The 119273-nt window shown below is 39.0% G+C and overlaps 3 protein-coding genes across 3 annotated transcripts; 1 reads left to right on the forward strand and 2 right to left on the reverse strand.

Annotated features, from left to right (window-relative positions):
• Nucleotides 1-5083: 5083 nt before the first annotated feature.
• PDCD10 (programmed cell death 10) lies at nt 5084-26519 on the reverse strand. The gene is made up of 8 exons (XM_075202085.1): nt 26368-26519; nt 18157-18361; nt 13302-13355; nt 10149-10266; nt 9856-9982; nt 7007-7085; nt 6674-6756; nt 5084-5575 (listed from the first exon to the last, which is right to left on the reverse strand). Exons 2-8 carry the CDS (start codon nt 18250-18252, stop codon nt 5494-5496), a joined length of 639 nt encoding a protein of 212 aa, XP_075058186.1. The 5' UTR covers nt 18253-18361; nt 26368-26519; the 3' UTR covers nt 5084-5493.
• Nucleotides 26520-26755: 236 nt separating this feature from the next.
• Nucleotides 26756-61770, forward strand: SERPINI1 (serpin family I member 1). Its single transcript, XM_075202083.1, has 9 exons — nt 26756-26862; nt 38299-38561; nt 39310-39540; nt 43246-43440; nt 47328-47532; nt 56067-56164; nt 57576-57662; nt 60514-60603; nt 60982-61770. Exons 2-9 carry the CDS (start codon nt 38312-38314, stop codon nt 61056-61058), a joined length of 1233 nt encoding a protein of 410 aa, XP_075058184.1. The 5' UTR covers nt 26756-26862; nt 38299-38311; the 3' UTR covers nt 61059-61770.
• A 244-nt stretch (nt 61771-62014) lies between these two features.
• On the reverse strand, nt 62015-114189 carry LOC142143167 (transient receptor potential cation channel subfamily V member 6-like). The gene is made up of 15 exons (XM_075200877.1): nt 114086-114189; nt 110274-110365; nt 106534-106656; nt 104943-105083; nt 100031-100129; nt 96342-96514; nt 93366-93512; nt 91104-91304; nt 88412-88498; nt 86694-86770; nt 83636-83801; nt 82628-82694; nt 76832-77100; nt 63999-64108; nt 62015-62633 (listed from the first exon to the last, which is right to left on the reverse strand). Exons 1-15 carry the CDS (start codon nt 114187-114189, stop codon nt 62552-62554), a joined length of 1938 nt encoding a protein of 645 aa, XP_075056978.1. The 3' UTR covers nt 62015-62551.
• Nucleotides 114190-119273: the final 5084 nt, after the last annotated feature.

Below are 119273 nucleotides of genomic sequence, written 5' to 3' on the forward strand. Positions count from 1 at the left end.
AGAGAAATACATTTCAGGTTTCCCCTTTTGCCTGCAATAGACCGTTGAACCTGGATCTACCAGGTGTTGACACATACTTTTAAGATTGACAAGAACAGCATAATTCTGGTGCTCAGAATTCTGGTAATCAAGCAGCATTAAGGTGTAAAGACCGGCAGCTAAACCATCATAGTCATCAGATGAATAAAGCTCTGCACAGGGAGATTGGATAGAGAGAGAAAAAAAACCTGGACACATTTAAATAATTATGAATACTTCAGTTATTTCAACATCTGTATTACTTAGTAATGCTCTATATTAAATTCATCTATAAAGCCTACATTAGTTTGATTGCTTTTTGGAATAACAAAAATAATTTTCTATAATCTACTACACAAAATAAAACTGAAATTTTCCCAGACAATATTATATTTTATTTATAATGCACCACAAGTGGTCCGCAGCACCGTCCATGACTTATACAGAAAGCAGTGATCCTTAACACATAACATGATACATGAACATCAAAATACAAAGACCAGACATACTGAATGAGTAAAAATAATACAGGTAACATGGTAATGTAAATAAAATTATATGAGGGACAGTGAGCCAGAGTGATGGTAGTAATCAGCGGGAAGTAGGCCTAAGCTTAAGAAAATGGGGCTAGGGAAGCAGGCCAAGCGGTACATATGGTGATAAGAGTATTAGAAGGAGAACACAAGGAAAGGGGGCTCTGCTCATGAGAGCTTACATTCTAAAGGAAATGGGGAGACACAAGTAGGGTGGTACCGACTGGGGGAGTGGGGGAGAAAGCTGGACAAGAAAGTTAGGAGGACGGCCGACAAGCTTGAATAAAGAAATGAGTCTTAAGAGCACACTTGACGCCTTGGAGAGTGGATGAAGGCACCAACGAAGGAGATGTAGAGATATAAGAGGAGGAGGGCAAGAACGGAGCCTTGGAAAACTGCGACAGTTAAGGGAAGGGGGGGGGGGGGGTCATGTGTATAGATTGAAAAGGAGCGTCTGGCGAGGCAAGAGGAAAATCAGGAGAGGACAGTGCTACAGAGGGCTACAGATTTGAGAGTTTGCAAATGGAGGCAGCAGAGAAGCTGAGAAGGATAATAAGGGAGAAATGTCCTTTGGATTTATCAAAGAGAAGGTCATTAGTGAGGGCCGTTTCGGTGAAGTGGAAGGGGAGAAATAAAGATTGGAGTTGGTCAAACAGTGAGTGTGAAAGGGGTTGAGACGGTTATAGACAACCCGTTCTAGAAGTTCAAAAGGAAGAAGAGAAATAGGACAGTAAATAGAGAGAGAGAGGCAGGGTTAAGGGATAGTTTCTTGAGTATGGGGGAGCCGAGAGCATGTTTAAAGGAGGAGGGGAAGATTCCAGAGGAAAGAGAAAGGTTGAGGAGGTGGACAAGGTGGGAGCAGGCCGAAAGAGAGAGGAAGTGAAATAGATCGGAGGGGATGGGGTCCTGTGGGCAGGTGGAGGGGGTGAGGCGGAGAGAAGGGTTCAGACTTCGTCTGCAGATATCAGAATGAAGAAAGAGAAGTCGGGTGGGCTAGCAAGTGGGGAGGAGGAGATGGAGATATCGTTTGCAGCGAGGGGGGGGGGGGGGAGGTTGGAGCAAGAAGGCACTGCTGGGAGATGTCATGATGTATTGACTCAATTTTAGAGGTGAAGTGGGGAGCAAAGTGAATAGCAGAGAGTGAGGATGGGAGTGGGAAGAAGAGGGAGTTGAAGGTGGAAAAAAAGCGACAGTGTGTTACGACTGTCTATACTTTGGATGTGGCAGCAGTACCTCAAATCCACCAGATGTGCTGCTGTTCTGCCCCTGAACTTTACACCATGCCTGTAGGAGTTAATCACCTTTTTTTATTAGAACTGCACCTGTCTCACAGCTTCTAATATGTGCTCTGTGCAGTTGATAGTTTTTACCTGGCTGCTACTCGTCTTCTGTTAATCCCTGTTTCAGTTTTGCTTTACTGTTGTTTGACCTCCTGTTGTGACCCTCTGCCTGATTCCCGGACCCTGCTTGTTTGCCTGTTGCCCTGACCTCTGCTTGATTACTGGACTATGCTTATTTGCTTGTGACCTTGACCTCTGCCTGGCTATTGGATTCTGCTTGAACTCTTGTTGCCCTGACCTCTGCTTGGTCACTGGACTGTTTAGCTGCTTCCCTGGACTGCCTCGTGCATCTGGAATCCTGACCCCTGCCTCCTGACAATTGGGTAGCTCATTATACTTGTTCCTGCATTTATCATTACTTGGAACATGTTTCTTCTGTGGACTATTCCTGCCATTCATCACACCTGTTCATAAATTGTGTATTGGAGTATACCTGTTTATTCTGCTACCTGAAATCTGCATATCCCACAAACTCAATCCTTCTCCACATATTTTGCCTAAATAAAGATACATGATTTTTCTACTGCTATTGCCGTGTCCTGAATTCGCTAAGAATCATAACAGGGGTTGAAGAATTGGGAGAAAATGAGAGCCTTAAAGGAGGATTGTTTAAAGAGTGAAAGTGCAGAACTGTAAGAGGCAAGTATGAACTTGAAGTGGAGGAAGTTAGCATGACTGCGTGACTTTCTCCAGAGCTGTTCTGCACTGCGGGAGCATTTTTCTTTATATGTGTTATCTAAAGATGCTCTACCTCAATAGCATTCGTTCATCAATGGAAGAAAAACAGAAAACTGATACAGGGGGAGGGGAGGACTCTAACAGATATAAATTAAATGTATCCCCATAATTAATAAGTAATTATTGCCCCCATTATTCACAGGCATTTGGTGCCTTCTCTTCCTGCAGCTTAGTAAATCTGACTGTTGGTATTTTTATCATTAAAAATGATGGCTATTTGTAATGTAGCACTTTGTTAAACTGTGGTTTTCAGGTGGTCAGGTTAAGCTGGTCAGTCAAATTGAGGAGCAATGATGAAAAATTAAGCAAGAAGAGGAATGCCAGGAGCAGTCTGCATAAAACATATTTAATAACATTTAAATTTATCCTAGTCTTTACTCAGAGTGCTTCACATTAGGCTGGGTACACACACAGTTTTCAGCAGATTTATCAGGCCTATCAGACAATAAACGACTGGTTGGCCAGATATCAAAGTGGTGTCTAGCCTGGAACAATGAACATTATCAATCCAAAGCACATGAAATAATTGATAGATTTTTAAACTGAACATCTCATTTAACAATGTCATTCAAATTCTGCAGTGCGTATGCATTCTACAGAATTGGAACGACATTTAAGCTAGAAGTTGCACTACCCTGTCACTGGAGTCCAGGGGTCCGCTGTCATCTCCGGTTGTCCTCCTCCAAACGCAGCTGTTAAGTCTATCCTGACCTCTACTCATTCCCAAACAGCCAGTTAAACTCTGCTTCACATGACCCACGCGCTGTGCCAACATAATGAGCCACATCCAACAGAGAGCTGAAGTAGCAGTCACTTGTGTTTATTGTAAGGGACGTGTGGGATTTGAGTCAGTCTGCGATGTGGCATGCACATTGTCTTTCTAATTGTGGCTCGGCTAATCTGCTCCATGTTATGTGAACTCTGCAGTCTTTTCAAAGCTTCTGGCTGTGTAGTTGCCTGTTCAGAGAGCTTGACAAGCACCAAACTTGTATGTAACTTGGAGATATGGCAACAACGGCACACAGAACCAGACAAGACAAAAGGGGTCGATGGCTATGACAGATGAAGAGCACAGATCCAGGGTAAATAGTGTATAATGTGCACACATGAATTGGCAGACTGATCGGAACTTCAGTTCACAAAATAGTTAGAGATAACAAATTGATCAAAAGTTTTTGTACTGTGTACCTAGCCTAACAAACAAACCCTGCATCAGTCCCAAACATTCCAAGTAGATGCCATGTCTGTACGTTATTTTAGTAGGGTATGATGTACTATGGCATCTCCATGTTCTATAAATGTTAGACGTGTTTAACGGATAATGCCCTGTATGTATATACTACTTACAGCTCTACAGGAAATGTTGCCCTATAAAGCTATACGTTATAATACAAATATACATATATGGGATCCATTAGAGAATACTTGGAACTTGGCATTTTCAAAATAAGAGTTTATACTAAAATTGGAAGCACCATTCCTATCATCATCATCACCAGTTATTTATATATCGCTACTAATTGTGCAGCGCTGTACAGAGAACTCATTCACATCAGTGCCTGCCCCACTGGAGCGAGAGAGATAGACTATGGTCAATTTGATAGTAGCCAATTAACCTACTAGTATGTTTTTGGAGTGTGGGAAGAAACCGGAGCACCCGGAGGAAACCGGAGCAAACACGAGGTGAGAACATACAAACACCACACCAGGTCCTGTAGGATTTTCCTTTGTTTTATTAAATAGTGCTTTGTGTACTAGAAATTTAAGTAAAAAATAAAATAAAATAAAAATACCCACAACATGGTTCCCATGGAATCCTGTTCAACCTGGGAGAGAGCATTTTATCTAGTGCCACATCTGCTTTCTCCAGTCTGTACCTCAGTACGGCTGTGACGTGTAGAAGACGCCAGCATAGTGTAGTCTAAGACAACTTGACTTGGAATCTGAGTCAGGCTATCAGACTATAGCAATCATTCCAGGGCCGCATCACAACTCTACTATATGGGCTAGAGAAAGTATAGCAATCTGGATTAAAAGCTCACCCAGGTGAATCAGTTTTCTTTTGCTTACTATGTAGCAAAAGTAACCTCCCTCATATTCATGATCTGTATGGTGAAAATTGAAGTGTAGATTATTCCAATGCAGACTTGGCTAAGGGATTAGAATAACGATAGAACCATGAGGCCAGGCACATAACAAAATACAGCAGTCGAGAAGAGATTTGCTCACAAATCTCTGTGTTTCCATGTCTATCAAGATGAGCTCTTCTGTGCTACAGCCCCATATGAAGGACACAAAATAACGTGCTACAAAATCACTGGTCACATGTTTGCTACGTGTTGCTCTGCTACATCAAACACAGTGTACAAACTCATGGAGACAGTCAGTGCCACAGAATGATTTGAGCCATAAATTTCATACACAGTGTAATCTAAAATAAGCAGCAAAATAAAATAGAGTTTAAACAGATGTAAACTATTTATTGAATATTTGCCACCAAATATTGTTAAATACATAATCTTGCAGCTTTTCGGTTTCAAGTTAAAATGTCAAACAGAACACCAATATTTACAATTCTTATAAGGAATGTTATATAATGACACATTAAGGCGTAAATTCTTTTGGCTTATAATTCTGAAAAGAATGATAATAGCAAAAAGTGATGCAAAATCTTCATTGTGAGATTATGATAAACTACAATAAATCTTACAAAAATATGGTGTAAGATGGCAATAATCCCATTTAACATCCTGCTTTTATGTCCCTCTTGCGGAACTGATAATTTATACAGTCAAACTTAATTTACATAATAAAAGTAGCTCTGTCCACCACTGAAAATTACAGCTCTCAGTCATATACACTTTTCAGGCCACAGTTTTAAAGGTCTGGAGTATCAAGTTGGTTTGATGAATTAGGCGGTTGGCACTTATAAATACGTTTAATGCCCTGCAAAAGAAAAACAAAGCAAAAATATATTATAAAATGCTTGCATAAAATAAATGATTAATATAGAGAAACCGTCACACCATATATTACCTATAAAAACAAACACCCATGTGGATCATCAGATCAAGCTATGAAATTGCTTTTTTTGCCCCTTCAGACTGTTCGCAATTCATTGAAGAACGCTTCATATATGTGACTAGTGAGCAGAGAGAGTTTAAGCGATTGTGAACAGAAAAACTGAGTGGACGTGTGCAATAGGTGTTTGTTGCACACTAGCAAGTTATGATTGCCATATTCATAAAGTAAATCTCTCAATGGCACTCTCCAGAGTAACATGATATAAAAGCTTTGCCGGGTACAAAGTGAAGTACTGTAGTATTTTCTGAGCTGAACTAAAATGTATGGGAATAGCAGCCCATGGCTGATCCCTACTGAACAGGTGAGATGCATAGATAGAATATGGCTGATAAGAGAATAGCTTGTTCACACACACACACAGCAAATGTTAATAAAACATCAAATATCTAAAGTTATATCAATATACGGGAAGTTTTACATTTATGACAGTTATTAACATTTCTATAGAAGGCAAGGTTTTAGCTCTAGAGGTCATTTAGTGCCAAATATTATGCTTTGTCTAATTCTTCTGCACAATGAACATTTAAATATCTTCGCAAGAAGGAAATACCAGCTTTTTATCATCAGTAACTCCAATCACGGGAGATTGACATAACTGTCCCCAACTGTGAGACGTGACTAATTTACCTTCGCTATGCTAGAAAGGGGAACTGCTCAACATAGTCAATTTCTTGAAATGTATATTCCACTTGGAAGAATGTGTACATTGCAACACAGATATTGGTACGCTATTTGTGGTTAGGAATTTAACATATTAAAAGATCTGAAAATATTTTTAAAAATTTCAAACTGTTGATGTTGTTCAGATGATGTAGCGATAGTGTTCAGCATATGGAGAGAATCTGTTTCTCACAATACCGAATTGTTTGAGCTATAGTTTTGGAAGATATTCAAAACCTGACCAAACTACAAAGAAACCGTACATTACAGACAAATTATTGCAGGTAATATTGTACTTACTTTCCATCTTTAAAATAAGTTTTCAGAGTGTCGCTAAAACTTTTAGAGTATTTTACAAATTCTTTCTTTTGGTGCTCAAGTGCCTGTACAAAACAGAAGATCAGATCAGCAATGCAAACAATGAAGCCTCCGAAGCCACTTCATTGGCAAGTGGTCATTAAATTCTATGTTATAATCCATTAAAAATTCTCTGCTTTAAGAAATTATTTCTGCGACAGAAAATACTTGTTTTAGTTAAGGACACTGCTATTTTAAATACAATTACTATAAGGTTGGCACATTGTAAAAATGCCAAGGTTAAAGAAACGCAAAGCATAACACAGAATGACTTACCCTACGGTTCTGGTACTGATACTTTTTGAAGACATTGTTGACTGTGTCAAGAAGTTCCTTTATTGCACTAGCAATGTCTCTGCGTAAATAAAGATACAGCTGGTTTATTTTCTAATGTATGTTCGGGTCTCTGCATTGCCTATGCCAATTTATAATTAAAAAGTATATATATCTGTCGCTGATTTGTAAGACACCATAGTGCTCAGCACCAATGAACAGTTGAAAACAGGGCATAAATAAAGACAGGGACAAAATAAATGCAGAAAACAAACGGGTAGGGAAGGCCCTGCTCATGAGAGATCTTACAATCTAGTGTGAAAACCTTAGAGCCGAGACAAGTGGAGTAAGTGACAGAGGGAAGATTGGGACAGATGTGACGGTGTACCAGTGCGAGTAGTATAGGTAAGCATAGCGCACCGCTCCAGTAAAGAGATTATTTTTCAGAGAGTGTTTGAAGATTTGAAGGGAAGAGTCTGAACAGGCAGGTTAGGGAATTCCATAAGTGGGTAGTGGTACAATAGAAGTCTTGTATTTGGGAGTGAGAGGTGGTTATAGGAGAGGTGACAAGCAGATCAGAGTTACATCTAAGAGGGTGCAGGGGAGTTTGAAATGTATGAATGGGTGGTGTTGAGGGCTTTGTAGGTGAAGGCAAGTAATTTTAATTTATACTTGCTCCCCGTGTCCTCAAGAATCAGATTTGCAGTGGTGTGGAGCATGTGGAACAGAGAGCGAGAGATCAGTCTTGCAGAGACATTTAAGACTGATTGAAGCAGGGATAGATGGATGAGGGGAAATGCAAGATAAGTTGCAGGAGCAAAGGCATGAGATGAGAGAATGGATAAACGTTTTGGATGCACCTTAGCCAAGGAAAAGGGCATATTCTAGCTATATTCCGAAGGTGGAGACATCACTGAGAGAAACTGTATTTGAACAATAAAGTAGATTTCAAGTGCGACACTGAGGGAGCAGGAATGGGAGACTGAGGAAATTGTGGCGTTATTGGCAGTGAGGGAGATTTGAGGGGAGGTGGTGGAAGGAGGAAAGAAGCACAGTTGTGGACATGTTGAGCTTAAGGCACATTAATGTGGATATAGCAGTGAGACTGTTGGATGTTGTCAGTGTAAAGGCGGTACTGACAGCTGAATGAGCAAATTATTAAGAGTGTCCAGTGAGAAAAGCAGAGGACCAACAACAGAATATAGTGGCAATGGAGGGGAGGATGTAACAATGAAGGAGTGGTTCTATAGGTAGGAAGCAAACCATGAATGAACAGAGTCATGAAGGCCACTGAAATGAAGGGTGTGCAGGAGAAGAGGGAGACCGAGTGTCAAAAGCAGTAGTGAGGGTCCAGAAGCATGAGTATGGCGATGTCTGTAAGTAGATCACTGGTCACTTTATTAGTGCAGTCTCAGGGGAATATTGCGGCGGAAAGCCAGATTTCAGAGAGTTGTACACAAGTCACTCAAGTAGTTTGTAAGCAGAGGAGAGAAACCGGTGGTAGTTGGAGAGAAAGACTTGTTTAACAGATAGTTCTTTAGATTGGCAAAATTAGTGCACGTTTAAAGGAAGAAGGAAATTTGCCAGAGGAGACAGACAGGTTGAACAGGTGAGAAAGAGGCGTGCATTCAGTAGGTGAGAGGGATCAGGTTTGAGGGGGAAGTTGTAGGGTGGAGGGTGAGATGATATGAGCACCGAGACTTCAATTTTCGGTTATTATTATTATCGTAGATTTGTAAGGAGCCACAGTGCTCTGTCGCGCCGTACAGTAGGGAAGACAAGGACATACATCAAACAGGACATACGTAAAACAAGAACAGACAAGGCAGACAAAATGAATGGAGACATGAAAACAAAGGGTATGGAGGACACTGCTCATTAGAGAGCTTAAATTATAAAGGGAAGAGGGCACAGCTGAAACAAGAGGAGCGAGTGTGGCTCAGAGTGGAGATTGGGATAGTTGTGAGGGTGCATTAGTGTGACTAGTACTACTGGGGAAACAACGAATTGGGAAGTAGTAGAAGGTGGGTATGAAGTTCAGGATGTGGCATGAGAATATATCATTTCAAATGGTGCAGATTTTGTCTTTGAAATAGGTATAAAGATCAAGGGCTTTGAGGGAGGAAGCTAGAGGTGGTGTAGGTGAACAGAAAGCAAGTTGAAGGTGACAAAGGGGTAGTAAGGATGTATTTATAGTACAAAAAGTCTATTCGTGCCCGATGGTGCAGGAGCGCTTTAGCAGGTGGAGGCTTTTCTTGGCGTTTCATTTTTGAAGTTTGCATCATAAGAGCCTGTATAGGATGGCTGGAGCTGCAATGTTTAAGGCTGAAGAGTGTGCGCTTCTGTAGGCAGCCAGATACTGGCACAACAGAGTAGTTATAAGGAAGAATAGTTGTTTTAGTGAAGATGAGAAGTGGACAGAGTAGAGTGTATTTAGCTGCGAGTGTGGATTTGGATGCAGGGGGAGACTAAAGGAAAGGAGGTTGTGGACAGAGAGCAGGATGGTGAAGTTGAAGAAGCTAGAAACAGAGCAGAAGTGGGAGGAAAAGGTCAAGTTGTAAAGTGGTCTGCGAAGCAATAATATGTATATACAAGCTCTGTATCTAGCCACCTACACGAAATACACATCTAAGAGGATCTATAAATATATAGCATAACATAAAACAGAAATGGTTGTGTAAAACAAAACAGACACTTAAAGCATGCCTGGAAACATAGGCTAAAACATGTACTGTCTGTCTGTTGCAGGCCTTTTCCAAACTGAAAGGGGAGTTTATTATTTGTTGGCATTTAGAAAAGATCTTTGAGTGCGGAGTCATGAATAGACAACATCTGGACCAGCAAGCACTCACTTGATTGTCTGAAGGAACCTCACTCGGTCATTGATTTCATCAGGTATCTTGCCAAGGATCTGTTTAAGTGCCCGTGCTTTTTCATTCAGCTCCTGGAACTCTGGCTCAGGCCTTTCAATCATGTATTCTGAATACAGAAAGTAAACAGCAAAAGGCATGTAGACAGGAGGTACACATCACATGTAAATGGCAATGAAATCAGATTATTCATACTACATAAGGAATGATCAACTTAAAAATAAAATATAAGGGGGGTGGGTACTAGAAGTCATTCTATTTCTATTTCCACTTGCCTTCTACATCATCAGCTGCCATACGTAAGAGGGATTCTGTAAAATTCACTTCCACGCTTTTTTTTTCCAAAATTTTTGTAATTATATCTTGTGTGAGTCCTGGATTCTCTTTTTCTGCCTAGGCGAGAAGAAAATATGATTGTGTACATATGAACATAGGACGGAAGGGGACAGGTTACATATTTTCACATACAGTTAATTAAAACCATGTTACTGGTCCGCTAAGCAAATAAAATTAGATGACGTTTCACCTGCCTGTATATATAGAACTCCTGACCATCAGTAAACTAGTTTTGTATACACAGGTAGATTCACTGTATTCATGAATGATTTGTGTGTGCTTGCAATTCAAAATGGACCTTGTTTATAATGTGCAATGAAACATCTTTAAAATGGCAACATAACAATGAATGATTCATAATGCCATTTTGACATCTCTGTTTGATACTTGATTATTCATGTGCTGTGTTACATTTTAGAAAGTGGTGTAATTTAAAGGGGCTGCCTCCTTTCCCCATTTCCAGGTTGGAGGGAACACTGACCTGACATTGAAGAGTGTTATGTGGGTGGTCTTGTCATAAACTTGCAGAACTAGCGGTAGAGGTTTTCGTCTATAGCAGTCGCCTTTCCCGTAGAGATACACGCGCTCAGAGGTACTTGGATGCCCCCAGGTCTTAACGCCAATGTAGTGCAAGTTTATGAGCAACACCACAGTGGACAGGTAGGAGTAGCTAATCCGGATGTTAGCGAACAGTCAGTAAACAGGCCAGGATCAGGGGCCCGTAGCAAACAGAATAGTCAGGGACAGGCAATAAAGTCAGGACTGGCAGCAAACAAGGATATCCAGGAAACTGGTCCAGAGGTCAGGGCAATCAGCAGAATCCGAATACAAGCCAAGGGTCACAACAAAAAGGTCAATCCACATAGCAACAGAGTGCACAGGAACATAGCAGGTCAGAACCAAAGGGTCCAGAAGCTATAACTGACAGGGAAGCCAAGCCCTCCCTGCCTTTATACAAAGAATAACCAATCAGGGGCCAGGAATGCACAGGTAATATGCCACCATGGGCTGCCTAATTAATTAGCTCAGCACTCCTCATACTGCCCAAGGAGGCTGAGCATATAGTGGAGCCATCTGGCTGCCCTTTGCTGGAGCGCAGCGTGTACACTGAGAGTGTCCCGACGGAAAAGCGGAAGGGACATACCGGCTGTTACTATGACAGCTGGGAAGCAAGAGAAGCTTGTGACAGTGGGACAACAATTTTGGGCCAATGTGGGTTATTAATTCTATTACTTCAGTTTGTACTTCTCCCTGATAGAGTAACTGATTACACTTGGGACAAATGATACTCTGTTACAGCAATAGGCGTTTGTCACCTCTGCAGCAAGTATATTTATTCAGGTGCACGTTGACCTTCATTACCTCTATGGCAAGTAGGTCCAGGTTGAAGACAACCGTTAGTGTACTTGTGTACCTTGTGTGACATACCTATGCCAAACATAGAATAACCTTACAAATTTGGTCAATTATTTTCACATTGACTTTTTACTTGACAATGCGATACTTGTAGCAAAAACAAAAAACTATTGAAACAATGCTGTAACGTCTGTCTGGTTAATGGATTATTTGCAACGAGATTCATCAAAATCTCTTCTATACGATGAATGCTGCAAGATGTCTGGAGTGGGGTCAGTAACACCAACATATTAATAAGAGTGTGATTCATTACATCTGCCAGCTTTAGATGAACACGGTTAATCCGCCACATCTGAAACAGAGTGTAGGTCACCTTGGCAAACAAACAGAGGTGGATATGCCCTGTGGGTCGCATGGGACTGTCTTAATTACATTTGCATTTCATCTGCCTGATTAGTGTTCTCGCATGGGAAGCAGAGAAATATTTGAGACCTGACATTTGTTTCAATAACAAACTTCTGCACATATGTGAGTGGCGTGAATTAGTAGAATTTATGTTAAACCCCCATTACAATCTTATATGCTGCATAATGCATATTTCTAAGGACCATACTAGACTACGGTCCCAGTTGTAATACAGCAGTGAGATAAGGGATGCCTACAAAGGCTTTTTCTACTATTAAAGAAAACATTCACTTAGGTACAAAATGGTGTAACTTTAGTAAATAAGATATCTATAAAAATAATCCTGTGGCACGACTCTGGGACTGGAGCAGAGAACGGAGTACAAAATGCATTGTAAGTAGAGAGCAATAGGAAGGTTGTCTGTTATAACCCTGAAAAACTGCATTAACAATCTACAATCTAAGAAATTGTAGGTAGAATGGTAGGAGCAGCTCATCACCTTTTTTTTATTAAATTTGCAGGCTTGTAATTTCTCTCTTCTTTTAGATATAAAAGGGCACAAAGGCCATTGGTTGCCAGCCCACAGTAAATACACTTGTTTTTAAAGTGTCTGATAGAAATCATTGACTCCTTTAACACAGCTGGAACATAGAGGACATTGGGACAATGAAGCTCCGTAGTGGTGTTAAGGGGAGGGAGTATAGCAAAAGCAACGTAAGGGTGACAAATGCAAATCCAACCCGTGGAAGGGGGGGCGACTTTTACACACCAGAACTATGATGGAGGCGAACTACCTTCAGTTAATTTTATCTTCCAGGCAGATTTACTTGTGTTGTCTTTGGATAGGACAACAGATCTGTAGTGTAAATACTACTTAATACAATGCACAGACCTACGCTCATCTATTATACAAGTCTGCTTGGCAGATTAAAAGTGATTAAAAAGGTGTAGTTCTCGTTTAAATATATAGAAAGGAGAAGACCAGAAGAAATATCACACTGGCCCAGATACAGTCCTTTCCTCAAAAGACAGGCCATGGCTGTCCTTCACAAGTACAGGACCCCCAATCCTTCTTTTGTAGGTACAGATTTTACTTTCAACACTCTCTTACACTGCGACTTCAAATGCTGGCTTTTCATAAACCTTTAAACGCAATGTGTAGCTTTCCTACAGCATTTGAATGGTCAGTGGTTATCTACTGATTGTAATTCCACATGATGCCAGTCCTAGTCCTGGTAGTGCCATTCAACTACTGGGAGAGGTGGAATGTGTATAACATGCAGAAAATATTGAGCAAAGTGCTGATAAGTTTCAGATCAGCATTAACTTACCTTTATAAAAGCTGCCCGAAGAGTCTGAGCTGCTGAAAGGTTTACATGTTCTAACTGGGAGCAAACAAAGAAGAAAAATATATAGTTACATTAAGTAGGATTTCATTCTGCACTTGTGCTTGATCAGTCACCTTTATCTAGGAATAATTATTTACCATGTGTGATAATCATCATCACTTGAATTGTCTGTACATGAACATACATTTAAATCCTGTATTATATTGGCGATTTTACTTGGTTACAACATCTAGATCTATAGATATATATATATAGATATAGAGAGAGAGTCAATAGCCAGAGCTGACCAACAGATTATTTCAAAACAGAGGTGGGCTGAGAATTTATAAGGAGGATTGTGATTGGTCCTCCCGCTTACACACCCTTCTGCTATTTAAACAGTTGGTTAGCTAAACTGCTTCCGTCTTACAGAACTGCCAGAGCCTGAAGAAAAATGGCAGCATGCAGCAGTCTTCAGGGCTCCAACTAGGAACACCTTACAAAAAGTGATTATCACTACTTTGGTGATAATGTAACTTTAAACAAAGTAGTTAATCATTTTGCGCTATCAAATTATGAATAATGTTTCACAGCAATCACACGCATTGCATCACAGATCTAGAAAGCAGATTTCCGTGGTTAGCAGATCAAAAGAGTGAACCCCTTTTTGTTTGCAGAGCTTGCATCACGTTACCCATTATACAAAGCGCTATATGGAAATTATGCAGCATCATGTAAAGAACTGCACCACAGGACTTCTATAAATGAATTAGAAGCAAGCATCGTTTATTTTACATCACACAAAACAAAATATCTGTATATCGGATTATGCAGCATCTGCATGTTTTGGTGTATAAGCAGAAGACATTCCGCCAAAAGCAATGTGTCTAAATGATTTCATATTGGAGAGCGTTCCATACAGATGCACAAGCATTACTGAGCAGTCTGTTTACCAGCTGTCCCAAAAATAACACAATGGCCGCTTCTGAAGCCAAAACTCGGATTGATTCAAGTTAGAGACACTGCACAAATTGAAGCTATAATTTTACACACAGCCTTTTGTCCTCGTACACTCCCACGGTGCTCATAAATCAAATTGATCACATCAGAGGAACCCATAAAATGGGAAAGCAAAAGCAAAGCAGAATTACCCGTATAATCGAGAGAAAAATAAAAGCTTTCTTCCTCCCTACAGATCATAACAAGAGATTGTGGGTCTTCGTTTATAGGAAATGTTACAGGAGTAGAAACATTTGGATAGTGCCTAAACCCTTGTAGATTACAAGCCTTGAAGAAGGGCCGTGCTAGAACATGTTGGATTTATCTCATCTACAAATGGCCTTTATCTTGGGATGCTACGATACACAGAGAAAAAAAGAACAGAGCTTATCGGGTAATTGATCATCTTACTTGTGCCTTTTAAAACAATGGCTTCTATTTTAACCTGCCCATACAATCCAGTCCTCTTATTTTTAATGAAGCAGTTTCTACCATGTGTGTATCACCAAGAGTAAACAGTAGTTGACATGTATAGTTAATAACAAATTGTCTATTATGAAAAAGTCAGCTAAAATGCTTACTGCTGAAGACAGGGGCTTTGTAAATGAATGGAATGCACCGTGGTTAGCATTGCTGCCTCAGCTGGGAGCGATCATGTGTGGAATTTGTATGGATTTCATCTGGATGATCTAGCTTCCTGACACAGTCTAAAACCCATACTAGTAGTAACTTACTAAATTGGCTTCTGACTAAATTGACCCTAGTACATGTATGTGTTTATGTGTTAGAGCAGTGTTTCTTAAACATGGTCCTCTTGACCACTAACAGTACATGTTTTCCATCTCTCCTTGCTTTAGAACAGGTGTATTCATTACTGACCGACATATTGTAACAGATCCACAGGTGGTATAATCATTCCCCTTCTCACCTGGAAAACCTGCACTGGGTTAGAGAAACACTGTGTTCGAGAACTAGTGAGTATTTGTGTGGTAGAGAAGTAAGACTATAAAGTTCCAATGGGAACGAGACGGTGAACGATTAAATATATTCTCTGTAAAGTGCTCTGTAATGAGAAGCTATATAATGTAAATAAGAATTATTGAGAACAAGCACTTACAATTGTATGTTGAAAAACAGGCAGTGACTGCATTAGTAAAATGTAGAACTGTGTGTCATGAGCACAGAGATGGTAAGGAAACCCCAACCAATCAACTAGGTTTCTGGGAGAGAGGTATATAGAGGAAACAGAAGGGGTCTCAGATTGTTAATATAATGAAAATGAGAACGAACAGTCCAAAACAAAAGCTTTTGTAGCAGATGATCCCAAAATAAAACGTTGGGATTTATTAACAACAGTATGAACAATTTTTGCTTTTTAAAAATTTTCAAAAATATGGCTTTAGAGAAATGTTGAACATTTTAACAATTTTAATTATTGAAACATACTGCTGTTATATATCATATACACCATAAAAAGAGGTTTAAAATGAGACAACTCTGGTTCAATTAGGTAAGCTACAAATGCAATTTCAATAAAATGAAAAAAGCTAATTTTTCGTTAAAAACTGCAGCTGTAAAGGCATATAACTTAAAAAGCAGTGCACATATCAGTCTAAGATTTGAGGTGTTTATTAACACCAGTGTTGGCTAACCTGTGACACTCCAGGTGTTGTGAAACTACAAGTCCCAGCATACCCTCCCAGCAATAAGCTGATATATATATTGGCAAAGCATGCTGGGACTTGTAGTTTCACAAACACCTGGAGTGTCACAGGTTAGCCAACACTGATTTACACCCATGGCAGCATTTATTATACAAAATTTCATTACAATCTGAAATGGTCAGTTGGAAGCCCTGTGTTGATTTGATGTGGAATGACCAGGTAATAAGCCTTACGCCATGATGACAAATAGGCAGAGTGAGTTGAAATGGTGAATGTGCTGCTGGAAGATTAAGTAATTTGTCCAAGTACTGTGTTTAACTACCTCAGACCAGTGTTTCTCAAACCTGGTCCTCAGGACCCCTAACAGTGCAGGTTTTCCATGTCTCCTTTCTGGAGCACAGGTGTATTCATTACTGACCGACACATTGTAACAGATCCACGGCTGGTTTAATTTCCCTCATCACCTGGAAAACCTGCACTGTTAGGGCTCCTGAGGTCTGGATTTGAGAAACACTGCAATATTACTGCTTATGCCTTGCAAAAGTGCCTTTCGTATGCTATGCTTACATTTAGAGGTGAATTGTATGGAAAACACAGGGTCAAAATGACTCATTAAAAAATTGAGAACATGGACAAATAGATTGGAGAGTTCTATCTTCAGGATAACAGGTGGCATGGAAAAAAAAAAACTTGTAACTATTACAAGCAATAAAAACCTTTACACACAGGAAAAAAAAAAAAGCCGACGGAACTAGAAATTCAGTAGCACTAATTGGAGCAATACAGCACAGATGTGGTTAACAGCAGAAAGACTAGACGGACCTTGCCCCTGCACAGTGTAAAATATGTATACTGCATTTTTGATCATAGCTGTATAGTAAGTAAATAATTTAACCATGCCAATGTTAACCTCACCCTATTCCCATTGTTAGTTGTGTGTGTCATCACAGGAGTGGTAGAACAACATCTGTGATCATGACTGTCCAACAGAGAGAGGCGTATGAGGACTGCAGAAGGAATGTGTTCATGACAAACTGAACAAGGGGTGACTATTCAGATCCAGGATCTCTTCTAAAAATGAATGAGGTAACTGTCTCTGCAATGCATGATAAAAAGGGTACAAAATAACCAAGCACACACTTTACCAACTGCCACCACTGCACACCACTGTGCCAGGTGGGCACAGTGTACAAATGGAAAAATTAAACTCATCAGTAGTGTGCAATCCTGCACTAATGAAGAAGACAGTGTTCTAGGTTTGCTGCATATTTACCCAAAGGAATGCATTTTCTGCCATAATTACTATAGACCCTCTCAATTTCAAGAGTCATTTCATGGACAGCAATCAATTTCACCTAACACGCTGTGACATCAGCTAGGAGATTGCAGCATGGGGTCACTATGGTCAATAATGCAATGGCCAACCGCAGTTGTAGCGCAGAAAGGAACTTATCAGAATGTACAACTTGTCAAAAACTTTAACAGACCGGATGTAGCAGCGAATGATCCAATAAAGTTCCACGACTGCCAGCAAGAGGCAAGGAGGAGAGGTCTACATGGGTTAAGGAACTCAACCACTGGAGGACCAGAAAAACACTGCGTATATGAGGAATCATGATCCTGCAGTTGCCCAATGATTTGCGGCCCAGGCTGTGATTAAAGCTACACATGTCCATTAATCTACCCTGATATTAATAGACTAACATTTGAAAGATAAACTGTATCTCTGTTGATCAGGTGCATTATTTCATGGCACACATGTAAAAATGGCTCTCAGGGAAGTCCTTGAATGGCTCCAGTAACAGCAGTGAATCCAGCTCAATGAAATGGCCTATCAAGTCACTATACTTCCATCCAGATGTGCCAGTATCTATGAGAGTAGAGATAAACTATTAGCTGTCTCTCAGTCCATACATAGTATGTTACTAGACCGCTATTACGGTAGACAGCAGTATATGTGAAGAAATCATTAGAGGTATGAGATTTACGCCAGTTTTTGAAGATTTCGTGTTACTTTAGTGTGCCACGGCTGACATCGAAGTTGGCGTGGAGTATGAATATTCGCTGGAGCCACTTGATCAAGGGCTGTTACTAGGGTTTGGTGAAATAAATATATCTGTGCATCCAAAAAACATTTTCATTTGTTTTGCAAATCATTATGTTTTCAGTTACAACTTCATAAAACCAACACCAACCTCATTAAAAACTGGATACATAACCGCATACAGGGGCATGGAAACCATAGAAGTGGTCTCTGCTTCATTCTTCATCTCTTCCATTGTCATCCTCATTCAAAGAGACCAGGCTGTTAGAATATGGTGCTATGGAAGCAGATAACTCTTCATTCAGTGTGCTCGATCCTTTTGTTCTTATTTGTGTAAGAAATGGTTCGGTGCTACCCTGAAGAAACAGGAATGAAGAATCAAAAGGATTAGGACTAGCACCAAAAAGATCTATCAGTTTCTAAACTTCTGTGAGAGCCAACAGAGGGCCCATCCCTGAAACTCTGGACAGTCAAATTATATATACACCTTATATTAAACATTTCTGGAGTCCACCACATATCACCCTGCAACCTTTTTGAACTCCATACTACACTATGCAACTCAACTCTGTATTGGTCTATTCCTATTCTGCTCTCTGAGCTCAGTAGTATGGTGCTTGTTTGCTCAACAGTATATATTCATGTGCGAGTTTTGAAGATGCAAGCACAAAAGTAAAAAATTATTAAATACTTATCAAGCACCTACATGCTCTGGGAGAAACAGGTAAGAAATAGAGCACGCCCCGTTAGCAAGATGGAACAATTACAGATAAGATTTCTGAATTTTTGCAAAATAGGTATTGCTTCTGAATTACTGCTTTTTAATTTTCATAAACAAACCTAGAATTAAATACTTACCCCTTGGTCAGCTGATGACATTGAGATGCTATACTATGGCAAGTAGTCTACACCAAACTCTCATAACTTAACAAAATCTAGTTGATGGGTCAATTGGTTTACTGGGGAAAGCCCAGCTATCCTGTGTCCACCTGTATCTATCCTATCCCTCACTGCAGGGGTGGAGGCTCTTATAGTGAATTAGAATGGTTCAGCTGCACTCGGATCGCTGCCAGACTGTCACTCACATACAGTACCGTGGAGCTCAGTCTCTAGGAGACATGATCAGTCTCATGTACCAGAGATGGGTATTTTTTGTTCCTCCTCCTTAGAAATTGACCCTGGATCCTAACGCTTGGAAAAATTTGTTGAGTCCACTGCAAGAAAACTATTAAACTGTAACCATTACCCCAGAAATATGGTATTCAAAAGTAATAAAAAGAAATGAGCAAACAAACCTGTACACACACACACACACACACACACACAATTTCTGACAAGTATTTGCATCAATGTCACAATTGCCTACAGCGTTCGAAAGCATTAACAGTTGGTAAAATAGAATACAGGTCTATGGGAATATGTTGATTTTTTTTTTCCAGTACATAGTACACAATGCTGCAGGGAAGCTTTGAGATGTATCAATGAATGCTCTTCTAACATTCCGTTAAAGAGAGGACAAAGTACAAGGTTTATTCTATGCTATAGCTAGTGTGTACGAGTCCTATGGCTCTCCTGTACCTCCCAACACCACAGGTACTAGGCCTTACTGCTAATTATGTGGCTGGCTGATATATCTACAGTTACTGGGCACTAATGATTAAGTAACAGATATGGGAGGTTTAAACATCTTCCTTAAACTTGTAGGTAACCATGTGTGCCCATTTTAATCAGGTTTTCAGTTTTCATTACACTCAATAATTTATGAGAGATATGGATTAAACAAATTGCTACAATCTATGCACTGAACATGGACAGAGCCCTCAAACAGCAAAACATTTGTCAAATTGCTCAGTGGTACTAACACTGTTTTTTAAGATATTAACATTTTTATTCCACTAAATAGAATATACTTTTCCTGAATTATATAAAAGGGTACTTCGTGTACATATAATTCAATATTGTATTGTATAGCTAATCACGTATGAACTTTTCATACATTTATTAACAGCCACGACATTTACATGATCACCAAAGGTTTCATTGAAACATTAAAGCAGCTATAGTAAGTTATGCACTTGAGAAAGGCCTTCGTTAGTTACAGCGATCAGTATATAAATAACCACACCCACCCACATGTTCTAAAATTATTACTTAGAAATATAAAATCAAAAGGGTGACTCAAGCCTATAAACTCACTTGAATAGTTTGTAGTAAAATAAAAGTAGGAGAGGACAGGAATAATATTCCATAACATAACACCATTTGCACTACAATAACTGTAAAATTAATACAGAATCACCACTAGTGCAGAGCAACAACAGTAAACATTGGGCCCAACAATGACAAAAAAGTAAAATATAAAATGTAGCCTATGAGAGCATTGGTACAGTGATGGTATAACAAATGATCAAATATTACAGTGTAATAACCCGCAGGGGGTGTGTGTGGGGTGCATATCAATATTATACTGACTTTTGCATTTGCATATGAACAGTTACACAAAGCAAAACATTAATTCAGGTAGTAGTCTTGTAGCTCAATTCAACTCAACTAGCAACTAGAAATTCACAGATTGATAACTTGCAAGGGTTAAAAGAATTGTATGCTTTAATGGTATGTTTCAAGGAATTACGAATTTTTGGTTTATAATATAGAGAATGTACTTTTTCAGCATGTCATTTTTTGCAAGCTTTGCAGATTTTCATCTATATAAATTATTCTCCTATTTTACACTACCTAGCAGACCCACTGGAAAGACAGAATTGTTCAAAAATGCTTAGAAACAAACTACACAATTGTGGAAATAGATGGATGATAATCATCATCAATTTATATAGCGCCACTGAATCCGCTGCAGAAAACTCATTCACATCAGTCCCTGCCCCCATTGGAGCTTACAGTCTAAATTCCCTAACGTAACACACAGACAGAGAGACAGACAGACAGACTAGGGTCAATTTTGATAGCAGCAAACTAACCTACTAGTATGTTTTTGAAGTGTGGGAGGAAACCGGAGCACCCAGAGGAAACCCACGCAGACACAGGGAGAACATACAAACTCCACACATGTGTATGTGTAGGCCATGGTCGGGAATTGAACTCATGACCTCAGCGCTGTGAGGCATGTGTTTACAGTACATGCCACCGAGTATATGTAATAAAGTATGCCAGGAATTATTACACATAATATGTATTACAGCATGTGTATCGCAAGTGTGTTTTTATGATGATATTGACATTTTTTTACCCTCCTATCCAAAATTTTCTATGGTGGATCTTTCAATTTACTCTTGTCAGATCAAACGTTACAGCAGATTCTAATAAGGTCAATACTCAAATATGTAGAGGAATTGTCTTGAGCCAGAATTACATATACCTTCATAAACGGGACCATGGTAATGCATGTACAGGCATCCATGATGCCTCACAAAACCCTGGCATTGCTCCAGATGAGACCGATCATCTGCCAGGCATGATATAAACAAAAGGCGGTGATCAAAAGTGTGATTTTCAGATAGGCCCTGTATAAGCCTCTCCATTTATTCTAATCGTTACTATGTAGATCTGATGTTGGTTGTTCTGTGCAAGCCAACTACACAAGGGTAGCCTGCAGTGTGGTCTGTTGCTAGGAACAGGAGCTGTTCCATTGACAAAACCCTAGCAGCCATCCTGTGCCTCAAAAAGGGGAACATTAGCGACTTAAACAAAAAGAATTCTATACTCCCGAGGAGGTCGGGAACGAGCTGTGACCCATCCTGTAACCCAATCAGTGGGGACCTCCGCTTTGGACCATGCTACAGTTAGTACAACTAAACCAGCTCATCTTCTCTGCAGAAAAACAAGCTACACTATATCTGCACAGAGTAAATAAGGAAAACTACACAGAGGCTCTTTGGAAACCAAATTATTGATAACCCTCTTTTAGGAAGGACTCTCGTGGGGGCACCAAAAAACCTTTAGCCAGCTCTGGCCACCCTGTGATTGCAAGTATGTCATAAACCACTCCTTTCTGGATAGAGATAAACCCTTTTAAAATGTTGAGTCATTTTACTCTACAGAAACAAAAAACAAAAACCATTTAGTGGAGCCACTGCCAATATGTTTTACCAAAACCCGAAATATTTTCCCTTTAAATTACACTTTTAGTTTTTTTTTTATTTGAACAATTCTCCATGGCTTAACAATTTTGCCACCACTACCCCACAAGCTTTACTTTGACAGTTACAGTTCCCTTTTGTAGCTGTACTGATTGCTTGGCTCCAAGGTTACGCCTATCTCATACAGGCAATGCACATGGCACTTGCACCACACAAGGCTGGGAAAGGAAAGCATCCAATTGTTTCCTGCTTCATGGATGCAATATATCCACAATGCACTGGCAAGGACCGAATTGTCATGAGGCAGAGATATCAACATCAGAATGGAAGTCAGAAAAACAACCAAAAAAGTTGAGCATTACCAGCTAGAACGATCAATCTATTTATTCTTGGTCAGTATGACTCAGGGTGCAACACTATTTATCAGAATTTCTTCTACCAGCTATTACCATAGCCGTATAAATTAGATATCCAAAATTAAACATTTTTGCTCTTCTCTGTAATGGGAGAATTGCACATATACACTTGAATGACTGTATAGGCATGCATGCAAAAGTCACAAAGTATGTGGACACCACCTCAAATGGGTGTGCTGGGCAATTGAGCCATGCAGATTGCTAGCAGGTGCATAAAAACAAGCATATGAGTGGGTCATACTGAAGACCTCAGTGACTTTCAATAGAACACGGTCATAGGCTGCCCCCTTTCCAGAAAGCCAGTTTGTCAAATTTCTGCCCCACTAGAGCCGCCCCGGTAAACTGTAAGTGCTGTTATTGCAGAGTGGAACCGTCTAGGAGCAACAACAGCTCAGCAGTGAAGAGGGAGGCCAAACAATCTCACCGAATGGGGCCACTAATTGCTGAAGTTCTTAAAAAGAGTGTGGGCTAGATTTACTAAGCTGTGGGTTTGAAAAAGTGAGGATGTTGCCTATAGCAACCAATCAGATTCTAGCTTTCATTTATTTAGTACCTTCTACAAAATGACAGCTAGAATCTGATTGGTTGCTATAGGCAACATCCCCACTTTTTCAAACCCGCAGCCTAGTAAATCTAGCCCTGTGTCTTTGATCGCAACACTCACTACTGGGTACCAAACTGCCTATGGAAGTAACATGAGCACAACAACTGTTCATCGAAAATTTCACAGATGGAGTTTGGCCAAACAGCCACATGCAAGCCAAAGGACTCTACTGCAGAGAACATGTTTCACCATCTGTCAATCTGAGTTTGGCGGACGCAAGGAGAATATTTCTTACGTGAATGTGTACTGCCAACTGTAAAGTTTGGTGTAGGAGAAATAATGGTATGGGGCTGTTTATCATGGTTTGGCCAGGGCTCTTTAATTCCACTGAATGGAAATCTTAATACAAAAACATGTAATGACATTCTATAGAACTGTGTGCTTCTAACTTATTGGCAACAGTTTGGGAAGGCCCTTTCCTATTCCAGCATGACAATGGCCTAGTGCACAAAGTGAGGTCCATAAAAAAAAAATAGTTTCCAGAGTTTGGTTTAACTTTACTGCCCTGCACAGAGACCTGACCTCAACCCCAGTAAACACATTTGGGATGAATTGGAACACCGACTGCGAGCCATGCCTTAGTGCCCGAACTCACTAATGCTCTCGTGGATGAATGGATGCGAATCCCCACAGCCAAGTTCCAAAATCTAGTGGAAAGTCATCCCAGAAGAGCGGAGGCTGTTACAGAAGCAAAGCAAGAACCAACTCCACCTTAATGCCCCTGTTTTTTTTTTAAATGCATGTCCATCAAGCACATATGGATGGGATATCCAGGTATTCACAAAATGTATGCACTACATGTAATTGCACAGTTCAATGCAAAATGAACGAATGCTTCTACACTCAAAATAAAAAAATCTTGACTCTTGGAAAAGGAAGATACCTTTATGGCTACCTTTATTTCTAATCAAATAATATCTTTATAAAATAAAAACATAATACAAGCCCAAAGTTTATTACGGAGGGGATGGACAAAGGTGTAAGTAGGCAAAAATCTGTTCTTATTTTGGTACATTTTTACCCAATGTATGGGAAGTATAACATATCTAGCACAATGGACATGCATATATATCTAAGCAGATTGACTAATTCATTGTCCACTGTGATATAAACCTTATCCATGTGCATTGAACATAGCAAAGAACTATTGGCGCTGTAGTACAGAAACCAATGTTGTCATGAAGTTACCTACTAAATATTTCTGTATGGTACCGAGTACAAACTGACACATTGGCAATGACAGCTATTCAATTGTCAATATACTGGTTTTGTTTTTTAAAAGATAGGTGTCAATAATGTTAAACACTGTATTTACCAATCTGGGCAAAATAAATTGAGCGTTTAACATGCATGAGCCATGGCAGCACAAATAATTTATCAATGCAGAAAGTATGATGGAAGCCTAGTCCCGCAAAACTCTAAAAACAGTAATTCTAGAAGTAACACATGCTGAATCCAAGAGTACCCACATTGTAGTGGGTTCCACAATGCTAGACATTGTGCTTCATTTCTTAATAGTTAAATAAAGAATCAATAGAGCACTGTGGCTAAGTGGTTAGCACTTCTGCCTCACAGCACTGGGGTCATGAGTTCAATTCCCGACCATGGCCTTATCTGTGTGGAGTTTGTATGTTCTTCCCATGTTTGCATGGGTTTCCTCCAGGTGCTCCGGTTTCCTCCCACACTCCAAAAAACATACTAGTAGGTTAATTGGCTGCTTTCAAATTGACTATAGTCTCTCTCTTGCTCCAATGGGGCATGGATTGATGTGAATGAGTTGTCTGTACAGCGCTGCGAAATCAGTGGTGCTATATAAGTAAATGTTGATGATGATGTGGTTAACTTTCTTGCTTGGATAAATGATCTTAGCTAGAAAGCCAGCACAGTAAAAAAAACAAACAAAAAAAAAAAAAATTCAGCAGTCTTTAAACAGTCAACACTCAGGTACTAAGATACATTTATCACACTTGTCCTGAGTATAGTGACAGGTTAGTTTAAGGACATGGTATAGTACCATATACACCTGTTAATTATTACTTCAAGGTTCCAGTGAGAAATTAATATGTTTCAAGGATTCATCATGGAGTCAAGGAGTGTCAATGAAGACTTACACAAATCTTAATAAAGACAATCACAATTTGAGAACAGGTTTCACTAGTAGTGGTGAGCAATATGCGGTTTTTCAGTTGACCAGGTACCACACATTGTCTTTGTAAAAAAAAACATTAGATCACATTATCTCTTTACACCTTATTAGGCAAGTTGGTGAAAAGACATCACTATCAAATCACCGACTAATCTGCTAGAAAGGCTTTCTGAAAGCAAGAAGCTCACTCTTTGGAATTACTAGGAAGTGATGCAAAGATGTAAAATTCTTCTGGCATGGAGACCCTGTGTATTCCTTTTGAGAACAGATATGACCACAAAGCTGACCATCAGTATTGTAGCGCAGAAGTTGGAGATTATAACCACAAATATCTATTTGGAATTCTATGATAACTGTATATGCAAAACTTTTTGAAGCATCCTTTTTGAGCTCCCAGATTTACAGCTGGGGGGGGGTTTCAACTTGAATATTGAGTACCACTTGTATACCTTAAATAACACAATGCATAATAGTAAATAATCATAGCGGAGACCAATAGTTTTATATAAAGAAATCTGCATTTCACAGTAATACCCAAAAAATAAATAAAAGCTAAAATTTCAAGACACAACACAAGACTATGACGGAAACACAACATAAAACACGTTTAACCATGTGAAAGGCCTCTAAACCTACAGAGTATTTCTGTCATGCTCTGCCTCGGCCGTACATGGGCATATTATTAACCTTTACCACACCTGATCATTGGCTCTTGAACAGAAAGCTTAAAAGAAACATATAAGACAAATGTGTAACATAACTAAGGGATCTCATTTGCTCTCACTGATCACTAGTTTAACTGTGAGCTCAGACTGCCCTCAGCCCAGCAAGTGACAGGTTATGAACTATGCACTAGGTAATGGGGGCTGCATATGACAGCACGATGTGCGAGGGGCAGGAAGGCCAGGCGGTGTGACTGGGGAGATGCTGACAGCCAGGAGATGGGGCCGGACAGGAGACGGGGCTGTCGGACATTACCGGGGATTACACCCACCTCGGTGACACATCCAGGCCCGGCCGGGATTAGCATTACTCACTAAACATCGCACAAGCTCCTAACCCCGGTGTATAACGCCAAGTACACAAAGCCACAGGCTACCTGTGATCCGGCGACCGGATGAGGAGATCCCCCGGCTTCGTTATCCCAACACCGATCTAGATTCCTTACTACCGGAAGTCCGCTCTAGGAAGTGTCCGCCGTCCTGAAGAAGAAATAAGGCGTTGCCCGGAATCAGTCCGACTAGTTTACCTTTCGACGGGGCGTGATTACCACTAACAGAAGAAGAAAGTGATAGGTCTGTTGGGATTTGTAGTTTTTCTGAGGCGTCAAAGCGCTGCTCCGAAGCTACCACTAAACTACATTTTCCGAAGTGCTTTGCGGCACTGAGGCTCAATCATAACAAACATACCGCTTGTCAAATAGCGAGCGGAAGCAGGGTGGTGGTGTTATCCAATCAGTGGTGGGGAGGTGGGCGGCCGCTAGGTGATTGGTCAGTGGCTGACAACATGCGGGCTCTGTCAGTAGAACTGTGTTGGAGCATATAGGCTGAGCCTGCAGTCAGCTGGAGGAGGCGCAGCATCAGAGGGAGCCGAGGTGTGTACCGTGGTGTGAGAGCAGGGAGACTCCGGAGTGATGGTGGCTGACAGCCGCGGGGTTATGTAATGTGTGCGGGACACCTAGATCATTATCTGCACCGTACCTTGTGTTACCTGTCCCTCTACCTCAGACACTGCTGGCTGCGCAGCATGGCTGTCTCTGCTGTGGTCTCCATGGTAATCGCATAGCAGGGAGGCAGGTTATGTAGGGTGTGTATATATGTAATAATATATATACATACACACCATTCAATGAATGAATTCACATAAAATCCGTTAAAGCAAAAAGTCAGGTCAGCCAAAAAGTACATTGCCGGCACTGACCCAGGTAGCACATTCATGACTTATGTAGTGGCGCAGTTGTATGGGAGTAATATGATGTTACAGTATGTGATAGTGTGGTTCAGGCTATGCTTTATACAGTGTATTAAATAGGTTTATGCTACAAAATACATTTTGTTTTGTTAAAGGCAAACACAGACTGACTTGAGCTATTCTAGGTGTTGCAGTTATGTGTACGACTAATACGTGTATTTAAATGTTTCTTTCTGTCCAGGTGTAGTAGATTTTCTTGAAAAACAAGCCTGCAACCTAATACCCCAGTATGAAATATTTGCGTCCCATTTCTGTCTTGCTTCAATGTACATATTGAACTTGTTTGCAAGTCATGAAGTTTATTTTCTGTTTTTCTTTAATTTATTTTGATCAAAACAAGTCTTGTACCATAACAAACACAATTTGTGTTTATTATAAATTCTGTAGAATGTGGTGAAATGTTTGTTTTGGCTTACAGAAAAGCTAAAGGAAATTTGATTGGATTAAATCCCAACATGCTTAATGTGACAGTCATTTGGCTTAGTTGAATTTCTATTTCATGTGTGTACTTATGGCCTTTATATTGGGATTTTTTTTGTTTGGTTTGTAGAGTTGTTTAGTTATTTTAGAAATTGGCAAAAATCCTATAGAGTAGACTGTAAACTTTTTAGCAGGGCCCTCTTCCCTAATTGTTGATCTGTATTACCCAGTATTGTTTTATTACTGTGTTTGTTCCCAATTGTAATGCGATACAGAATATGCTGCAGTTATATAAATGTTGATGAAGGGTCCTTAGTGTCACAAAACCTTGCAGTGTTGATTAAGTGATTTATCATCATTTATATACATCTGTTACTAATTTATCTACGTTTTTGTTGTTTTTCCTCTCCGAAATTAGTACTGCTGTACTGGAAAATGCAGTAATATTCTCCAAATGCATGGAATCAATTTCACTTGGCATGTTTCTGTGTGCCTATATAATAAATGTATATCAATTTTTACAAAACTGCAATTTTCCTAATAATTTTATCATGCAACAAAGGTCTAAACATCCTTGAAAGGTTATTTAGAACACAAGGGTATTGTTGCAGATTAGATTTAACTTTTGTACATTACAGCCGATCATGTAAAGTGGCCCTGCTCTGATGCTTTTCATACACCATACTTTTCAATTCCTTCATCACCTTTTCATAGCTGGAGGCTTTGGAAGCACAACTGATATAAAAAACTGGCTCCTAACCAAGATTTAATGTTGCAGTAAAGGAGGCATTTTACATATCCTGATGTTTTTTTTTTCTTCTTGCAGTTCCGTACTGTCATATCTAATAAATTGAATGCTACCCAGACGTAGCTGAATAATGCAGTTTTCCTAAACAATTCTACATGTGCTGTGTGCATTCAGACAAGTGACAACTTTCTTCAACTCTTTTGCTATTGCAATTGTAATGTTTTTTTCACACCTACATTTCTAATTTTTATGCACATATATAAAGTTAGAGTTTTAACAAATGGCAGTAACTTTTTATTTTTTTATTTCATATCAGAATATTTTTAGGCAGTGATTGTCATTCACTATTACTCTTGGATATTAGTGGTTTGGTGGAGAAAAAGCTCCTTAAGCAAATAATCTTAAATTGCATTTTTACATTTCATTCTGAAAAGAGTTGCTTTGTATTTGTTGTCAGGACTAGGAAAAATGATGTACAGTGGGATTTTGGTATGGCGTAGATATGGTACTCTAATTACCTTATGCTCTTTATTCATCTCTGTACACCTGCTTGTTAAAGGCACGAGAAACACTTAGTATTACAAGCAACTCAGTTTAATGCAGATACACACAATATTTATGACCTTCCTGTTTGTAATCAAAATAACGGAATGCTTTATGAAAAATGTGATTTCAGTTTGTTTTTTTTTTTAGTCTAAATTTCTTTTAGAACTTAAACATTTAGGGCCTGAGTCATTAAGGAGAGAAAATCATGAAAAAAAGGAGTCCCTTTTGTACCTGGGCAAAACCATGTTGCATTGGAGGGGGAGGTAAATTTAAAATGTGATGGCAGATTTATAGTTGGGGTAGGGCATTTCCTTGATCAACTTTAAATTTGAGTGTCAAAATAAAGCCTTCAAGTATGTGTATTCTAGATGGAAAAACAGCCAGTATTTAACTTATGTGCAAAATAAAAAATGAACTTGCACCCCTTGCATTGTAACATAGTTTGTCCAGGAGAAAAACATACTTTTTTGCTTTGCTCTCCTTAATGACTCGGGTCCTTAGTAGGTAAGGTTTTAGTCTACTTTGCGGATGTCTGGACTAACTTTGAATTAGTTAATTATTTATATTCTGTTTTGAAAATCAGGGTTTGTGCTATTACATTTGTTAAAACTTAATTTAGAGATGCACTTACATGCAAATTCCATTTTCTCTATGCCCTATTCTTATAGCTTAACACATTATGTACTTTTAGTTTGGTATGCGCTATATTTGGAAAGGTAACTGCAATTCATGTTAGCATTACATTGTCTTATTGCTAATTATTTTGATTTTTAACAGTGTTTTTTTATACTATCTTGTAAAATAATGTTCACTTCAACCTGTGGTTACTTCTACAGGAGACTGTTAACATGTCTTACTGTATATATGGTGAAATGTTATAACAAACTATTGAAATGCTAATCAGGTCTGTACCAATACTACAGCACACAAACTCATTCACACCATCTGCTTTGTCTGCAAGAGGGTATGACATATTGAGTAATTACAGTTGTACTGGATAGAAGAGTTTTTACACTGCTTGAAGGTAGTTTACAGATGTACATTGTGCTGCCCTTTGTGTGAATGGCACATACCTGTCAATTAATTTAATGTTGCTAATTGAATGAAAAATGATAACAACAAAACAGAATATCAGTTGGTTATGGAAGTTCTAATTGTGTAAATGTTTATTTATAAAAGTGATTACTCTGTTTTGCATGGCTAATGTGATACATAAATTTCATGAAGAGTGAAGTCAGAAGTTAACTTGGCCCAAGTATGAAACTGGGCCTCTGTTTGCCTCTCCAGCAGAGATGAGAAGTTTCAAAACCCTGTGGAACATTTTGCCGTGCTGTGTTGCATTGATTCAAAGTGAAAGTAGATTGTGCTTACTAGTGCCAAATTGGTTTTCACATCAGAACAAGCTGTGTATGTTGGGAATTTGGGATTAGAAGATATCTGTCTTGGCTAGGTGATAGAGACTGGAGAAAAGGCTGCAAACTAACCTGATCCATTATTATCCTTACCACCACCATCACCCCAGCATTGTCATTAATGAAGATAAAACCTTGCAGTTTGTCATTAAATAAATTAAATAGATAAAAATACAGAGTAGTTTGTGTTGTTCAGTGTAAGAATTCCTAAATAAATCCAATTTTATTCCATAATGTTTTCCATTATAATGTGATCAATTTAAAGGTGTGTTTTTTGTTTCGTTTTTTTAAAAAACTGTTTATTATAATGTTGATTTGTAAGGTGGCACAATACTCTGCAGTGTAGGACAGTAGAAAAACAGGGACGTCCAAGATGGTCATAAAAGCAGAGGGCACACAGGGCTATGCTCACAAAGGAGCTTGCAGTTTCATGGCACAAGGGGAGCAAGTCTGTCTTTTTGTTCAGATTGGAACAATTGAGGGCATACCAGTGTGAGTATTAAGATATAGGGACCTGCGCATGAACACTTACATTTTACATTCTACAGGGGATGTTTGGGAGTAGAAGTTTGAGAGTGTGATTAAAAAAAAAAAGGGAAGGTGGTGGTAGTGTGTGGGTGTGGGGGTTAAGCTGTGTTCTGGTAGGCTTTCGTGAATAGGTGAGTCTTTAAGGAGCATAGGAGGCTAGAAGAAAGGACAGCGTTGCAGAGTCCAGTGGAGTGAAGGGAGCGCAGTATAAAGGGTGTTAGTCAGTGACAAGTGCCGCAAAGATGTCCAGAAGGATAAGCTGAAGAGCTTCTCTTCCAATGCTTTTCTAAATAAGGACTTGGCAGTACTTGCTGTGTGCTGAAAATATAATCTGATTGATGGTGAACAAGCACCTTCCCACATACTACCCCAGGTGTAGTCCAAAAATTGATTTATATAGATAGCAGCAGAAAAATGAAGACCGTCAATCAGTGCAATTTCTGAAGGAGTATGGCTCTGATCTCGTGTGTCATGGTCAAGCTTTAAAAAAAAAAAAAAAAAAAAAATACTTTGAGTAGTCTATTCAAAAAAAAATTAAAGTGGGAGGCACATATAGAAACCATTGTAATTCCTACACTGTTCACCTGATTTAGTTGTAAATACCCTCAAATTAAAGCTGCAAGTCTGCAGTTAAAGCACATCTTGTTTGTTTCATTTCAAATCCATTGTGGTGGTGTATAGAGCCCAAAATATGAGAATTGTGTCTGTCCCAATATTTATGGACTTGACTGTATATATAATCTCTATCACTGCTGGTTCGTTTTGGTAAAGGCCTCTTTGTGTGTTCTTCCAGTGGCCATCTTCTTTGACCTTAGCCCAGTTCTATCATGGCCTTTACACAATTTGTTAATGCTTGGAACAGCTTAGAGACACTCTGTACCTTGTCGGTCATCTGGAATTAATCACTAATTATGTGATTGAACTGGTGGCCTGGTAGAGTCACTAGAAGGCACTTGTCTTGTTTATTCTCAAGCACTCCAGCATAGTTTCCTCCATTACCACAATTTTATAACTACCAAAACCAATGGCACTTCCACCATCATCATCAATCCCATAGCCATTGTTGTGTTGCAAAGTAGTTAAATTTATCAGTGTGGAATTATTTTATGCATAATAGTCTCCTTCGCAGTAACTGCACTGGTAGCTGTCTCCAAAGGGCGCGGTATATGTTTTGATTGATACTTCCCATGTGCAAAAAGAAATAAAATAACAAGTACTAGTAATATTATCATGCACCATATCAAGATTTTACCCTCTGTATTTATTACTCTTGCAATGCTTTGATGTGCTAGTCCCAACTTTACTCCATCCTAGTAACCCTAACACCACACAGCAGAATAAATTGACCTCTCTGTTTTATTTATAAACTATGAATTCCACTTAATACAAATTTCTAACTCGTGCGTATAGAGACTGCTGAATGGCAAAGCAAAGGTGGAACTGCTGCAATTTCGTTTGTCTCCTCTCTCCAGCACCAACTCCCTTCAACATTGCTCAGCGTCATACATAAATAGGATTGAGATGCAAGAGGGTGGTGGAGCTTGAGAGACACTGCTCTGCCCTGCAGCAACTGACATATTCATCAATTTTCACTTGGTGCTGGGTAGCACATCACAGCCCTTAGTTCTCTATTAGTGCAAAGAGCTAGGACACAGTACTTAGAGTCAGAGTTTTGCAATGTGTGTGTGTTAATAACTTAGGGATGCTCTCCTAGCAGAGCAGTGAAGTTTGACGTGTGTCTATAAAGGGTTGTGCTCCTTTTAAAATTAACAATGTGACCACCATGTGGCCTGAAGTCTGCACAGACCATAAAATGCAAACCATACTGGAACCCAAATAAGCCACAACTGAGGTATGAACCCATTCTCACTTTTATCCTGCAAAAGTTGCATAATCGAAACCTAATGAAAACACAAAGGTGAAATAAAAATAAATGGAATAAATAAAGCATTCAATTAATCGCTTACAATTATACTTGTGTTCTATTTGTGCAGCTAAAATTTCTTACACAGCCTTAGACTTAAGCTGCCCATACATACAGAACTACTCTAAGTGTGTCCAATTAGCACACTTGTTTCTTCCAGTTTGTCTTCTTGCCAAAACACATTATCTAAAATACGTAATTCTGTTCCATAAGTAGGTAAAATTTGGAGTTTTATTATTTCTCTAGGGCTGGCAATACATGGGACAAAATAGTTGCTCATCTGTTATACTGTATACCAGAACTGATTTAAAGTCCAGAGGTGTTTTTTGTTGTGTGTTTTGTTTAGAGTGCGCCCATAACTCCATGGATTCCCATTGTTTGCTTAAATGTCACATATACAAATATTCACTTATGTGCAATCCATTGTCATACTAGCATTTTATTCCTAATCAAGACTAAGGGCAAGAAATCAATTCCGGACATTCTAATTGTTACAATGGCAGGAACTTGCTTTCTTTTTAAGTTTCAGTAGTAATTAGAAAAGCTTATAATGATCTATTAACTTTATTTAACATTTCACTATTGGTGATTGCAAAAGTGAAGGGGTTTTACTGCTCCCTCAATTTTGTGACATCCAGCCAGCCTAAAATCTAAGGGCTTGTCAAACACTAGGTAGGAAAGACCTTCAACTTGTTTTTGTGTTCAAAGTTTGTGCACATCTTGTTCAAAGTGCTTTAATAGTGTACTTAAGAACACATCTCAAAATTTGCCTGCAGTGTTCAATGTGGTCAAATGCACTCTGGCAAGTGCTTAGCAAATGTTAAATGAGCATTCCCACATAACTTTAATGTATTGTAATGCTCAACGAACTGAACACTGCAGGCAACATCTAAATTGAGGCAAAGTGTATGCTTGTCAGAAAGTGTATGTGTATAGGTCCATTCAGATTACATTATTTTTCGGACTATTGGCATCTTGGCATGTTTTTAGTACACTTATTTAAATGCTTTTAAATAACACCTGTGTCTACAATGCCTCTGGGTTATGGTTACTGAGCTAGATTACAAGAACGTTTGCTTTCCCAGCCGCTAATATTAAAATGCTCAGTAGTTTACTGTGAAGTATAAAAGTAAAACCTTGTTCTCATCATACACCCGCTGTGGTGTGTTTCTTTAGTAGAAATTGCTTTCTGGTACGAAATTTCTTCCTTTCCCCACATGTTGAGAAACCATGAGAGAAAAAAAGGCGGGAAATATTGTGTATACTGTGTAGAGATGGTCACTGACCCCCGTGTTTTGGTTTTGGATTCGGTTTTGGATCTGGATTACCGTCGTGTTTTGGTTTTGGTTTTGGTTTTGCAAAACCGCCATTGCGTGTTTTGGTTTTGGTTTTGGTTTTGTTTGGTTTTGTTTTGCTATTTTGTTGGAAAATACATGTTTTTGTGCCTAAAATAACCCAATTTAGTGCTCCAACTGTTTTAGAGATAAGTAATCTAATTGTTGAGGTAATAAATCATCCAAAAAAACTGTTTAATTCTTTGTTGGTAGGCCTTCATTTATTCTACACACAAAACAGATTGTCTTCCTCTCCATCTATGCATATTGGCAATGCAGCCATCGTCTTTGAATGTATATTACACCCTACACTTATAGTTAAATAGGTAAAGAAATGGAAAAAGACAGTTTGCTTTCTGTCTCTATAGGCCCCCTCCACTTTTTTAAAAAAACAAAAAATTCAGCCATTATAGACTGTACAATATTAATTGACATGGAGAAAGCCAGTTTGGTTTCTGTCTCTCTAGGCCCCCCTCCACTTGTATAAAATACCAAAAAATCCAGCCGTTATAGACTGTACAATATTAATTGACATGGAGAAAGCCAGTTTGGTTTCTGTCTCTCTAGGCCCCCCTCCACTTGTATAAAATACTAATAAATTCAGCCGTTATATACTGTACAATATAAATTGAAATGGACAAAGGCAGTTTGGTATCTGTCTGCATCAGATCCTCTCTCCACTAGGAGTAAAATAGAAAACTATTCAGCCGTTATATAATCTAGAATATAAATAGAAATTGAGAAAGGCAATTTGGTATCTGTCTGCATCATAATCATCAACATCATCATTAGCGCCCTCGTCGCCTACACAAATCTCCCCCTCATCCTCTTCTAATTCCAAAGTGGCATCCTCAATTTGGGTATCACCGGCTACACTCGGGCTATTAAGGCACACATCAGCAGAATGCTCACGATTAGACATCCCACTGTTGGATGGACTCTCCACAGGGATTGTTGTCATTTGTGAATCAGAGCAAATATTCTCCTGTAACGCCTCACTGTTATCTTGCAGCTCGGCTTTGACGCGTAACAGTAGTTGTGCACCAATTGTAGGCTTGGTAACTTTTTGGGATCTGCCACTAATAGCCAAAGGTGAAGGCCTCATTCTCTCTTTGCCACTGCGTGTGTAGAATGGCATGCTTGCAATTTTTTTTCTATCGTCACTTAACTTTTGCTCAGTTACACTTCTTTTTCGCTTCAATACAGTAAATTTTTTTGGGGTTTTTGTTTTTTGCACTAATTTGAAAACACTCTGTTGTTTGACATCGCCTTGGCCAGATGACGTACTGGGAACACTAACATCAGGACTGGTGACAGAACCTGGTTGCTCATTTAGATCATATGTGGACTGCTTTGAATCCATTCTGAGCGCAAACCACTGAGGAGTGCTAAAAATTATTGAGTAGATACTGCTGACAGATATGACTTTTGACAGCCAGAAATATTAATGCACAATTAGGGAGGACACCCCAAAAACACTGAGGAGTGCTAAAAATTATTGAGTAGATACTGCTGACAGATATGACTTTTGACAGCCAGAAATATTAATGCACAATTAGAGAGGACACCCCAAAAACACTGAGGAGTGCTTAAAATTATTGAGTAGATACTGCTGACAGATATGACTTTTGACAGCCAGAAATATTAATGCACAATTAGAGAGGACACCCCAAAAACACTGAGGAGTGCTAACATTTATTGAGTAGATACTGCTGACAGATATGACTTTTGACAGCCAGAAATATTAATGCACAATTAGAGAGGACACCCCAAAAACACTGAGGAGTGCTAACATTTATTGAGTAGATACTGCTGACAGATATGACTTTTGACAGCCAGAAATATTAATGCACAATTAGAGAGGACACCCCAAAAACACTGAGGAGTGCTTAAAATTATTGAGTAGATACTGCTGACAGATATGACTTTTGACAGCCAGAAATATTAATGCACAATTAGAGAGGACACCCCAAAAACACTGAGGAGTGCTAAAAATTATTGAGTAGATACTGCTGACAGATATGACTTTTGACAGCCAGAAATATTAATGCACAATTAGAGAGGACACCCCAAAAACACTGAGGAGTGCTAACATTTATTGAGTAGATACTGCTGACAGATATGACTTTTGACAGCCAGAAATATTAATGCACAATTAGAGAGGACACCCCAAAAACACTGAGGAGTGCTTAAAATTATTGAGTAGATACTGCTGACAGATATGACTTTTGACAGCCAGAAATATTAATGCACAATTAGAGAGGACACCCCAAAAACACTGAGGAGTGCTAACATTTATTGAGTAGATACTGCTGACAGATATGACTTTTGACAGCCAGAAATATTAATGCACAATTAGAGAGGACACCCCAAAAACACTGAGGAGTGCTAACATTTATTGAGTAGATACTGCTGACAGATATGACTTTTGACAGCCAGAAATATTAATGCACAATTATGGGGGACAACCCAAAAGCGCTGGGGAGTGCCAAATATGAAGAAAAAATAATAAACCTCTATCCTCCTCTCTGCACTAGCGATTTTGGTTAGAGCAATTGCAAGAACAATATTGTATTCTTTCTCTGTCCCTGCTCTAATTAGCCTATGACTACACCCTGCTCTCTCCCTCTGTCAAATGGCGATGGATTGCTGTGGAGGCGTGTATTTATAAAGTTGAAGTATCGCGAGAACCGAGTCCCGAGATCCGACGACGTCACAATGACGTTCGGCCTCGATTTGGATTCGGAATTGGCGGGAGAGTACCGAGCTGCTCAGCTCGGTACTCGGATACCCAAAGTTCGGGTGGGTTCGGTTCTCGGAGAACCGGACCCGCCCATCTCTAATACTGTGTGATAATATTGGATATTTAGAAAGGGTTGATGTGCGTTCTCAATGTGGAAGATAGAACCCCAAATCACAAAATAAAAGAAGAAAACCACAGGTCACAAAATTGGATAGGATTAAATAAATTGTGAATACATCACCTTGTGGGTACATTGGGAAAGTCCCAATATATCTTCAGTTTTATTTGGCAAAATAAAATTGAAAAGGTGTCTGTGGAGGAGGACAGTTGGATAAATATAAGTAAGCCTGTCTGTAAATATTAAAAACATAAATTAGTGCAGTATCTTCTTTAAAAATGTTATCATTTTTAATCAGACTGGTGCAAGAAACCATTAGACGAATATCTGACTTCAATGGGGTCTTGTATATTGGGCCAGTTTCATACATCCTGAACCTTCAAATGGACACGTAACTTTATTTTATTTTTTTCTTTATAAATATGAATTTACAGACGCACACGTAACTTGGCAGACTTTTATGACCGTATGTATCTGAAAGAGATTACTTTGCAGCTACAAATGTCACACAACACGTAACCATGTCATAAAAAGGTTGGTAGCTATTGTGGCTTTATAGCCACTGAGTGTGTTCATATGCAGATCAGTGCCAAAAGAGGGAAAAAGTAGAAGAAATGTATGACAAGGAAACAATCAGAAATGGCTGTCATAAAGATCAGCATTCCCTGTCACAACTACACTCTTTATGAAGGCATTTGTTTGCTTTCTGTGAGTGTACAAAATTGCGTATCTAGTACTGCAGAGCAGTGGTGGGCAACAGGTGGTGCGTGGATGACCAATGGCATGTGGCCCCCATGCTGACTGCTCTCCATCTTATCAGAACTAGAGCAAGCCGACTTCCACGTCACGTGGCCTCCTCTACACAGTACAGGAATGTCACCCAGCATACATGGAGGAGAAGGGAGTGCACGGTGCTCTCACTTTCCTCTGTGCGGCTCAGTTGAAGGCTGGAGGGCTGCACCTACTGCTCTCCATCTCTTTTATGTTGCCCCCTCACTGCTCTAGAGTGTAAATAGCACTTCCCTTGCCATGAAGCTCATGCCATTTTTAGGGGGCAGTCTCAGTGTGTTTTCAGTCTACGGCTTGCTCCTGACACCATCTGAACTGAATATGTTAAAATACACTATTGTGTTCAAATCTAATCTTAGCAGCTAAGTGCTATGTTGCTGTCAATCTCCACTCACATTTTCTGGCTCCACTAGTGTCTGATCTTCTGTAATGTATGTGTGTCCGTATCCTTGTTCTGCACATGTAATTCCATTCTTTGTCCTTTTTTGTCTTTTTAGACTACTTTCAATTATGCTTCTCTTGGGCTTCCTGTCATTAATCGCTGTGCAGGCAGCAGTGCTGGGTACCAACGTCCATGAAGACACCATCACGGAGTTCTCGGTCAAGGTTTACCATGAGCTGAGAGCCACAAAGGAAGATGAGAACATCTTGTTCTCTCCTCTGAGCATTGCTATTGCGGTAGGAATGGTGGAGCTAGGTGCTCGTGGATCCAGTCTTAAAGAGATTCGACATGCACTGGGATACGATAAACTGAAGAACGGTACATTTACAATGAGATGCAGATAAGATTGTAAATTTTCTGTCACGTCTCCTCTTTCTTCCCACACAACATAAGCATATTAAAGATGCACCTTGTGGAACTGTTTAAACTATATCCTGTAATGTGGTTTGAGGGTACAAGAGCCTTGCCTTATTGTACTTTCCCCATGCATACAATGTTTAGAGAAATTTGCTGCTGAAAAATTCTTCATCTATTCATTACATTGTAAGCTTTAGTTATATTGAAAAGGATTTCTCTGCGTGGGTCTTTCTAGGGGCTGTGTATTCATGATGTTCTTATTCTTCCCCCAAATTATACAAAACTAATGGTGCTGAACAGTACAACAGCTCTTTGTCTAACAAACATATTCGATATTTCACAATGTGGGCAGATATCTAGGTATACATAGGCTATAGCTGCACAGAAATGACATGATGCCGTAGATGCTTGGCTGGGAGAAATTTATAGAACTTCAATATGGTGTTGCTTTGTTAGGACAGGTGTAATAATGTCGTCTTAAAATGTGTAAATGGGAAGTACATAAAATAGATGCATTGGTCAGGGCATGACAGGGCCACTTCAGTTCAGTACAGGTATCTCTATCTTGGTAAGACAGACCTGCTTAGTATGTCTTTTATAAACCATCCAGTATGCTTTATCTATGCAGACTGCCACTAGGGTTTAATTTGCCAGTGTTGCCGTACGCTCTTCTAATATAGACTCATTTATTTTTCTCTCTTCTCCCAAGGTGAAGAATATTCTCTCTTAAAAGATCTTTCCAGCATGATGACAGCCCAAGAAAGACATTATGTGCTCAGCATTGCAAACTCCCTTTATTTACAGAATGGATTTCATATCAGTGACAAGTTCATCCAGTTAATGAAAAAATACTTCAAGGCAGAAGTAGAAAATGTAGACTTCAGTCAAGGTTCAACTGTAGCAAATCACATCAATTCGTGGGTGGAAAATCACACTAATAGTATGTTATCAGACTCTTACTTATTTGGGTCTTTTTTCATTAACACATTTACAGCAACTTTTATATCCAGCTGTCAATGTGAACTTTGCAGTGTTTTGTTATGTTGGTTTTCTTATTGTGGTGTTTTGTTTTGTTTTTTTTTTTTTAAATTGTATTTTTGTGAGACATAACCATGTTTTCTGTTCATCTGCCTCTCTTTTTGGCCTTATTCAAATGTGAAAAATATTCATTTTGGTGCCAGAGACCTATCTTTTTTTTGTTCCCTTTAAAACATCCATTTAAAGCGAATAGGGAAAGTGTCTGGCTACCAATCTCCTGTACTGCATACTTGACACTCTTCTGAGTCCTTTTCAGCCCAGGATTAATGACATTATCTCCAGAAGCAGCGAGACCACAAACGTGGTTTTTTCGATATAATTAGGGATTACCACCCACTGAGCCACATTGGTGACATAGATAAGGAACTGGTGGGTAAGTGGTTAACACTCATCTGTCACCCTGACGGAAGTGTATTTCAGATAAATTCCTTAGAGGAAGAGGCCTTGGCGTGTTGAGATGGAGATGTAGGCCGGTGAATAGACTGTACAAGTCAGGGAATCTGATCAATTCTGCGGTACATAGGGATAAAAGTTTAAAATAACTTCTTCTGGAAAAAAAATATTAAGGAGTCAATATTTGATCACTGCTGTTCATAGTGAAAGAGATAGAGAAAAGTATTGAGTAAGAGGATTGATTACACAGTGGACAACAAAGTTTGTTAGAGCGACTAACACAGTGGGCTTAATGAGAAACTAAGATTTCCTTACAGGGTATGTTTCCTAGTCCTATTTATAAATGTGAAAGTTTGTCAGGTTTTTTTTAATTATAAAGTTAATGGCAAGTTTCCGTCAGAGATTCCAACAGTTGTTTGTGCTTCTGTCTAGCTGCAAAGATTACTAAACTCTCAAGAATATCTGTCTGCAAAGCCTGTGGGAAAGAGACTTATTATGCAATGAGGTTTTGAATATAAACTGCAGTGTTTCTACCTTACCTGTGGGTGAACTCGCTACCATTCTATGTGTCTCATTGTAATAGTTTCTGCATTTTTAGCTTTGTTCCTGATAGCCCACCCTTCGCCAATCATTTTTCAGCTGCTAGACATATGTGCATATACTTATTAGAGATGCTCGGTTCCTTGGGAACCGAACACACCCGAACTTAGGGGATCCGAGCACCGAGCCGACTCTGCTCGGTGCTTTTTCGGAATCGAAAACGAGGCAAAATGTCATTGTGGCGTCGCTGGATCTCGCAAGTTTTAGAATCTATAAATACCGCCCTCCACGGCAATCTAGCGCCATTTGAGAGAGGGATATAGAATTGAAAGAGGAGGGTGGTAGCAGTGTTCAACAAAGTAATCGGTGACATTCAGGAGAGGTCCATTACTAAATCTCATTGCAGAAAAATAGAAATAATAGTGCTTACAGGGTTGATGTAATTCTGCAGTCCAATTCTACTTTGTTATATAGGTAACACACAAAAAGGAGAGCTGTGTTTGTAATTCTCATTGCAGAAAAATACAAATACAACTACTAGTCCTTGCAGGATTTTCTTCTAAATTTGCACAAAAAAGCGTACGGTGTTATCAAAATGGATTCACAGCAGTACACAGAAGAGCAGGAGCACCAAGCAGCTGCTGCCACCAGTCTTGATGATAGTAATCCCTGTATGTCATCTGGTAAAGCCTATATAAAAGTACATAGTGTTTTTAAGTCAGGGAAACAAAAATGTAAAAAAACACCTTTTACCTTTGGTCAAGAATTTTTTTTTTGCCTGAATTACAGCTCTATCTGCAGAAAAAAATAAAATTGCCAACATGCCATTCTACACACGCAGTGGCAAAGAAAGAATGAGGCCTTCGCCTTTCTCTGAGTGTGAGATCTGAAGCTGTTACTGAGGCATCTTCTTGTAAGGTCAGTCGTGACCAAGCAAGACCTTGTCATTCGGACTCAAAAGTGGTGCCCAATTACTTTTATGTGTAAAAGCCGAGCTGAAAAAAAACAGTAAGGCATTAGAGGAAAATGTATGTTCAGATTCAGAAATGACACAAATCCCTGAGGAGAGTCCATACACGAGTGTAATCGTGACCATTCTGATAGTGTACCCATAAAGAAGGTCCCTTTCAGCATTTCTGCTGATGTGTGCCTGAACAGCCCGAGTGTAGCCGGTGATACACCAATTGAGGATGCCACTTTGGAATTGCAACAGGATGAGGGGGATATTTGTGTAGCTGACGAGGGCGCTAATGAGGATGATGACGACAACATCTTGCCACAGTAGAGTTAATCAACAGCAATGTTACCTTAGCTGGCTTAAAGCCATTGTTACATTGTTTTGTGGGGGCCCAAACAAACCAAGCACTTCAGCCACAAAAGTGGCACTTTTGTGGCTGAAGTGCTTGGTTTGTTAAAGTGTGCATGTCCTTTTTAAGATCCAACATGTGGGTGGGAGGGCCCAAGGACAATTCCATCTTGCACCACTTTTCTTTTCTGCCACTGCTGTGTGTCAATGTGTCCTAGATGTGGTGTGCAGTGTGTTTGAGTCATTGCTCTGTCACTTAGCCATGTCGCTGCAGTCTTTGTTTGAAAGTGTATGAAAATAATAATGTGAGGTGGTTAAATATTGATCGCAAGTGACTTGACATTAGTGTTATTGAGGTTAATAATAATGTAGGATCAAAAAAAAGAACAAAAATTATGTGATTATAGCATATTTTAGAAATTTTTCTAAAAAAATACAGATCCAAAACACACAAGGGCGGTTTTTTCCAAAACCAAAACACGAAGCTAATCCAGATCCAAAACCATTTCACGGGGGTCAGTGAACAGCTCTAATACTTATAGGCATAGTGTGTACCATAAATATGGATGATGATGATGATGATCTCCATAGATGTTTAGTTAAGAAAACATGCTGTTGCAGTAAGATGTAATATTATGTTCCATGTTGTATATAGAAAATAAAAGGTGATATAGTTTTGGATATTTTTTTTTCTGTTTGTTATATGTTGAGTTTTCTTGGACTGCTGCTCATCTTCAATTAGGCATGCCATACTTGCTGTTGTATTTAGAACCAGCCCACAGGCTTTTAAGCTATAAAACATTTTAAAAGAAATGTCCAGTGGTCTGTGGTAAAGAGAAATGACTGTATAACCATGCCTCTCTGATACTTGGTGACCTATGTTTTCATCTCGGTGTCAGTTCTTGCTAACCTTTGACAAGTCACCGTGTTTTTCTGTACCCGGGAGCAAAACAACTAAATTGTAAGCTTGAGTGGCAGAGGAAACGTTAAAGCCTTCTGCATTGTGAGTAAAGGTCTTCCTGCTTTTCCCCCTCTTTCAACCCTGTCACACTGCTTGTCTCTATGGTAATGCTACCTGTTTCAGCCCTGTCAGTTTGAGCTTGATTAGTGTTGTTATTCTGCCAGTGAATATTAGATGCGAGTGACTTAAAACTCTCAGACTTGTTTCCAGATGCATTCAGGAGATTGTTTGGACCAATTCGATCATAATGTGTCTGGGTGTAATATGCTGCCCTAATGTTCAAACGGTGTGGAATAAAGCAAAAAGTATTGGCTTTTATTATGTACCATTTATTGATTAAGTTGCTTGCTTTTTTGTTTCTTCTTTTGTAAATAACTGTGCAGTTAACTGTTAATATTATCCAACAGATCGTATTCACAATCTTTTTTCATCTGAAGACTTCACCGAGTTAACAAAGCTAGTTCTGGTCAATGCCATTTATTTTAAGGGTAACTGGAAATCGCAGTTCAGACCTGAAAACACCAGAACATTCTCTTTTACAAAAGACGATGAGAGTGAAGTACAGATCCCAATGATGTACCAAAAAGGAGAATTTTTCTATGGTAAGAGACAATTACTATCTCAAAGTCGTTGTTTGTCACCTTGTGATGTATATACTGCCAAGGTTCATTCACACAGACTCAAAATGTACGTCAATTCTAATTTAACTTAAGGCCAATGTAAAAAACGTATGTGTATATATTTACACCATATATATATATATATATATATATATATATATATATATATATATATATATATATATATATATATATATTTTACATTTACACTATATATCAAAAGTATGTTGACAAATTTAGTGTGAAGCTGTGCATTTTTTCTGAGACCGTTTTCTTATATCCATCCGCACATTCAACTTATTAAGTAAATGTTATATTTCTCTAAATTAAGTACTGATGCTTTTGTGTATGTAAAGAATTTAGGGACATGTTTTACAAATTTTGTGACAAACGAGAGATGTTCTATTTGTGTCAGGTTCTGAATGGAGCTTGAAACCAGATTATTCCTTATATTTTTTTTTATCTGTCTGTATACCAGGAGTGGTGGCTATTCGGGTGATTCATTTAGTTCGTCACCTTTTTCTGAAGCCTGGTCTGTAGTTTCTTTGCAAATGTTCTTTATACCTCCTAGCTGAACTTTTTTTTTTTTTTTTTTTCTTGCCTTTATGTAATCCAGCAATTGGTTCAGGGCATATGGGTGGCTCTGTGAATCCTGTTCTCTGTTATCTCAATTCTGTAACGTCTGTTTGTAGTTCTTAAGGTTGTTATGGGTGGTGATTCTTTCTGAGGTGACAGAACACATCCGGTTTTAACTTAATGCTTGGCTGAAAATAATGGAATGTTTAGTGATTTGTAGATAGCTGTCACACATTAGATTGTATGTTCTGTTTGTAGTATATGGATGGATAGATTTTTCAAACAACTGACACTTCACACCACCTTTCTAAATTTTGTTACCAAAATGCATATACCTTACCAGTTGTAAATAAGCAATATATAATCTGTCCGATGAAGGAACCTTGATGGCTTGTATTGATTTCCAATACATTTGGCCTTTTAATGGTATCAACTTTAAATCTCCTCCATTTTATAGCTACCATAGTACTACTCTATACAAAAACTAATCTCAAAATCAGAAAAGGGAAAAGAAAACAGAAAGCCAGGGATTACATTAAGCTGTGGTCATGTGAGTGGAAGTGTAATTGCCCAAGAACTGGGAAACAATTGAGGATAACACAGAACTCCAGCTGCTGATCTAAAGCGTTGTCCTCTGTTATGCACTGTATTTACTTGTTTACCTATAGGAATTGAAAGAGATAACTCATCTTCCAGATATGACAAACATAAGCTCAATAAAGCTAATTACAGATACAGCTAATAAGTGACATGCAATTAGGCATAATAGTGCCTCCATGGATTGTCATAACCTAGCAATAATATCGTTAGGTTGTGGAGGATTCGGCTTAAGACATGACAGCAAGTTCGCATGAGGGAGACAGACAAGAGATTTAAGGAGGCAAGGACCCTGCCTGTGAGAGGTGACTTTTGAGGGGTCGTTCGAAGGATTGAAGGTTGGATGAGAGCCTGGTAGGACAAGACAAGGAGTTCCATAGGCAGGAAGCTGCACTAGAGAAGTCTTTAAGATGGGCGTGAGAGGAGATAATGAGGGTAAAATAGTTGAAGGTCAGGAGTTGAGTTGACGTGCCAGGGGGTATCTCGTGATGAGGTCAAAGTTATGGAGGGGAAGCGTTGGTGAGGATGAGCAGTTTAAACTTGAATTCTTGAGGCAATGGGGAGCCAGTGATGGAATTTGCAGATTGCAGTTGTGGGAGAGAGAGAGAAGTCTAGAAGTGGCATTTAGGATGAATTTGATGGGAGAGTGGGTGTGTGGAGTAGGTTGCAGTAGTCAAGGTGGGAAATAATGAGTGAGTGGACCAGGGCTTTAGTTACTTGATTTAAGAGAGGACATATTTTGACTAAGTTAAGGAGGTGGAGGCAGCAGGACTACGAAATGGACTGGATGTATGGGGGCTGATGACACTAAGGTAGTGTGCATGGGGGGTGAAAGGGGAGAGATGTCTACTGTGAGGGAGATGAGGGGAGGTTTTGTGATGTTGGCAGGGGGAAAGATAATGAATTCTGATTTGGACATGTTAAGTTTGGGGAAGTGTTGGGTCATCCAGACGGAAGTTGTGGAGAAATAGTTGGACATATGGAATAGGTCAGGGGAGGAAAAGTATATTTGGCGGGTGTTGGGTGTGGTGGAGGCAGAAGGAGCTGGATCAGTTTGCCAAGACAGGTGTAGATAGAATAGAGTAGAGTGCAAAGAACAGAGACTTGGGGAACACCGATAGAGGAAGAGGACGGGAGAAAAAAAATCGAAAGTCGTTATACTGATAGAATGACCCGAGAAATAGACGAGTTAAGAGAGCAAAGGTTCTTGGTGATGGGAGGCAGGTAGCAAAAGACTCTTGGAGGGGAATAATAGCCCATGCTGATAGCTCTAGGGTTCTTCCACACCCACTGCACAGGGGTATGGAGGTAACAATGCTTTTGGCCCTGGTGCACTGCAGGTCTTGGCATGCCCAAGTGTCTGGGTGTGCTGACGTTTGTAGGACTTCAAGCACCAGCATTCCCATGGCTGCCAGGGAATGGTGATTTGTCAAATGCCAGAAGTGCCAGCATGCCCTGCACCCAGGGCCTGCTGGGACCTGTAGTGCACAAAGGCAAAATGTAAATAAAAGGCACACGTGTAAACGTTATTTTAATTGAAATAAAAACGCCCCATACACAACTCCAATTCACCTTTCTTACTTCTCCCCTACGTCCCTGATCTTCATCTGTAATACATCCAAGGATCCTTGACAGATACACGACGCAAGGATAGCTCCTAAGAGCTTCGCCGCAGAATGAGCTCTTGGCGCGGTAGTCATATTTATAACATGGGGATTTCCAACAGCTTGTACTCAAGCCCTGACATTATGAACATGTAGACATTGTGGCTGTCGACATTATAACTGTAGACAATGGTTACTTACAAACAAATGGGCCCACAAAGCAAATAACTTTTATTGTGTTGTCCTGCAGAAGTGTGTGTGATTTTCTGCAACATGTTTGGAATTTGTATACTGGCGGTGTCTGCAATGGGGCACAGTTTTGCATGTTCAAAATGACCTACAGGCCTGTGTGCCTAATTTTACCCCAAAGTAAGAAAACAAACAAAATTCTGTTTGGTAGGAAGAGATATTTCAATTACATTCAATAAATGGAGAGGGCGTATTTACAGGAGGTGTTTCTTGATGTGCGGGTGACCATACAGCTTTTTTTCAGTTGTAAAACTACTTTGGTCTTTACCACGTCTTTGTATGTGGCAGAAATTAGGCCCCTTCCTTTCTAATTGAAGACCTAACTTATGCTTGCAGTAATTTAGGAGAAAAGTGGAAATTAATGAAGGGATGAATGGATGTATTTTCGGAATATGTATACCGTTCCAATATCTATAACGTCTTTTTGGTATGTCCAAGGTAGAGATTTGGGACCATTTGAGCAAATATTGCACATCTATGTTCTGTGATTCGTATATGACCTTTTTTTTTTTTGTGTGTAATATTCTCTGCTACTAAATTTATTTGATCCAATAGCACATACTCTTGGATTCTCATTATCACTTTCGCTCATGAAATATAGGCCTTTGTCAATGTTGATTGCCTAAAAGCTGGGGGGGATAATTTTTGTTTTGGTTTTTTTTCTTGTTTTTGCTCATTTTAAACTATCAAGTAATGGCAACTTAACTTAGGGAGAAGACTCAAATTACATGACGCAGTGGTTTGTGTAGTAAAATTTTGTTTTAGCTCAACCGTTCCCCCTCGGCTCTTTATAAATGTTTATGTCTCCATTAATGTGTTCTGATATTTAACATTTGTTTGTAGGGGAGTTCACTGATGGATCTAATGAGGCTGGTGGAGTTTATCAAGTCTTAGAAATGCCATATGAAGGGGATGAACTCAGTCTTATGCTCCTCCTATCCAGACAGGAAGTTCCTCTGGCTACTCTTGAGCCTTTAGTCAAAGCTTCACTGATTGATGAGTGGGCTAATTCTGTGAAAAAGCAAAAAGTGGAAGTTTACCTACCAAGGTAGGAGCAAATACACTTTATTATCTGACCAGAGATACTACATGCATACATATTAATGTCTTTGCCTAATGTCCTCAGTGCTGTATAAACAGAGCAGACAACACTGTAACATAAAAAAATCTGATTATGACAGGTGGTATAACAGACTGAGTACTGACTGAAATACCAGGTTATAAGCAGATCTGACAAAAAAACCTTTCCATTAATCAAAGGAGAATTTTGAAATGCACAGACGGCAGCTCTATGGGAAAGAGTAGCATTATGTGTGGTCTGGCAATCTGCTTCAGGTAATGAAGGCTTCCTTTTCCTAATAGCGACAATCCATTTAAATAGAGGCATAGCAAAGAACGCTTGTGCTGAGTTTTAGTACAGGAAAATGTGCAGTTGAGGTACAATGATTGTGTTGACGGACCACATGGCACCATTAGTACTGGAGAGTGAGTCTTAGAATGTAGAGTAGATACTTTAGCGTGGTAGTGAATTCCATATGTAGGGATGGAGCTATTTAAACAAAGATTTGTAGGTATTTAGGGGAATGTAGTTAGACAGAATTATCAGTCAGTTCAAAAATATTAGAAAATAGAAGGATTACAATAAAGATAATACATTAAAACGAACAAGAATAACAATTATTATAATGGTATGGATTACACTATTCCAGGAGACCTTGTGTATCATACTTACAACTTTTGAATTTAATTATGTAAGATAATGTGCATACACCTGAACTATCTAATAAGAGTTTTCCTCTGAATGAAGCAATGTTTGTTAGTGCAATGATTTGTTTATTTTAGTTTGGGTGATGCAAGGGGATTAGAATTGCTATTTGCACATACTTCTATGCATACATATAGTCTTGGACTTTGAGTTCTCTTGGCAATTGAATCCTATTAACAATAATAAGATATTTCCTATGTTCTGAAAGGGAAAACAAAAATGTTCCGCTATTGAGATCATGTGAATAGTCTCCTGTTGAACACTACTGCTGAGAGGGAGCTTCAATTAACTGTTTTCCAAAGTAAGATATATTTTAATTTCATGCTTCTACAGAATATCTTCGGGAACCATATCTCCATGTATCTTAGCATTTATTAATATTAACTGATGCTGTGTTACTTTTTTATCCATATAGTCCAATCAAAAAGTATTCTTGGAGAAATATCTCATTTTATGGGCCACCCCTCTTAAAATTATCCTATCTCACCCAGTTATTTCTTCAGAATGGTGCTCCTGCCTGTATAGAACTGTAATTGAGGTCCGCATTAAACAAGCCACTCCTATTATGGACGTCAATGCAGGTTCTACAATCAACAAGTACCAACATCCTTGAGTCCAGTTAGGTGCTGTTTTGTGTACATATGTTCTGTCCTTTAGAGCAGAATACTGTAATGTTCCAGCACTAGAAGCACTTCATCTATTCGTGTGATTATGGCTTCTTTGTAGACTATGGGGGTATACAAACAGAGCACTAATTGGGAGGATGAGGAAAGTAGTGGTTTTGGACAACTCCTTTTACATTGTGTTGTTCTCTGGCATGTATAATGTAATTTGTTTTAATTCAGTTTGATTTGATTTCAGTTTGTGTGATTTTTATATCTTGTCTTTCTCCTTTTTTTTTTTTTTTTTTTTCTATAAAGATATAACCTATTTAATCATGTTGATGATTATCCATACTTGACACTATCTAATTCATGTTTCCTTTCTGATCAAGGTTTCTGTAGTAAAAGTAATTTACAACAATGTCTGAATAAATACATTAAAAATCAATTCTATCCCTGGTAGGAAAAAGTTTGCCTTCGTATCCTGCTTTATTTCATTGTGATATATGGGATTCTGTAGGATAGCAAGATTGAAATTTGATGTAGTGATTCTGTAATTTTCCTACTTAGCTTGTGAGATTAACTGCTGGTTTCTCCATTGCTGGCTTCTGATTTAAAATGCAGAAGCAGGGTGGAATTTTATCAAAGCACTAAATAAACAGTTATAAATATTTATATCTACTGACTAGAGTAGGCATACTATGAAGTGCAGAATACAGATCATGTCCACTGAGAATGAAAAGCCAGAGCACAAGAGTGATAAGTTCTGTTTCGTCTAATCCTTGTCAGCCAAACATTTGGGGGAAACCAATTTTTCCAAGTTTAAAATAACAAGCCCTGAGGACTGTGTGTTTTATTGAAGTGAAAATTATTTATCATGGTGAAACTTGTGAATCAATTTTATGGCTGCATTTATGTCCTGTGTAACAGAAAAATAAAAAACATTCTGAGACACATTCGTGAAGAGCATAGTAGCTACGGCACAACAGAATTCTGTTTGGGGATGTCGCAGGTCTGAATTCACGTAGGTGCGCCTTGCTTTCTCGCCAAGATGCATTGATGTGCAGAGTAGGATGGCATAAATTCCAGACGAATCGTATTTTGCAGCGGCCAAAATAAGGGTATACGTTGCCTAGAACAGAGCAGTCACTATGCACCTAGGTTTTCAGAGCAGTGCAAAAACAAGATTTAATTTTGCAGAGCAAGATTACTTGAGTGAGATAACTTGGTGGGGAAAGCACATTTGTAAGGATTCCACAATAACGGAGCTGGCGGAGATCATTTCTACATGCACTGTAGATGTTAATGATAACATTTTAAACACACAAGTAGTAACGCAATCTCCACAATCCCCGTACGATCATGACCAATTCCATAAATACTTTCTTTTAACTTATTATTCTAAGGTTTAGTGAAGGTAGGACTTTAATGTGACACTTGCACAGTGTACCTCTCTAGATTTTTTTTATTTATTTTTTTCCCCCCCACATTTCTGCACTCTGAGGAGCACTTCTAGTTTGCGAGAGATCGAAGAGTAAGCATGCAACTTGAAGTACACTGGGCATCGCCTCTAAGCACATCAATGGAAGACCAAAGCAGCTTGTGGTGCACATCCAATGTGCTTTGTAAATGAGGCCCTCTATATTTTGTAAAGAATATTTTTGTGCTGAAAAAGACCACTGTTCTGGATTTTGTTACAATAGATTGGGAACGTTTGTAGAGCATCCAAAATACTATAATAGAGATGATGATAAAGACCAATTTTTTAGCTAAATATAAGTTATATGCATAATTCCTTGGTGGATGAAAACCACCAGCATGACATGTTTAAATGGTCCTAGCACAAGTTGTTATATGATTCATTGGCCAGTAGGTGACAAGACCTCACCGTTTAGTCATGAATTACTTTGTGCTTTGGTTGTAAGATTGCTCTTTGGCATCAGAATAGTTATTGCAAGAGTTCAAATGAAGTAACTTCTGGTCTAGTGACCTTTTTGTCGAATACCAGATGGCTGACGGTCTGTCTGGTATTCTAGCTTGTATAGAAAAACAAGGTTTTCACCTAGGATATTGATATTAAAGCTTGACTGGCAATTATTGTCAGGTAAAGGTAACCGCAGATCTTGCTGCTCCAAACATAGTTTCATATCCACACCAATACAGACTATCCCTGTGCTTAAAGAACCACTAAATTGAAAATAAAAGTTGCCTTGTGTAAAATCCTGTTGATGAGATACACACATGATATATAGATAGCTATATGTATAAGAGTCCATAAACCAGGACAGCACTTGAAATGTTTGACATTTTATTAACATGTATAGCTGTGTGTGAGCTAATGTTCTGATGCTGGCGCTGCCAGTGACTGGAGAAGGTGCTCTGCGCATAGCACTCCCACAGTGATGGATCCAGCGAAGCCGGAGAGTCTTCAGCTGGATCCCATAGAAAATAGCATCCTGAGATGGCGTTAACTTGCAAAATGCAAAGCTCCTCAAAGTTTGATGCATTGCAGCACTTCACGTATTAATATATGGGGACTTCGGCAAGAAATGTTAAGTGGCTTATGGCAGGAGAAATCTTGGATTTCTCCTGCCAAAAACACTTCATACATCTTGCGATCGTTATTTTACGGCAGAATGTTTTCTCTGTTTTAGTAGCTGATTGTAATTTAGTACATAGAGCCCTTAGAGTGGTGCATGATTATGTCGCCATCACTTTACCCTGAATTGAAAAAATGTAACCAAACTGAGGAATTTTGTCTGATTACCCAAGGCCAATTGGAGCCCTGAATGAAATGGAATGCTCTCTTTTAAAGCATTAACTCCCATAGATTTTTTTTTCCTTAAATAGCTAGTTAGTATTAGTATTAGTATTTAGTTTTGGTTTTATTTAAAAAAAAAAAAAAAAATATGCATCTCTCAGTTCTTAGCTGTCCTCCTACAAATCATTCTCCTTTAAAAACCTCTCTGTACCAGTATGGTTGTCAGCGACAGAAACACAAGTTCACAGCTCTCAGCATGTTTGTAAAGCCTCCCTGCTCACTATCTCATGTGTCATGGGACTGTGGTTGTCATGATAGTCAGATGATACTGTGGAAACTCTGAAGCATTCTAAATCCTTAACAGCAGCCTGAAGCAAACCAGGGAAAAGGGTAATTATGAAGCTTTTGTTTTTGCCTCTCGCATACCATTTTTAATATAGCATGCAGCTTTAAGTGATCTATCCATAGGGCAGCACAGTGGTTCAGAGGTTAACATTAATGCCTCTCAGTGCTGGGGGTCATGAGTCATCTCTGTGTGGCATTTGCATTATCTCCCCGTGTTTGTGTGGGTTTCCTCCGGGTGCTCCAATTCCCTCCCAAACTCTAAAAACATACTGGCAGGTTAATTGGCTGCTGATAGTTAACCCTAGCCTGCTAAGGAGTTTAGACTGTAAGCGGCAAGGACTGTTGTGAATTACAAATATCCTCTCTACAGTGCTGCAAAATTTTGTTCTGTCAACTTTGCAAAAAGTAAGTAAATATTGGTATATATGAACAGCGTATTCAACAAAGAGATTTGTTTGATTCTGTTTGCTAAAGTTGCCTTCATCCTTTGTGTACATACCCTAATGGGTATCGATAGAATATCCTGTTTTTCACAGTCTAGAGAGCTTTGCTCAAACACTGTTTCATTAATTTATCTCTGCTCAGTGCTCATTGGAAACCTCCTCAGTATCATTTTAGCCCTATTAACACCTTGGGATGTGTGGCTGCAATGAGCTGTGATTAGGACAGTATTTTAACACCGCTCACCACCTTGGTGGAAAAGGCAAGGCTATAAGTAGGATATTGTTGCTAATGTAGAATGTGGGGAGAGGATTTGGACTATCCAGGTTTTTTGGCACTGTTACACTTTGGTTACCTTAGATTTATGCTACTCTACATTATATATAATGTAAACTCCTAATAACTGTTTACTGTAGAGCCAAATGTATGCAAAAATCAGAATGAATATTTGTTAAATATAAAACTACTTTGTAAGCATATACACACTTATACAAAGCCCTTTGCAATATTTAATCTATAGACGGGGATTCTTTGTTAAACATTGAAAAACCCTAGTGTAGCAATGTTGGGGTTTTTTATCACTGTTTTTTATTAATTGAAGAAGCAAAAGAAATGTAAATATTGGTTTGGACTACAACCTATCTACAGTTTCTAAAAGGAAAACTTTATTCTGTCTGGTTATAGTTAGTTGGAGTTTTAAAGATTTTACTAATGTACCCCTCCTTCTTCCTAACCGAAGCTGCAGTGGCTGCTCCGTGCAGAGATTAGCGGATATGAGCATGGGGACCAATCAAAAACTGCAATTGGGATTGGTCCTCTCACTTACATTTCTATTTTTTGTAGCCCAATGGTTAAATTCCATTCCTTTCATGTTAGGGTCTTAGGTTTGATTCTCTGTCTGATTTATTCAATGTATATTTTACATATATATATTCATTTTAACATATGTTCACTTATCTTTAAATGTCCTTTTTATTTTATAATACTCATGTTTATTTTATGAATTTTTTTTTTATTTTTTTTTCTCACATAACTTTTCTTTTAAAGAAATTGACCTAATATCTGACCTAATTGTTAGTTGTCAGGGCTTTCATTATGCTGCTTCTGTGTTTTTGATTGCTGTTTAGGCAGCTTCCATGTTTAACATTTTTCATTTGATTTTGATCCTGCATTATTTAGAATATATTAAAATTAAATTTGTGTGTGATAATGATTTTGAATTATGTCAGGTATAAGCTCACTTAACCTTGCTGACGTTTGATTTGATTTTTAAATAGGGGGTTATCTAACACTGTTGACATGATGATGATCATGCCATGGCTGCAGAAACACATCAAGCAATTATCCCCATTCATCACTTTGTTACTGCAGATTAATATATAGATATATAATATTAAGCTGTTGATCCCGTTACTTTTGGTGGATATGCAACAGATTACACCCTGACTAGTGAAGTGCTGTTTTTCCCCTGTCACTGGTTGGATGCTGCCTACTTTGAATGTGGTTTAGAGAAATCTCTTAATCGGGGTGAATTTGGCTGCTTGCAGCTTTAGATTGCTTCAGCAATTGTCAAGTTTTTTTGTTCCTCAACTTAGGGATTTGAGACTTTTACTCCATCAGCCAGTGACCAGAGCTTTACAAAAGTTGGGGTATATCTTCGGTTCCTGATATTTTATGTAATAGCTGTTCCATGTTTTATCTGTTTTTAATGGACCTCCACTTTATATTTGCAATAGACTGACTGTATAATTTATTTTTATTTTGTTTTAAAGTAATCGGTTAAGGGGCACATTTATCATTCATCGGCAGAAATGAGAAATAGTTATCAATCCTTATCGCATGGATAAGGATTGATCTATTTCTCAAATTTATTGAAAATGGAACACAGAAACAGCAGTTCCGAAAAACTGCTGTTTCTGTTATAAAAAAAAATCACACTTACCCCCCTCTCTTCGGGACGCTCTGTCTCTAGGATCTCCTCCACATCATCTTCGTTCCTCTTCTTTCCATTGCGCATGTGCAGTTCCACAAAGATCCCGGTCTGTCTGCAATTCTGCGAGTGGTGAGTGACAGGGAGGGATCATGTGATCCCTCCACACATTCACTGTCCAGCTCTGCTCTTCGGAGCAGAGCTGACAGCATTGGGTTTTTTCATTTCTGATAATGTACGCCAGCTTCAGCTGGTGTATATTATCAAGACAAGTTTTTTTCGGAACTTGTTAGATTGCAACTGGGAGCAGTCACCATACTGTTGAATGGTGACTGCTTCCAAAGAGGAGTGCAAAGCAGCAGATATCCATGATATCTGCTGAGATGCACCCTTAATAAATTTGCGGAGGACACGGAGGCACCTTAATTACCCGGTAAAAGCACTATCATGCTTTCTTAAATATGCCCCTTAGTCTTTTAGTTTATCTCTGTCTTTTTAAATTTGTGTCTGTTAACATCTGACTATCTTTTATAGCCTCATGGTTGGAGTCTAGGTTTTTAGGTCTAGGATCTTGTGTTTGATACTTTAGCCTGATACATTTGTAGTGTATTGTATATTCATTATAGATTTATTTTTTTTCCCACTCATTGACTTTATATAACTTTTTTTTTTTTTTTTTTTTGTTCATATTTTCTGTTTAATTATCTTAGAGTAGTTTATACTCTCTGATTTAATATTCTTCTTAAAAGATTATGCTATCTGATTTAATGGTTAGGTGATTCCTGCTTATGGAATTTTCATGTTTTAATATTTTTACCTTTTATTGATCTTTTGATGTTTATAGTTTTTATTTTGTCTTGTCCGCTCTATTGGCACTATTTTGTCTGCTCTATCATTTTCATTATATATGTATCAAGCAGTCTTCTTAGTGCTACTATTTATAACGGCAGCACTGGGACTCCAGCTAGGTGTATGGGCACATTGATAAAATATTTTATGTGGAAGTTAGTGCAGATTTAATGTGGTCGGTGTTGGTGGTTGCAAGATTTCCACCCGATAATGCATTATCCTAATATGTAAAGGTCCATACTCGAGTGGAGCTTGTGTGAGCCTAAAATCTATCAACCTGTACTTGACTTACACTTCTTAATTCTAATTACTAATTGGTACCAACAAATAACATGGCTCAATTTACTTTAACTCTTATATTGTAAATAGGCCATTAGTAAAATAATAAATTTTTTATAAATAAATTGTTCCTCTTTAATATATAACCAAATATGATGGTATGGTAAACTATATATAGACAGACAATGAAATGTTATAGTTGTCTTTATCAAATTTATTCACGAACAAACATCCCAACATTTGAAAAAGAAAAACCAGGATGATACATCCACAATTCACCTAACAAGCCTCTTATCCATCCTTGTCCCATCTCTATCACTGTGTCCCTTTGTGGTCCTTAACTCTACAAAATCTGGCTTCTTGGAAGGTACGCAGTGTAAATACTGTGATGGAATTCCTGGCGTGCCTCTATGCTGGACATGTTTTAATCAAGAAATTTGTCACTTATATTCATATGGTCTTGAAGAGATCTTATGTACATACTGTAAAAATAACAATGTTCAGCTATTATCAAAAGGTGCTATTTGTATAACACTTTTTTTTATTTATGGCCTGATACAAATGTGTTATTTTGAAAAGCTGCTTTAATCTCAAATAACCTGTTTTATAGGTTCAAAGTGGAAGAAACGGTTGATCTGAAGAATGTGTTGACAAGGCTTGGCATTGTAGAGATATTCAGTAGACAAGCAGACCTGTCTGCAATATCCGGTATGATAATACTGCGGTATTTTTAACTTGCGTTTATCTGCTGTGTCTCACTATACTTTATTGCTTGTATTTATTTTTATTATTTATTATATTGCACAGCACATTAATAATGCATTGAAGGAAGAAGTCTTTTCCCGTTCCACATGTTGCAGAGCAGATTCAATGAATATACAATTAAAATATTTCAGTTTTATATAAGCAAGACCTATTTTAATGTGCAAGGCTAGTAATATTAATTTGGGTTTAAAGCGCTCAGTGCTTATAGAGAAGAATGGTAAAGGTGTTTACAAGTAATATGTTATAAAGTTGTGTGTGGTACTAATTAAAAACCATTATTAATTCCAAAGTCTAAAACATAAATGTATTGAATATGCAAGTATATAATATATATCTGTGAATGTTTCAGAATAAACTTTCTGTACTATGTCTCTACACTTTAGCAAAAGTGTCTATATTGAAATAGCAATATTGCTGACTAGTTATGTATCTTATTATGTAATCAGTCCCCTCCAGCAGGGTCTGACTCATCACCCTATCACACAGCTGTGTTTTGATAGGAGAATATTGCAGGAACAAGTGCCTTTTTTAGAAGTGGTAGGATAGTGTTTTGTTCATCTGTTTTTTTTATTAGCAAGTGTGTAAAGCAAGTTATGGTACTAATGGAATCAACTCTGCAGCTTCTCACAGAGGCTTCTTCAGGGGTTGTATAGTCAGGGTTTTAACTGGGTACAGATGCATGGCGCAGTTACAGCAAGAGGTGGGGTAATATTAAATTGTGATTGCTTATTGTGGATTTAATGGGTCCTCACATGGGACAGTGTGTGCCAATTCTCCCCCCCCCCCCCCCCAATACTTTATTTATGGTTTTTGGTATACAATAATGCCAAATCTCTTAACAATTGACTTACTGGACAATTTGTACGCTGGAAGTGGTTGAATGGCATGCCCAGCTTGTTTTCCCCACCCACTAGTCTAGCTGTAATCTGATTTTAGGTAAATGTAATGGGTATGGATAGATGAGTTTGGTTGCATTTGAAGAGGTTAAGTACTGGTGGAGATACTAAGTTTATAATTTAGAGTGAGAGATTAATTTTGGGGATCGTATCTGAGTAATTACAGTAGTGGACGGGCTTCACCATATGTCAATCAATTGCTCAAAATGAGCCACAAGGAAACTGTCTGCCTTTGTGGCAGGGGTACTTGTGCATGTACATCCTAACTTACCTCGAACAATGGCTTGGATTTTAGATTAAGCAGACATATTGCTCAGGCCTGATCCATTTATCTGCCCCAACAAACATTTTCCTGTGCTTGACATCTCTCATTACTTAATTTATGACTGAATCCAGGAGGGAAAAACACACCCAGACTTGAGAAGTAAATTGTGTAACCTACATGTATTGTTTTCCAGAAAACAAGGATCTATATGTTGCCAAAGCTGTTCACAAGTCTTACCTTGAGGTTAATGAAGAAGGATCTGAAGCCGCTGCAGCATCTGGTACAGTAGAGCATTATTGTTATGCTTTGAAGAATTGTTCATGGTTTAATAGTCCATCCCTAATGGGGTTTTTATAGCACAATGTTTTGGATAAAACTCTGGTTCCATTCTAAAGAGATGTTCACTCACCAGCAAGTAGAAATAATCCATAAAATGTGTTTGACTGCATTTATCATGATTATTATAAGTGGTGCTTCATGTTTAGCAGGGACCTTGTCATCTCGGCACTATCGCACTGGCCATAGCTCTTCCACAGCGTTTTCCAGTAACAGCCAAGCAAGTTTACTGAACCTTATTCTGCCCTGTGCCCACCTTGTAGATCCTGCTTTGGCCAGAAAATGCAGCTGTAGACTGTGTGTGACAACAGAGAACTGATAAAATCTACCCACATGCAATATTTATTTTTATCTTTAATATACATAAGTTGTAGCCACTAATTTTTTTATTTTTTTGGGGCCCCGAGATGCTGGGCTGTACACACGATCGTGTGGGCTAACAATTAGATTCTAGAGTCATTGCAGAACTCTTTGCTATGCTACTTAGATTATTGAAGAAGGGAAAAAAAAAGTTAAGTTTAGGGGTCCCACATTAGAGTGTGCCTGGGCATGTCTTGTCTTGTGCACACACTTATGGTGGTAAGTACATTTTATGTATAGATTTTGTTTTGCCTAGAAAGATCTGTAGCATGTATTGAACAAACTGTATCAGAAGAGGTTATGCAGTATGCTATAACTAGCTCCATCAAAACCAGGCAACTTCAGCATTTTAAAATCTGCAATCTCAAAAGGCAGTCCATTTAAGTTATGCCTGCTGCTTTGGCTTAAATAAAATATTTTAATAATGTAATAAGTAGATCCCTGCATACTTTCTGTATAGTTCAATCCTTCTTAATCAAAAAACACATGAGATCAATGAATAAAAGCGTGTTTGCACATTTAAAGGAAATGCCTACTTTTGGAGAACACGGCTCTTTAGTGTTTTGGTGGGATTCCCTGCACTGCCCAAATTTCCTCTGGAAAATCCACTGTTACCTGTATTCAGCTCCTGGTCAGTGTTATCTGACAGCATGCAGGAAAGAGCACTGTCAGATGTGGTGGAATGAACTTGTCCTAGATATTTAGATGGATGGGGGTGTATATTGTATGTGACAGCTAATTGGTTTGGCCATCATTACTGTCCAGTCAGCTGCTGCATATAGTACATGTCCACTAAGCCCAGTGTTTAAATCTATCCCAATTACGCCAACAGCGCTCTCCCCTGCAAGCTTTCAGCATGGCTGGGCTAGGATCCAAATGCAGGTAAGGGTAGGATACTCCTATTCACGAACTACAATATTTTATGTGGGTTGAACTAATTTAGTTAAAATATCTAAAAGGAGGACCATGGTAACATGTTTGGTTTTTAATTTTTGTTTATATGTTAAAAAAGATATTTACTTAACTGTGGTACCAAAAGAGAGCCCCACCTCGAAACAATGTAACTTTTGTTTGGCTTAAAATTAACACACTCCTGGCAAGACAACCCAATGTCACAATATGAAAACTGGTTGAATAACCTGACGTGCAAATATGCATACTCCTGACGGTGGAAGGGTTAACAGTATTTGTCATTGGATTATTGGTTATTTTTTGTCTTTTTGTTTTTGTATCATTAAATAATTTGTCATCGCCCCCCCTCCCTCCCAATCCAGCTGCTCTAACTTGAGCTCCTTCCTCCTGGTGGTTAAAGAGCAGGCTCTTGTCTTATCTTCTCCCCCTCTTCCTGCTTTCTCTATCTTATCTAACCCTTTCACTTTCTCCACTCTCCCTCCCCTAACATCTGCCATCACCTCTTCAACACTTCCCTTTTCATAGGCATCTTCACCCTTTCTTTCAAGCACACCCTTGACTTCCTCATTCTTAAAATCCCTCTATTGACCTTGATATCACTGTTGCAGTACCTCCCAACCACACTTTTCCTCTATGGCTCAAAAATACTAGAGGTTCGACGAACCCCGTCACAATTCCCTCCTTGATCCTTTCTAATCTGGCTTCCATTGAGACCGCCTTGACAAAAGTCACCAATGATCTTCTTGCCACAAAATCTAAGCATCCTTTCTCTCTTCTTATCCTTCTGGGCCTCTGTGACTTTTAATACCATGGACCACCCTCTTGTGGACTCTTCACTCTCTTGGCCTTCATGCCACTGTCCTATATTTTTGGTTCACTCATTATCTCTCAAATCTTTCTTTCTCCATCTCTACTTACACTTCATGTTTGGCCCCCTCTGTTCTCTTTCTACACCTCCTCTCCTAGGAGAATTAATCTGCGCCTTCGGTCTACAGTACCACCTCTATGCCAATAGCCAGCTCTACCTGTTCTCACCGATCTCTCCCTCTTAGAAACTCCTCACAGATAGGGCCCTGGTCGGAATCCAACCCATGACCTCATCGGCCAGTTCACCACAATATACTCACATCCGTAGTTAGACATGTAAAAAGTATCATGCAGTCAGCACTCACAGGTCTATAATACTTATGCTCAAACTCCACTGACACATATATTATGTGTGTGTGTCTGTAAAGAGAAACTGATAAATATGGCTGAATTCTGGTGTTTTGTCTTTTCTGGAAACAGATTGAATAAAATCTATGTTTATATGTAATTATACTTGTCAGCATAAAATAAGGTTCAACGTTATGTTGCTGGTCATATGTTGTGAACGCACATTTCATGGGTGCCATTGAATATATAGCAGATTGGTTAAGCCCAATAAGCTCTGTCACAGGGAAAGTGATAATGTGATTTTATTATTTGGTTACTAATAGAATGTCTGTTTTACCACTTTATTGCATTTTGTTCTGTATTTATAGGAATGATTGCCAATAGTAGGATGGCTGTGCTGTACCCCCAGGTTATTTTTGATCATCCATTCTTCTTCTTGATTAGAAATCGCAGAACTGGTGAGTTGTACAATTCTTTTTTTTTTTTAAGTGACCTTGCAGTGTCCTCTACCATAGTGCATGCAGGGCCATGGTAAATGATCCATTATTCCCATTGTCTCTATGTGACGTAGGTTCTTTCAGCCATTCATCACAGAAAGTATCTCTGCTCTAGTGTGGCACTACACAAATCATCTCCAGAGCATTTGTTTGTTTTTTGTCTGTTTATTTCTATCCAGTGAAGTGAATGTGGAAGCCTTTTCCAATGGTTACATAACCTTTCCTGGAGCAGTTTTGCCTGATTAGCTCTGCTTCCTAGTTCTTGCATGACATATTTTACAAAATGAAATAAGGCATACACTAGAAATTCATTGTTATCTTGTTTTGTTTCTATTTTAGGCTCTGTCCTGTTTATGGGACGAATCATGCATCCAGAGGCACTGAATTCTGGAGGCCATGAATTTGAAGAACTCTAGACCTTTACATATATACACACACATGGAAAATGATATATAAGCACACTGTTTCCTAATAATATAATTGATGTCTGTTGCATAAATGTGTTTTTCATATATTTTTGTTTGTTTCGGAGGATTATTTGTAATTAAACAGGAAGATAAATATAGGTAGGGTTTTCCTATTTTTTTTGCAGCCGAAAACCAGGACATCCTTGTGACATGGAGTTGGTTCAGCCTGTAACTCTGTCGGAAATGGTTAGAGTAGGATTCTACGTACATGTATTCCAGGCAAATAAGCATTCTAGATTGCCAGGACCAAAAATGGATTGTTCGGGGTAAATCCAGGCCCTAAAGCAGTGTTTGCTAACCTGTGACACTCCAGGTGTTGTGAAACTACAATCCCAGCATGCTTTGCCAATATATAGCAGCTTATTGCTGGAAGGGTATGCTGGGACTTTTAGTTTCACAACACCTGGAGTGTCAGAGGTTAGCCAACACTGCCCTAAAGGAAGCCCTAAATTTAGGCATATGGCCTACAGTATTAAATTTCTCTTGCTGTTTTTGTGGTTCTTGTGAATGCCTGCCAAATAAAGTTGTGTACATGTGAAAATATATTTTTATTTGGAGTATTGATGTAAGCGATCTGGTTTATTATATACCTGTTGAGTTTAAGTGAATGTAATATTTGTTGTGTTTTGTTGTATTATAAAGTTGGTGGTTTGAAAATTCAGTGACGTTTGCAGTTTCTTTATTTCACTATCTTAATGACCTTAGATTTTCTGATTGACATGTTCTAATTCCTGCTGTCACACGAAGGTCCATAAAAGCCTTCATCCAAGTGGATGATTTTGGACACTAGGCTCAGCAGTAGAAACTGTAGGTGAATACATGGTATATATGTTGTTTTAACAAACAAGATGTTTTAGAATTCAGGTGGTGCATACATTTCTTTAGACATGTTTACAAACTTTAATTCTAAACTTTTAGATGTATTTTTATTAATATTTAGTTAGAGGGCGCCACAAAATTCTACAGCACCGTAGTACAAACGGGGTATACCCAATTCATGTAATATTACATAGTACAAAAAACGTTAGACACAATTCAAGTGATACGACAATACTAGTGACTGAGAAGAGACAATGGTAACATAATACATGTAGTGGGTTACATAATGCAAGCCAAAATTAGGTGAAATATAACGATAACGTGAGTCACATTGTGGAGTTAGCATCACCCGGTAGAGAGAGATCTGAGGATATAAAAGAGGCTTAATATAATAATGCTGGATAAGAGAGCCCTGGAGGAACAAGGCTAGTGGAGAGTCTGAGAGCAAAGGAGAGTGTTCCAGAGGTGGCAAGCAGCATGAGAAGTCTGGAAGATGGGCGTGAGAGGCATACATTTATTTACTCTCTAGTTATACATTACATTTAAATACAAAATGTGATTCTGAAACTTAGTCACCCAATAGCTATTTTTTTTATTTTTTATTTCCTGAGACCGGAATCCTCTTATTCTTTGAGTGAAATTGTGTGTTTGATTTGTTTGTGATTTCTTCTGTCTGGTGAAAATGCATAGTTTTTCTCTTCAATTCTGAAAGAAATTACAATTGTTTACCATTTTATTACATCATGTCACAAGTTCTCCTTTAAAAGAAAGCATACAAGCCCATTCATCTACTTATGTTCCAATGAGAGAACATCTGCCTTTCTATTGCTCCATTTTTTTTCGTTCCCTGCATTATCATGACCAGCTGGACAGCATGGCAGACGTGTAGGGAATCCTCAGAAACATGGCAGCCCGGTAAGGAAGTGTGTGGCAGATCTCAAAACTGCTGAACAGTACAAATATAGCTGATCTGTGTATCGGATTTCTTGTATGTTGTTCTGTATCTTGTATTCTTCCTGTGTGGATTGTATGCTGGTTTTCTGTAATTGGTAGTGGGGCTTTTATATAAACCCATACTTGCCTACTCTCCCGGAATTCCTGAAAGGCTCCCAAATTTCTAGGAGTCTTCAAGGAAGAGTAGGCAATCCTCCTGGATTTGCCGAAATTCTCGGCACTGAATGGCGGGGCTTAACTGCATCATTAAGCACCACCCCCGCTATTCAGTGCCGTGAATTTTGGCATTTTATAGTGGGGACTATGGTGACGCCCGGGTGAGACGTTTTGAAAGTAGACATGTATGTATAAACCACGTGCATAAAAATCCTTAGTACAATAGTTTGCTGTATTTAAAAGATCTCTATAACACAACAAGGTGCATGTTGTACTTAAAATAGTTTAATATGCTTTTTTTGTTTATTGTTATAGTGTTGGGAGTTAATTTAAAAACAATGTATAGCATTAAATATCTATTTAAATGGAAGATATATTATTTTAGTAAACTTTAAGTACACTAGAGGAACATGCACGTGTCCAGTCTACTGTCTGGAGGCTGACCTGGTTTACACTTGATTCAAGTTTTTAAGGACTTCCACAGTTACATAAAGGACAGGGGCTCAGTACATTGTGAAGTGGTCCCTAGTATTAAATAATAATCATCCTGTGACTTTTATCATGCTGCTAAATCTACAAGCAAGCTGTTTGTAAAAAAAAAAAATCTAAATCCTGTGTTAGAGTAACTACGTTAAGCAGACCTCCTATCTGATGAAAGACACACATGCTTTGACATGTCAAATGCAGTGATTATATTCCCTCTTGGTTTTTTTCACCTGAAGCACCTACCGGATTTTTTATTTTGTTACTAAAATTCACTTGCACGGAACAGATTTTTTTTTTTTTTTTTTTTACATTTAATGGGTTGCATTAGAAGGAAATGTCTGTTCCACTTTCTACAAATCTGTGCACTACGTTACACATTAGCCAATAATACATGTTTAACATTTTCATTTGACTTTTATTTTAAAAAAACAAATAAAATATTTCAGTGATTCTAGAAACAGAGGTCTCCGTTACCTAAAATACCATTTTTCTGGCTGTAGACCAATGATTTCTCCAGATACACCACTTCTTGGCCACAGACCACTAGGGACGATCCTTTCCAACATGACCGTAGTAGCTGCCACCTAAAAATACATTTAAATGTTTACTTTTCAGACCGATACAGTACAGATCACATTCAACAGGAATCCGTTCACTTTTCTGTCACATTGGAAAAGTGCATGGAGTGGATGCTAGTGATGTAATCTAATATTACACCTGTTTGCACCTCTCAGGAAGTGGACTATATACTTCACAGGCACTGCCTGAAATCATTCACAGGTTGTGTGTGTGTGTGTGTGTGTGTATGTGTGTGTGTGAAAGGGTAACTGAATCCAAATTAGATAAACATCTGCACTATATCTATGGTTAAAAAAAAGACAATTGCAAGGGGTATATTTACTGAACTGTGGGTTTAAAAAAAAAATGGAGATTTTGCCTATAGCAACCAATCAGATTCTAGTCATCAACATCTCCACTTTTCAAACCTGCTATTTAGTAAATCTACTCCTAAGTCTTGAATTGCAAGTTCCTGAACATGGAATTTCTCCTGTTTATGGAAGGCGCATCAAAGTAGTTTTGTTTCCTATAATGAAAGGTGTCTGGTACAATTTCATACTGAATAATAACACATATTGGTTGTGGGTGTTCATTTTCTGTAGGCCATGGAGAACATCTCCAGGAGGATCATTGTTTATAATCTTGTATGTCAAATAATGCATCTCAGTGGAGTAATTGGACATATTCTACTGTTGAACAAAAATTTCTGCAATCATAAATAATTGCAACAAAATTGTTTAAAGAGAAAAACGTGTTTCTGCTTTGACCCACTGAATATCTTCATGTGAAGTGTTTCTCAAAACAGTGATACTGTTGTGAGAACACATACTGGTTGGTGTCGTCTCCCCCCCCCCCGATGGAGCTACTCACTTTCCTAAATATGTGCTGCAAACCAAAGCCCCAAACAAACTTTTCTATATTCAATATATAGTTTTTTTTAACAGGTGCACTAAAATATGAACTTGGCTTTAACATGGCCCAGGGGGACAACTAGTTGGTTGAGAAGGAAAATTCCCTCTCTACATACTTTACGGTCTAACACCATATCACTTTTATTGCAGTTTCCAAAACTACAAGAGAGATAATTAAGAAATACACCATCCTCTGTACCCCAGGATAAGTTAAAATGCTCCTTCAAGAAACCTCTGCAGGACAAGGTAACCAGAGAACACAAATAGTGAAGCTGCAACATCTAGTCTTAGATTATGATCGAAATATGTTCATTTCCCTAAATGAGTAAAGGAGGAGCAGTGTGTGTATGTGTATATCTAATATATATATATATATATATATATATATATATATAGCTTTGCTACCAGTTTTGTTGAACAAGCACAAAAGGTTTTTGTATCTGGATTTAATTAAAAATTGTGAAAAAATTGGTAAAATATCATTTTGAGCTGTTTTTGTGTTTATATAACTTTATAGCATTAACATTCATTTCCAGTCTATTTTCTAATGATCCTTTCAGAGTGGTCCCTATTTTCACCAATCTTGGCTAAAGTCTGCAGCGATCTGGCTGGTTAAAATTAGTGACAGCAATGACACGAATATATGGCAGTTTAATAAAAGATACAATCCCTAGACTAGGGGACACGATAGATGATCTGGCACATTTGCAAAACAGCACTTTAGAGATCATAAGTATTTTCATTAAAAGGGGATTAGTTTTATTATACCTCTACACTCTCATCTACTTAATGATCAAGGCAGAATGTAACCGGGAGCCAAGAGTAGAGCTTTCAAACACTTTGTTTTACTACAGTGCTTTTTACGGTATGTGTAAGGTAGATCTGTACAGCGCTGGGGAATTACTGGTGCTATATAAATAAATGATGATAATAATCTTGCTGAATGGAGATAAGTGTGTGCTATAATGCTGCCCTTGCAAATCAAACAAGGGGACTCGTCACTCATATATTTATTTGCAAGTATATCAATATGGAATTTATAAATAATACATATGTTATACTAGTGAAGTGTAAAATATATGTAAACCAGACAGTTCAGATTGGGCGATAGTTGGCCTTCCCACACAAGTACGTATGTATAACTCACATTGATGCAGATTTGGTTGCCAAACATCTGTCTTGACAAGACAAAGCAATTGAATTTGAAAGTCCACATTCTGAGAAATTAAAAGACAGAATTTGGCATATTGGTCACCGAACCAGCAGTCAGTTGGCAGCACTAGTAACATGCTGAAAACAGGCACTGCAGTGAGTTATAACACCCCCCCACCAAATAGGAATATTGGTGCACAGGGCCTGATTAAGGGTCATAGCCACCCTAGGCTACTACACTGGTTGCCGCCCCCACCAATGTGCGTATACATATACACACACATATATATATATATATATATATATATATATATATATACATAGATATATATATATAAAATTGTAAAACATTAACTAATACATAAAACACACTTTATTATGCACTTCCTCTCTTACCTGATCTTGCAGTATAGACTAACTGGTGCAACATTTTAACAAACCCTAAATGATACAAAACAACCCCTAGTACAGTCAGACAATAAAATATATAAAAATTATTTACACTCCTATAGTAACATCTACCAGCCCTGTCTACCTAGTATTTAGTATTCTAGTGACCGCTGAAACCACAGTCAGCACCCACATCACCGCCACACAATACAGAGATCCTGCCCCCCGCAAGCTATTTCATCACCTCCCCCACCAGCCAATTCATACCCCTTCATTTTTATCAACCCGCACCAGACAGTTTATGACCCCACCTATCCAATTTATTAACCCCCCCCCCCCTCTAGCCAGTTCATTACCTCCCAATTGCCATTTCATTAATCCCCCCTATCCAATTCATTAACCCCCCCTCTAGCCAGTTCATTACCTCCCCATTTTTTCTTCATTAACCCCCCCCCTGTAGCCAGTTCACTAGCTCCCCATTTTCACTTCATTAATCCCCCCTCTAGCCATTTCATTAACCCTCCCAATCCAATTCATAAGCCCCCCTATCCAATTCATAAGCTCCCCCTATCCAATTCATAAGCCCCCCACCCAATTCATAAGCCCCCCACCCAATTCATAAGCCCCACCTCTAGCCAGTTAATTACCTCCCCATTTTCACTCCATTAATCCCCCCTATCCAATCCATACTATCCAGTTCATTAATCCCACCATATCCAATTTATAAGCCTCCCCCCATTAGCCAGTTCATTAATCCCCCCCGCCCCCCTGATATTTAACAGGCTGCACTTACCTTGCTGTTTTCTGTTCCTCCTCTCTCCAGATGCCGGCGCTTGTCATCTTCACATGCAGCTAACAGCATCCGACGCTGTTAGCTGCACTGTCACTGCGGGCGCGCTCTGTTTGATTAGTGTGGTCACGTGAGATGTGAGATCTCACGTGAGCACACTAAGCAATAAACTGCAGCCACACTGACAGCGCAGCTAACAGCATCGAATGCTGTTAGCTGCGTGATTGGGTACAGGAGCATGCGGGACCACCCCCTTGAGGACAGGGATGGCCCCATTAGAGGAGAAAGAAGCCGATCGCTGGCATTTGAAGGAAAAAAAAAACCAGCTTGCAATTCTGCGCCCCCCAGGACTTAGCGCCCCAGGCTGCAGCCTGATCAGCCTAGTGGTTGATCAGGCCCTGTTGGTGCAAGAATATACTACAACTAAGGCCTCAGCAGATTCTTGGAGAAAAGTGGAGCAGTCAAGATCATGCAAAATGGCATTGTCCTTGGGACCAAACACCCACCTACTCATATGTTGAAATGGACATGCACAAAGGTAAACAAACCAAGCACTGTAGCGACAGGCACTGCCCCTGTGGCTTAGGTGCTTAATTTGTTTGGGCCCCCACAAAAGCCAACATTTTGGGTTTTGGTTTTTTTTTTGTTGTTCAACTGGATATTAGCTAGGGATATTAACAAATGAATCATGAGCCTTTGAATAACAGTGGTCATAATCTTCAGTTGTATCCAATCATCAACCTCATCATCATCCTAATTCAAGATGTCTATATCAATTACATTTTACATTGAATATAGAAGATACACCAAGTAGGTACCCATTAGGAAGCATGTGTGACACATTGGCGAGGGTCAGCACTGTGTTAGGAGCCGCGGCTTGCTTCCTCTGCGTCCCAGCTGTCATGGCAACAGCTGAAACCTCACTTCCTCCTGCTCCTAATCAGCACCATGTACCGGCAACTGTGTGCAGCCAGGCGTATGCGCTTTAGTTGAAAATTAATCACCTCCTGGGGCTATTTACTATTCACTAGAGTAATGGCTCCTGATTGGTCAGTATTACTATTTAAGGCAGGGAGGCTTAGTCTCCCTGCCCGGTTATAGTGATTGTGTGCTGCATAATTGCTGACCAGCTCTATCCTGTTCTGTGGTTACTCTGCATTTGACCTCATTCCTTTTGTTACCTTTAACTTTGACCCTGCTGGAATGCAGATTGCCCCTGACCTCTGCCTGTTTCCTGGTTATCCTACTTGCTACTGAACCACGACCACTGGACTATCTCTGGTACCTGCCTTCTGTATTCCAGTTATCTTCCACCCTGCGCTATGGTTATTCTTATAAGCTTTTACTACCCTACAGTTAAGTCCTGGTGGCATCCGAGTACCTATGAACAAGTTCAGTTCTACAGGACAGGCGGCTGCTATAGGTGAAGACCTCTATTAGCCTGGTTCTAAAGGTTTACTAGCCGGTAGCCAAACACACTGCAGCAAATACATTGGAGAGGGTCAACACTGCAGCAGATGTATTAGAGAGGGCGAGCACTGCAGCTAATACATTGGAGAGGGGACAGCAGTGGCAGTATCAGAGCTCATTAGACAGAGTCTGCATTAGTGGACATTATTTAATAGATAATAAGGCAATAAGGGCACTATGTTAAATGGTGCAAGATGGATTCACATAATATCACTGGTGGGCAGCAGAATAGACAGGGTTTTAAAATTGACAATATAATGACATCGACAGTATTATTTGGACAACAATTGAAATGTAGGCATTATTTATTAGGTTGACAATTCAAATGTAGACAGTATTATCCCTAACTCTAACCCTATCCCTATCCTTGTCACTATCCCTAACCCTGTCCCTAGGCCACCCCTATCCTTACCTATATCCCTAGGCCTTTCCCTAACCCTATAACAATACTGTCAACATTTGAATTGTCTACCTAATCATACTGTCCACTATGTGAATTGGCGACCTAATAATACTGTTGACACCTTAACTGTTGACTGTTACACAAGCTGATAGACCAAGGCCAAAATGAAAAATAGTGCAAGAAGGAATTGTCCTTAGATCCACCCGGTATTCTTCATACAGGATGCTGACTGATACTTGTTTCCTCTTGCAAACGCTTGCTTCAGAGACAATTGTGTAAAATTATACAGCAGTTGTAATGTGCAAGGATGTTTCTTCGGAATCATGGATTGCCTTAGGGGACTCATTTGGAATGTGAAAATTGGATGCAGGACTACATACTAATGATGAGGAGGTTGATGATGAAGGTGTTAACGCCAGTGAGGATTGCAACTGTCTATTCAGCTGATGCTGGGCTGCTTGCTACGATACACAATTTGCTAGTTTTGGAAACGGGACTTGAAGGACTCGCTGCAGATGATGTAACAAGGAGGAGGTGCCTAGATGTGCCTAGATGTTCAACATCGGTACCTCTACTTATTTTGGCATGACAAAGGGTACAGATGCCCTGGCATGATAATGCGCTTATCATTGGCATCTGCTGGTGGTAACACTGGTGGCTGCCTTACTTCAACACAGTCATCATCATCCTCAATATCTCTTCCATGTGCAACACATTCATTTTCAGATCCACAATTATATCCTCATCGTCTTGCACATTTCCAACTTCCATAGTAGCCTCCTCATTTTCTATGGGTAAATTATATTAACTACTACTACCCATCCTTACATTTCCAAATGGCTGACGCATTTTCGAAGGATGCTACTCTATTATTACAGTACCTGAATCCGAAACCTCAGACTCACAGGTAGCAATCATGGATACCCTCCTTAGACTTACCCCAGGATTCAGTGAGTATCCAAGTTGTTCTTCAACCTCAGCGTTATCCTAGGCACTGATTTGTCTGTTTGGAGATGTCAGTAACAGACGTACACTCTGAGTGACAAGGTGGTGCATGTGAAGTTGAGGAAGATGCACGACTGCGTTGGATACTCTGTTTTGGAACGGTCATTCTAATTCGTATACCAGTACCAGCAATAACAGGAGCCATACTAGCAAAAAGTGGACATAGTCTAAGCCTTGTCTTGCCACTGCAGGCGGTGTATGGAATGTTAGCTATTTTCCTTTTTTTGGACAAAACACAACATTCATCAGAAACTTAATCCTCCTTACATCAAGAGCTGATGTTGAATTTGACAAATAGTGTTTCCCCGCATTATCTTTTTTACTAGTAGAGGTCGTAACTCTAGTACTACTGCCAATACTGGAACTAGGCTGCTCCTGATCTGTACAGTGATCCATGGTTGCCAAGAGGAATAATGCTACTTGAACAGATCGGAGCTACTTGTAGATGCCAGGGGAACGCCCAATGATGTGATGAAAGGAAAGAATGCTATTTTACATTTCTTATGACACTTCCACAATATACTTCTAACAAACAAGTTTTATATTTTATCGGGGGGTTGTGTTGCTCTGAGTGAAAGACAAGTACATACTGTTTACTTTTTTGGAGTGTGTATCTGCTGCTGATCCTCACACACAAACAGCCTTTTTTACATATAGATTTCACTAAATGACCTTTCCAAAATAGACAAGTACTGAAAGATATAAAAGATTAGAATATAATAATATATGGCCTTTTTTGGGGTGTGCAGCTGCTGAATCTCAAATGCAAACACCTTGTTTTTTTCAAAATTATTTTAAATGTCACTGCCCTACACAAGATTACTTTCACTTGAAAAACTTTCAAGTTTAAAAGAATGAAATCTCTTTGTTTTTTGGATTCTGCTGCTAATAGTCTGACAGCAAAAGCTGGTTTTCTCCAAGAATATACTAGTTGCGGCATTTCACCCTGCCCCCGACTGTAAAATGATGCGTTTGCGTCATTACATTGCGGGGGGGAGCGGAGCCCCACCCCCGCACGCCCACCTCCCCCCGGCAGCTTCCGGAGGCCGAATTTAAGAATTCGGCAAGTATGCTTTACAATACTGACAGGATTCTACTGCTTTCCTATGTCCCTGGTTCACCCTGAATGCTATTTTATGAGCAGACCACCACAGGTAACCTCCTCCCTACACGTTGTCTCTTCTAAAAATGGCATTTAAAAGAATGAGGGTGGACTCTATATACAAAAGATGGCAATCCAAAACTCGCAAGAGTTTACAATAAAAAGAATCACGGAAATGACATTTCGCCTTGTTTTGAGATCCGAGTTTGTTCACCACTTGGCTTCACTCGGTTCCCCAATGTTGTATTTAATTGGATTACAAGTATCCGAGCTGGTCATCTGTAAAATAAATAAATAATATATTTATTTATATATATATATATATATATATATATGAACACATGCACACACCCTGATTGTGTGCTTGCCACTGAACAGTTAGTGTTAACATAACCTTGAGATCCAAGCCTTCCCTTTTGGATTGAACTTGCACGGGACACCTGTTTTTTCATGTAGCACACAAATACTTGATAGCTTATTTGTACACTGAAATTTAAAGTTGATATTTGTGTGCTACATGAAAAACAAGCAGTATTTAACTTATGTGCAAAACGGAAAACTAATTTGCACCAGGGCCATCTTAACAACATTATGGGCCCCCGGTCAAAGCAGTGCACCGGGGCCCCTAGATATAGATATATAGATGTATACAGATACAGATACAGATATAGATATATAGAGATAGAGATAGATAGATGTACTTGCTCAGTGACCCTTGAAGGTTTTTTTTTGCAGGTTTTTTTTCTTTTGCAGGATTATTTATTCTCATTAAGAGCCGTGCCTATGGGGCCCCCTTGCCCGTGGGGCCCCCGGGCAGCTGCCCATCGTGCCCAATGGAAAAGATGGCCCTGATTTGCACCTCTTGCATTGTAACATGGTTTTGTCCAGGAGACTTATATAAGAAACTTCTTAATTTAAGATCCTTAATGAATCAGGCCTGAGGTCTGTAAGATTCAGCTTTATTATGGCAAGTTCAAGCAATGCACAAGCAAGATGCTGCAGTTTATAAGATACGATCATTAATACATTTTATTAGGTTACACTGGAACCACAGGGCCACCAAGGCTAAACCACGTTAGTTTCTAAGTACTTTCCAGGAAGCAGCAGGGGATTGGAAATTATAGGGACATCAGTAACTATTAGCATTAGCATTCATTACCATATTTAAATTGCCACCTAATATACTTACATCACCACATTCTTTTACACTATGGCTAAAGTTCAAAAAGAATTGAGCTTGGGGGGTTTGAGTTTGGGGTGTATGTATTTGGTGGGGCAAGAAGCTCCATGAGAATAGTAAATCTACTGTTGACATGATTGGTTACCCAAAAGGGACATAAGTCTTAACAAGGACAGCCATTTAGCTTTCCTGTCGGCAGTAGTAACTAAGCTTCTGGTATTTCATCATCATCATCATCATCATCATCTATATAGTGCCACTAATGCTGCTCTGTTCGGGGTGCTCTGATCTCCTTTGAAACCTCCACAGGAGTATGTAGTTTCTGCCGGAGTATTTATCTATGCTCTCCATGTGGACTACCATGGTGGGCTACTATAGATGTTAAGCTATTCTAGGAGTACTTCCAGAAGAACATGTCCATGCACAAGGGGCACCACGTACTCATGTAAGACAGAATCATTATTTTCCCAGAAGCAGTGCTCGATGTGGGATGGCATCTGCCGGTATGATATACTGCTGTTGTCTTCTGTACAATCACTACTCAAGTCACCTTTCACATAGTTTAAAGTCTTTGTATCCTGACACAGGAAAGAAGTAAGGACTAGCAAAAGGGACACATTGAAAAACGAGGAGGTGAAACAACACAGGGGAAACATTATGCAAAGTTGAAAGGGCACAAGGGATATGAGGGAAAATGTAAGTACACAAAGAAGACCTGAAAGAACATGGGAGTCATTAAGAAACTGTGAAGCAACACAGGAGACAGGAGAGAGAGGTGGGGGCTTGCATCAATTAATCTGTTTTATAATATATTATATAGTGTTAAAATGCATCTAAAATTAATAATTAATTTTACACTATCAAAATCCCTAAAGCTAGGTGGCCCACGGCCATTCACTTCAAATTTACATGTCAGCACTTCTAAATTTCCCCATCGACCACTGCCTATGATAATTAATACCATGAACAACACATCCATGGAATCATTATCAAATTAAAATTCATCATTAGCAGAGAAGTGAGAAAAACATTTTAAATATGACAGTGGACTAATAGGGAAAAGATAATTTTGGAGGTAGTTAACAGTGTACAGACATATGGATATTAGGTTCTTTCTGCTTATTCCCCTAGATACAATTATATATTGTTTTCAACAAGATGAAGAATGAAACTCCAGAAAGAAATACTACAAGAGAAAAACATACCCTCATTTCCATTCAACAAAACTAATCAAGCAATATGGATAAACATAGAAACATGGAATTTAATGACAGATAGGAACCATTTGACCCATCTAGTCTGCCTATTTTTTAGTCCTGACAACAGTAGACCATATTTGATCCTTAGCTTTTTTGAGATTTTGGATAACCATATGTTTATTCCACATATGTTTAAATTCTCCTTTTCGACCACCTGTGTTGTGAGGCTAATCCACCAATCCGTTATCCTAATTATGATCAAATTTCCCAGAAATATACTACCCTCCTGGTTTACTGCATGTCCTCTTCTTCTGAAATTTCTCTTCCTCTACGGAATGTTTCCCTCCTATTTCTTGTTAAAACCCTTGAGATATTTAATAAAGATATGCTGCAATGGGTATCTAACAGCCTCTGTATTTATTCCTGAGTGTCTAAAATTATAACTCATATTATGAGTTAGTTACACATTATTAGTTCCTATGAGATTCACTCTACGTGTTCCTGTAATCTAACATCCCCGGACCACCCCAACAATTCATTGAAAATTTCTTTAGCCTTCTACCTCATCTTTTTAATATCTGACAACCCCACCATTGTCTTTAGTCATTTCAACATTCCAATTACTTTACTCAGTCCGTGCTTTCTTTAACACTCATTTCCATCTCTCAGACATTATCTTCTCAACTGCAATCTTTCCTTAACCTCTTTGTATTCTAACGCTGAAGTTTCAGTTCTATTAATTTTCAACAGCTTTACATTTCTCTGCAACATCTTCTCTGACCAAATATATTCTCCTGTCCTGACCTGGCCGTCTCACATCCTAAAAATGGCACTTGATAAGTGGCTCCAGCTACACTTTCTACTCTGAGTTCACCAAGATCACACTAAAGAAATGTGTTGCCTTTAAAAACTATCATGCAAAGTCCTGGTTATCATCCTACTTTCCAAACCACTCCTTCAGTGTTCATTTATCTGGATCCCCTTCTCTCTGCTTCCTTTACCAGTTGGCACATCATCAAGACTCTGTTCTAGGCCCTTTGCCCTTCTCCAGTCTCTAGCAATTCGCTTGGAAAACTAATAAGCTTCTTTGGATTTTAGTATCACCACTGGATGGATGACACTAAAGTTTATCTGCCCTCTCTGGATCTTTCATCATCTGTTGTGGTCTACATAACTGAATGTGTTTTTTTCCATATCATCTTAGGTGTCCTCTTGCCACCTCAAACTCAACCTTTCAAAACCTGACCTAATAATCTTTCCACCAGTCGACAGAAGCTGCCTACCTGACATCTCTATTTCTGATGACAACACAACAATAAATCCTACCCATCAAAATTGCTGCCTAGCTATTACCTTTGACTCAAACCTATTCTTTGTTCCCCACATCCAATATCTATCTACATCCTGTTACACATCTTATAAATATCTCCAGAATATGCAAATATCTCACATAAGACACTGCAAAAACTTTAAATTATGGACTCATCATCTCCCACAATGACTATAACAACTCTCTACCTACTGGTCCTGGTTGCTCTAACTTTTAACAGCACTCATACAAGACTTTCGTTGAGCCTGCAAACCTTCAGGCAATCCCTGAATACTCACCTGTTTAGACAAACCCATCAAATTCCCAAACCTCCTTCTTAACATCCCTATGCCATTCTACCTGATTACCACCCCTCTACATTGTTCAATCAAAACTTACATTTATTTTTTTTTCTATGCTCAAACAACCTTCTGACACAAAAATATACCAATATTAAGATCCTTTTAGACTATTATTGCTATATAATAACTGTTGGTCCTTGGTTTTATTTATTTATTATCAATCATTCTTGCTACAGGAATGGTTTTCAATTATAATTTTTGATATTTAATGATCTTCATTTATATGTATATTAATTGAAGAAATTTATAGAACATGAATGTATGATTTAATTTTTTTGCTATATATTCTTATGAATGTATTTTCCTATTTAAATCAAGTGGTAATTATGTGCACTTGGGGGCCAACTAGATAATTGATTAGTTTATATTTTTCCTTTTTTAATGTTTAGCATATTTCAATAGCTAAGTCATTTGTAATTCTAATCATACATTTTAATCTACAATTTTTGCCTTTAACCCTGTTGGTGAGCACCAGGATATTATTTAGCTTTCATTTTTTTCCAGTGGTGGCTGGATCAATATATCTCTACATAGCAATCATCACACAACTATTCTGTCATCTGTTTGAAACAATTTTCTAAGTAGACCATCATATTTCATGTGATGCTGCTTTGAGGATTTTTTGTCTGTACTAGTTTATAGAGATTATAGTTATTTATTGCCACATGAAAGACAAATGTGTACAGTTATCCACAGGCACCAAGAGCAACACCCTTAAAGGGGACATGTTACTTTGCAGCCTAGGAAACAGTGACAACACTGAAGCCCTGCCTAAGACCTAATTAATGTCATACCTTCCATCTGTCCTGATTTTGGCAGGACAGACCCAGTTTGTGGTTCTTGTGGGTGGACAGTGGGCATGTCTGGGTGGATCAGGGGTGGGTTTTGGGCAGATTGGAGGTGACTGATTTTGCTTTCTAAGTATTGGGGGGTTTGCTTATATACATGAGGCCTGACTTTTCTTTCAGGGGTACTGGTTAGTAATGAATTGATAGGATAAATTCTCATGAATATTATTTCAACCCATCATGTAAGTGACAGGTCCACTTTAAGCTAAAGACATTTTCAATTGTATGTACCTCAAAACTTAACAAGTTACAATACTTGTTTGTGAGATTCCCTGTGGCCTCAGCAATGGCAAGGTTAATATTAAATCTGCATGTTGCTGACCCAGTGTGTCCTATCAGCTATAATTAACCCACTGATGTCAGCAACTCTGAGTTTATAAATTAGCCTAAACATTGTGGCTGGACAATAGAAGTTCCTGAGGCACAGGGAATGGTGGGGTCTGGCTATGGAAACCCCATGGTACTGCTTGATAGGGGACTGGATATGCTAATAGTAAATTAAGCATGTATGGACATCTCATTTACAAGTCTGTGAAAGAAAAGAGACTTTTACAAACACAAACACAATTATAAATTTCCTTTTACGAATACAGCAAATGTGTTATTTCACAGGCTCCCCAACTCTTACCTGAGCATGCCACAAGGTATTGCGCTCGCTGCTAACATGGAAATGAGTGCCCGTCATCAATGCAATTAATAGGTTCAGAAGTAAAACAAATGCAAAAAACATGTAGACCATGTAGAGTATGGTGATGATCGTTGGCATGGTTGTATCCGGTGGTATCGGCAAGTTGTCTAAACCCATCATTAACTGAAATAAGGTAAAGAGAGTTGTGGGAAAGTCTCTGAAATGTGGGAACATGGTGACATTCATGGCTTGAAAGTGGACATTCATAGCTGAAAAGAAATAAATATTTAACTTAAGACATTATCTTCAAATCAATTGGCAGCATAATTATGTGACCACGATCAGCCACCCTCTTTTGTAGGACAGGTAGAATTAAACTATATCTATGTGCACACACATTGGAGGAAGTCATTATATCTAGATACAAAATGTAACCTACCAATTTGCTGTCAGCCAATGATGTTACTGGGGCATTGGGTCTCCTCCTAGATTCCCTAGTGATTTCTACATATAAGGCATTTCATTCAATGTGGAAGCTCTAATCGCTCCTGCAAATAGCACATAGAGATTGCAATGAATGCGGTGTGTCAGTGATCCATCATTATTGATGGCTGTATTTACATATGCATGGCAGCCGGTGGAAACAAACAAATGGATGAATCCTACTGAGATACATTTTAAGGCTTCGTAGGTGATATCTGAAGTACCTGTAGCCCTTCATCCCCTCTCTTATCTGAGGTAATTGTTACCAACAAGTTAATCTTGAGGTCTCAGTTTTATAAAAAATAAAAAATATTCAATTATTCAAAAGGGACAAGGCAAAGGCAGTGCACCGTCAACTGCAAATCCCATAGAAAAACTAACCATATGTTTCCAGTACTGGACCTCCCTGTGCTATAATGGGTTTCCTGATGGATTTCTTTGGAGAAAGTATCTGAAAAGTGATATTTATACTTACCAGTGGAGTACCCCAGGGATCTGTACCTGGACCAGTGCTTTTTAATATCTTTATTGGTGACATTACAAATGGTATCGAAGGAAAGTAGCACAACAATATGCAACAGGGGTAGACACACCAGGAGGGGTACAACAAATGATTGATGTTCTAGGTAGACTAGAGGAATGGACATTTGTTTGACCCCTCCTTACAAAGAACTAAGGATCAAATAGGGTTTGCGGTTAACATAGGTTAAAAAATGGGCAGAATAGATCGTCCAAGTGGTTCTCATCTGCTGTCAAATTCAATATTTTAGGATTCAACCAACTACCAAATAAATGTACCAGCAATAATTTGACCTTTAATTTCAGTAATTTAAGGCTCCAGGAACAGAGAACTGAAATTTGTAGGATCCTAGATCTGAAGATTTTCTATTTTTCATGCATTTTATGGGCTGGATTAGCATCCTATAACTGCTTGTTTTGAGAACTCTGTATTTTCTAATAACAACCTGTCAGGCTCCAGTGTGAGGGCAGAGAATGTTCCCAATGGAAATTATTGCCTATGCTAAGGAGTCAGATTTGACATTAGGCTATAAGAGAATGAAATTCTCTGCAACTAGAAGGACGTGATCATTATCACAGAAGCTGGCTATGTGATAGTCTGTCTTGAATCATCATGTTCCCATTAACATCTTAAAGTTTTCCAATCAACTCAGCGGACGTTTAACGGAATAAATGACCTGGTTTGAACTCCACTGAGCATTGTTTTTTGATGAGATGTCAGCTGACCAGCTAGCCACATTGCTTTTCAGGTGAAGAAGAAACATTATCATTGCAGCCAGTTTTGGGTTCTCAGTGGATGTGTAACATGGGACAGGCTCACATATTCACATAAAGGAGGGTTTCCTGTTGCCCAGAAACCCTCCGATTAAACACCTGGCAAACAACTGGACAAAGAATGTTGCAACACATGGAGTAAAAATGTATTTACTATTTTGCATGGAGCATACACTGTATGTATCACATAAATAATAAGCAGTTTTATTTTTACACTAAGATTTTCAATTGAGCTAGTATGCGAACCCTACTAACTCTAAATCTGACCTCACATTTACATTTCGCCCTCCCCCCCACAGTGCAATATGGTTTTACTAAAGTGCAAAATTGCACCTTATAGCTGGATTCACTCCTAACGCTTATTGAGACTGTGATAGGATAGACCGCCTATGTCGCCCTTTATGTTGAGTTGCTAGGTATGGTATCGGTTGGGCTTGCCTTGCCACCGTCCCCTTTTCTCTATCCCAAATGCACCCTCTAACTGCAGTAGGAGGGGCTTATGCTGCTGCCACCACTGGCATCCAGAACCACGTCCTTCTGTGTAACACTCACTGCCAGTGTACCCCCTTGCTGGTACACCTGTGTTGGTACCCCTGACCTCTTGCCTTCAGATCAGGGTTGCCGTGGATGGTTCCCCCAGGCTTATCACACTGGCCAGAGCTGCAAGTAGCGAGCAAAGCGTTGGTTCTGGAATGCTGGGTCACAACCTCAGAACAGCTGGATAATAGATCAGATTGGTCTAATCTATGGTCACAGGAATTGCAGCAGGTAAGTAGGCATCAAAGCAGGTTTATTAAGCCATTTGATGTTTATTAGCTCAGGAACTCCTGAAAAGGACATTTACATCCACTAGTTGAATGTACTAGTGGCATCCAGAAAGGTACAGATGAAATAATACATTATATGCTTAAACAGGGCCATTTTTATACACATTCTGACACACCTTAGCAGGGGTAACACTGTCCCCTGATCCTAAATGGCTCTGCAAAGACCAATAAATCACATTCAATAATTACCATTAAGATGTAATATATCCTTTAACCATGGAGCTAACGCAATTTAAGATTTTACAAAATTTACATCAATCACTTGATCTCCTAAAACTGGGTGTTAAGCATCCTGAGTCTACATTGTTCAGACAGGTTCCTATCTCTCTATCAAGACTTGACAACAGGTAACGACCTCCTGCTGGACCTTCAGGCTAAGGGATGTGGACACTCTCACATCAAAAGGTCTAATTAGCATGGGAGACTGTCTTAAGAAATATTACACACATCCAATTTCCTCCCTGATATACTGTCTCAGCAATAAATACATTTCCTATACAAAAGTGCAACACAATATAATAAAAACCAGTACATTTGCAATGATATAAATTAGCCCAATGCGCTAATAATTTAAATATATTTATACAATAAGTTATTTATAAGTGATCCAGCCACAGAGGCTCATAGTGATAAATACTGTTTTCCTAAGAACCACATAGATGAAAACACCCCTCTAGAAATCCTGTTTCCCCCCTGCACCAATTCTCTCTTGGTACATCTGCTAGTATATTCTCATTCACTTCTTAGAGCATCCAAACTCTGTGTGTTAAACTACTAAAGCTTGATTATAAGTGCAGTGGAATAACTTATTCTTACACTACTCTCTATTAATCTGTCTATTGAGTCTTTTAACCCAAGCATATATTTAACAGTAATGCTCATGGTTTTGACATTGCCAGATATGTATCCTTTTATCTTCGGATTCCCATGTTGTCATGTGGGGCAAAAATTAAAATACGGGCCTTTTACCCATAAGTCAATCTTCTCATGAGTACTTCTATTTCAAAAATAATTTCCCTCACATCCCTATGTATTAGAAAATATTGATATTTACTGTCAGATGATGATAAACTTCTCTTACTAGCCTCATGGTTTCTACCTTTTGAAAGAGATAAATGCATCTTTTTGTTCGTTCTTTCATTGCTGCCCATGATCCAATCGTACTTAACGATTGATAAACTAACAAACTTTTGACTGTTTTTCCACACAGGATGAGCACATTTTGTAGAACTGGTTATTCTGCAAGTACTTAAATTTTCTTACAAACCCAGGTTTCCATAGTCAAATATCTGATAGATGTAAATTAAAGAAAAAGTCTTTGAGAAATCTGTAAAAAGCGTAAATAAGGGAAGCTGCTAATTTATATATTAAGGCAAAAACAGTTACACTAATTGACACATAGCCATTGTTAGTTGCCTATATTACACCACCAGGATTCTTGTGTCAAATCCTGTTCATTTACCCATCATAACAATTTCTCTGAGAGAGACTATTGGAATGAAAAAATCTAAGGGATCCCCATTCAACGTAAGTGTGTTAAGGCAGAAACAATCCACATCTGTAATCTGCATCGTAATCCTGGCCTACTCATTGAACTTTACTACCTGCAGTCCTGAACTAAAGCAAAAAGCAAAATGGCGATTGACTGCAGAAGATGAGTATTTGTGAGGAGTGACAGTGTTTAATTATTCTTATTAATTTGTTTCATTATAACTACCAGGATAGAAGCACTGGGAAAGTGCCGAATGGCAGAGGTATATATTCTCAGTTGTAGGAAAATATGGTAATGGTCCCTGGGTTTATGAATGGAGAGAGAGGGTGGACTACATTCATCAGGCCCATACCGGGTCTTCTGGTCCTCCAGTGTAGGCTGATTGGCAACTGCACCTGTGTAGGGATATTTAAAAAGCAGTCAGGCTGGATATGCAGTCTCTCAGACCTGGGGAGGAGGTTGGATGCCCCCTGAAAGACTCTGCAAATGGTAAGAAATTACCTCTATGTTTTGTATGTGTGTGGGACACAAGGTCCTTCACAGGAGAGAGGGTCTACCTGTGTGTTTAGTAAGGTGTTTATTTTGATGTTTTCTTTGTTATTCTGTTTAACAAAACTGCCTCTGGCTATTTGTACCGAAATCCCTGGACTTGTGTGACTTCTTTGCTGTTGGTCGCTATCATTCACCCCAGGAGATGGTACCTGTTCCCCTAAAGCAGTCACACTAACTGTTCTACAAGGGTTTGCAGTCATATAGGATGTGAAATTTTTTCTGGGATGGATTTTAGAAAATAAATTGTGAAATATCTCTCATTTTTACACACAATTTACAAACAAAAATAAAATCATAATGGACCATTTTAATATTTTTCACCTGTATTAAAAAATATATGTTTTCTAAATGTAGCTCTCCTTGAACACTGTTAAAGTTTTAATGTTTACCAGGTAGCTGAGTTGTTGTTTAGGGATCCCCCTAATTGCTGCTGTGCATTAAATTAAGAGATCATGTTTTATTTTCCAATGACACTTTTTAGTAATTGCAATACATTCTGAAATGTGGACTAGTTTGAAGACTTTGACTTCAATCATCGCATCATGTATGTGATCTTCGCATATAGGCATAACTGACCAACTCAATGACATTAACATTTTGCAGATGGACAGAGTTTATTGCAGGCAATGGTACATTCATAGCAAAAGATTGGTGCACAAACCATGCTTTGTACACATTTCACTGCAGTAAATTCTACTCCATCTGTAACACCTGCATGGACTACCTTCAGCTGAACATATACAGAGAAGTTGCTCATACTGTGTTATGAATAAAATGATGGTCATTGATTCCATGCCTGCATGCCTCTGCTGCAGTGATATCCATATGTTCATATTCCGTGTGTATCAGTCTGAATTGTGGCTTATATTGCTATACGTGTGAACATGAGAGTTGTGCAGACACAAAGAACAATGATTGTTTTGTGAGTGACATCTACATCAAAGTACATTCCAGAGTATGGTTAGTGACTCGTTGGATTTCCTCACTAGTTAGAAAAACCTTTCACTTATTTCAGTATCTATGATTTTTTTTAACACTATAGTTTAATGGCTATAACTCCTATGTAACGTAATGTAATTTGGGTTTTCTAAGACAACCGCAGAGCATTACTTCTACTTGAGAAGAAAATTAAAATGAATTGTACTACACCTGCAGCGAATCCAATAAGAACAGTTAACAGGATAACACAGAATCGCATGAGGTCATCTACTATCATCTGCAAGATAAATGTCCATATCAGTTACACCACTACATTGCAATAGACAACAGTTATTTATAAAGCTTATTTTTTTTGTGTGTGAATCATTTTTCTTGTGCTCTAGCATGCGATTTACAAAATAGGAGAAGTAAACTTTTAGATATGTAAATGTTAACTTTTTTGTAATGGCTTGTGCACATGGTGGGTTGGATTTACCCCTACACAATGTAATTTTTTAGGTGCTAGGGCCTGAGCACCTTTTTATCATTATTCTTAAATCTGTTTGCCCAGGCATACCCTAGGTGATAGAACAACCATTAGTCATTCTGATCATAAGAATGTTGACACCTGCATCACAGAGTATTTCAGGAGACCAGTGCACTGATCTTGTGGAAGGCAGCACCCACTCCACTTGTGTGATTGTGTAAGTGATGACAGGTCTGCAGGTGACCGATGTCATAATGTAAGGCAGGAAAATGAAGCAAGGCTACAAATTAGACCATGGAACGAGCAACTTCACCCAAGATCACAGACTTGTTTTGTTAAACTAACTCTCGCATCTAGTAGGAAATATAATTTTTTCAACTTTTCGGATTTTGCCATCCCTTATAAAAAAAAGACCTGTGTGCACAGTCTCTGTTACTCCATATGGACCAAGGATATCTATCACTCCAGCTAGGGATCATTTCTTTATTTCACTAAAATGGTCATGGTGGATGCAGTCTGGGGCATAGTGACTCATAGTAGCAAAACATACATCCATGAAAACATTTCCACAGATAACTGTGAAGGAACAGTAAAACAACCAATAACAATTTGGTGTTTGCTTTAATATTTTACAATGTATTAGAAAAATGACAAAACCTGATTAGTTATTTGGGCAGCACATTTTCATCACAGGTAGTTTTCATTAATACAAAAATTAGCATTTTGTGTTCTATAACTGTTGTTTTAATTACCTTTTGAATCATTATACACAATGGTCCGAGCAGTTTGAATCCACGGGCAAAATAGATCACATTGCACCAACCACTTATGAGAGCCAATGACATGATAACTGTCTCCCCCTCGCTGTTCAGCAGTCTCATTATAAATATGGTTATAATGAAGCAGCCATAAAGAAACCTTAGAAAAAATAAGACTATTATACTTCTAATGTCAAGCATCATGTTTTATTCAAGATAAATGTACAATATGCAGTGTAACTTGATGGATATTTAGTTGTTCATTGACTGTGCACCTTACAGCACATCATTTATAGTCTATCTATGCAAGGTCTGTTATTACCACTGACCTGCATTACTTGGAATTAGCTCTAATCAAATGGCTTTGTTTACAGGTAAATGTGTTACTGCCATTGCTGCTCTTCACCAGTTATCTTATGAAACAGCAGATTTCCCTGTATTACAGGTGATGGGCAGCAATGCCTAGCGAATTAAACATGGCAGAATTCAGGGATGAGAAGGAAAAACCAAGAGAAATGGACAGCTGCTATGGAGATCCAGCAAAACTGAGCCTCTTACTCAGCTGCAATATGTATGCTGCCCAGTTGTTGAATTTGGACAATAATGTGTATAAAAAAATAAAATAAAAAAAATAATGGAAAAAACAGCCTCCAACCTAGTTCTGGGGAACACCCTGTCAGAGCCGTAACTTAGGGTTCTAGCGCCCTGGGCGAGAAAGACAAATGCCGACCCCCTAGCCCTCAATTTTAACCAAATTAACCTAAAATATTCCTAAATTGTGCCCCCCTTCAGCTTTGCGCCCTGGGCGGTCACCCCTGTCTCACAGCCCTAGTTACGGCCCTGCACCCTGTACAAAGGATCTGGAAGCTGTGAGATAAAAAGTCCCCAGTGGTAGTCAGTAAGACGGAAGACATGACGACACGAGGACTGCGACTGAAGAGGAGGGCAACCTGACAAAAGAAGTAGTTATCGGAATGCAGATGTCTTCAGATGACGACTCGCTGTCTTGCCAGCTCCCGAAAAGGACGTCATCCTCAAGCACGACTGCCCTTTAAGGCGGTATTGGGCGGAGATGCCTGACAAGTACTAATTTAGGATTAGGGTTAACCCCAGTGCCGTAACTAGACATTTTGGTTACCTGGGCGAGACAGGGCACCGGCGCCCCCCCATCTAAGTGGGAGTGGCATTTGACAAGTGGGTGTGGCCAACCTAATGTGTGGGTGTGGCTAGAACTTTACAGAGAGAGAGAGACTATCATTACTGGGCGGCACAGTGGTTAGCATTGCAGAATAACAGCAATTGTACTGTAAATTTGGCCAATGTTTGCTGCTTAAGGGACAAACTTGTTCAAGATCTGGAATTGTCTCTGTAAATTAGGGATAGTACTTTGTACCTAGGTAAGTTAGTGCAGCAAATTTTAAAGGATAGTCAACTTTTGAGGAAGTCACAACATTCACCTCTCTTTAACTAGTGCTTTTGGCATCAAATCAAATGTTAGCTTTAGTTTAAGTAAGTTAGACATTCAGGCAGCCTAAAACCTCTCCATGTGGTACTAGCAGAGCAAAGAACTAACATGTACACAATGAGCAGATTGACTTTTATGTGATTATGGGGGAAATCAAGCTCATTTTGGGGTCACACACATGACTATATCAGGGCATATTGCAGTTATTGCTGCTATTTTAACCAACCAACCTAAGCTACGTGACTTGCTCCACAGCAGTTGTGATGTTTTACGGCACACTTCTGCTTATCTGGGCTCTATATATTTTGGTCAAATCAAAAGTGAATCTAGAAACTGAGACCAATTGCCATTTTGTTAAAATTAACTATGCCATCAAAAAGATAGTGAAATAATCCTGTAGGTGTCATATATAACAAAAAGGTAAGGCAATTGCGCTCAATTATCTTGTAGTAAATAAAAATATTGAAGACTTCAAATGGTAATGATGTTGCGATTGTAACATGGATTAAAACAATAACATTTATTAATACATCCAAATAAATAAATAAAAGGAATGGTCATTCAATATAGTGCAAAAACATAAACATAGCAACCAGTGCTTATATTCCACACAACAAAGTCCGGGGGTCCAATTGTATCAGGGCATAAGAGGCTGCTGCAAATAACCTTGTGTAAAGATAGTATGTTCTTTTGGTCCAAACAAGTGGCTATATATTGGAGGAAAAATAGGGTCCAATAGCAGATTAAAAACCAACCTCAAATAGTCCAGCAGTATGATTGGAATCCAGCGGTGTCCTTAATCTAAATTAACGGTGCAGGGATCCCCGTTCTATTGCACATCGCTGACCGTGCTCACGAGGTAAATCCTCGGTGTCTATAAAATTTGCCAAAAGCATACCTGGAATAGCTTGGCGCTTTTGGACGCAGTGGAACAAGCAGGAAGTTCGGCATTCAAATGCCGGACTTCCTGTCAGTGGAACGCATATGACTATGCCAGACTAGGCTGGTCACTATAACAGGGAACCATCAGCCTGGGGTCCGCCCTAAGGAAATGAACAGCACTGGGGCTCTTGTGATAACCAAAACAATAGTTTAGTATATAGGACTACATGTCCAATCAATCACTGGCAGCCACTAACTGCTTGGACTACCAGGTGCTGGTAGGACTACAAGAATGTGCAGTAAAATAAAACATAATTTTACACCTCTGGCAAAGAGCAGGTAATTGCTAAGGGGTTAAAAATATATATATTTTTTAACAAGGATGGTATGTTTTGTGTGTTTTTTAATTACTTCTACACAAGTAGTCAACATGTGACCCTCACACTGTTTTGGAACTACAAGTCTTAGCAATCCCTGCCAGCCAACAGCACGATTGCCACCTCCGGTGTTCACAGTCCCAGACAAAAGGCAATCGTACTAATGGGATCCATAGGGATGTTGTTGTTCAGCCCAAACACTGAATTGCTGGATCTTATCATGCAGACCCAGTTTAAGACTATCTCAATGGTTTTGTTACTAGGTCAGATGGGTCTTTTGCTAATAAGCTAAATCACAGTGTCCATATCCAATAATAAAATTACTTACATGATAATATGAAATGGTCCTCCTCTCACTGTGTTTCCAAAAAAGCGTTTTGGTCCTTTTCTTATTAATTGAGCAACCTAAAATTTCATGGAAATAAAACAAAGCAATGCATGTTTGATAGGTGTTTCCATATCCAATTTGAACATTTGACAGTTTCACAATCAAAGCAGTAGGAAAAGTGGTTGTATGGCATTCGCTAAGATCCCAATTCACAAGGATTGTATATAAATACAATGTCTTTTTTAAGTAATCCTTAGTTTTCATATTTAATGCAAAAGATACTGAGAATTCTATCTAGCAGCCAAGGACAGGGACATAAGACAGGGCTGTTGGTCTATATAATATGACATTATGTTATATGTTACCTGGGACATACACTGATCAGCCACAACATTAAAACCAATATTGCCTAATATTGTGTAGATACCCTCGTGCTGTCAAAACAGCTCTGACCAATCGAAATCTGGACTCCACGAGACCTCAAATAGTGTCCTGTGGTCTCTGACACCAAAGCGTTAGCAGCAGATCTTTTAAGTCCTGTAAGTTGTGAGGTGGGTCCTTCACGGCTCGGACTTGTTTTTCCAGCACATCCCACAGATACTTGATCAGATTGAGATCTGGGGAATTAGGAGGCCAAGTCTACATCTTGAACTCTTTGTCATGTTCCTCAAACCATTCCTGAATAATTTTTAAAGTGTGGCAGGGTGCATTATCCTGCTGAAAGAGGACACTGCCATCAGGGAATACTGTTGCCATGAAGTGGTATTCTTGGTTTGAAACAATATTTAGATGGTACATGTCAAAGTAACATCCATCTGAACGCCAGGACACATAGTTTCCCAGCAGAACATCTTGGTGCAATCTCTTTCCCAGGTAAACAACACACTCACCCAGCCATCCACATAATGTGAAAGAGAATGTGACCAGGCCACCTTCTTCCATGGTCCAGTTCTGGCGCTCATGTGCCCATTGCAGTTGACAGAGGTCAGCATGGGCACTCTGACCGTCTGTCGCTATGTAGCCTCTTATGCAGCAAGCTGCAATGCACTGTGTTCTGTCACCTTTCTGTCATAGCCAGCATTAACCTTTTCAGGAATTTCGCATGGGGTGCATCACTGAGCCTTCCACCATGACCCTGTCGCCGGTTCACTGGTTGTCCTCCCTTGGACCATTTTTTTGGTAGGTACTAACCACTGCATATCACACAAGACAGGCTGTTGTGGAGATTCAATCATCTAGTCATCACAATTCGGCCCTTGTCAAAGTCACTCAAATACTTACGCTTGCACATTTGTCCTGCTTCCAACACGTCAACTTCAAGCACTGACTGTTCACTTGCTGCAAAATATATCCCAACCCATTGACAGTGCCATTGTAACAAGATAATTAATGTTATTCATTTCACTTGTCAGTGGTTTCAATGTTGTGCCTGATCGATGTATATTTCTAGGAACACAGTTTTGAAACTTTATTTACTGGTATATTTAGAATGTACATATCCCAAAATCACAAATTAGGGTATCTTTTAAATTTGGCATGTAAGCTGGTTCAGTGCTTTCAGCTAATTAAGAAGGTACTGAATAAATTAATTCACAGGGAATAATTGGCCTACTCAAAGATTTGTAGAAACTTGTAGCATTTTCATTAATGTTTGGATACTTTTTTGACTTGCATGTATTAAATATGTACATGTATCCATCTACTTATGACATACATACCTCAATTACAAGAATTAGAACTCCTCCCATGATAACAATTATTTCTCCAGAAAATCGCACATAATCATGTTTAGTTTTGTAAGAATCCTGCAAATGCCATAAGCAAGTGCTTTAGTAATATGTAACCTTTATAGAATTTATTAACAAGCATGTACAGTTTATTTTAGAGCTACTAAAGGTTATAGAGCTTATGGAAGTGAAGAAGAGGGATAGAAAGTTGGGACTGCCAACTCTTTATTTATTATGAAATGTAACCTTTCTTCATTATATAGTTATTAATCAAAATTTGTATGTTAAGAGGGGTATTCAATTGTTAGTTTTAACGCACTAAAACACAAAAAAACGAGTGCTCGAAAAAAACTTCATATTATACGGTAATTTTGCGCGCGTAAACAGTTAATACGGTACTTACTCGCTGCCAGCGGGCTGAATTTCAGCTCGCTGCTCAGGGAGCTGCGAGCTGAAATTCCGCGAGTAATTACCATATTAACGGTAAGATTTTTCGAGCGCTCAATTGTTAGCGTTAACGCTAACAATTGAATACCCCCCTAACAGTTTAAAACATAGATGCAGACACTAATATGGGTATAGATCCTCCATTGGAAGTCTACAAATCATGATCTTGGAAGTGTTTCCAGACACTTGTCTACATGACACTTTTTAACACTTACAAATATATATGTAAACTGTTTTCTATTTTCTGATACACATTAATTTTCTATTTATTTTCTACAACATTTTATATTCAATTTCAAAGAGATGTTTACTCAAATAAATAAGCTGGATTTGTAAACTATATTTTATACAAAGATATATCTGACACCTAAATCAGTGTGACAGGAGAGTCACATGACTTACTCTGTGCTAGTCACATGCATCCTGTCATCTCCTGCTCCAGTGACCATTCTGATGAACTGATGGGCTATAGTACGCTTTGAATATTATTATTATTATTATTATTATTATTATTATTATATTATTGTTATTATTATATGTTGACTAAGTGGGTATAAAACAGGTGATCCGCAGATGAAGATTAAATACAGTAAGGTTCTCAGACCTTCTTCAAGTACACATTAAACAGTATATTCCATTACTCTCAATATGATGATATGCAATTATTATTATTTATGATTCCATTACTTTATAGCTGAAAAACAACATATGTACTTTCAATCAATATATTCACTTGAAAATGTCTCTGTAGAACTAAGGGTTGAAGACAACTCTGACATGTATGTCATTTCCCCCCTCAAATAATTATAATATACCTAAAAGTCTATGGTGTGAATATAATCCTTAATCTCTCTTTATTCATTGGCTAGATACATACTTGCAGTATGAGTGGTAAATATTGTTACATATTTCCATAACCTAGCTTAAATGGCTTTATAAAGTAGTTTTGGAAGGGGTGGTTGACTGTAGTCAGTGTACAGTAAGGGCGTGCCAATCTCCAGCGCACGCAGCTGGGTCCGATTAAAGCTCAGGACATCTCAAAAGAACTTGTTTCTCAGCCATATCTCTTGCTCCAGCTACAGATTTAGCCTAACTGTTGACTGGTGATGACGGCTGTGTATACATGCTAGAACATGTGCTTGCATTCAGGAGCAACTGTAAAAACTTTATGTACAGTAGACAATAATTACATCATACAAATGTTTTTCACAGGGAAAGAATTGAAAAAAAACCCAAAAAACTAGACCTACACCCGTTTTCATCACCACACGTTTCTTCACATCCGCTCCTACATATACCTTATTTTCATGCATTTTAAAACAAACGCACATTGCGCTCAATGAGTCAGGCCCAGAGAAAGGTAAGTTCATTGTTATAGAAATTGAACCTCGACAAGTAAGTTAGTCTTAACTTCCTGACATGCATTGTAGGAAGGAAAGCGTGCAATCATCATCATCATCTATTTATATAGCACCACGAATTCCGCAGCGCTGTACAGAGAACTCATTCACATCAATCCCTGCCCCATCCCTGAGAGGGAGACAGACAGACTAGGGTCAATTTTGATAGCAGCTAATTAACATATCAGTATGTTTTTGGAGTGTGGGAGGAAACTGGAGCACCTGGAGGAAACCCACGCAAAGACAGGGAGAACATACAAACTCCACACAGATAAGGCCATGGTTGGGAATCGAACTCATGACCCCAGTGCTGTGAGGCAGAAGCTAACCACTAGGCCACTGTGCTGTCCATATAAGCCAGACTATCTTTTCAAACTGGATAGTTATAACATAGCTAAATTCACATGTTGATACATTAAAAGTAACTTAAATATATTTTTTTTAGCATTAGAATTAATGACAATATAATTCATGATATTATCAAATGAGAGCTATTATTTTTCAAAAGCAAATTTGTGTGGACATCCCATTCAATTCCTCACAATAATTTATCAGGATTTATGGTAGAATTGAATCAATCCAAGATACAGTCTTTGCACTAGTTACTTTGGGAAGCTTTTAATTATTTCCTGAGTAAGCAATAAATAGTGGACCAATTGATGGCTTTGGAGAAACATTTCTGATCTGAGCGGCAATGCTTGGCAGGTTTTTATTACCAGAGGGCTCATTCAGTGGAAGACAGATGCCTGAGTACATTACTGTATTGTGCCGTCTCAAGACATTCTGCAATGAGGATGGATTGTTGTCATGAAATGAATAGCGCATATAACACTTACATAAAATGGTCTTGTGATGATCTTTCTTTTTTGTCCATCTGCGGTCTCTTCCATTAGCGGCCGATACAAGCAGCATAAAGTCAGGATAATAGTGTACAAAATGTACAGGAAAGTGCAGAGCAGAAAATATTTATATCCAAAAGTGGACCATTTGTACAGCAGCAGCTCCTTTAAGGGTGTAATTGCTAAAAGATTTCTTGCCTTCAGTTGGAGTGGAAAAAAACAAAGTAACAAATAAGTAGTTAGAACGCGATGATACTTTGTGATGACTCAATTATTGTGCGGGTGTTTTTTTCATTAAGAGGCAACATTAGAAAATACATTTCTCCTTTATTAAATAGATTAACCTTTAAAATCTAAATTAACCTCATTGCTGCCAGAACAAAGATTTTGTAACTAGATAGATTACACGTCACTCTGTTAGCAAATTGCTTGGGTGCAAAGTGAGCTTCATTGCAACAAATTGAACAATTTAAATTAAATTGAAGGTCAACTTAGATACAATGCAATTTTTTTTGGCTGCTACACAAGCCTCTGTGAGAAGTAGCATAATAAACAGAAAGGAGGACAGCTGTGAAACACAAAATAGCCGCTTCACAGTGCTTGGGGCCTTGATTTGCGTAAATGCTCCTAGATTTACAGTAAAGGGCATAGTTTTGCAGGATATTGCCACATTTGATGGGAGCAAAAGTTTGCACAGGCAAAGAGGAAGAGTTGGTGAAGGTGTTCCTATTGCTGTATGGAGCAGGTACATCAATGTGCTTTGTTTGCAAACCAGTGCAGAAGCAAGATTTAATATTGCACAGCAAGATTACTATAATGAGATATAGAGGTGGAGAGTTCTAATATATGGGTGCATGGCCATTTCCTAACCCCAAAAGGACTTTAGTTGTGCACTAGCTGAGAGCTGGCAGTTTTTCGGCCTCATCCTCATGTTTTGAGCTTCCATGTTGCACAGAAGCACACTCCTAGCAAAGTAAAAAAAATGTAAAACACAGACACAAATGTCCTGTGTAAAGACAGTGCTAAAAACCCCTCTTTCTCATGAACGATGGGACTTTGGTAAAAAGTTTATTTTGCAATGAAAGGAGTGGTACTAAAGTGTTTGGAGGTCAGACCTCATGTGGTGGCACTGCTCCTTTTCACAATTTCCACCTCTCTGTACACCTCTTCTGCAACTTCCAGGTTGCACAAGGCTCCAGAGATCAGAGAGCACCCAGGGCACTGGGCAGACCATCTAAGCGCACCAGGGCCAGGCATGGTCTGTGGATCAGGTTCAAGTTGTAAATGATTTCCAGAGTTCTTAGTATTTGGTAGGGAATTTGCCATTGGGAGCATAATTCTAATCAGCGTAATGAGCTAACATGATCTTGCTAGTAGCATTTCAGCATTAGTTACTTATGAAGGTAAACAGGGAACACTTTATTTATTAAGTTAAACAAATTGTTTGTGACACCATATAGTAATATGTATTTTAATTTAATATAATATCTATAGCACCTTATTAAACGTTTTATTTTGTTTAATCAGCTTTATAAGTTAAAAATAATTTTTAATTTTCTCCTGCATTATAAAGAGAATTGGTGCAAGGACGGGAAATGTTGTACAACAAGGGTTGTGGCAGGGGCCGTGGGAAGTGAAGGAGTCTGATGGTATCATTCATAATGGGCTGCTATGGGAACAGATTGTGGTGGAGTTACGGGTTATCAGAGATGTTATATGAAAGAGAGTTAACATAGATCTTGTATGAAAGTGTGAATATTATAAATGTATAACATAAATGAAAGTGACATTGAGGGAGACATTCGCATCTGCTTCAGAGTGTTGTGCATATTATTTGAAATAGACAAAGTAGGATATAGTAAATGTATGGAAAGCTTGTGCTCTCCTCATTCAGAGGTATTTGTGTGGTACAGAGGTGCATTATGGGTTTGACCACACCCTGGTTACATTTTTGTTATACAAGAAGTAATGACCAGGTTGTCTTGCAGACTCTCTAACTACTATCAAGTTACTTAACTGGTGTCTGATCACACATGGCAATACATGAGGATTATTTCATCACTTTTTTTTATTACACAGATTCTCTACACTGAAGCCCCATCAATTGCAAACGATACATTGTTTGTAATAAGTAAGTTTATCACTGCAGATGGCCTTAATTATTCTGTGAAGTTTTAGCTCATTATTTTTTTTTAAATTCATTTAACTATTGCTCAAATTTGCAACATGATATAATTCAAAAATAGTTTTTGTACTTACAGCATTGTTGTTACAGTTACATATGACATCAATGACTGATGATTTGTCATTCCAAGAATCAATCCCTGTTAAATCGTACAGTGTGGTTGTCAGGGGTCCGAATGACCAGCATACAAGCTTTCTCTTTTTCATGAAATAATTAAACATCTGTGAAATGCATAATTATTAATTACGGCAACAGGGAACTTTCAAAAAGTCTATGGTCTAATTATTGTACAATGGCATATAATAGAGAATACTTTAGATGTCTATTCAGGGCAACTGTTGGAATGATGGTGAAACCATTTTCACCTAGGGCAGCAATTAAAATAAATTTGTACTTAAAGGCTGTTTCAAGACTGAACAAAATGAGACATTTATGTAAGTGAGTCCTGCGTTCCAGTACGTAAGGCCTGTTTCTCTGTCTTCTTCTTTGGCTCTCTAGTAGACTAACACATTCAAGAATATTATAATAGTAGTAAGAGATTTAATGGTAAAATCTGAACATGAATATGTTTATGTGACGGGATCACTTATAAATAACTTATGGTACAAATTTATTTAAAGGAAATAGCGCAGGGCGCTTATTTATATAATTGCACATGCACTTATTTTTGATATTGTATATATTTTGGTAAGGGAAATCTTTAATTTCTGAGACCAGGGGGAGAAAATTTGTATTTTCTATTTTATCCTTTCTAGAGGAAATGTTTTATTTGTTAAGGTATATATATGATACAATAAGCCTTTGTGGATGGAAGTCTTTTGTGTATTGTGATGTGGGGAAATGGCTTGTTTAGGGGGTTTTGCCGTTCTGTGGGAAAGTGTATTCTGAACTGTCTGAAGAAAGGCCCCATATGTTAATTAGATCTTTTGATGTGTGAAGGTCCAACATTGAAGGCAGGACGGTTTAATTAAGACTTGCTCCTAGATTTTCTGCATCTGAAAACCAAGTGCAGGACATCCCAGCATTTCTAGAATGTCATAGATAAGTGTAAATATTGTTGGCTTTGCAATGCATGTAAATCCATGTTTGTATAAACACATGACATCCTGATTCTAAAAATAGCTCAAACTTCAAGGGGGCTGGCTTACCCTTTGAGGCTGTGTCCAAACTGTATAAAAAGCACTGGCTTGTATTGAAAAATGGTTCTCCTTGTTTCATCTGACTTGATCACTGGTACCTTTAACCAGTGAAGAGCAAATAAACATCACTTGCTTGAAAATATCTTCCATGCTGAAAATCCTGTGACCTACAGATTAGACCGAAAATCTAATCCATTCCCGGCTGTTTCTGAGGTTTGGACCCAGCTTTTCTAGTACCACCGCTCTGCCTGCTACCCTACAGCCCTGGCCAGTGTGGTAGGCCAGGGGAAATCCATCCACAGCAACCCTGATCCATAGTAAAGGTCAGGAGTACCAGCCCAGGTACGCCAGTAACGGGGTACACTCGCAGCGTCAGTTACTCATAAGAAACCCGGTACTGGATGCCAGTAAGGAGTCCAGTGGTGGCAGCATTTGGAAGCCCCTCCTACTACGGCAAGAGGGCGCATTTGGGATAATGAAAGGGATTGGTGGCAAAGTAAGCCCAGACGGTTCCCAGCAACAACAGACAGGATGGCATAGGCGGTCCATCCTGTCACAGTTTATATAAAGACAATTTTAATGTAAAAATAGTAAACGAGCAGTTCATTTAAAATGAAACTTAAGATAATTATTATCTCCATTTCATATTGTTAATCATTTTGATCAATAATTATTGAGAATTATTCTATAATTCTATTTTGCCAGGATCACAACGGCAGGTCACCTGTAGCCAATTTTGAACCAATTTTCTTATTTGGGTATATATCTACCCATTATTTCATAACCACACCCTAGTTTCAGCTTAATGATGCTTTTGTTGCAGACTATTTAATTTACTTTGATTGGTTCAATCACTTGGGATGATTACAGTCCTCTTTTTTTTTTAAATAGAATTTGCAAAGTAGTTTATGTCGTTCAAGCATCTGCTGTGAACTTAGAAATTGATTGAGCAACTTCTATTTCCATTTTTGCTAATTATTTTATTGTCAGGGAACTAGCTCTGTTCTCACCATACATTTTATAATTGTGTGCAGTATCACTGATTCACAAGTACCCAATAATTTTGGTCTTACATGCAGGTTTTACAAATAGAATGAAACAATTAGAATGATAGAAGAACCACTGGGCCTCTTTCTCTATATATGTTAGGGAATGATTGATAGCGGAGCAATACCTTACATTATTACACCATTGTACTCCTATGAACATTTTGGGCCTCATGTAGAGTTAGAAACAATTTTCATCTACAACACAGCCGTACACTGCATAAAAAAAAAATCACAGTTTATACAGGTATATTGAGCCAGATGCCCTATAAGCTGATGCCCATTATTATCATAATTTACACCAGTGGTCCAGCACCTGCAAGTTTACCTTCTCCTGACAGGCTCATATGCATCTGAGTCTCAGTCTACATAAATCGCATTTCCGCCAACACAATTTTACACCCCTCTCCTTTCTGTCTCTTCAATCACAAGGGACCGCAAGTGGCCATACTCGCAAGACTCTACAAAACAGCTGCAACCGTAACTAATGCATTGTGGGCATGTGTATTATATGCAGAACGCGCTATTTGCGTTCAACTCGACATGTACAGATGCATCTGTAGCATATGGTGGCTGATAATGCATCTGCTTTAACTTTTCCCACCAAAAGCAACAGTTGTTACTCTGCTATCTTATTTATCAAGTGCCCCCATACATCTTACATTGTAAGCTCAAATGGACAGGACAATATGTACCTTTTATTTCATGTCATTGTAGGTAATTTGTTTATATCCTGATCTCTCAATGTACAGTGCTGTGTAATTCTTTGGCACTTACATAATAATAATATGCACCAAAATGTTGAATGAACATATCATAAGAATGTGATAACTTCTTGTTAAAGAAATGTGTGCAGTGGTCTTACCAATACATCTCCTTGTTGTGCTGCCAGTTTTAATGGTGTCAGCCCTTCGTGGTTGGTGATACTTTCTAAATGTGAAGCTTTGTCTTTTGAAATTAGAGACACCAAAAAATCATATGTCTTGCAGGCCACAGATTTATTTGGATGCAGGACAAGAATATGGAGTACTGTGTTACCTTAAGAGAAAAGTGAGAATTTCGATTAGTGTTTTTCACTCTTTTCACATATAAGCCTATTCCAATAATTACATGAGCTTGTAGACACACGTGCTCACATGATTCTTCTAGATGGATAATAAAGGCTATATTACTAATTAAACCCTGTTTGATTAATATTATTAGCAATCACTGTTTCTTAAAACAAATATATACTAGTATAGTAAAAATGTTGGTGTCCACATTTATTTTAATTTACTCGATTGCATGTTGAAATGCACTTGCTTATTAATAATATAAATATCACTCTTCTCTGCTTAGCTGATGAGGGACAGAATGGGGTCTTAGAAGAGGGCTAAAAAACAAAATACTTTGGTAACATTCTTCAATATGCTTTGTAGTCAAGACCTTGATTAAAGGTACATTCTGTTATGTTCCTCCCTTCTGCCACAGAAGACTATGCAGAATGATTGTGGAAGTACAGACTTTTTACTATTTATACATTTTAATTTATCTATTTGCAAATGTTTGCACAATATGACCTTTAATAGGAATATATGCCATGACTATTAGTCGAGTAGGTGGAATATGCTTTTTTAGTTGTGTGCTAACAGATAGTTTTGGGGCAAGCTGGAGGTATTATTCTTAAACCAATCCATAATAGTGGTAGTAAAGGGCAACTTTTACTTATGTAACAGTAATTTGTGCTACATTCCACCATTTTTATATGTGGTGAGTATGTGTTATAGTGACAATTGTCCCATCAGCAGGTTGAACTCTAACAACAAAACAAGGAATTTCTGGTGGATAAAACTAGGGAGATTCTAATGAGAGCTTTGCTGACTCAAGTTTGGGTTAGACGCCAGAATTCTTGTAGCATGGGTAAAATCGAGAGTGTACTGGAGTGTGGAGAGTAACTTTTTCACTATAATCACACAGAAAAATCACACTCTTATGTGACTAGATGACATTCTTGGAAACCGGCAATGGCTTTAAAGGCACTGTTTTGCCTTTAAAGCCATTGCCTCTTTAAATTTTCACTGCAAACTCGCCGAATAGCGGCTAGATGAAAAAAAATCAGCAGTTCATACATTTACCTCCTGGTCTTTTCAAAACTTCATGCATTCTCTTGACTAGCTAATTGCCTGTCAGCTCTGTCTATTTAAAGCACCTGTTTCTCTACTAAGTGGTCAGATCTTCAGGTATCCTTAACTGTGAGGATGCTGTTCTCTATGGCTCCCGTCTGCACATCGGTATCCTGTGTTACCTGTTCCACGATCAAGACCTGTGGTAATATTGCACTTCTCAGTTGGCATCCTGTGTTACCTGTTCCATGATCAAGACCTGTGGTATTATTGCAAGAACCTTGGGCATCATCCTGGGCCCCGTTCTCAAGCTATTTGCTTTCTAAGGACCTCAGCGCTTTGGTTTCCTGCTGTACTCCTGAACTTCTGCACTTACCGTCCAGCTGTCCTTCTCCACTTCCATGGTTCCATCTCACCCTACTCTAATCTCCCTTAGAGGACCGCGACCTACGGCTAGAGAGCAGCTAAGTCCATATTCCCTTCCGTGGCTCCCTGGTGAATGTCTCTCTACCGTTAGACTCCGCACCTCTCTGGGGGTAAGTCTATCTAGAGCGGGGCTTTGAGGTCTAATCCAAACTCAGGATTTGTGACAGCAGCATAACGCATCTATGTAAAATACTGAACTGCACCAGAATGTACTTGGTCCCAGTGACAATTTAGACCTCCAGAAGGATCGCTTGAGAGGATTCGCCTATACGGTATTGAAGAAGGGAGTGCTTTGGGTTGAACTGGAATGGAGATTGCGAGCCAGTCCTTCTCGTCCAACATCATTGCCTGACCTCATAAATGCTCTACATAATGAATGGACACAAATTCCCACAGAAACACTCCAACATATTGTGGAAAGCCTTCTAAGAAGAGTGGAAGTTGTTATCGCTGCAAAAGGGTGACCAACTCCAAATTAAAGCATTTGAATACAATGTCATTACAACTCCTGTTGGTGTAATGGTCAATTGTCCAAATACTTTTGTCCATATAGTGTATGTGTGCATGTGTTAATGTGTATATGAATGTTAATGTTTTGTTTGCCAGTGTTTGTTGCAATGCTATTATAGCACCAATCTTTCACTAAGGAAATATTAACAAAACAGTGTTGCTAATTTACATGAGTTGTTTTAGGATTTGTCTCTGTGTGAGAGCCAGATAAAGGGGGGGGGCACCTGGGGGCATGTGGTCATGGGCCCCCCTCTCTCAGGGCACCCCCCGGCACCTAAGTCGCGATGCCGGAGACAGTTATTAGTCTCATTCATTCATTTTTAAATGCATGAGGCTAATCATTCTGTATAGACTCCTCATAGTGCTTAGTGAGCCCCTCCCCGAGGGGTCTGTAAAGAAAGATTAGTAAAAAATAATAGCATGAGACTAATAACTGTCTCCGGCAGCCCCACAATACAGTCAGCGCTCAGAGAGGTAGTGTATTCACTTCCTGACTGAGCAGAAAGCAACACACAGCGGAACTGTAGGATGGAACTGCTACAGAACTACTAAAGGTAAGCATAAATGGGCTGGCAATGAGACCTATGGTGGAAGGGTGATGCAATGAAACATGTGGTGGAGGGGGGCTACAATAAAACTTATGCTGGAGGGGTTGCTGCAATGAAACCTATGGTGAAGGGGGGCTGCAATGATACCTATGGTGGAGGGGGGGCTGCAATGATACCTATGGTGGAGGGGGGCTGCAATGATACCTATGGTGGAGGGGGGGCTGCAATGATACCTATGGTGGAGGGGGGGCTGCAATGAAACCTATGGTGGAGGGGGAGCTGAAATGAAACCTATGGTGTGGGAGGGGCTGCAATGAAACCTATGGTGGAGGAGAGGGCTGCAATGAAACCTCTGCTGGAGGAGGGGGCTGCAATGAGACATATATATGGTAAGAAAGAGGCTGCAATGAGACCTCTTGGGGGGGGGGGGGTGGACTGCAATAAGACCTCTGGGGGATAAGGGAGTGCTGCAATAAGACCTATGGGGGACGAAGGGTAAAAATTGTCACCAGCTTTAGGGAGGGGGCTGCAATGGGAGAGACGTAGAGACGGGCTGTAATGAGAGAGACGTGGAGGAGGCTGCAATGGGAACGATATGAGAGTAACATTGTTTTTCTTTCTTGTGAATGATGAAACTATGCCCTTAATTTTAGACAATAGGGCCCCCCTTCGTCCTAAGTGCCCCAGGCCCTTCAAAGCCTTAATCCAGCTCTGCTCTGTGTATTGCAGTACAAACATACCCATCTTGGCAGTTCACATATATGGCCACAGGGCTTATAATATTGTGTTGAACATACTGTAATTTCATTCTGTAAATATGACCCCACTTCTCACAAATATGTGGTATCTGTATCTTCTTGATATTTTGTTTCTTTTCCCAAACTCATTGTCCACAATTAATAGAGTAATTAAATAGAGTTAGTGTAAAGATAAAGTATTTTATAATGCATTTATTATCTAATCTTTACCTTGATTATCCTGAGAATCCAAAGGTGCTCCATTTTCAACTAGCAACCGAAGTATCTCCTCATTACCCACACAAGCAGCAAATGAAATGACATATTCTCCTAAAGTGAGAGAAAAAAGTGCTTATTTAAGTAAACATATGAAATTATTTACCTATGTTACAGTAGTAAATGTATATTTTAGAAATAATTAAATATACTGATAACAATACATATAAATTGTATTTACTGAATTTAAAGCAGCATTCCCGTAAAGAATGAGGTAAGTTTTTACCATAAATCACTGTGATAGGTTATAAGTTAAATCTTGGTAGCTACCATTTTTCCCTGGCTTGTTTCTTAAGGCTACTATTAATGATTTATAATTCTGCAAAGTGTCATGGCAACCACAGTCACATGGCACATGATGTAGTGAGCAGAATTGTTCCTCTGAGCTCTGTTTGTTCTGTGTAGTGTAAAATAGAAAGCCATAAGTCTGTGTGTGACACACAGTCATGCTTTGCATCCTCCAGAAACTTTTGGAAAGGAGATAATAATTTTTAGGAGGACATGAAAAAAATCAGATACATGCTTAAATGGGGCTTAACTTGCTATATGAATAATATAAAAACTTCTATATGGGTATGTTGCTTTAAGTGTCTAGATTCCGTGGTATATTTTAATAATCTTTCACAATGGTAGTTTTTATACTATTTTACTAAATCATTTATTTCCACCATAGAACTGCTGCATAATTCTAGTCACTTTAGATATCTTAGTAAAGGAAAATATTATTGATTGCACTAATTTATCTTTCTTTCCATATGTTCTCAGCAAATAGGTTCTGACCACTTCTTTCACATCACTCATTTTAAACATGAAGGGCCTGATTCATTAAGAAAAGCAAAGCAAAAAAAGAGTACTTTTGCTCCTGTACAAACCATGTTACAATGCAAGAGGTGCAAATTAGTTTATTATATTGTATGTAAGAAAATTACTGACTGCTTTTTCATGTAGCACACAAATACTTGATAGATTTATTTTTACACGGAAAATTGATCTAGAACATGCTCTACCCCAACTATAAATCTGTCCGCACATTTTAAATTTACCTCTCCTCCAATGCAATATGGTTTTGCCAAGGAGCATGCTTATACCCTTCCCCCTTATGCACATAAAGGAAGGAAAGGTTATCTCACAATTCACAATGGCAGAAAAGGAAAGCAACTTTGATCCATTTATAGTCACGTGATCATGATGATAGTGCAAATCATTGCACAATGGAAAAAAAATCCTCAGTCAGTCTCCATGTAATGAAATAACTGCCCCTATTATAAATATTAAAAGTATAGAATGTTAGTATAAGCTGGCAAATGTATAATAAGCCAACCGTGCTGTGCTAGGCATCTCTATAGACACTTTTCCTCTTCTTAAAATATTCACCCACCACCCCATTTTTGAATGATGGGGTCTCTCCAACTTAATCCCACACAGCAGCTGTGCTCAATATTTTCTTTTTTTGTAGGAATTGTTACATTACATAAGTATGATGTACTAGGGGGTAATACAAGCATACAGAATTAGACATTCCAATCACATTAAGTGGCACATTTGAGAAGTATATTGCAGTCTCTAATTATATATGTTCTGGATTATATATATAATTATATAACATGTTATAACAGCTATATTCCCCTAGCAGTTTTATTCACATTCTCAGATTCATTGTGGACAAAAGGAGTAACTCATTACCTAACAGTTATAGAGATCCTTCATCCAGCTCTCTTTGTACTGTAGAATATGAACAATTTAATTTCCATTATAGAAACACAATAATATGTAGTTCTGATCCTTTCAGTTGTGAAAGATATTCCCTCAGCTAAGGTTGTCTGCAGCATCTGTAGTTCATTGTACTATGTTTAATTGGTGGCAAGTCACAAAATGATTGACTGAAATATCACAAAGTAATCATATATGTAGGTACTTGCTATGCACTTGCTGTACTTCTGCTGGGCTTTTGGAGCTGTATCCTGAGTTTAATTCTAATAAAAAATTTGGAAATAGGATTATAAAGAGATCATGCAAAAATAGTGATTTTGTGTTTCTCTTGAACACAGATATTCCCTACTGACCAATCCTGTACTCCTGGGAGCAGCAACAGCAGTAATTAATTTCCCCCTTACACTCTCTGTCTGACTGTGGTTTGACCAGGGCCAAGATATTTAGCAACTCTTTTGTATCATTTTTTCAGCTTCATGGGCATCAACAAATAATTTTAGATCAGTGTGATGAGAGTGGGTTGCTGAGCACATTCAATAAAGGTTAAGCTCACTTGAGACCTGTCTGGTTAGAATGCCAGTAACACTTCCCCTTGTAATTCTTTTTTTTATTGAATACATTTTTGATTGATTTTTTTTAGCAATAACAATCATTTGGAGAAGGGATAAAAGAGGGTGATACAGAAAGAATGTAAAGGGAAGGGGCGATGAGGAAGTAGGAAAGGGAGGCTGTTCAAACAGGTTTTTGCTCAATCAGAACAATGAAAAATACAACATACTCAATTACTGAATGTATAGAGAATACAGAAAGATAACTAATCAAATATTTTTTGTGAAATTCAGCTAATTCAACTTATTTCTATCTAAGACATACTGAAGAGATATCCTTCGCAGAAAGTGGCATAGAAGGGGAGTAGTAGGAAAAGAGTAGCTCTGGTGTAGGAATGGTTGGGTAGAGAGCAAAAATAAGAAGGGGGAAAGAAAGGGGATGCTATACTTTGAGAATTCATCAGTAAGGTATAGATTGTATGACCAGGTGCCAGAAAAGGTGTGTTATGCAGTATAAGCTGTGTTCTATACTATTATTTTTTTTATTATTATTATTATTATTATTATATAATTATGGTAGATTTGTAAGGTGCCACAGTGCTCCGCAGCGCCGTACAGTAGGGAAAACAGTACATACTGCGGCAAAGAGGCCTATTTGCCACACTTTTCCTTCTTAGAGACAGGTGAGGTCCTGGGAAGTCTGCAAGGGAAAGCTGCATATAGAGTTAATTTCCACACAGTCTTTCCCATCTCACACAAACACGCAGGTGTACCATATGCGTGTTATTGATTTATTGTCTGTGATTGGTTTGCAGTGTTTGGGTGTGGGTTAAAGGACTGTGTTGTTCATTTTATGTGTGTGACTGATGCTGGGAGAGCTGGCCAGTCAGTAGAGAGCTGGACTGTGTTTATCTTAGCATTAGGGTCACCAGGAGGTGTAAACAATGTCGCATCCTGACTAAGAATTGCTCTTTATTGTGATGCAAACAATAAAGCACCGTTTGATTTGAAGCTGTCTGTGTCTGATGTCTGCGGGGTGTCAGTGCCAGAAGTACTACAAGTGGTGTCAGAAGTGCTACAAGAAGGACGAGTTTGTTACAATACATAAAAAAAGGGACATACAAGGCAGACAAAATAAACGCAGACATGAAAACAAAGGGTATGGAGGACCCTGCTCATTAGAGAGCTTACATTCTAAGTGGAAGAGGGCACAGCTGATGCAAGAGGAGCAAATGTGGTTCAGAGTGGAGATTGTAACAGTATTGAGGGTGCATTAGTGTGAATAGTGTTATCGGGGATAAGGTCACCTCTATAAGAAAAATGTGTTTTAAAAGAGCGTCTAAAGATTTGAAGGGTGTGGGAAAGTCTGACTGAGCGTGGTAGGGAATTCAATAAGTGGGAAACAGCACGGCAGAAGTCTTGTAGGCGAGAGTGAGAGGTGGTTACCAGAGACGAGACAAAGCGCAGGTCAGAGGTAGATCTAAGGGGGATTTTGATATGAGATTTGAGATGTATGCAGGGGTAGTGTTGTTGAGGACATTGTAGTTGATTCATTATTGTTGTCATATGGTGATATATGTTATGTATATTTAATTATTTTTTTTTTTACCACAAATGAGCAGTAACCACCCAGAGGCTTCTTCTCTACCTGCTTTACACACTCCCTTACATGTCTTCATCTCTTCTGGCTCTCCAGCATGCCCTTTTCTCTGCTGCCACTTCCCCATACTTCTTTCTCCCTCATAACTCTTCCCCATGCATGATCCCCCCATCACTACTCTTACATGCCATAAGTGCTTGCAGTTGCATATCCCTTCATCAACCTCTCACATCTCCCCATGCACCTCATACCAATTTTTTTTTAGATATGTATCTAGTGATAATAACCACCTTATTCTCAATTAGGGGAATATTTATTAACCACTGAATAGGTTAAAATACCAGGGATAGGACGATTATGCAGTATATATCCAGCTCCAACATTGGAAGCTTGACCCCTAAAGCTAACACCATCTGAAGACGACAAGAGCTGTTCTATCCTATGGGGAGAGCATTGCAGTCGAGGAGTCTTCGGATCCCTCACTAGCAAACTTTGTGCTCCTCCTCATTGCAAATTCTGTACAGGCCATTGGAACCTGTAAGTAAAGTGATTGTTATTTTACTATAAACTATTCACCAGGACAGGCTCCTACTGGAGCCGCTGTCTCGGCTGAGCAGTGTTAATAAATAGGCATATCAATGCAAAAAGAAATGATAACTAACCTGTGAAAATACAATGGCTCATAAAGACCCCTTAGGGATCCTGCGGTAGTAGGTGCTAAGTAGAAAAAAGTATTCAATGGTAAATGGTTTAACAAGCTAAACATCCTTTTTCCTGCATTAAATATAATAATTATTTCAACTTCCACCGCACCACATTTCAATAAATTCAGATATCCAATATATCTTATCCATAACACTGTGGTTTATTACTTCAATTATAAATTCATACTGGCCAACCAACAAGCACCTTTTGCTAGAATGTACAGTAACAATGCTCACGTTATTGTTCTCTCTATCACATAAAGAATGCATGAGCTGTTCCAGAACGTCACCTATATTTACTATACCATAATAATATTGTCCTTTTTTTCTTGGCGCAAAAAATGTCCCCACGGCTCGAGCATTGTACATGTCTGCCTTCCTGTCGATCAACTCTTTCACCATCTCAGTATTCTGGTTCACAATCGCGATATGTAAAGCCGTCTCTCCTGGGTATGAAAAAATAAGAATTATAAGTTTTACAGAATCCTTCCATGTGTCAGGTGATTTGTTAATAAGGTGGAATCACTATTACCCTATTCATTAGGTTCTAGTATGGTGGTGCCAGCAAATGATGGGGTGGAATTTAAGTTATAATAATTAGTTTTAACAACAAGGTAGCTGTAACAAGGTATTTATTGTCAACGATTCAATAATAGCTCACATGTCATTGTTATTTGCATGACAACAAAATGTTTTTCCTCATTGTATGATGCACTGCTAAAACAATGGTCATGCTATAGTAGATTGTCAGATTGCACAACAAACGCAATCTTATCTCATATTTAAAATTATTAATGGTGCAAAATCCATAAAATATAAATTCCTTTTATCAATGAAATGAATTACATTTTTAAGTTGAAAAAAAACTTGGGAAAACATTTACTTGGCACATATACTTAATATATATATTATTAATATACTTATAATATATAATATATATATTATTGATATAATATAGTTATACTTAATATATTATATTATGTCATATAATTTTGTTGTTCCAACTTCATATTCAATATAAAATTGTAGATTATTTATTATTTAAATGTTATGCACAAATCTGTAAATGGGTGTATTACTTTGATAAAGCCTGCAATTGCCACTGTTGCTAGTGTTTTATGCCAGTGAATAGCTTTTAGCCATAATTATAATATAATCTGATGATGCTGCAAAACTACATTCACACATAGCTTGCACATATATTTAACAATTATTTTATAATTTTTTTTTAGCTACACAATTTCTGTTTCTGGAGTTTAAATGATAGTGTGTATATACCACACAAAAAAACAACACATGGTCCATCAGGATCAGTATCATGTCCATAAATGTGGTCCTAAACTAACCGCTTTCAGTCTGTGTCCAACCTTAACAGGCTCTAGTGACAGTGGCAGGATTGTGGCATGTGTGTGTGTTCCTATTGTACCAGAGGGCCCAGAGATCAAATTGTTATGAGAAATAGTAGCTAGGTCTTTGGCTTTGCAGTAACTTTGCATCTTGCAGCCATGTGGCTCTATAGAGAACCTATTATATAACGAATTACCAATGTCCCGTTTGTGGTTGTTTTAATGGGCTCCAATGCCTTATAGCTTTGTGTCACATTTGTTCTATTAAACTTGATCTATTAAAATGTGTACATAAATATGATTTATATAATCATCCAAACATTTGCTGCAATCATTTACTTCTTTTCACTTATGGCAGTTTGGATGGTTTGGTACGTACGGCTGGACAGTATTTATGTTCTGCCGCTATCCTGTAAGTTTAATGGATATTGTTACGTGAGTAATCTCTAAAGGTTGATATATCTATGTTCTAATTTCCTCACAAACGTTTGACATATATGTTGGAAATTTTGCGTTTTATACAAATGTATGAGGTAATCATTTTCCATACCTTTATAAATGTCACATTCTATTGGTGTGTTGATTATAAAAGGAAAAATATCCAACAACAGACACAGAGCTTCTTTACTGTTGTACAGGGCTGCGATATGTAATACATTTTCCCCCATAGCACCTAGAGGAAAAAAGGAAGAATATGCCATAGTTTATGTACTTTCTCTTACAATATATTGTTAATGACTTGCTATTTTAATTTTAGCAAGACATTGCGTATGTTGTGATGATCTCTTGCCAGTTCACTATGTACAATGTATGATAATATATTTTAGAAACTAATGGGGTTATTCTTTGCTAAGCTCACTATTCCAAATAGGGAATGTTATGAGTAATGCACTGTAGGCATTCCATGGTGGCAGGTGTCGCAACACTCAGCTGGTTGCTTAGTGATGCCAACCAGCGTCTCCTGTGAGCCTTGCAGATTTATAGTTTTTATCCATTAGTGTTCTCAGCGCAAATGTTTCTTATTATGCTGATCATCAGCTCTCTCTCACTGGTTCCCTGGCATTTATAAGCCTCTTACTTTCTACCATCAGTGCTGGTGATGGTTTGTCAGAACCAGTGTGCTGAACCTGCCTTTCCTGTTGTGACCCAGACTGTCTATTTCACTCTGCTTCTTTCTCTTGCTGTGGACCTCAGTTTGGTGTTGAATTTACTTGTGCCTGTCCTGATCTCGGCCTGATTACTGGACTTTGCTATTAACCTCTGCCTACCCTGACCTCTGAGCGCCTACTGGACTTTGTTATTAACCTCTGCCTGCCATGACCTCTAAGCGCCTACTGGACTTTGTTATTAACCTCTGCCTGCCATGACCTTGGCCTCATTACCGGACTTTGTTATTAACCTCTGCCTATCCTGACCTTGTCTTGATTAATGGACTTTGCTATTCACCTCTACCTACCCTGACCTCTGATTGCCTACTGGACTTTGTTATTAACCTCTGCCCACCCTGACCTTGGGCTACTTACCAGACTTTTCTATTGATCACTGCCTGCCTTGACCTTAGCATGATTATTGGATAAATTATAACAAATGATTGTCACTCACTGGACCGTGAGTGCCTCTATGCTGGTGCGTGGCTCCCTAGCCTTCCTGCGAGCACCTATCTTGAACCGCGGCCGTCCGCCATCCTGATGGACTGCGCATGCGCAGCACCCAAGAACTCTTGTGACTGTTGCTTTTAATCTAATTGGTTAATCAGGCAACTCTCCCTATTTAAGGCACCTGTGCTCATTACCTCATTGCCTGATATTGAGTCTCATTCCCTGTGAGTCTCTGAAGGTGTCTCCTGTGTTCTACTAGTGTCTTCAGTTTCCTGCTGATTCCTGTTCTACTCATCGCTGGTCTCCATACCCGCTACTGTCTCCTGTGTACTACTAGTGTCTTCAGTTCCTGTGGATTCCATGTGCTACTCATCGCTGGTTTCCATACCTGCTACAGTCTCCTGTTTCCTGCCTGTGTCCTCAGCTGGACTCTGATTGGGGGATCTACTCACCTGTGGTTCCTACACTCGTCTCTGCCGTTCAGCGTCTCTGCAGTCCCTGCATCTTCCTGTGGACAAACTGTTCTACTGGATAGCGGTATGCCTATCTGTTATTGACTTTCTACGTTTTCTCTGCATATCCGCTAGGACAAGTTTTCACTCTCAGCAGCGGTATCCATACCCGCTATAGACTGTTATTGTTACGCTGTATATCTGTTTGGAATTAACCGTACTACTCAGTCGTTATATGCAGAATTGTGATTGACTATCCTTTATTGGCCTGCATATCTGTGCTGAGCAAGTCTCTACCAAGCAGCGCCACATACCGTTATAGACTTTGCTGGATACGCTGCATATCTATTGGGATCAAGTTCCTCTGTGCTCCCAGTGTCTGCATCCTATTATCCTTTGTATGCCTCCACTCATCGACACCTGTACACATCCTCACCTTAATAGGAGTCCTCACCTTAGTAGCAGTGGTACAACTTGCTGTACGCAGACCACTGACTTCCCCGCTACCTACCTGCACCTGGACAAGTCTTCTCACCATAAGCAGTGGTACAACTTGCTGTACGCAGACCACTGACTTCCCCGCTACCTACCTGCACCTGGACAAGTCTTCTCACCATAAGCAGTGGTACAACTTGCTGTACGCAGACCACTGACTTCCCCGCTACCTACCTGCACCTGGACAAGTCTTCTCACCATAGCAGTGGTAAAACTTGCTGTACGCAGACCACTGACTTCCCTACTACCTTCCCGCATCTGCTCACGTCCATCCTGATCTCCGTGTTCGAATCTGCCTTTCCACAATATCAGCTAGTCGCTGATTCACTGACCAAGATTGCTGCAAGTCACTGACTTTCCTATTCTTTATTGGCATTCTCTCTCCATCTGCTGTGATATATGTTCCGCTAGTCACCCTGCTACCAGAGGACCGTTGTGTTAACTTCACTACTCTGGTAAGCCCAGTCATCTGGTGAATTAATGGACAAGACTCCTAGTGCCCGTGACAATGGTAATAATAATAATACATAAATATAATAATTACTGGACCTTGCTCTTGCTGGCTGTCTCTCTTTCTGGCCTCTGCCTGTTTCTCGTATGCCACCACCTGCTTCCTACCTGTCTTGTCCAACTAACTTAGCAATATTTAGAGCTAATGAGTTTCTACTACCACAAAGTAAGGACCTGGGGGCAACTGAGTACTGTGGAAGTTCTTGGAAAGGAGGCTGCTATAGGTGGTGACATCGTGAAGAGGATCTAATTGTTTTATTATCTTGACTGATATTGCCATAATAGGTAAGTGAATGTAGGCCCTGGTGTATGGAAGTGGTGTCCAAGGTCTATGTGTATTTTCCGTCTCTCCACTCCATTGGCCAATTAAGCCACATTGACTGTTGATGTTTCTCCAAGGGGTCTCTACTTCCTTACTTGCTCTCTGTACCTTACTGTGTAGCAAACTACCAAGCAGTTGATGCCATCTTCAATGAGAAAAAAGCTTTCGCTGACCCAAACCCAGCACACATGGCCGGGCTTCTTATTATATATAGGTGGTCAAGCTCTGGAAGTTTCCTCTCAAGAGGGTAGCAGTACGTACCCCATATGGGTTATAAGGGTCTCTTATGACTGTGAAGGATTTTCCTCTCAACTTAAAGGAGTTAAAATCTGACCAGGCAAGGCCATTGTAAAGACCTGTAACCTGGTCCTTTAAATTGGGGCCATCTACTTGTCAGGCAGAGCTTGCCCCTGGAAATGGTAGTTATCCTACCTATATGTGTATTTCTGCAAACACTTCTCATATATGCAGGAAATCTGAAGCAGGCAGTTTACTTTTGCTGTGGTAGAACACTTGCGCTTATTATGTTGTAAACATATGATTTCACATGGTAAATCTTCACTAAAACAGTTAATTACTTAATTGATAGATAATTGATGCTAGTCTTATAGCAGATCAGTTAATCAACATGGTGCAGAAATCATTCATGTCCCTAAATCAATGGTAATAAATTACACATATATGTAGTGTAACTTATATATTCTGGACTGAGTGCTTTGTTTCCAGGCCAGTTATGCCATTTGCACAATTTTATTGTGCAAACCTTCTATTTCAGAACGTGTTTGAGAAATGTCTGTGAGTGTTAGAATAATTTATCAAGGAGGAAGCGTGTTTGGTAACTAAGCTTCGTGCCTGGCTGAGCAACTCATTGGCTTGTTTAATACCACACAGCTATCTCACGTTTCAATCATACCTTTCATAGATGGATTAACGTCTTGTTCAATTAGCCTTTGCAGAAGTTTGACTTTATTTTCTTTTGCTGCTTTGAAAAAAAGGCGTTCATTTCTATCAATAAAATAAATGAATTGCAAATTAAAAGAGGTCAGATATTGCACTTGTCAAACTGAACCCGTAGCCTTTATACAGTGGAAACAACAATTCTGTATGCTGGACCAATGTTAAAATAACTGCCAACGTACCTTCCAACAGTTCCACTTTTATGTGGCAGGCCACAGTAGGGAAGTAATATTGCACACATTGGGCATAGTTTGGGTGTGAAATCTAATTAGTCTCACTTTCCAATTGGACATTTGGGCAAATATGAGTATATCGCCTATAGATTCACTGAGTTTAGTAAAGAAAGCTGAATATTGATTCAGCCCACAAAACAGCAGTCTCCGTTTTGTGTATATAGCTGACAGGAACACTTTAATATGATTAAAAAAAATCATTACAGCATTAATCTCATTTTTCTATATGGTAAACAATTAGTCCACTGAGTTTACCCATTCATTTAAATTTTTCTGTCTATGAGGGCTTGTTTATAACTATCTGTTTTTATTGTGTCTTTAATGTAGTTGCTCTCTGCTGCCTCTTCTTGTAATGATTCTATTTTTTTTTTACGCCCCTTACCTATTTGTACATTGTTCTGTTTATATTTTGTTGATTGTATGGTGCTGCAGATTCTGTGGCACATTATAAATAAACTATGATCATAATAATGTTAATGATAATGACATTCCCCCTGTTGTTGATGTTGGGAAACCTTCCTCTGCAGCTTTGCATGGGAACCCACAGTTCTGGTAGTTGATGGGAAAGGTAGTGGATTTAAAATGTATTTTATGGGTGAACATATCCTCTTAACTTTATTTCTTCTGGCTTACATAGTTAACTAAACTATATTTTGCATTCAGAAAACCTGAGCACACATGGCATACTTTAAAGCTTTAGGTATAATAAACATTGACAATATCGAGTTCATTATTATTATTATCGTAGATTTGTTAGACGCCACAGTGCTCCGCAGCACCGTACAGTAGGGAAAACAGGACATACATAAAACAGGGACATACGAGGTACACAAAAAAAATTCAGACATGAAAACAAAGGGTCTGTAGGACCCTGCTCATTAGAGAGCTTATATTCTAAGCGGAAGACGGCACAGCTGAAACAAGAGGAGCAAATGTGGCTCAGAGTGGAGATTGGGACAGTTGTGAGGGTGCATTAGTGTGAATAGTGTTATCGAGGATAAGGATAAAAAAGAGATGGGTTTTCAAAGAGCATCTAAGGATTTGAAGTCTGTTATTATTCCCAGTCTCCTGAAAAAAGACCTCACTTCAATCTTACAGCCTGTGCCATCACTTACCTACACACTCTACTCTGTGCAAACTCTCATGCTTGTACTTCCCCAGACAGTCCATAACACGCCATAATCTTTTTCTACATTACAATTACTTGCTGACACAATAAAAAAACTACCTGTTGAAGTCAAGACATAGTAATTGTTATACTGCATTTAATGTTTATAGTTCCCTATCCTCATCTACAGATGTACCTGGCAGAATATGCCCTCTCCTCCATGCAAACACCTATTGATATCCATATGCAGAGTTCCACATTAACAGGCATCTATTGGCTGCACCAGTAGATACTGACAATGGCTTTCTTAATCATCAGCAAAATTCTGCTGATGATGAGGCTGTGACTGGTCACTAACACAGAAATACCAGGGCTGTGTTATCAGGTCTGCAGTCAGTGTCTGGTAAGTAAAGGCCCATTTTCCAAGCTAGTCACTGATTGCATACCTTCTCCATTTTATATAGAAGATAGGGAATAATAAAGCTTATCCACTATCTGCCCAATAACACCCACATTTCTGTGAATCTAAGCTCGCATGTAGACGGCCCATCTTGCCAAAAGCAGCACTATTGAGAGGTCTATGCTTGTATATTGTCAGAAGAACATTCTGTATCTGACAACTGTGTCTGCTCCCTTCCCAATTTTCTCATATAGTGACCATTAGTGAAGGAATATCTGCTAAATAATATATAGATGGAAGAGAAGATGGAAGCGTACGCTCCATTATATCTGTTCATTTACACTGATCTCTGTGCGTGATGGGTAACCCAGAGCCTACTCCTTCATTATATTGGATTGGGACAGTTCTTACAGGGTAACATAGTGGCAAATTAGACTTTGTATGCCAAACATTTGGTTGCAAAATTGCAGTCTTATGTGTGTACTTTGAGTAGCAAGGTACAATACAATAACTGAAAACACTGAACATTTTATGTCTGGCATACATCAGGCATACAAATCATCATAATCATCATCATCATCATCATTTATTTATATAGTGCCACTTATTCTGCAGCGCTGTACAGAGAACACACTCACATCAGTCCCTGCCCCATTGGAGCTTACAGTCTAAATTCCCTGACATACACACAGACAGAGAGACTAGGGTTAATTTGATAGCAGCTAAGTAACCTACTGGTATGTTTTTGGATTGTAAGAGGAAACCAGAGATCACGGAGGAAACCCACGCAAACACATGTGTATAGTTACACCTAAATATAATTGGACAGTACTAGTTATAAATGCCAAAAATGAATTATCTGATTCATACACACTATAATGTAATGAAGTGATATATATACAAGAGAGAATACTGTGTTGACAGTTCTATTAATATACACCGATCAGCCACAACATTAAAACCATTGATAAGTGAAGTGAAAAACATTGATTATCTTGTTACAATCACACCTATCAAGGGGTGGGATATATTAGGCAGCAGGTGAAGAGTCAGCTCTTGAAGTTGATATGTTGGAAGGAGGAAAAATGGATAAGCGTAAGGATCTGAGTGACTTTGGCAATGGCCAATTTGTGATGGCTAGAAGCTTTGGTCAGAGCATTTCCAAAATGGCAGGTCTTGTGGGGTGTTCCTGGTATGCAGTAGTTAGTTCTTACCAAAAGTGGTCCAAGAACGGAAAACCCGTGAACTGGCGACATTGATGCGCGTGGGGAGCAAAGGCTATCCCACCCAGTTCAATCCCACAGAAGTGCTACTGTAGCACAAATTGCTGAAAGCATTAATGTTGGCTATGATAGAAAGGTGTCAGGACACACAGTGCATTGCAGCTTGCTCCTTATGGGGCTGAGTAGCTGCAGACCGGTCAGAGTGCCCATGCTGACGCTGTCCACTGCCGAATGCGCCTACAATGGGCATGTGAGCACCACAACTGGACCATGGAGCAGTGGAAAAAGGTCCCTTGGTCTGATGAATCACATTTTCTTTTACATCAGGTGATTGCATCGTTAATCTGGGCAAGAGATGGCACCAAGATGCCCTATGGGAAGAAGGCAAGTCGGTGGAAGCGGTGTGATGCTCTGGGCAATGTTCTGCTGGGGATCCTTGGGTCCTGGCATTTACGTGGATATTACTTTGACATGTGCCACCTACCTAAACATTGTTGAGGGCTAAGTACACCCCTTTATGGCAATGGTATTCCCTGATGGCACTGGCCTCCTTCAGCAGGATAATACACCCTACCACACTGCAAAAAATGTTCAGGAATGGTTTGAGGAACATGACAAAGACTTCAAGGTGTTTACATGGCTTCCAAATTCCCCAGATCTCAATCCAGTCAAGCATCTGTGGGATGTGCAGGAAAAACAAGCCCAAGCCATGGAGAACCCACCTCGCAAGTTACAGGACTTAACGGATCTGCTGCTAACTTCTTGGTGCCAGATACCGCAGGACACCTTCAGAGACAACTTCACCTTCCACTGGAAATTTTCTTCAGTACTTTCTTTGGAAGTGTTTGGCACACCCCTGGGAACATGGCAATATCCCATGTAACTTTGCTACTCTTAAATGTTGGCATGATCACATGAGCTTATGAAGGTGCGCACACAGGGCCTGATTTATTAACAAACGCAAAATGGACATAATGTGTGTTTTTTATTAAACAATACTCTTGACTTTGCCCAAACCTTTAATCAGATGCAACTGATTGCGAACAAGCTTGGCATGTAGTTATTGTACATTGACTACGTGCATATGCCAATTCCCTTTCTGCTCCTGAAATCATAGGATGTATTAAGGGTCCGCTTGAAGAGGAATTGGATGCTTGTCACGGGCACTAGGAGTCTTTACCCAGGTATCACCAGATGATGGACTTACCAGAGCGGTATAGGTGGTAATATGATACTCTGGTAGCGGGGTGATCACGAAACAGGAGACAGCAGATGGTAAGAGAATGCTCGTGGAAAGTCTATGACTAGCAGCACTGGTAATATGTAGATAATTGACACGAGGAACTGGATGGACAAGGAAACGTGAGGGTAGTCAGTGGTCTGCGGATAGCAAGTTGTACCACTGCTATAGTGAGGAGGAATGTCCAGAAATAACGAGGAGGTGATGAGAGTCAGCGGTCTGCGTATAGCAAGTGGTACCGCTGTCTAGGTGAGGGAATGGAATCCAGGTGAAGGTATCCGGGAAGTCAGTGGTCTGCGTTAGCAAGTTGTACCACTGCTATGTGAAAGGATACTGGAAACGGGTGACTCGGGAAATAGGGAACAGTGGTCTGCCTCTAGCAAGTTGTACCACTGAATATATATGTGAGGAAGAGCACGGGGAGATAAATGCAATGCAGAGTATACACGGGCACCCTGAACTTGATCCCACGATGATATGCACAAATAGTAATAACTGAACAGCACTGCACAATAATACAAAGTCACAAGAGCTATCCAGGCAAAAGGTAACACAGTCAAATGATGGTAATAGTCTCAGCGGATAGGAAACTCCAAAGGAGAACAACTCAGTCCAGCAAGATATGCAATACACCAGCACAGTCAATGAGAAGTATGCATACCGTGGTTCAGGAGAGCAGGCTGTCAGACAGAAGTGCAGGGATACCTGAACGGCTGGAGGCCGGCAGGATACGAAGTCCCAGGGGGGTAGAAGCGGTAATCAAGTAGGTGCAGCGCACAGGTAGGTAGACCAGCAGAGATGGAAACAATACTCAGGAAGCAGTAGTATATCGAACTGGACACCTGGAGAACGCTGAAGAGTAGAGATGGTCTAGACGAGATGGAAGCAGCGGAGCGTTGATCCAATGCAGACAGGCGAGTTGACCCAAGCGGAGACACTGTAGAAGCACGGAGAGCGGATCAGCTGGCTGCAGACACGAGGAGTACTGGAGGGTTGCGATGAGCAGGGTACTGCAGATACACGGAGGCAGCGGATAGGAATCAGCTGGAGCAGTCACGATGAAACACGGGAGAGTTGAAGTGAGCAGGATACTGTAGATACACGGAGGCAGCGGATAGGAATCAGCTGGTGCAGTCACGATGAAACACGGGAGAGTTGAGGTGAGCAGGATACTGTAGATACACGGAGGCAGCGGATAGGAATCAGCTGGTGCAGTCACGATGAAACACGGGAGAGTTGAGGTGAGCAGGATACTGTAGATACACGGAGGCAGTGGATAGGAATCAGCTGGTGCAGTCACGATGAAACACAGGAGAGTTGAAGTGGACTGGAAACTGTAGTAGCACAGAGGCAGCGGATAGGAATCTGCTGGCACAGTCACGATGAAACACAGGAGAGTGGAAGTGGACTGGAAACTGTAGTAGCACAGAGGCAGCGGATAGGAATCAGCTGGCACAGTCACGATGAAACACAGGAGAGTGGAAGTGGTCTGGAAACCACAAATGAACAACAGGAATCAGCAGGAGCTGAACACACGAGGAAACACAGGAACACCTTCAGAGGCTCATGGGGAATGAGACTCCAAGATCAGGCCACGAGGTATTGACCTCAGGTGCTTTAAATAGGGAGTGTTGCCTGATCAGCCAATTAACTAAAAGGAACATGAACTGAAGGTTTGAAAGGGCTGCACATGTGCAGACCCTCAGGATGGTGGATGGCCACGGTTCCTAAACACACGTGAAGTAGCACTCACAGTCCGGTGAGTGACAATGCTGCTACGTTATCTGGCACATGGTTAGCGTCTAGGCATAGCAAGTGCGCTTTTAAGCAAAATACAGTACGCATCGGCATTTATGTTTGTTAATGAATCAGGAACACAATGTGACTGCTATCCCTCTGACTTCCAAATCAGCCAAAGAACTCTCACATGCTGATGGAAGTCATACTGTAGGAAATTTAAATGTTCCTTGCTTACCGATAAAATCCATTTTTCACTGTAAGGGGGCAAATTTAAAACGTGCACATAAATTTGAGATGAGAGGGGGTGTTTCCTAGCTTAAATTTAAATCTTAGTGTAAAAATAAATCTGCCCGGTATTTGTGTCCTCCATGCAAAACTAATAATAACAATAATTGCATTTGCACCCCTTGCATTGCAACGTGGTTTGTCCAGAGGAAAGAATTGCATCCTTTGTCTGGATTTGCTCCAATCTCTAATTGGGCCCCCAAATGTTCAACCAAATCCGCTTGATTGTGGCCAATATTGTTAGCCTGATTGGTCACGGAATCTGTTCCTGAAGAAATGTGTTCAGTGCTTTGTAATATTCTATACACTATAATACTATAATCATCTAATTTTTAAAGAGTGGTAGAGAAAGATAAATTTGCTTTGTATATTCTGTAAAATTCTGTAGATTTTTTTATCAAAATATTTTATAAACACATGTTCATTTCCTTGTATTATCTTGATTTTACTAGTTTATTAGTTTTGCAGTCCTACAGTCTATCTACCCATTAATACTATAAAAAAATGTATTCGTAACAATACACATGGACCCAGAAATAATGAATACACTATTCACTTTTAGACCAGTTGAACCAATACAAAAAATATATTGCATCTGCCTCCACTACTTACTCTTCTATAGTGAAATAAAGATGATCTCATAGGAGTTGACTGTCCTTCTCTTTTGTGAGTTATAACAAACATTAAAAATTCATCAATAAGATGAACATTATGAAGTCCACAATTCAATGTACTGAAAACAACCTTACACCCCTCAAGCCTCTTGTTACCAGCAGCTTACATTTAGTGTAAATGCTGCATAAATTATTCCCAGAGACTGATTTAATTATTTTTACCACCAAACTTTTTTTTGTGTAAAATATACATTTCTGTATAGGCATGCCCACCAACAATATTTATGCATATCTTTATATAGATTTTTGCACATTAATGACTGGTGCCCCCATTTGCCTGGTCTGGTGGAACAGGGGTGGTCAAGCTTTAGCTGGATAACATTTTATATTGAAAATGCGACTTTCTCGTTCATCAATAACACCATCAAGACATTACTCCCTCTTGTGATTATAGCACTTCATTACATTATTATATTGTGTGCAGATAGGGTAATGTGATTTTATCATTTATTGCTAACAATGTCAAATCACATATGTTAGGGCTGATGTACGTATGCATGTGTTTTTTCATATGGTGCCCAAATGGGCCCCTCTATATGTAACCCAACAAAATAGTACATTTGCAAGTTTTAAAATTATAATGGCTATTCTGAATCTACTTATCTATATTTGGAAACAATTACAAAAATGTTTTGTTTTATGGACTGTCCTATAATCTTCATTCATGGACAAAGGCCACATACTGCTCTCCAGCTGCTGTTGAACTACAGCTTTCAGTATGTCTCACCGTGCTGTTTGCTGGCAGAGCATGCTGGAACCGGTAGTTCAACAAACACAGGGTCACATCACAAATTACTTACTACATGGCATTTCTTGCTGTGTTCATTGATAACACAAATACATTTAAAGTACAATATATGACTTACCCCCTATCTCTTTTGTCCTCATTCTTCTGTATATTTATTATACTCTTTCCAGGAGACATATTTTCTAATATATTAGTAAACCAGACGTTCTGACATGGATCTAGTTTCATGTCTTTTCTCCAATAAAAATGTGTTCTTCTCTGGCTTAAGAGTCAACATGTTCAACAGGGATTAAGATATGTGTCATGTAATGACATATCCTGCAGCCTTTCTGCAGGCTGTGTACAGTAAACAGATGCACAATATAGTTGACATTTTTCTGAATGATTGGTATATTCAGCTCACAGACATCTGAATATTGCTATAATGGACAGGCAGACTTTAAATCAATTACCAAAATAAAGTGATTCATACCAGAAGCATTCCATTATTAGTGGACCCAGAGCCTCCAGATAGAACTTCAGCAAGTTATGTGACTTTCTCCTTAAACACGGCACAACACCGCGTCATGGATTTCTGGTTCCATTTTAGATTTAGCTGGATCTGATCATTGTTTGAATTGACATAAACACACAATCGACATTCACTAGGTGTGTCGTTTGCACAACAAACTTATCACATAGCTAACTAAAATACTGGTAGTTTTCAGTGTCACACCTGTTTATGTGTGATTGATGTTTTAACCATATGTTATTTTTAATAAATCAATAATTATTTGTTACCTGTTTATACAAGTCTTTCAAAAATGAAATTGCATAGTGAAGTGTGTGGTACTGTAAATAATTAACAGACAAGTACATTAATAATATAGCAAAATATACAGCAATAAAAAAGACAAACCAGAACATACAGAAATGAGGATTTAAGACCATACAGAAAGCAAGAGAGCTGGGGTTCCATATCTGCAGCCACCAGCCTTTTCAATTTACAGTTTGTTCACTTTAGTAAATATGCCTTACTTTTAAGCATGTAGCTCTTGTAATGCATGTAAAGAGGGCATTTTAAAGTCTCTCTATATACTTTCCCAACAGGTAATTAATAGAATTTGAAAGATTCTACCAGATGAATTAACAGATGACTTCACCATATACTCAACGAATATACTCAACTAATAAGTTCAATGGAAGGGATGCATATGTGGATGTGAGACATCAACGTTCTATTATGATTCTCAAGGGAGAAAGGAAGGTTACATTATTTTTTTTTATTGAAGCCCATGTGTGAGAATGTGTTGAGCAGATGTGTCA

This window comes from Mixophyes fleayi, chromosome 3 (genome assembly GCF_038048845.1).
Source record: "Mixophyes fleayi isolate aMixFle1 chromosome 3, aMixFle1.hap1, whole genome shotgun sequence".
Classification (NCBI taxonomy): Eukaryota; Metazoa; Chordata; class Amphibia; order Anura; family Limnodynastidae; genus Mixophyes; species Mixophyes fleayi.

Coding starts and splice junctions, on each gene's coding strand:
- PDCD10 (XM_075202085.1), bottom strand. CDS start 18,252: ATGAGGATGACAATGGAAGAGATGAAGAATGAAGCAGAGACCACTTCT. Junction 13,356..18,156: donor TGTATCCAGTTTTTAATGAG/GTTGGTGTTGGT, acceptor GTTTGCTCCCAG/TTAGAACATGTAAACCTTTC. Junction 10,267..13,301: donor TTCGGGCAGCTTTTATAAAG/GTAAGTTAATGC, acceptor CTTCTCGCCTAG/GCAGAAAAAGAGAATCCAGG.
- SERPINI1 (XM_075202083.1), top strand. CDS start 38,312: ATGCTTCTCTTGGGCTTCCTGTCATTAATCGCTGTGCAGGCAGCAGTG. Junction 39,541..43,245: donor GGTGGAAAATCACACTAATA/GTATGTTATCAG, acceptor ATTATCCAACAG/ATCGTATTCACAATCTTTTT. Junction 56,165..57,575: donor AGACCTGTCTGCAATATCCG/GTATGATAATAC, acceptor ATTGTTTTCCAG/AAAACAAGGATCTATATGTT.
- LOC142143167 (XM_075200877.1), bottom strand. CDS start 114,189: ATGCCAACATTTAAGAGTAGCAAAGTTACATGGGATATTGCCATGTTC. Junction 88,499..91,103: donor TCATCACAAGACCATTTTAT/GTAAGTGTTATA, acceptor TGGCATTTGCAG/GATTCTTACAAAACTAAACA. Junction 86,771..88,411: donor TTCTAATTCTTGTAATTGAG/GTATGTATGTCA, acceptor ATGAAATTTTAG/GTTGCTCAATTAATAAGAAA.